Here is a 101,216-nt window from a genome sequence, read left to right as displayed (position 1 = left end):
AGTTTAACAACAGGTTGCTCGAAGTATATATTTTGTTATAAGAATGTATTTTTGTTCACGATTAAGAAATTATATTGAAAAAAGACTGAACTTATGGAAAATGTTGTATGGTATTTCGGGGCGGTTAATGTAGGCCTACTCTTATAAAAGCCTCTACAGTAGAAATGTCTGTGGTTATTGCTCGCTTTGTCACAGTGTCTTGATATTGTATACATCCAGTGTTTTAACATAATAGTCAAATTATTTATTGATGGGTTTTTCCGAACATCACATGGCTGGTAAGTCAGCAAAATCATAATGTAACTATGGACTTAACTGTTCTGTACCATAGACTAAACAACACAAGTAGACTTCTCATCCCTTTGTATTTTGAAGCTTGTTTTTTGAGTCTAGTTTATGTCCGGGGACACTGATCGCTAGAGTCAACAAAATTTTGTTCATATTATTTTAGGGTTAATTTCACGATTTGTGCTTTACTATTTGGTTATATAACTAGAACACTAGTTATTTTTTATGATTATATTGTTTTATTTAGCTAAACAAGGTTTTAAGTTACTGAAATTACAAGAAACAAATTTTAATAAAAAAACAATCTCTACAGTGCACCGGACAGAACTAACAATAAAATTAGCTTCAGCTGTTCCATAAGGATGAGAAATCTACTAAAGGAGTATGTTTTATCTATGTCTGTACATAAATATGCGTGCTAGATAATTTCAATGTACATTATGCAATATAATATAAATGGAAAAGAAACATGGCCATAACTTACTTTTTCCTTTTTATTCTTTTAGCAACAATAGTGGAATTTAAAGATACAATCCAAAATTCCAAAATTTCCTGGTTTGGTATAGAGAATAGACTACACATCACTATGAAATTAAAAGTTGACCCTGAAAAGGCATAGTTTAATTGATTGTTTTAAACATTTTCAAGGTAATAGCACATGTTAACTATGCATTCTTAACTCTTTTTCATTGGGTGATGATTGTGTATACTATAGCTACTTTGATTTCTCCTAGTCTGCTGTATCAAGAGATTGGAAATGTATTAATTGATAGAGCTAGGTAATTAAAATTTTTAGTTAACAAATTAGATATAGTACCTGGGGACCGAGCTTTGCTCGGGAAAAATCATTAGTTTACTCTGAAAGCAGTCTTAGTATTGCAGATACCCACACTCTATATTCATTCCCACACTCTACACTGCTCGCATTGACTACTTCCTTCACCACTCCCTACGTCGTGGACCTGTTTTCTCCCTTCCCATAGCATTTTAGGATTGCAGATACCTTAATCTAATCGTCATAAACAGTTCCCACACTCCGGACTCCTCACCTTTACTACTTCCTTCACCACTTCCTACGTCGCGGACCTGTTTCCCTCCCTTCCCACGGCATTTTTGGATTGCAGATACCTTAATCTAATCGTCATAAACAGTTCCCACACTCCGGACCGCTCGCCTTTACTACTTCTTCCTTCACCACTTCCTACGTCACGGACCTGTTTCTCTCCCTTCCCATAGCATTTTAAGATTGCAGATACCTTAATCTAATCGTCATAAACAGTTCCCAAACTCCAGACAGCTCGCCTTGACTACTTCCTTTACCACTTCCTACGTCACTGACCTGTTTCCTTCCCTTCCCATAGCATTTAAAGATTGCAGATACCTTAATCTAATCGCTATAAACAGTTCCCAAACTCCGGACAGCTCGCCTTTACAACTTCCTTCACCACTTCCTACGTCACTGACCTGTTTCCCTCCCTTCTCATAGAATTTTAGGATTGTAGATACCTTAATCTAATCGTTATAAACAGTTCCCTCACTACGGACAGCTCGCCTTTACTACTTCCTTTACCACTTCCTACGTCGCGGACCTGTTTCCCTCCCTTCCCATAGCATTTTAGGATTCCAGATACCTTAATCTAATCACCATAAACGGTTCCCACACTCCGCGCTGCTAACCTTTATTACTTCCATCAACATTTCCTATGTGTGGTGTGGAGCTGTTTCCTTCCATTCTCTTAGCATTTAAGTATTGCAGATACATTTTTTCAACTGCCACAAACGGCTCCCACACTCCACACTGCTCGCATTTACTACTTCCTTCACCACTTCCTACGTCGCGGACCTGTTCTTCTCCCTTCCCATAGCATTTTGATTTTAGTATTTTAGATACATTAATTTAACTGCCGCAGACGCTTTCCACACACCGCAATGTTAACCTTTACTACAATGTATCGAGTTATCTTCAGTATAATCTTTGCTCAATAGTAACAACAGATGTTTTTCCTTTTGTAGGTACTGTATTTTGTAATTTGTTATCATACTATGGGTAGATGGCTTATTATGAACACATGTTACTTACAAAAACTTACAAGTCTTTAGTTAAATTTTTCCTTGTTATTTAATTCAACCAACATGGTTACTTAGCAACCCATAAGACTAATGTTAAAAAAATGTGACTTTCAGTTTAATTTTTATACGTAATTAGATTTTTGTTGGCAGTTCTAGTTACTTGTGGCAACTCCTAGTGAACATAAATATTATTTTAGTTCTTGAGACATAAAACATGAACCTCTGTCAGAATGAATATAAGCCGGTACTCCAAACATTGAGAAAAGTTCCTTAAGTCTCAGAATAACAGTCCTAGCAGTTGTGTCTTGAGGGGTCGCCGGAAGACTGCCCCCCGGAAAACTACCCCCCCAACCAGGTTCCTACGTCATATTGACGTCACAGACCGGGGGGCAGTTTTCCAGTCACGGACACTCAAATTTAGTTGACAAACACTTCTAATCTAACCTAACCTAACCAACCAAACTTGTTGTATCATTTCAAAATTCTGTTTTATATTCACCACATGACTTTTCTATTATCCAATAGAATTACTCGAATTAAAATTACAATTAAATAGCATGATTTGTCTAGGGGGGGGGGTAGTATTCCAGTCGCGGACACGGCTTCCATATTGGTTAGTTGGCAGATTTTGTGACGTCACGTTTCACCTGGGGGGGTAGTTTTCCGGGGGATAGTATTCCGCATCCCCGTCTTCAGTAGGGAATGTGAATGGAAATCGAGAGTATTCATCTACGACTATTAAAAGATAACGATTTCTACTTTTGGATGGAAGTGGCCCTTTGAAATCTATATTCAGTCTTTTGAATGGTTGAATAGCTTTCATAAGTTGTCCTTCATGTTTGTGGAATCGAGGTTTTATCTCTAAGCAGGTTCGATAGGAGGAAGTTACTTTTCTGATCTCATCCAGTGAATAAGGCAAGTTTTTACTCCGAGTCCAATGATACATTCGAGACACTCCTGGATGACATAAAGCGTCATGTAGTGATACAAGGTTTGATAAACTTCCTTCTATCGATGAACACACCATGGATAAAGCATCTGCTGTTTTGTTCTCTATTCCAGCTCTGTAAATAATCGCATACTTATAACAAGATAACTCAATTCTCCATCTCATTATTTTATCATTCTTGATTTTGCTTGCATTCCGATCACTGAACATCGAATGCTACAGATCGGTCTGTTATATGGCAAAAGTGTCTGCCTATGAGATAGTGCCTCCATTTTCTTAACGCTTCAACTATTGCATATGCTTCTCTCTCAATAGATAAATGTTTCTGTTCCGAGTTTGTTAGCATTCTAGAGAAAAACGCTACTGGTCTAATCTACATCAATAGTCAAAGCTGCTCCTATTGCATGATTTGATGCATCAGTTTCAACTGTTAACAACCCCTCTTCTCAGAAAACTTAGGAATGAATTGTGAATAGTGGGAGAACATACCAAGAGCTCTGTGAAGAGAGTTTGAGTTGGTTGGAATGGGAAGATCTCGAAGTGGTTGCAAACGATCTGGATCTGGTCTTATTGATTTATGACTGATTACATAACGTAATAGATGGATCATGGTTGTAGAAAACTTGCATTTATGTTTGTTCAAAGTAAGATTATATTTGGAAACAGCTTTCATAAAATTGCTCAATTTCCTGTCATGTTCAGCCTGATCATTACCACACATTGTTATATCATCAAGATAGACTTAAACACCTTCAAGTTTTTCAAAAGTGATTATGTTGGTTAAAGTACGTTGAAAAGCAGGGGCACCATTACAAACTCCAAAAGGCTCTCGTGTGAATTGGTACAAATTCCCGCAAGCTTCAAATGCCGTGTAAGGTTTGTCATTTTCTGTTATTGGGATTTGGTGAAAGGCACTCTTAAGATCAATAGAACTATAAACCTTGTATGCGAAGCCACTTTTTTTACTATATCATCAATCCTAGGGAGTGGAAATGCGTCAAGTTCTGTAAAACGATTAATTGTGTGTGAATAATCCACAACCATTCTCCGTTTGTGGGTATCTGATGAAACAACAAGGACTTGTGCTCTCCATGGAGACCTGCTTTCTTCAATAAATACCCTCTTTTAACAGTAGGCCTAATTGAATTTCAATTTCAATAAACTGAGTGCCTTCGAGATTTTGTTGCAATAGGCTTACAATCTGGAGATAGATTACCAAATAGTTCTACTGGCTCAACATTAGCTAAAGCCACACTACATATGTTGAGAGAAGACTCTTTTCCTCCAAATTTTACTTGTAAACTTGAGTGTCTTTTTTAGAATGTCATGCCCTATAATAATGTCAGAACATAAGTTTGTAAGTACGCTGAAGACCACATTCTTGTAAATATGATCTTGCAATTTATGATTGATTTTGCAGTACACTTTTATTGAAGAACGCAGAGTTGTGGAAGCCATTGATACCTCTCCCCCATTACATGGAATGACAGGGATGTTGAATCTGTTGAGCTTTGATTGATAAAACTACCAGTATCTATAAGAGCGTATGCATCGACTCCATTTAATTGTACTGAGACTACACAGCTTTACTCAAACACGATGGTACTGAGGCAATACAATTTGACTGATGAACTGATGCCTTTACTTTAGAAGTTGGTGTTTTGGATTTTCTACATACCTTTTGGTAATGACCTTTAATGGCGCATCCTCTGCATATAGCTTCTTTAGCTGGACAAGCAGCTCTGTTGTGTTTCTTAAAGCCGCAGAAGTAACATGTCTGATTGAGTGAACACACTATATTTTCTTGAGATAGATACGATTCTGGCTCGGCAGCAGAAGGTCTTGGATCAGGACTGGACAAGTATGGATTCTTTTCACTGATAGGTTTTGAGGCTGCAACGTTGATTGTTGGTAAGCACTTGTCTAAGTTCTACTGTTCGGAGTGATATTTAGCAAGTTTGAGTGATCTGGCTTGAGAAACTGCTTCATCCAAAGTCAAAGTAGAGCTTTCCAACCACCATTGACGAATATGAGGCACTAACAAGCCATCAATGAATGTGTCTCTGATGTATTCATCACTACTTGATACAGCATTGACAGCTTTAAAGTTATAATCTTTGGAAAGGCGCTTCAAAGATTCTACGTAAGTATTAATGCTCTCACCAGACTCGGTAATTATATCGACCTCCGGACCTCACGCGAAATTAAAAATTTTTTTTCCAAAATGTTCGAAATTTCACGCTGATTTCAAAAATGATTGTAGTTCTTTTCGGAAACGTCCCGTTTTCCCGGAAAATGGGAAAAACGGGAAAAATATTTTTTTCCTCAAAACCCATGTTGTGGGTACTCAAATTGTGCGGAATTTCCTCCTGAACAAGAATATGTAAATTTTATTACGATCGGACCACTATTAAGTAAAATATCACCGAAAAACGGGAAAACGGGGAAATTTTTCTTTGCTCGAAACCCATGTTGAAGGTACTCAAATTGTGCGGAATTTCATCCGAAACAAGAATATGTAGTTTTTATAACGATCGCTTTTAAGTAAAACATCACCGGACAGGTTACCCAACCTAACATAACCTAACTTAGGTTTAGATTAGGTTTGGTTAGGATAGGTTAGTTTAGGTTAGGTTAGGTTAAGTTAGGTTAGGTTAGGTTAAGTTTGGTTAGGTTAGGTTAAGTTAGGTTAGGTTAGGTTAGTTTACTTACAATACTCATGTTATTGATAAACTAACCTAACCTAACTTAGGAACTTAGGTTAGGTTAGGATAGGTTAGTTTAGGTTAAGTTTGGTTAGGTTAGGTTAGTTTAGGTTAGTTTACTTACAATACTCATGTTATTGATAAACTTACCTAACCTAACCTAAGTTCCTAAGTTAGGTTAGGTTAAGTTAGGTTACACTAAACTAACCTAACCTAACCAAACTTAACCTAACCTAACCTAACTTAACCTAACCTAACCAAACTTAACCTAACCTAACGAAACTCAACCTAACCTAAACCAACCTAACCTAAGTTAACCTAACCTAAACTAACCTTTCCTAACCTAATCTAACCTAATCTAAACAGGATTAGATTCGAAGGTTAACAAAACTCAACCTAACTTAAACTAACCTAACCTATCTTAACCTAACCTAACCAAACTTAACCTAACCTAACTAAACTCAACCTAACCTAAACCAACCTAACCTAACCAAACTTAACCTAACCTAACCTAACGAAACTCAACCTAATTTAAACCAACCTAACCTAACCAAACTTAACCTAAACTAACCTATCCTAACCTAACCTAAGTTCCTAAGTTAGGTTAGGTTAGTTTATCAATAACATGAGTATTGTAAGTAAACTAACCTAAACTAACCTAACCTAACCAAACTAACCTAACCAAACTTAACCTTACCTAACCTAACGAAACTCAACCTAACCTAAACCAACCTAACCTAACTTAACTTAACCTAACCTAACCTAACCTAAACTAACCTAACCTAACCTAACCTAACTTAACCTAACTTAACCTAACCTAACCAAACTTAACCTAACCTAACTAAACTCAACCTAACCTAAACCAACCTAGCCTAACCAAACTTAACCTAACCTAACGAAACTCAACCTAATTTAAACCAACCTAACCTAACCAAACTTAACCTAAACTAACCTATCCTAACCTAACCTAAGTTCCTAAGTTAGGTTAGGTTAGTTTATCAATAACATGAGTATTGTAAGTAAACTAACCTAAACTAACCTAACCTAACCAAACTAACCTAACCAAACTTAACCTTACCTAACCTAACGAAACTCAACCTAACCTAAACCAACCTAACCTAACTTAACTTAACCTAACCTAACCTAACCTAAACTAACCTAACCTAACCTAACCTAACTTAACCTAACCTAACCAAACTTAACCTAACCTAACCTAACAAAACTCAACCTAACCTAAACCAACCTAACCTAACCTAACTTAACCTAACCTAACCTAAACTAACCTATCCTAACCTAACCTAATCTAAACCTAAGTTAGGTTATGTTAGGTTGGGTAACCTGTCCGGTGATGTTTTACTTAAAAGCGATCGTTATAAAAACTACATATTCTTGTTCAGGAGGAAATTCCGCACAATTTGAGTACCCACAACATGGGTTTTGAGGAAAAAAATATTTTTCCCGTTTTTCCCATTTTCCGGGAAAACGGGACGTTTCCGAAAAAAACTACAATCATTTTTGAAATCAGCGTGAAATTTCGAACATTTTGGAAAAAAAAAATTTTTAATTTCGCTTGAGGTCCGGAGGTCGATATAATTACCCAGACTCTTGTCTTCTGATTCTTAGTTTATGACGTGCGTAAATTTCATTGACAGGTTTCAAGTACAACTTTTTAAACACATCAATTGCTTGTTTGTATGTTTCACAGTCATTTACATATTCATAAACGGATGGTGAAATGAAATTGGTTAATACTTTAAGCCTCAATTCTTCACTGATTTCACTAGCTTCGATGAAGTTTTCAAAAGTATGATACCAATGATCCCAATCTTGACTTGCATTGACTTCATTATGATTGACATTAAATCTTTCAGGTCTAAGAATTTGTTCCATGAAAAAAGATAGATGTATATTTTAATAAAATATTCTATGTTCAATAAATTGTTGTAAATTGAATGAATAAACTAAATTACCTTTAGTTTGGCTTCATTGAACATAGAATCTAGCAGAACTAACAATATGAAACAAAACTAACATCATAGTAAACAAAAACAACTTCTAAACATTTGAACAGATGTTACAATATACAGATAGAAAGGAATTATGTGACAACCCCTTTCCCTTTTCCCCTCCCTACACTGCTGTGGTCAAAACCTTTTTAGTTATATATATATAAGGGGGCGGCGCTGCTTTTGGGTTTACCCAGGGCGCCACTGACCCTTAACACGGACCTGTAGGTCATGAGCTACAAATCAAGAACTAAAGCAATCATCAGGGTAACATTGCCCTAGTTTTCCTTTGGCCGTGTTACCCTAGTTAAAACAATTTTTAAAAGTACAGTCAGGATAAATTATACAGTCTGTTAATCAAACAGAAGTCTATTAACCCTTAGCTACAAAAATGAACACAGTTAATTAATTAGCCTTAATCCTCGGCTGCTAGACTCAGCTGATGGGTTTGTTTCTTTGCCATCTCATCACAAAATCGCTTCTCCACTACATCAAGCCAAGCAAGGAATGCTTGTTGTGACTCTTGCACCCGGTTACTGTGTCTCCTAGCTCGCATCTTCTGAGCCTCTAAATGAGCTTGCCTAAAACAAATCACCCATAGTCATTAAAAACATGAATAGTTGATATAGGATTTTTGCTGGAACATGTGCCTTGAAGTTGCTTTGATGTAAACAGACTGATAAGTGTGCCTCACTGCAAAAACAGCTTTGTGATTCCTCCCAGACATGTCTCTGAACATGTGACAGCAGCATTGAGATATATGGAAATGATACCTAAATCCTAAAAACTAAAAAAGAATGACATTTGAATCTGGTTAGTTTACACTCAAGTTAGTTTGTGTGTGGTTTGTTTGTGTTTAATTTGTTGATGTAGTATAGGAACTAAGATATTAAAAATTGAATGAACCAAATTATTTACATCTTTTTTTGAAAGTAGGAGCTGAAAGATTTTAAATTTGAGATAGGTACAGTAGAGTCCCGCAAACTTGGCACTCGATAACCCGGCAGTCTGGATAACTCGGCCATCACCTGGTTCAGAAAATTAGTAATATTTTGAGTCCAAGTTAAACATGGACTCAAGCCAGCTCAAGTAAAATCATTCACAACTCGTACCAAGGATTTTTTGTACTATATATGATGACTTAATACTGACTTGTAATATAAAAATACCCCCGCCGCAGCAAACCTGCCGAGTAAGCGAATTTCCATTTGTTTGAATTGATTTTCAGTTAAATATATTTTAATAACATTAGGTTTAACGAGTACCTAGGTTTGCTGCTACAAGGAAACTAATAAAGTGTGTTTTTGAGTAAAATATTGATAGCTTAGTACAAAATAAATAAATTTGCCAAGTTTGATCAAAATATATCCATAAACAAGCAAACTACAACATTTGACAATATTCTCCATAAGAATAACATGGGAATTTTAAATTTAAAATTTTTTTAATTTTCTCCATTACTAATAATCGAACAAAAATACTTTTATATACTAAATTATTTGTTTTTTTAAGCTCTTTAAAAAGGTCTAAAGAGAAATCGGGAAATTTTGTGTTTTGAGGGTCAAAAGGGAGAAAAACCAATTTTTACCCCATAAAACCCCCCGTAAAGCCCCGTTCCCATGGTCCGATCGTGCTGGTTCGCGATCTCATTCAAGTTTATCCCGCTTTACACCTTTAAACCAAATTTCATCAAAATCGGACAAAAATTACTCAAGTTATCGCGTTCACGGACGTATATATATATATATAAGTCTATATATATATACATATATAAAAATTTTAACGAATGGTGTTTTTGGCCTCTGGGGACATCAAAATGAAAAAGTAAATCGGTCCCGGGTCTAGGTCTTACCGTGCCACCTACGGTAATAGCTACTTCCCTATAGGGAAATTCGCTAAAAAGGAAGGTTAAAACGCTTAAAAATTTTAATGTCCTTATTTTTAACTCTAGTTCCCGATAACCTGGCATTTCACAAACTCGGCACCCTTCCAGTCCACATTACGCAAAAGGTTTGCGGGACTCTACTGTACTCTCACGAAAATTAAAATATTCTGATCAAATTGCTGATAGGTTATATTGAAATGCAAAGATATTTTAAAAAGGATATAAGCTATGATCTCATCTGAGACTAAACGTTGGGTTTCAGGATAGGTGTTAGTAATCTTGATCAGAAATTGAGCTCCAGTTGCAATGTATAAAGCTAGTTAAAATCTAACATCAGCACTGTTTTTTTCTTCTTTTTACCTTTCCCAATGTTTTTTAGCCAGTCCTTATCATAAGGCCATAAGGGGGTGTTATTTTTAGAATCCATAAAAATAATTTTTATTGACTATTGTGTTACCAAGACCACAAGAGTTTACCGTTGCCCTTGGTAATTTTAGGGACGCCTCTTATAAGTTAGGTGATCTCTCCTTCAGTCAAACTGCATTCCACATGCAAAATTGTCTGCTCCATACGAAACTGATAAACAATTTCAGCTTGGATAAAAGGTGGGAAACATTGTGCAAGTGGTTATGACCTCTCCCAACTCCCTTACCCCTTACGCACATTTTCTGTCCTAAAACCTCTAAAGGTCTTCATGCTAATAAGACCATTCATGCTAAATGGTCTCAACGGCTAATGGATTTCAATAGGATTTAACCTCCAAATCACAAAACGCAACACAATTGGATGAAACATGAATTTCCCCTTCCTTACACCATTATTGTCCATTAAAACCAAATTGTAAGGACCAGCATTTAGAGTATTAGTGGCAGAAGTAAAAACACAGATTTGTGTCAGATTTGAACTAGGTTGATTGATTGTAGCCAAAAGCCTGGTGCAGACCTTAACTTAGCAACAATTCTCGTTAATGTCGATGCTTTGTATCGTTTCACTGTTTTTGAGCTAAAACCATTTGTTATGGGAGGAGGGAATGAGAGAATTGGCTGAGAGAAGAGAAGTTATAACTCTCTGAGTTCCATACCTTGAATTTTACAAACCAAGCACTGCTACTAACTACAAGAGTGATGTCAGATCTAATATTCCATTCTTAAAAAAAATATTTTTACCTAGCATCTTTCAGCCTCTTCTTCAATTCTTTTTCCTTTGACTCTAGCCATCCCTTATAAGCTATTTCGGCACATTTCTTTTTTTCTATCATTTGTCTTTCTTCCTCCTTTTCAAGATCCTTGACTTTATTTTCAATCCTTTTCGTTCTAGCAAACCATTCTTTATCTGCTTTCTTTTTCCATTCCAGGTATGCCTAAGAAAATTTAGCAATTTTGTTACCCAGAAGTACTAAAAACAATTTTTTTTAATTATCAAATTTTCAATAAATTTCCTTAGCTCTTATGAAAAGTTATTTATTTTTTAAGGGTCGAAACATTTTTAATACTTCAAATACACTTTCAGTTTCGGATAAAGGTTTTTAAATGTATGCTGTAGTTCACCTGTGTGATTAAAAAATTTAATCAATACCACAGAAAACGTACTACTATAACCCAGAATGCCAACCGCATGGTAAAAAGCATTAAGTGTATGGCAACGCTGGTGGCGCTGCCTACGGATTGACAGGCAAAGCTCTCTCAAACCGCTTAATGCTTTTTACCATGCGGTTGGCATTCTGGGTTATAGTAGTACGTTTTCTGTGTCAATACATACGATTAATAATGTAAAATTAAATCATCAATCTTTTGTTGGGGGAAAAATGTAGCTATTCTGATTACCGTATTCAATTTGTTATTCATCTTTCTTAATAAAAAATATAAACTATCAGATTTTATTTGTAATTTATTATTGATTATCTATTTTTATAACAATTCTACGTGATTCCATTTTTGTATCAATAAAATTACTAGGATACAACTAGATATAACTAGAGTGTAACTAGATAAGTATTATATGCACATTTATAACCAATTAGTTTATCAATTAGTCTTTTGAAAAATACTTCTTATATCTTGCTTTACAATAATTTTACTGCTTTACAATTGAAACCAACCCCAAAAAACTTTGATGGGGACTTATTTGATATAATTTAAATTACAGTAAAACCCCACAAATCTGTCACCTATGGGATGAACAGAACATGGCCAGAACAGTGGAAAGGTCGGATCATCTGAGGAGCATATTAAATTACCATAATTATTGCTTAATGATATTTTATTGATTACATCCGAGCGTGGAAGACTATGATAATGTTACGTGGCCGCAGGAGACTTAAATATTTTGCCACTATCGCCGCGGAAGACAAGGATGATTTTACTTTACCACAGGATATATTCAAAAGTTTTACCTGATTACCTCCTCCTATGCTTGAGACCAGTTTGTACTGATATAATAAGCTGTGTTATTATAATAAACGTATGTACAAAACATCCAAGATGGAATTAGGTTATTTGTGTCCTACAGATGGCATGGACCAGGGGTCTCCAACCTATGGCCCGCAGCCACATCCAGCCCGCGACAACAGATTTCATCCAGGCTTACTGGGAAATAATTATTTAATTGGTATAAATCGATGATCGTCAAAGTTGCTGCAACAACCCCAGGGCCGCCCCGAGGGCGGGGCGAGCGGTGCGCCGCGGGCGGCTTTGGAAAGTAAAATATTTAACAACGTTATTGGCAAACCGCAAACGAATATTTCATGGGAAACTCGTAAACATGTAGCCAATGACAATGACTATTCTAAAAAAGGGCAATCTATAACTTTCGTTTCATTCATAAAATAACTACAGTTATTTAATATACAACTCGTACTGTTACTACTTTTACGTCTGGCATGTGACATGTTGGCAATACTGCAAGTCCGAGACACACACACACTGCGTATTCGCCCCTACACTTGCTTTTTTCTAACCTCAAAGCTCAAACTCTTACGTCAACTCATAGTCGTTTTGTGATGTCCGTTGTGAATCGTAAATTCAATGTTTTTAGTAATTTAGTTCAGTGTAGTTGTTAGGTTTATAAAAAATACTTGCAAAATATGTTTAATATTGATATATCTTCCAAGCTAAGTGAACCGTTGAATTGAAAACAATCTTAAGTATCAGGGCAAGAAACTTTTACCCTAAATTTAGCTGACCTTAAAGTGGCAAATACAAAATTTTTCCTAAAATTGCTGTTGATTTTAGCTTCACACTCATTGTAAACTCCTTGTCAATTATTCTTATCGTCATTATAATTAAATGTTTAATTAAGTAAACTTACTAGTACCTAGTTGTGTCATCCTGTTTTTCATCAGTCCTCTTCAAAACTTCCATTACAGAACAAGTACTAATATCATGGTAAATATAGGTAACTTACTGTAAAATTAATTTATATTCACTTTCTAGTGAAATTAAATGATCATAAGCCATTTATGTTATGATAAAGTATAAATATGACAAACACAGTTTATATACCCATAAATAATTATGTGAGATAGGTCAATTATTTTGTTTGGTCACAGTATTATTTGTACAAAAATGTACAACATTTAGTTAGTCAACATATAACAACAAAAAATCAGCAAGAAATGTTCAAACTTCATCGCTGAGCTCTTAATTACAAAAATACCGCTTTGTGGGTTATTTGGAGTTGTGGGTTCCTATCTACAAAACTAAACTAAACTGAAAATTGCCAATATAATAGAAGAAATTACAGTGCAGACAACCAAGCCAGTTCCATCTCCACAACAAACACTCAACAGTAAAATCAAAATTTTCAATACTGATATGAATAATGTTATAGATCAGTTCAGAACTGACGAATCAGTTGGTTTCGCTCACTCCATCAGAAGACAGACATATGTCGGCGGGAGTGGCAGTTGTTTTCCGTAAACAGTTTAGACAACCCCTACTTGCTGATCACATTTCAAAACATCTAGCTTGTCAGAGTATTACAGGTGGATCAAAAATTTATAGTTTTGAATAACAAAAGCAGCATATTTTGACAAGCCGACTCCAGAGGACTATAGCATAGCTTTCAAGAAACTCCAGGATCACTTCAAAGCCCAGGGATTAAAGACCTTATTCTGTTCAGCAATTGGATGTGTAAGAGATCTTGTTCACCCACATAGATCTTGTTTGCAAGACACATAGTGAAATTCCAGAAATCCGCAGGAGCTGATGTGAACATTGTTTCTTATGAACAGAAAACAGCTAAAAGACCCCTATGGAGAGGATTAACACATTAAGATTTCATCTTACGTTTAAAATCTAAAATTGAATCAGAGTATGATGCAGAGTGTCCAATCATAACTCACTTTATTGTATCCACTTCATCTTCAAAAACAACCATGTATTTTGAAGTGTTTACAAAAACTTAAAGATTGGTGAAAACCAGAGTTTGCTATCTCTTCTCTATCCAAAATGGTAGCCAATATTACCATTACAAACCAATTTTACCATTGATTTTCCACAACATTTGACGGGATACCATTTTGGACAGAGAAGAGATAGCGATTTATAATTTCACCATTCTGTAAGTCTTTGTAAACACTTCAAAATGAGGTGTCACTTGAAGGGGGTTTACATTTAAAATATTTGAGTTGCCCCCCAAATCTCTCCTTTTGGGGGGACACTCAAAAATTTCAATCTTCTGCTAAGATTGCACGACTACCAAAAGCATATCTCTGTATATTTACTTGGAAAAATATTAGAGGGGGGGGGGTCTTGACTTTTTATTCAACCTGTATATAATTATATATTATGCTTTAATACTTTATTCTGAAATGGCGACCATATGTACGGTATATAACATATAATAATGTACGGTATATCAATTATTTCCTTTAAAATTAATTTTTTAAATTTTATTTGGTAATAAGGATCAAATTAACATATTAATGTATGCATAAAAAACAAATAAAAACATTGGGGTCAATTTTATATGAACTCTTTCTGTTGAAGTTTTTTTTTAATTACCCTATAGCATATTATATTTTCTTAAAGCTCTTGATTTCCTCTTTAAAATGATGTATGGATTGTGGTGTTTTTAATGAAACTATAAAGTTAAAAATGTTTTAATTATAAAAAAATGCCCAGAATATATGCATATAAGCCCTGTTAGGGCCTTTAGTGCTCAATGTGTTAAGATTTAAAAAAAACCCCAATGTATGGTATAAAATGTTACAATGCTCTTCCAACAAAATTAAAGGACTACCTATACAAAAAACTACCAAATTTAAAAATAATCTAAAAATGTAGTTTTTAACTAAATCCCTGTACTCAAAGAATGAATATTTCCTTCTACATAATAATATATTAGAATAAGAAAATTTTCAATAGTCATTATATCTTGTACTTTTTTAGGATTAAGCATTATGATTTTGATCTACTGTAATGACACCATTCGTGCACATGTTTGCAAATTATGAATAAAGTTGATATCATTTCATTTAATTTCATTGCACTGAAATGTTAACGGTCCGGCCTTTCCTCCAAAAATTGTCAATGTGGCCCTTGAGTAAAAAAGGTTGGGGACCCCTAGCGTGGACAATGGTCTTGGGACACCGAAATCATCGTAAAAAAATTCACTAAGCTTGTAGTAGGGCTTTCCTTTCATGAGGCTCTTTAGGTTTAAAGCAAACTTATTTCCATCGAGAAGTTTGATCCTATCAGGCAGCTTATTACATTAGGCTTCAGAGCCATCATTGGGAAGACGTCCTTAGTCTTACTAATCCTGCAGAAAGGAATGTTAATCTTTGTTTTGCATCTAGTATTGTGGATATGCACTTCCTTGTATTCCTTGTATTCAATTTCTGCAGGTTGTCATGGACTTAGTTTACAGATCTCAGAGACAACGATTACGTTTCCGTAATTACTGGAAACAATGATGATATCTCTGTGAGTTCGAGAGATGTTTAGTATTTTGCTGTGTTTTCTGACGACGATGATGATGTCTACAACCGCGGGATGTTCAGAATTTTACGGGGATTGCTGAACACAATGATGATTTTTTCCATGATTGAGACATTTGTCTAGGATTTTTCAACGACTGCAGAGAATGACGATACATTTTTCCTTGATCGCATGGGATAAACAAGATTTCTGCCTCTATTGCAGGAGAAGGTGATGATCTCCACACGGCCATGTCAAATAGCCACAATACAGCAATAACATGGTCACCGATAGGGGATGCACAGGTTGATGGTTGATTAAGCGAGGAGTCGGACTAGCCAAGGTGGGATCAGCGGGATTCTACTGTAGTTGGAACAAGAGTGTGCACTCCACTCTCTCACGAATTAATTAATAGATGAATAATACATGAATGATATATGAATAATATATGAGTGATACATGAATGATACATGGAATACACAAATTAGTTGGAAAAAGAGACAGTGCAGTCCCATGTAGCACAGATGGTTGGGCCAACGTTGGCCAACTGTGGGACAGTTGGTCGATGGTTGGTTGGAGCTTCCACAACCAACCAACCGTTGTCCAACTGTGTATATCCCGTAGTTGGGCCAACCAATATTTACAACTGTGGACCAACATTGGTTCATTGTTAATGAAATACATTAATATGCATTTCTGGGTATCATACATCAAGCCAACCGTTGTCCAACCGTTTTTCACTCCGCTGGACCAACAAAAGATACTTTTGTTGGACCAACAATGGTCCATAGTTGAGTTTACACGACTTTCATTCTCTGGGTCTAGCTTTCACAACATAATTATAATAAAATATCTGGTTTTACAATACCTTTATCAGTTCCAAAAGTTTCCAAAAGTTTTTGGAACTGATAAAGGTATTGTAAAACCAGATATTTTATATATTACAGTTCCGGCGCTACAACAATGAATTTTAATAATTTTAATAATGCAAATATTTTTTAAATTAATATTCTTTAACTTATTTGCAACAATTTAAGGGGAAAGAGTAATTAATCATATAACAGGCAATTATAATAGCATTAACAATCTAACGGTAATTAATTAATCATTCAAATACCAGTATCCTCTCTAACTCCAAAAAAAAAAAAAAAAAACTACTTATGATGCCTTAACAGATTAACAGAATCATATTATACTGTGTAGTATCAAAAATGTTTGAAGTATTGCGACCATTGCAACTGTCGGCTACTCTTTCACCACTTGAAAACTCTCTATATCAGCAATCACAGATAGCTCAGTGGTAAAGTAAGAGGCTCATAAGTCGAAGGACCCGGGTTCGAGACCCGTCTGGGCCAAAAAAATTTTGTTCTAGTTTTTTTTCAAAATTTGTTTTTATGAACTATTTAATCAATTTACTCAACTAATAATTATGCTTTTTGTACTAAATCTTTATTATTTTGTGTGAAATAAAACGGTTGGACAATGGTTGGCTGGAAAACAGTTTAAAGAGGTGACATTTCTACCGTTGGCCAACTGTGTGGCTCCACAATTTACCAACGTTGGCCCAACCATCTGTGCTACATGGGGTTATACATGTACAAACTGGACATACAAACTTTCAGTATTTTCACATACTATCGTGCCCAAATTAGCATCTCACATTGTCAAAAACATTTTTTAACATTCCTTTAAAGGAATTTTGATTCATCGAGTCAAATAAAATAATAACCTCAAGCAATGGAATATTTCTATTTCTAGGTATGCCCAGAGGAGTCATAGAGTGGCACACTTTTGCCACTACAATTTCAATTGGAAGTTTTGTTTATATTGCCACTGATGATCTATAAAGTTTGTTGTAAGTAGCCATAACAAGTTTTATTTCTTAATTCATACGTTCAACATCATGTTTCCGCATCTGTGGGGGGAATGTTGAGACATAATTACCACAATCTACTGTGACGAATATGATGTCTCCGTGGGGGGAATGATGAGATGTTGATGTCTTCACAACCGAAGAGGGAAACCGAGGGGATGATGATGTTTTTGCTACAAGGGAATGTGAGATATATGCACTTATGCAGGTCCTGCATGGACTATAAAGAATTGTTTTTGCATTCCAAACATTGTTTTAAAACCTTTAATTTTTTTGATAAAGTTGATAAAAATTTACGGACTAGCTAAATTGTATACCTACATAGCACAAATAAATATTATAACAGAAACGGTATGGGTCATACACATAAAAAATTATGTCACTGGCCCAAAGGTAAACACGTTTTTATTAATATTTAAGTGGAACTGTTAGAAAACACCCAAACCAGTTGTTATGGCTATTATATTGACATTCGGGCTAGTGACGTAATTTGTTTGTGTTTATTAATCAATACCGTTTCTATTCAATATTCGTGCTACAATTTCAATATTAAAATATGGTATGCAAAAAGCCCAAAAGCATAAAATTTGCATCTTGCTTGTCACATCTCACTAAAAATAACAAATAACGTAAACAAAAAGCTCTCTGCCTGCTAGACTCGGTTTGGCTCTGGTAGTGAACACGGATACCTTCGGACTTCGGACTGGCCGGCAGATGCAAAGGACTGGGAGCATGAAACAGACAATAAAATAAGGAGTTACTAGCCAAAGTGAAACTAAGGAATAAATTAAAAACTTTAATAGAGAATTGCGTTTTCAGTCATTGCATGACATTGCGAACACAAAAATTTAATAATGGTTTAATTTACCTCTGTCAATATGGTCCTTGCGTAGTTTGTCACTACTGCAGTTTTGTGCTCGTGGAGCACATCTTCAGGTGAAGGTCACAAAAAGTTAAAACATTATCCTCACGTGAAGGTCGTCAATTTAACACACCGAAAAAACACATAGCACACGAACGGTACGAAGTAAGTATTTAAAAAAATTTAATTTATTCCAAAGTGCTATTATACAATGTATTTTAATAGAGAGTAAAAAAGAGGAGATTTCTCACTTTTTGCAGAAATCCCCCGGAGCTAAATTTTGAACGTCAAAATCCGGTAATATCCAGGGAAATTTGGGGATATGGCTACCCTAGGCGTAGATATATTTCCACAGTCACAGGAGACAATGACGATGTCTTAGCAATCATGGGAGTGGAAGATACTCTCTATTCCCCCTTTAATCAAGGGCTCTTAATCAAAATTTTGCATTGACAGTAAGTTGTATTTATAGAAAATTTCCCTAAGTTATAGGGAAGTAGCTATTACCATTGGTGGCATGGTAAGATCTAGGCCCAGGGCCGATTTACTTTTTTCATTATGATGTCCCCAGAGGCCAAAAAGACTATTGGTTCAATTTGTCATAGATAAAATAAGTCAGTAAACGTGATAACTTGAGTAATTTTTGTCAGATTTTTGATTAAATTTGGCTTGAAGGTGTAGGGTGGGATAATCTTGAATGAGTTTGCGAACCGGCATGATCGGACCATGGAACGGGGTTTTATTTGGGGGGGGGGGGTCTTATAGGGTAAACATTTTCCCATTTTCAACCTTCAAAACATAAATTTTTTAATATATTTTTAAAACAATTTCGTGAAGAGCTTCAAAAAAATGAAACTAAATGTTTATTCGTCCCACAGAATGTACATAATTGTGATCCATGTGAACATATGAAAAGTCAGTTTTTTTTACAACTAAATACATTTTATTTTATTGTAATTAGTAATAAAATTTAAAAAAATAAGAAGTTTAAAAATAAATAAAAGAGTGACACTGTTATTAATAGTCAAAGCTGTTAGTTACAAAAACAATTCTTCGACTGAATAAGGAGAAAGTAGTTCCAAATGTTCTCTGAGTAGTTTTTTTTAAATATCCATCTTTTCTGTCAACTTTATTTGGTTAGGGAGGTGATTAGTTATTATCAAATTTGATCAAAAATTATGAAAAAGTCGGCTTTAATATGAATAATGAATAAGATCGCGCCACTCATCCTACACTCATCTCCATTCACACTTGGCTTAAAATACCTACTTTGTATGGTCGCCATTTCATTGAAAAGTATTTAAGTATTATTAAATGTTGAATAGTTTCCTACCCATATTATACAAATGAGCTTTCACATAAATAACAGTTCTATGGATAGGGGACTGCTATGATCAGGGAGATGCCCTAAGGAATAATGTCTTAGCAAGCCCTGGACATAAAATAGAATTGGTAAACTGTTAAAGCAGCTAAATGCTTTGTTAAATACAAAGCTTTAGCTAACAATTTAGTTACCTGAATTTTAAGTTCTGTCCATTATGTTCATTTATATACAAACCCAGAAATTTAGTGTTTTCTGAAGCATTGATTTGTTCCCCAGGATATAAAATGGTTTAGTATATTGAAGTGTTATTGTACGGTTATTGGTTACAGAGAAAATTAAAAAGCTGTAAACTTTAAATTCCCATGTTATTCATATTGAGAGTAAGTAAACTGTTGTAGCTTGCTTGTTTATGCATATATTTTGATAAAACTGGGAAGATGTCTCTATTTATACTAAGCTACTAATATTTTACAAAAAAAAAAACTTCATTACCCTCCATGTAGCAGCAAACGTACGTACTCATTAAACATATAATTTATAATGTTAGAGGTAAGTCACCTCTGTGTATTTCTATTTTATTTATTTAATTTAATACATATTAAGATCTTACGAGCATTTGGCCCGTCCTGCGTAAGGGAATCGAGCAGTCCATTAAAACTGTATATAGTTGTTATATCAATATGTCTATTCCTAATTCAAGCTTAGTTTAAGCAGTTCAAAGTTTATTGTAAAGAAAAAGCTACCAAGATTAATTAAAACTTGTGGTCGTTGTTACTTTCCCAACCTGTCCTCAAAAATTCGGGTAGTAAAACAATTGTCATAAGCTTTCTTTTGAAGTCACGTGAGCTCCGATTCATATAAAGCAATGGTTATAGAATCTTACTTAATTTCTATAATCAATGACAAAATCACAGAGTAGATAACTAACCTCATAGTTCTTAAGAATATTTTTATATTCAACTGCTGTTAGTTATAACAAATTACATTGCACTGAAACAAACTAAAGATTTTATAGACTGTTGAAAAAATAAATTAGAACATCTATTATTTTAATTTTACTATGTATATTTAAAATTATCTCTCATCCTCTTACCGAATAAATAAACGTATCAATTATTAAAGCATTACACATAGTATGTTCTTTTTATTTGTATCAAAGTCAACCCTAAGTATGTAATTTCATTTACATCCCAATTCTGAATTTGTGTCGAAAACGCTGAATGTTTACAGCTGTTACGTTAAGCAAATTGTATTATAAAAAAAAAAAGCTCGAGTAGAATGTTAGCGTCGGCTGCTAGACTTTTTAAAATTTAAAACTTAATTCAAAAAAAAAAACTGAAACCCTAAACTAAAATTATGGCTTCGATATTCCCTAGTTCCCAAAATTATCTTTCTTTCAGCGCAAAAATGATGAAAATCCGTCAAGTGGTTGATTCAGAATCGTGAAATAAAAAAACCCTGTTACGTTTTAATGTATAAGATTATCTTTTGAAGGTTTGATGTGACCAGGGGTGCCCAGAGGGGGGGTACTGTGGCGCGTTTGCGCCACAGGAATTTTTGGGGGGGGGCTTTTTTAAGGGATTTTGGGGGGGATATTTATTTTTTGCTAGCTGTCATAATGGCTATATAATTTTGTACAAGCAGTCCGAAAAAGTGTTTCTCACTAAAAGTAGCTCACTATCAACACCAACAACATTTTGCCGTTCGTAATTAAGATTGCTTCTAAGAATGGTAAAGCACCTTGTCAGACAATCCTTAACATGCCAGTGTCGAATTTTACATGCTACATATGTTTTGTTGGTTCTTTAACTCCACCATAGTCAGGATTTACAAAAGATCCCCTTCTGGAGGTGTCGTCAGAATACGTTACAAACATTTAACATAAAACACGAAACGATTACAGAGGCCTATCAATTCACGCGTGTACATTGTCGTCGGCAGGACTGGAAGTAAACTGAATCGGGTTCAGGTTATGGCGGACCGACGTGGTCTCTGGATTGTCGTCTGCGTTTTCAACAGCTGATATTGGACTATTGTAGTGACTGAGAAGAGTATTGAAAATATAATGGGTTTCATAATTAATTGAGTGTTTTCACTCAAAAATGTTGTGCTGTCCTCAATTTTATGTATTCATATATTTCAAACTCCTCAAAGTATTTAATAAATTTCCTTTCGTGCAGTACTGTAAAATTTCGAGACCATCATTTATATCCAGCATATAAATTGGTTATTATTGTCAATAGTTTTGAATGGAACACTCAATTGTGAATCCCATTATATTTTCAACATACTTTCCTCCGTCACTACAATAATTAGTCCAATATCAGCTTTTGATAACGCAGATGACAATCCAGAGACCACGTCTTTCCATCATAACCTGATTCAGTTTACTTCCAGTCCTGCCCGCGGCATTATACACGCGTGAATTGATAGGCCTATCTGTTATCGTTTCGCGTTTTGTGTACAAACGGATTGTCTGACAAGATGCGTTTCTACCAATAATAGTCATAAAAGGCAATCCTGGGGCTATAAAAATGAATTATAAGATTACTTCGTCACAAAAACCTTTTGTTCTGGTGGCATGGTATTTTGGTGTCGTGCTGTTTCAGCGCGTGCTCGTACAGCGCAGTGCTCGTACAGCGCAGTTATCTTGGTGTCCCTAATTCCAGGAAGGACCAACCATTCACCCGTCTAATTTCCAAGAAAGACCACTGACCCTTCCAAATGCAACCCCTAGATCATGTCTTAATTACAATTATTAATTATTAATCATAATTAATTACAATTATGTCTTAACAATTAAGTTACAAAGATCACGGGAGTTAATATGACATGTTATATCCGGTCACTCATTCTCTCTCACTCTATATTATATATGTACTGTACATACATGGTGGAAAAAGTCTTTGGCCAGTTAAATATTTTAAAAGTAATAAAGACATAGCTTCAATTTATTGACTCTCACAAGCGGCCTTGAACATAAAGTTCAAATCTGGATCCTCAAACTACGATTTTGGTGGCGGTTGTTTTAATCAGGACTTATACGGCCATTCACAAATTAGAAAAAGCCCAAAGCTCGTGCTAGTTCCTTGAAATACAGAGCAGGTAGACAGACAGATAGACAGACGGGCGTTCCAAGTAGACTGCGCTGTACGAGCACGATATTCCGCCATTTTTTGGTGCGCTGTACGAGCACGCGCTGAACGAGCACGTAATCGGTATTTTGCCCGGCGATTTTTGTAGAAGGTGCCTGGAAGTGGCGAGCAACAAGTCTGGCTTATTTCGTGACTCTGCCTATAATTTTGAAACAATTAAGATACTTTTTGCCAAAGTATTATTAATACACTTAAAGCTGTTTGAATTATTAAGCCCTCTAAACATTAACGCCACTTAAAATATTTTACAGTTACAGTACTGTGTTGGCTTGGAGTAGTAATTCACCTAGTATACTGTTGAACGTGAACGTGTTGAAGACGTTGTCTATAGCAATACTGAGCACATGTTGGCTGACAATACAAATTCGGAATTTTGTAAATTGAAAAACTTTTAATTCAACCATTAGTTAGATATGTATTGTTAAATGACGTTTCCTATTAAACATTTAATTTTGATTCTCAATCAGCAAGTTTGTTTTTTGTACCTCTTACTAAAATACTTTAAATACTCGTTTTATGAGGTAAAGGGAAAATTGTCTGATAAATTGGTGGGGGGAGGGTAGGTTTAAATAGACTACAACATAAATTGGGGGGACTACTCCTTTGGCTTGGGGGGGGGGGGATTGCGCCTCTGGGTTTAGGGGGGATGGGCACCTCTGGATGTGACAACAATTTCAATAAAACAGTTGATTGAATAAAGTAGAGATGACAAACAATGCAAATATGTATTTAAATAAGCTTAACTGCTACTAAACAATTTACCATTACATTATAAAGTAAATCAAGTTCCAAACAGTTTTGAACATCACATTAATCAAATTCATAAATGTGTTTGTATTCTTTCCATACTTTTTCTGAATCCTCTTTGTTATTTTTTTCTTCCACCATTTTTTTATGTAACCTTGATTCTTCTTGTTGTTTCTTGAGCAGTTTTTCCTTTTCTTTCTTCCATGATTCATAGGCGGTTTGAGCATTTTGTGAGGTTCCTGGATTACAAGGATATGTGGGCCTGCAATAAAATATATGTTTTCATTGAGTCATATTAATTTAAACATAAACCAAGTATACTGCATTTTAGTAGTAATCTTTGAAAATGTCCAATCTTTGAGGGAAAATGTTATTTTTACAATTTTGAAAAGGTGACTCACCATGTCATAATTGCATGATTGACATGCGATATGCTGCACTCTTCCAATGTTTAACATGCTGTACGATCTTAATGAGAAAGTTTGAAGAACAAATTGTGATTAGAAAATAGTTTGAAAAATTTCATTTAAGTTCTAAAAACATCCATAAAATGTAGGGTGGTTCAAGAATATTGGGAGATAGTGGCAATAAAAAAAATGGAATCCATTTTTTATTTTCACAAAAAACTATGTTCCTTATTAAACTTTTCTCTAAATCTAATCTTCTATATAAATAAAATTAGAGTTTTGTCTGTACATTGCTCGGAATTATATATTTTTAGGTTATTTTTACGTCTTATACATTAAATAAGCAGAAACGAGTCTTATCTCAATTTCTGTCTGTCTGTCTGTCTTTCCCTCTGTCTGTAACACTCAAGATGGCATTTTACGCTATCTTCTCCTGGAAAACGAGAGTACCTATCAAGATCCAAGTAATTTTAATGTATTCACTGGATTGGCGAGATTGTCTTTTTAGCCATTAAAATATGGCCTCATTACTTTGTAAATAATATTACGAACGTTCAAAAATGTAGTTTTGTGCGATTTATGTCAAGTTTTGTCCAATTTTTATTGCATAATCATCTATGAAATAACGAACAGCTGTTCGGATCAAGATTATTTTTCCTAGCTGTCACTGATATGTTTACAAATGTTGTTTACAAATACCGCAACCTTTTTCAATCACGTTTTGAATGCAAATCCCAACCAAGTGAGATTAAAAACGTTTTTCTTACATAACGGATTTAATCAATCGAAAGTGCAATAATATAGTATAATAGTGTAACCGTAAATGAAATTAAATAACTAGGCATCATCCAGTTCAGGAACCAGAGATTCTTTGTGTATAAATTGTTCTTGAGTTTTGATAACCAGAAAGAAGACCTTGAATCAGTGTTGTATACGGCTGGGAAACTTAAATTTAATAATGATCGTCGCCAATAGCTTAGAAACATGGTTTCCACTCATTGACGGCACTTCAATGGCGGTTGTGTAAAGTGTAAAGTAAAAAATCACAACTGCAGTGGGTGATTGTAACAGAGGTTTACGGATGATGCTAAACTCGCTTTTCTAATGTGTTATTTTCTGTTCTTACGATTGACTATATATATATAGTGAATAGTACTTACTCACCGTGTGATGCAATCGCTGGACCATACAGCCAATAGGCCCATAGCCCATCTCTTGGGTACGTACGCCTACCCAATTATTCATAACAACCTTTTCGACGACGATCCTTGATACCGGTACTTTTCCCTAGAATACACGGCCTACCTACTTAAGAAATAAAATTACAAACGTCCAAAAACCCAACGTTGTGTGATTTTGTCACATTTCCTTCTAATGTTAATAGATAGCCTATACCAATCATTGTTTAGAGAATACGTAATCTATTAAATAACAAAAAGTTTTTTTTTTCAAACTGACACCGATAAGTTTACATTAAAAGTAGTTTACAAATAAAGCAATTAATGGGAAATAACTTTGATTGACGTTTTAAAACATTTTACGAGAAAATCCAAAACCAAGAGATCAATAACCTCGGGACTTGATTAACTCATATAATTGGTCAGCTGTACTATAGTTCTCAACTGTGAACGTTGGTTTTTGGTACCGGTTCTATTCCTTAGAACCGTTGGTACTGTTGGTAGCAGCAAGATTTTTAAGTACCAACACATCACTGTACTTTACAAATTAGTTATCGTTGGTGTTGCACCTTATTTATTATTACAGGCGTATTCAATTTAATTGATGTCTTAACTGTACAATATTTGCTTTTTCTTTCTTGAATCCAAAATGTTTGTTTATGCTAAGAAAAAGATAACGCATTTTAGTAAAACATTTATTCAGCGAACCATCATGAATTGTTTAAACGCTTTACGTTGTTTATGTATCAATAGTTCGTGGCCTATTTTGGTAATTTTTATTATAAATTACCAATCTAATTCGTCTATAGTACTTCATTTCATATAGTAAGCCGTCATTTCGGGTCATCATCGGTCCAAGCAAATATAAATTGTCATGATGAAATTTGATGACATTAACAAAGATTTGAGATACTAATTTTATAAGTACTTTGTTATGCTTAAAGCGTAGCAAATTCCCTAATTAAGTTCCGTATTTTTGTGTGTATGTCTGTTGGTAACGCATTAATGTCCTTATTTCTCAGTGTTTCACGGAAAGGACAAAAGCATCTTTATAATGAAAATGTCAACCCGAATAAAGTGTTAAATTGTGAGGTTGAGGTAGTACATTAAATACTTTTAACCATTGTGGAAGGTAACTTTCAATTATAGGCCTACATTAGGGCTATGCCTCATAGATCTATAAAGCATTTTTTAGTTTAATCATTGGATTTAACATATGGACCAACACGACCCAGGTTACATTTAATTTTGAAGCATTTGTTTTGGCTTGAAACTGTCAGATACTGTATTTGCGAAGGTTTATATATAATAGTTTTACCAGCATATCTGAAAATATGCAAACCAACTTCTGTTCTTAATAAGAAGGTTTCAACTGACTACAATAAGATCCCCGTGCGTAGAACGACGGGCACACAGCTAGTAATTTCTGAAATACCACTTGGTGGCACTGCCCTGATAAGTTTTCACCCCTTATAATAGTACTCCATATATACTGTATTACAATTAGTCTACCCTTATTTTGGCCACAAATACAATGTACTCACATTAATACAATATATGCTCTGCAAAAAGTTAATGAATCGTACCTAACTTTACGGTTAAAGATATAGTTTCAGACAGCAGATGATGGCCTCTGCTTCAATTATAAACATACATTTTTCTTTGAAGAGTTATAGATTATTTCTTTAAACTGTAATTTGGAACAACAGTGATTTCTTCGTGTATTGCAACGTTCAGATCATTTTCTGGGTTTTGCACAAATTGTTGTATGCAAACAGGAACCAAACAATTTTGCAGAAGTTTGAACTGTGTTTGGAGAAGATAATAATTATCTATAATTTATAACTGAGATAACACTAACAGATTCATTTTTTAAATGTTCAGCTAAAACGCTGCATGACAAACAGTACCATTGCTAAGCTCTAACCTACAAAACAACAGATCCCACCCCATATACCTACTCCATTCCAACAATTCAAATAAAATCCGTGAGTTCTTTTTGTACGACCCTTAACATTTCAATGTTGCTCCCAAAACTTGTTTCAACATCCTATTCCACTTATGTTGTCAATTGGATCATATTATAAGGATCTATATATATAGTACGCTAAGCCGATTTTTGTAAACAGAACTCCTCCCTCATTTTTTGACCGATTTTGATGATTAAAATGTCAAAACAATGGCCCTGATCTGTAGTTTTGCAAAGTGTTTTTCGTTTTTTGATATCTTTATTAGTTCGGGCAGGATCTTCCATCAAAGTTGGGTTTTCTCCCATAAGATTAACATGGGGGAATCTAAATATTTAATTGGAAACTTTGTCTCCACTAATTTGAGAGAACGGCTGGGCGTAAAAACTTGATAGAGGTATCCAAAGAAAGGTCTTGGTCTGTAGATGAGTTATCAAAAGAAAAATGAAGGAAATTCGCTTAGGGCTCTGCCCCAGAAGCCTTTAAAGATCCCTCGACAGCTTTGTTTACATTTTGGCCATGTGGATAATACTTTTAAATGAAACAGCTGTTAAGTGGAAAATCCTTTTATCACAGTAACTCTTACAATTATTATTATTGCTTATTGAACTATCTTATATCTATTTTACGGGTTGGTATCTGCCTTTTTCACACATTTCCCTATATTTTTATCATTCTAGACGGATCATAATAGGTTCATGAGATTATTGTCATACAATTTTTTCAATCAATGGGAAAATCTTCGATTGTGTAATACAATACAAAATAATACAAGTGCAGAAGGGCACGGTGCCCATTTGAGCCGTGTCCATAGTTTGTTAAATTAATGGTAGTTTACAGCAACTGGATAACACATTTTACAATATTTATGTAGAAATATGTGTAGGAATTAGAAAGTCATTAAGCTGGAAAACTACAATATACTGCAGACTTTTTAGAGAGGTTACTTTGATGTATTCATTCAGCTTAGTGAAAACATAATATAGAAATGTATACAAATAAGAACTTGAACTCTTAGAGAGCCTTTGAATGTTATTAGACTAACGAAAAGGGTTGTGCATGTTTACTAGTGCTACTCAAAAACAAAAACCATTTAATTTATCTCTAAAATATACATTCTTAAAGTGCGCTGAGCAGCAGCCTAAAAAAATCTATTTAACTTACCCATGTAGTAACAAAATGCTCAAACTCGCATTGTGATATTTATAATTCGGCTTATATTTCTCCAACAGAAAATTAATCTGCAGAATAATTTTATTGTGCTCTTACCGTGTCTAATAACATCCAAACACAGAAACCTTGCCTAAAATGGTACCTATCTTGACAAACTATTTACAGTGGCCTATATTACGGACCATGGCCCACTGGGTTGGTAACATTATTGAAAATAACACGAAATTTTGGCTGTAAAAAATGGCCCAATGAGTAAATAATATTTAAGCAGCTACTGTCATGACAGAAAGGTCATATTCCTTTTAAACTAGATCACATCATTCTTTATAAGATACGTTGATTAACAATGCATGTAAACGTCAATATTTACGTGACCAATTTACATTATTTTTGCTTTTTGGAAATGCCTCATTGCTACGTCATTTGCATTATTTGTGGCCAATGAAACCGCACGCCCATATAAATGAGGAGGCCCCTAACAGTTCAAGAATAAAAGCCAACTTCACTTCAAGTATATTCCACTACACCTAACATTCCGTAGAGAGATTATATTGACAACTTTATGTAATTGATAAGGCTGAGACAACTAACTGACATCCCCCATGTCAATGAATTCCAGCTTTAACAGTAACCCGACAACCAATTTCTCAAAACTGTGCTTGAGGGTTTTTCATTGGCACTGAAGTACGATATGAACTGACGCGACGTGAGGAAGGAAAAATCAAACTTACACTGTAACGGATTAACCTCCCTTTGAAGTTAGAACGTGTCTTCCCAACAAACAGTTTTTTTCCAAATAAAATCATACATTAATCTGCATTACACTGATGAAATCACGGAAGTGTTTAACTAAAAAAGATCCACCAATACGATTTTAATATTATTTAAAGGTTCTTCCAAAGGAAGAGATACCATATAACATACTAATAATAACTCCGATGACGTATGGTATGGGAAATATTTCATTCATTGAATTATCAACCATATTTGGAAACTAACGCAATTAATATCATTATTGTTTTTACATTTATTACTCTTTAAACAATGCTAAATGCTCAAAATATGTATAATTTCAATCAATTTATCGCAGTTAGATGAATTAGCGTAAGCCTTGAAAGTAACCGTCGATTTCAACGGGTTTCACCTAGTTATAAGATAGTATTATCATTTTATACGATCCATCCTACATTCATCTCCATTCACAAATGGCTTAAAATACTTACCTTTGTGTGGTAATTTCAAGTAAAAGTATAAAGAGAGACAGTTAGGTGTAAGTTCTTAATTTGTTTGTTGTCTTAAAAAAAACTGACTCCTTAATTAAAAATTTTTATATTTCTTCACCTAATGGGAATCGGGTTATATGAGGTCTATTATATGTTTTACTATACACTTTATTATTATTAAATTTAAAAATTTATGTATGGCTACCAGGTGGTTGAATGCACACGACTTTTGAAGATGACTGCCATATTCTAGGGTCTGACTTACTTACTTAAAAGTATAAATGAGGCAACGATGACAGAATAGTTTAGTTACAAATTCCTCCGTGAACAGCGCTGTAGTAGAGAGCACAGCGGGTAATTTTTATTTTACTATTAGTTTTGCCAACAGTGTCATTTGGAGGCTTCTGATCCATGACGTCATACTAAATTATAAAATTAAGAAAAATTATAAAATTAATCTTATAATTTTTTAATTATAAAATTAAACTGTCATAACCTAACCAAACTTGCTGATAATGAAAAAATCTAATGAAGGTTTACTAATCGAAAAAATAGTTCTGTTCATATAAACTAAAGTTATAAATGCCTAAAATTCTAACAAAAGATGTACTGCAGTTAAGAAGTAATCACATTCTAAAGCTAAATCGTTGACAAAAAGTTAATGCTCGGTGGGATTCAATCCGGCTACCTTCAGTTCATCGGTCAGGAACGCTTCCACTACACCACCAAGGCCGATGGCTCCATACCGTATCGCTTCGGTAATGGTGTTCCCTCAAGAGAAGAGATTTGACAGCTGACGTCATTGAAGGCTATTCTATACCTCCCTTGAGTAAATACCCATATTCTACCATCAATGTTTTAAAAACCAGACAGCTGGAACAGGAACACAATCCCCAACATAGATTTTCTGCAATTTGGTTTTGTATTTAAAGTTTTAGGGGGAAAGTTCAAACATATAATAGGAGCTCAACAGGAAACAAAAAGTTTACTCTCTCTGTATTATCTGTTATGTTTTGACAGCTACTTGGACATGAATCACTCACTCACACTCACAATACTAATCGTTTGCTCACCGTAAAACCCTTTATTGGACAGTTGCATTTTGAAATGGTTCAAACAAACAAAGGATAAGAAGATTCCTGAGAGTGGCCCCTGTAAGGAGCAAAGCAGAACAATTTACTTCTGAAAAAAAAACTATTTTTTTAGGTGAGTACAGAGTGGCTAGACAGCTTCAAATAACACAACAAAGTTACGTTCAAATCGATTTGCAGTGAAAGTGGGGCTGTTAATCAGCAAGAAGCCAATGAAAGAAGCAACTACCTCCTGTTCACACTCACAAACAAGAGCATTGCAGTATTTCAACACATTGTGATTTTAATTGAACACTTTGACCTACTTTCAAAATTAAGCACCCTTATATATAATACGTGAAGGTGATTTCTACGAAACACTACTCCTCCGTTAATACTGGATGGATTTTTACAAACGATGTGTCAAAATTAAGTATTTTTTGTGTAATATGTGTTTTTTGCGCCCCCTTCCACCAATTCCTGTAATAAAAGTCCTCGGGCTTTGCCCCACAGGTCATCAAAATCGAAATGTATTATGTTTTATATCCTTATGAAAAAAATATTTGGTTTACTTAAAACAGGCGAATGATTTGATAATTGCATGGTAAAACTTCTGTTCATAGTAAACACATGATACACACAAGAGCGTTCGTTTTCAGAGTGAGTTCGTTTTTAGTTTCGATAACTGGAGTGATAGATTACATTATCTTTAATGACTTTTTTAAATCATCGGATATTATGACTGTTATTCATTTTGATATAACACCTGCAATACTTTGCAATTGCTTGATTTCGAGCAACAGGTGCACTAGTTTTTATGATTGTGTTGAAAATAACATGACAAGTTATCCAAAATCATATGTCTGTGATTTTTTCTCTGTGCAAAATTTATTCAATTCATCCAGTTTGTTAAGTACAAGGGCCAAGGGCCAATCAGAAGGTAAAATCCATTAGTAACTGGTACCAGGGAGAGTTGGGCTAGAGGCATAGGAGGCAAACTGTATTTATTTCTGAAGAAATATGTGTATACTTGTGGTAGTTAAGTATTAAAAACATTGATTGCTGAGGTGTCTTGTTTAGTAAGTATATATTGGTAATCAATATTTTACCAATGACAGCCAGAACAAGACAATTTCTAGCACTTACTTCATTGGACCTCTGACACTGTTCCTGAACTGTTCCTGTTGTTGTTTTCTCTTCTTGTGAAGCCACTCCTTAAAACACTCTTGTGACTTTCGCATTTGTTCATATTTTCTCTAAAAAGAATTTATTTTACTTTATTTTCAATGTAAAAATAGTTTTCTATGCAGCAAACCACTAACCTTACAAAAATAAAATGTGTAAACTTAATAGATGAAATTTAAAATATCTATTGAGCACACTAAAACTACTGTTTGGACCTTATATCAAGTTTACAATAAAAGTTAGTTTATTTAAGATTATAGATTAGCTAAGTTTAGTTGAGTTTATAATCACAAATCCTGAAATGGTCTGATTAAGTTAAAAGATAGCAAACAAGTTTTTGAAAAATGTTTAATTGATTGTAGTATTGTAGTTAATTGTTGCCTTATTGTAAATAGTTTGACATATCGATAGTATAGTGTACACTAACACAATCGTGATAGACGAAACTATTGAATCACTTACTAAACAGCTGCTTGTTTCCATTGGTAAATTAAATTAAAAACAAGTTAGAAGTAGTTTTGAGAGGTTATCTGAAAACTATTTAATTTTGTTACATAGCTTGTTCAAATAATGGTGTAATATGATGAAAAATATAAATCATCACAAGGGCAAAAGTGTCTTTTCAACCCTCGCTCATTTTCTGACCTTGACAAAACTTGATCTCAGGTCAAAAAGAGTCATTTGGCCCTAGTGATGAAATATACTATAATCCACCTATATTATAATTATAGGAACATTCTGTTTACTACCTATCTGCACTGTTAAACAACACATTACTGCACACTATTCAAAGGGCTTCATGTAATGGAGATCTGTACAACACAAACTGAGGCACCTTAACCATCGAAGTATACAACACAACTGGAACACTGGGTAGAGAGGAGATGTGGGATAGAAAGCGCGCCGTTTTAGCAACCTTCCCCCACCACTATGTGGGACCCAACGCAGATATGTCAGTTCCTCAAGCCATGCACGCGGTTGTTAATATGCTCCTGGCCGTGCATACAATTGGTTGACTGCAATTAAAGTTATACATTCAGAATCTGCATTAACTGCAGAATCTGACAGTATTAATATACCTAATCTTATTTAAATTGTAATTAGAATTTCAAAAACTAAAAATGTTAAACAAATATCACACCTTGACATGAAAAAATTACTAAGCGAGGATTTTTTTTATTTTTTGGTCAGAAGCAAACTTCAAGCGACAAAATTGTAGCTAATGAGATGATCTTCAGCATATAACCGAGCAATTTCAAATAAAATTTTCTAGTCGTGTGTAATGGAGTAATTAGTAACGCAAAGAGGTTCTTTATAAATCGCATCACGGGCCGTTCTCCCTGGTTCCGCTGATCTTTTCGTTTACGGTACTCCCAGAAACGTTTTGAGTACAACCAATAGTTATATTAAATACATTTTTATTACAGGTAACACATAACTAAATACTGTATCTGTACCTTCTAGGTAAACTATTTACATACATACAATGTTACCGTAAATAAAAATATAAAATGTATCTATATATACAGGAACAGGGACTGGTAATTCCCCTTTGTTTAGTTGTAACAAGGTATCGTTTACTATCTGCTTTGTTTGGTAATTAATGAGAAATTTCAAATATTAAGTTTCAGAGCAAGTAATTGATAAAGGTCATAAATATTAAACCTAGGAAGTATTTAACGTAAAGGCAATAACAAAAATTGAATAATAAACTTACAAATCAAATTGTTAGGTGTGTTCCTTTTACAATATGAGTATTTGTATAATGTTGCAAAGGCACGATTAGTAAAAAAGTGTTTTGAGTGCCATTGTTATTCTGTATATGTGTTAAAATTCATATCATCACACGTAAGAGAAAAGGGTTCGGTTAATAATGCACATGGGAAGTCTATTTCTGTGTATAGTCAATGATAATACTAAACAGTACTTCTAAGAATATGTTTTACTGCCCAAAATCGCGCTTAAATATAGTACAAAGGTCGTATTACATGTTGTGAAACAATAACAATTTCTTCAATCTCTGCCATACACCTAACTTATTTTTGTTACATTCATTCATAATGTTCCTAGCATTGGAGAAACAAACGGTTTTGTAAACAACGGTTGTTTGTTGTCCCTAACAGTTTCATTCATGGGTGGCAGCCCGGTACCGGTATTGATATTTATCTTCTGCAAATAAATTAAATATATGATCACATCCATAGAATAGTTGTATTCTTTAACTTATATCAACTACTAGCTGGCCCGGCAGACGTCGTCCTGTCCTAATGTGGTTTTATGTCAAATGCTCGTTCATTTTCGAGATGAGCTCGTTCGTATGGCTCAATCACGTCCTGGTTGAAGTTCGTTCGCTACGCTCACTCACGTTTAGGTTGGAGCTCGTTTGCTGCGCTCACTTGCCTTCAGGTTAGCTCGTTCGCTACGCTAACTCACCTTCAGGTTGAAGTTCGTTCGCTATACTGAATTACTAATATCGAACATTCTTAACTATATTTATGTCTGTTAAATATATGAATTTTATGCCTTGCCTCATTCCTCAAATTGCTCATTTCACTAATTTAGCCTCAGAATTGTTTTACAATTATATTAAATTATTTGTTTTTAAGATTTTCTGAATATTTATGAATATTATTGTTTTCCAACAAATACGTAAGTCACTGATAGCGACTGAGCCTACGCACAGGCTTCCAACCCATGTAGGCTATACTGATTCTTGTATTGTTTGTTAAAAAAAAAATCCAGCAAATTTAGTTATAGTGTGTAAGAGGCATAATTTGGTTTATTTTAATTGTTTGTAGTGGTAACATTGTTTTTTTTTCATTTCCCTCACAAAGTTTGATTTCATTCATAATTCTGTATTTCATGGCAGGCAAATCTCGTAGACATTGTAAGTACAAAATATTATTATCCATTATAATCTAGGAAAGTTAAATCTGAAATTAAAATTTGTATTGAAAATACTATTGAACATGGATATGGGAAAATAATTTTCACTGTTGGTTAACCTCAAATTCTAAAATATGTTAAATTTGTACCGATTTTGTTGTAAAAGGCAACAAATCAATACAAGTTAACGCGAAGAACAGTCAGCTGTTTTGAACAATAGATCAGTATAGACCAGAATGCACCACGCACTAAAGAAGTGGAGGGGATAAGGTCTAGTCGGACGGTCACTTGTTTCCAGTAGTATCAGTCCCTCTCCAAATCTCAACGTAACTAGTTCGGTAGGTAACACTTTCGTTTGTGAAAATTAAATTCATTTCGCGGCGTTTGGTCGGGCAATCTCAAATTTCCTTAAAGTCGTTCAGCCTATATCCCGAAGGGATATATTTGCCTCGCGATCGGAAATTAGAATCAGTGTCGTTGTCAAAAAGTGCAAAAGTTCATTACCGGCCAAACGCAGTCCGCCATTTGAAAATTTCTCAAACGTTTCACTAGTTCAATTGATCGCGTCTTGTAGAATACCGGCTAGTTACATTTCCCAATCCCTTCCCCTTTGTTTGTGTTATATTTGTGGACGTCCAAACTGTAAGTAATTTGTGTTATTTATTTGTTATATATTTAAATTTCAGTGAGTCGCATACTTTGTAAATTTTCCTGTCTTGTTTTGTTAGTTCATGTAGAATAAGCACATGTTCACAGGTTCAATCTCAATTCGCTGATTTTTATATCCATTCATATTGTAGCAATCCGCTTTAGTTATTAGACTGTGATAATCAAATAGCATTAAAAATAAATAGATGAAAGTGTTTTTATAGGGTAATTCAGAGTTGCTTTGTAATATTTTGATATAGTATTGGAATTTTGCACAGAGTCATTATTAAAGGTACAGTTCGTTAAAGAGTGTCACAATCAGTATTTAAAGCTGGGGAATCAAATTAATATCAAAGGAGGGATTAGGTAGCTGGTTCGGCTGAATCCGGAAGTGTTGTCGGAGGATTGTGTCAGCTTGCATATAGATGAACCGCCAAAGTGCCAAATTAGCTATAAAACAGTAATCGACGTTCCAATAAATACTACGATTAAACGCAATACTGTTTAATCAGTTGACCTTCGAGAATCGACCTTCATATTTACATCGTTGGCCAACGAACAGGACTTGCTTGGCACTGGTCATCTCAAATTAAATTAAATACCACTCTCCCGTTGACACCTTCGAGATCGGTGTGAAACCGCGCCAAATATTCCCCTTTGATAAATCCGTTCAACGTTTTCAAACAAATCAATTCAGTCTGATTGTGTCACTCAAGGTCATATTTTATATTACACAACACAATCAGAAATTGTCAAACGAAGTCATTGTAATTCTTTAATACTGCTCAATAAATCAAATTGTTACTCACTTTTTAGTTCTCAATAACCTTGGTAATTCAGTACATGCTATAGTATCTAATTGGTAAACAAAAGGTAATTGCATAAATCATAAGCCACTACAAAAGATTCACCTTTTAAGTGCAACACTAAACAATAGTGTAGTAGTGAGCAAGTAAATTCAGTGTAGAATTAAGACTGGTAAATTGCTCTCATTAAAGGTATTACATTTTTGGAAGAACCATAACAGTACCAAGGGCGTCCCCTAAGGACCTTTGGGGAATATTTATATTTTGCAGGGCCCACACATATTTTTTATAACATCAAGCTTCCACTGCCAAAAGCTCTGTCTGATATTTTTATTTTCTAGAGTTCTTCCAACCTAGCGGCAACCAACATTTGTAAAGAATTCATTAAAGAGCATTGCAAGGAGTAAATATATTTAAATACAATATTTAAATATATAAAAGTAGAAGTAAAGAGCTTTTTTTATTTTTTCTTTACAAATAAATGATATCATCGCGTGATCTCTTGGTACTGTTTGCGTCTGTGCGATTCACTGAAATTGTTTAGATTGTAAGAAATTCTATTATTATTGTTATTGTCGTTGTGTGTTGTGCTGTAATTAATTGTCAATCGTTTTTTCGTCGTCGTGAAATATTGGTTTCGTTAAAGTGAGATAGATCACCGTAAATCGAATTATTTTCCTAGCGAAAAAATGCACCAACAATTTGGGCCTGGGTATAATACAACTGCGAATGACCGACGTGACCGTATGTCAAGGAGAAATTTAGGGGAATTAATCGATTTAAATGCAACGATCAACCATAACAATGAAATAGTTCCACCAAATGACAATGGAGCTAATTTAGGTAGACAAAATTCCGATTGTCGTTTACCGATCGTAAACGATGACGAACCGTCGCCAAGTAGACAAAATTCCGATTGTCGTTTACCGATCGTAAACGATGACGAACCATCGCCAATTAGACAAAATTCTAATAGTTGTTTAATGGATCTAAACAACCACGAATTGACTGACATTATCAAACACGTCGACTACGAATCAAAACAACAGTCATGCAAATAGCTCATCGTATGTGGAAATTCAACCTTCGAACGAGCGTGTGAGAGAGAGAGAGATAGCGAATGCACAACAACGCGCGTCATTTCCTGTAGCGACTGGTTCTCTGTCTACTGTTGCCCCGGCCAGTGCCACTGTACACCAACACACCCTCACTGACCATACACAACACCCACACCCACACACTCGACCTCACACATACACTCACCATGACACACACGTACACGCTCACGCATACCACGTCAATCAATCACTTACTAAAACTGATCAAATTGTGGTAATTGAATTAATTAATAAATTGAACACAGTCGACGGCACAGATGAACTTGAATTAATTTCATTCCTCAAAAATATTAAGCCAATATTTGATATTTCTCCAAATTGTCACACTGAGATCATTAAACTCATCATCCCTAAGGTCAAAGGTCAAATGTTCCAATTATTTTTAGAAGCAGTATCAAGTAACGTACGTTGGAATATCTTACATGACGAAATATTACACCGATTTATTCCGTCAATTAGGCGACGAGAGATTGCATCGTTTGAATTGGATCGACCACAACAACCGAATGAAACCTTTTCGGAATACGTTGATCATATCATATCTATCGCATTCGCTTTGAAATCGTCAATGTCAGAAGGCGAGGTGATTGAGATTGCGTTGACAAAATGTAATCCAACTGTTCGAAGTCACTTTTCGTTTGGTCAAATGCCGCGAAGTTTGTTCGAGCTAAAATCATTCGCCAATCGGATCACTAGTTCAATGCGAGCCCAAGAGAGATATTTTGGTGATGCGAATCGACGACCACTGATTAATTCGTCGCCTAGGGTTGTAAACCAAACTCGTCATAATCCGACTACGTCATCTAACGATCTACGAAACAGACCAAGGGAAAGGATCGTAAAATGTTATCGTTGTCAAGGCGAAGGTCATATCGCTAGGAATTGTAGAGTTTCTTTAAACTAGATTCCGACGTTGTCAAGGGCACACAACGTCGAACTGTAAAGTTATCGCCCAACAAAAGCATGCAAGCAACAGATGTATCCGCAAAACTGCCGCTGATTAAGGTATTGTTTGGCAACAATATAGATTGCCTATCGCTGATAGACACTGGTAGTAGTAGGTCACTGATTAGTAAAACACTTTTTAATAAGTTAAAGAGTGCAAATTTGATCAAACAGTCAAGTAAAATCAATCAATCTGTAGAAGTCGCGAATCGTCAGAAGATAACTGTGCGAACAGAGGTCAAAGTTCATCTTAAAATAGATAATCTGTCATGGGACTACAACTTCTGGGTAGTTAATCAACTTCCGATACAGTTAATATTGGGGTACGATTTTATGAAGTTTGCGCGAATGTCCGTGAATTTAGGTGATTCAACAGCGGAGTTTAAGTTTAGGGAGAGTAATAAATCATATTGTTTGATAGGAGAAGGAGAGATCCCAACTTGTGATAAACCCGATTTAGGTGACTCACCACTCACGGAAGTCGAACGAAATAGCTTCGAAAATCTGCTTCGACAGTTTAGCGACGTTGTCACAGACAGAATCGGTTTAGCAAAGACTGAGCCTTACAAAATTTGTTTTAGTAAGGATATTGTGCCATTCCGACAAAGACCTTACCACGCCCAACCGGACAAAATGAAAATAATGCGAGAAACTGTACAACAACTGTTAGATGAAGGGGTAATAGAAAAAAGTGTCTCAGAGTTTAGTTCTAGCGCCTTCCTAAGACCAAAAAAGGAACCCGGAAAATTTAGATTGGTAGTCAATTACAAAGAATTAAATAAGTTTATTGAAATGGACAGCTTCCCACAACCAGAAGTAGATAAAATTTTTCCATATTTCAAAGATGCTCGTTATTTCACTACCCTCGATCTGAATAATAGTTATTATCAGTGCCTATTACACCCTGATAGTAGGAAATACGCCGCTTTTAATGTAGGATATGCCTTATATCAGCCTCGTACTTGTCCCCAAGGAATAAAAATCGGTAGCCAGGTGTTAGGACGCATAGTCGACGAAATGCTAGGAGACTCAAAATTTAAATGTGTGATAAACTTTGTCGACGACCTCTGCATTTATAGCGCGAACCCGCAGGACCATTACAGTGACTTGAAAATGGTTTTGGAACGTCTAAGAGCCGCCGGACTCACTATCAAACCTAACAAGGTCACCTTGGCAAAAAGAGGCATGCGTTTCCTGTCACATATAGTGAAGGATGGCAAACTGTATGTGGACGATACTAAAGCTGAAGTTATTAGTAATTTTCCTCGACCACGCAATTTAAAGGGGGTACAACGATTTATCGGCATGGCTGCTTTTTACGCCAAGTTCATACCTAATTTCTCCGAAATCAGTAGACCATTGAACTATTTAAAAAAGAAAGGTGTAAGGTTCAGGTGGGGTCCCGATCAACAATCTAGTTTCGACAAAATAAAGCAAACATTGTCCTCGCCCGTCGTACTTCATCTTCCAGACTGGTCCAGGAGATTTATCCTGTCGTGTGACGCAAGTGAAAGCGCCGTAGGAATTGTCTTGGAACAGGAAATTAACGGCAATAATGTTCCAATCGCTTTTGCCAGCAAAACATTCTCAGGTGCTCAATTAAAATACAGCATGTATTTGAAGGAATTTGCCGCTGTGTTATTCGGACTTGAGAAGTTTAAGGATTATCTCACTGATAATCCATTCATCCTTAAGACCGATTGTATGGCTGTAACATATGTCATGGGTTCAGACAAGACTACTGGTATGTTAGCGCGTTGGAAACTACGATTTTCACAATTTCCATGTGAAAAAATCGAGCATTGTAGAGGCACCCAAAACATAGTAAGCGACGCTCTGAGCCGGATGTTTGAAGTCAATGAACCACAACAGACTAAAACTCCTGCGCCACAAAACGATTTTGCCCCTGACCAAGTCAATAAACCACAACAGACTAATACTCCAGTGACACCAAGTGATGTTGTCCCCGAACAAGTTTTCTTTTTACAACACTTCCCTGAAACCTTTGAGTCACTGAGTTCGAAACAACGCGAAGATCCACAGCTCCTCAATATTATAAATAACATCGAAGATGGAATCGACGTACCAAATTATTTTATAAAAAAGGGTATACTACGTTATCAAAAAAATCCCAGAAATCCGTCTAAAATCGTCGTTCCGACTCAAATGAGGAAAATGCTAATGAAATATTTTCACGACATTTCAATATCTGCTCACTTGGGAATAAAAAAGACTATCGGGCGAATCACACGCGAATTCACATGGGAGAAAATTTTCGACGAGGTTAAGCAATTTGTCAGATCATGTAACCTTTGTCAGCTGTCTAAACCAGCTCAAGCGTTAAATATTGGCCTGATGAATTCTAAACCTCCCGAAAGATGCTTTGAACGACTGCACATCGACACATTTGGACCATTGATACGAACCGCAAATGGAAATATGTATGCATTAGTTTGTGTTGATACATTTTCAAAGTTTAGTTGGATTATTCCATTAAAGAAGGCGAATACCAAAACAATCATAGCAGCGCTAAGGGAAAAAATTTTCACTCAACATGGTTTCCCAGAAATAATAGTATCTGACAACGCATCTATCTTCAAATCAGAAATGTTCAAAAGTTTTTTATTCAGCTTAGGAATAAAACACATAAATACTTCTGTAGCTAGACCAAACTCAAATCAGTCAGAACGAGTCAATCGCAATCTGAAAATAGCGTTAAAAATTTTCCATTCACAAACACAAAAACGTTGGGATGAAAATATCGCATATTTAAACATGGGTTTAAATTCAGCCGTCCACGAAACAACCAAAGCGACGCCTGCGCGAATTTTCTTAGGACGAGAAATCAACCATCCATTACAATTGCAGTGGGATATCGATCAGGAAAACGATACCGAAGTCACAGAGGATTGTATCGCGAAAATCGTCGATAATATTAAATCAGCCCATCGCAAAAGTAGCGCCAGGTATAATAAAAACAGGAATCCTTCGCCGTTCAAAGAGAACGATTTGGTGTTGTATAAAAGGTTCGTACCAAGCAATAAAGCCAACGAAATATCACACAAATTGACTCAAACATGGAAAGGTCCGTACGTCGTAACTAATGTGTTAAGTCCAGTTAATGTCAGGATTGAATTAGTCGAGGATCCCAGTATAAATCGAGTAGTTCATGTGTGTCAATTGAAAAAATATTATCAGCGGTAGGTGTATTGTATTGTATGTGTTTAAATGTTAAATGTGGTAATCTTTATATTGTATTATATAAATATTGTTGTGAAAAATGGTAATAGTGAGTGATTTCCCTGACAGTGAATAAAATCAATGATGTTCAACGGTGTAAGTGTGCTGGGTGACTCGCAGGCCAGACGGATGTGTGAAGCTTGGACTGTGGACGACCCCAGTGTCGACCTCAATGCCAGTGGGACCCGAGGCGGTTGGACCACTACAGACTTAAAATCAGCACTAAGACCCATATTGCCGCATCTCCACAAAACCTGTTTTATTATCTGCTCCATAAATGATATATTCAAGAAAGTACCCCCGAATCAAACAAAATCAAATCTTAAAATCATTACAACCCTCATTAAAGCCAGCAACAGAGGCATTATAATTTCAACCCTCCCCCCCACCCTCAACAGAAACCCACAACATCAAAATCAAATAAAACAAATCAATGTGTTCATACAATCGTTACATAATCCGCCCAGAGTACGAGTTTTACAATTCCATAAACAATTCCAACCGTTAACTACAATAAAGAAGAAAGAATACTTCAAACACACTTATAAAAACGGCGGAAGAGATATTGTCCATCTGTCGAGAGAGGGTTATCGCCTGCTTATCGCATCACTGACAACACTGCTATCTAACCATTGTTGAGCGCCCGCACAGCTGACCCACTACAGCCGCTACGCTACCGACCGACTGCCACACTACACCACAACAATGGACTGTGAGACCAGCTGTTCGTGACACCTCCTCATCATACTTTGCTGATTGTCACCTTGTGGCAAATCATAGTGTTTGTTCTGCGCGCGGGACGCCTCTGTGTGGTGATGAGGAAAATCAACATTGGTCTCTAGTTTAATGGTCATTAAGGGAAAAATTTTCATTGTCAAAAAATTGTTGTTACCATTATTTGAATTATTGTTGCCATATTGTCGTCATTTCTGTAAATTGTAATGTTGTAATGTGTTATGTGTATCGTCGTGGTCCACCGGCTAGACCAAAAATGCTCCGAGGTAGTCCTAGGCCGATCACGGATCATTTTTTTCTGCTAGGGGGCATTTTGTACCGATTTTGTTGTAAAAGGCAACAAATCAATACAAGTTAACGCGAAGAACAGTCAGCTGTTTTGAACAATAGATCAGTATAGACCAGAATGCACCACGCACTAAAGAAGTGGAGGGGATAAGGTCTAGTCGGACGGTCACTTGTTTCCAGTAGTATCAGTCCCTCTCCAAATCTCAACGTAACTAGTTCGGTAACACTTTCGTTTGTGAAAATTAAATTCATTTCGCGGCGTTTGGTCGGGCAATCTCAAATTTCCTTAAAGTCGTTCAGCCTATATCCCGAAGGGATATAATTGCCTCGCGATCGGAAATTAGAATCAGTGTCGTTGTCAAAAAGTGCAAAAGTTCGTTACCAGCCAAACGCAGTCCGCCATTTGAAAATTTCTCAAACGTTTCACGAGTTCAATTGATCGCGTCTTGTAGAATACCGGCTAGTTACATTTCCCAATCCCTTCCCCTTTGTTTGTGTTATATTTGTGGACGTCCAAACTGTAAGTAATTTGTGTTATTTATTTGTTATATATTTAAATTTCAGTGAGTCGCATACTTTGTAAATTTTCCTGTCTTGTTTTGTTAGTTCATGTAGAATAAGCACATGTTCACAGGTTCAATCTCAATTCGCTGATTTTTATATCCATTCATATTGTAGCAATCCGCTTTAGTTATTAGACTGTGATAATCAAATAGCATTAAAAATAAATAGATGAAAGTGTTTTTATAGGGTAATTCAGAGTTGCTTTGTAATATTTTGATATAGTATTGGAATTTTGCACAGAGTCATTATTAAAGGTACAGTTCGTTAAAGAGTGTCACAATCAGTATTTAAAGCTGGGGAATCAAATTAATATCAAAGGAGGGATTAGGTAGCTGGTTCGGCTGAATCCGGAAGTGTTGTCGGAGGATTGTGTCAGCTTGCATATAGATGAACCGCCAAAGTGCCAAATTAGCTATAAAACAGTAATCGACGTTCCAATAAATACTACGATTAAACGCAATACTGTTTAATCAGTTGACCTTCGAGAATCGACCTTCATATTTACATCGTTGGCCAACGAACAGGACTTGCTTGGCACTGGTCATCTCAAATTAAATTAAATACCACTCTCCCGTTGACACCTTCGAGATCGGTGTGAAACCGCGCCAAATATTCCCCTTTGATAAATCCGTTCAACGTTTTCAAACAAATCAATTCAGTCTGATTGTGTCACTCAAGGTCATATTTTATATTACACAACACAATCAGAAATTGTCAAACGAAGTCATTGTAATTCTTTAATACTGCTCAATAAATCAAATTGTTACTCACTTTTTAGTTCTCAATAACCTTGGTAATTCAGTACATGCTATAGTATCTAATTGGTAAACAAAAGGTAATTGCATAAATCATAAGCCACTACAAAAGATTCACCTTTTAAGTGCAACACTAAACAATAGTGTAGTAGTGAGCAAGTAAATTCAGTGTAGAATTAAGACTGGTAAATTGCTCTCATTAAAGGTATTACATTTTTGGAAGAACCATAACAGTACCAAGGGCGTCCCCTAAGGACCTTTGGGGAATATTTATATTTTGCAGGGCCCACACATATTTTTTATAACATCAAGCTTCCACTGCCAAAAGCTCTGTCTGATATTTTTATTTTCTAGAGTTCTTCCAACCTAGGGGCAACCAACATTTGTAAAGAATTAAAGAGCATTGCAAGGAGTAAATATATTTAAATACAATATTTAAATATATAAAAGTAGTAGTAAAGAGCTTTTTTTATTTTTTCTTTACAAATAAGGTTATAAGCATGTTAACTTGCCAAAAAAGCACATTGTACGAAAGAAAATGATAATTGAAATTTATATTTAGAATAGTTATATTAGTAATATTTATGCATTTGTATATTTTTTTTACAGACGAGTTCCTGTATTAAAATAGAGCTCTACGGAAGGTCATCGTAAAGTAAGATTGTTTCAATTAAATAATTATTTAGGACTGAGATACAGAGGTATAATTTACAATACAATACAATACAATATTCTTTATTGTTAATTCGTCAAGAATTACAATAGTGTCAATACAATAGTGAATTGTACATGTTAATTTTCATAAAATTCCTTTATTGAGTAGAAGGGTCTTGCAATTAGCCACTTCTTCAGCTCCTGGTGTAGCTTGTTGCCAGTCAGGTCTCTCAGGTAGTCAGGTAGATGGTTCCTCAGCTTGCAGCCGGTGTAGGAAGGTTTTTTCTCCCAAAGAGTTGTTCGGTGAACTGGTAGTGCAAATTTGGAGCCATGACGGGTGTTGTAGTGGTGCAGGTCTTGGTTTCTTGGGGGGTTTATTTCATTCACATACTTAATGGTTTCAAGTATGTAGAGAGACACCACTGTGAGGATTCCTAGGTTTACGAATGCTAGTCTGCAAGTCTGTGGTGGTACAAGGTTGGCGAGGGCTCTTATGGCTTTCTTTTGAAGGACAAGAATTCGATTCATATTTTTTGTTGAAGTTCCTCCCCACACTGTCAAGCCATATCTAAGATGCGACTCTACCAGTGCGAAGTAAGCTGTTTTGGCCACAGAGAGTCCGCCTATGTAGTTTATCCTTCTGACGACATGTATTCCAGTACTGATTTTTTTGCTTAGGTGGTTGATGTGCTCTTTCCATGTCAGTTTGTTATCAAGGATAACACCGAGAAATTTTGTGTAGTTTTCTATTGTTACATCCTCTAATTGAGGGACTATGTCTTTTTTCTTACTGAAATTCAGAGTTGTAGTTTTTGTGGGGTTTATTGCTAAGTCATTGTTCTTTGAGTAGAGGATAGCTTTATTTAAGAGTGGGCAGTAGCAGTCGGCCATATTGGATTGATGCCCCATAAGAACAATGTAATCTTTTGAACCATATAGCGCCGTTATTTTTAAACATAGAACTACGTTTGATGTGTCATTGGAAAGAGAATACAATTCTACAGGGGGTTTGCTTTTTATTTTTTTGATTAAAGAAATATTAAAATAATTATAGCAAAAATACGCTTGTTTAAGTTTACAAATTTGTGGAGGATTTTCTAAAGGAATATTTGAAATTCGAAAAAGCAAACCCCCTACAAAATTTAATTATCTATCGAATAAAGTTTGTTTCAAGAAGATCCGACGTAAACTGTGCACGTGATATGGTTTAATAAAATGCATGTTTTTGCTGCGCGTCGCGGCGGTATTTCGGCGTAGTAGTCTGGCAGATCTCCGTGAGATAGCAGCACGCTCGCGCATTTGGCGGGAGTTCAAATCAGGTTATTATGGTTCTACATTCATCATGCGCTGCTAATTTTATAGCTTTTTTGATTTAATGTGGAACAAATATTGTTACGAAATTATTGTTATGATTATTGTTGTCATAGTTATAGTTATTGAAAGAAAGGAAATGAACTGGGGACAGTAAGAAATGGCGTGGTGTTGAATACATTTTAAATTTGAATACACGTATAAAATATGTTATAAATTTATCAAATACTATTTCTTAAGTTTTTCGAATAGAAGATTGATTTAGAGCTGAAAATGATCTAACAATTATTCTTATTAAGATTATGCTGATATAAGTACAAAACCAAAATGTGTACAATCAATATAAATTATATGCCAGAGCCTTCCTGTCCCACGCAATGATTGGAAACGAGATACAGTTTAGTAGAAATATAAAATCTTTAAATACAATATATACATTTATGGCATTAAATTATATTCGTTTCATGTGATAACGGGCAAATTTCATAATTTAACTAATATTTACAGATGTAGCCTATTTGAACGAATTAGTCTGCTGGTATAAAAAATTGTTCTATTTATAAAATAAAATTTTAAATGCCTAAAATTCAATTACATAATTTATAAATATAAAATCAAACTGTCATAACCTATCCAAACTATAAACTATAACGATAATGAAGAAATCGAATCAAAAAGTTTGTGCCTCCAAAGCGTTTCTCCGGTGCGATAACCACTACACCACCGAGACATGATGCAAGTCTGTGGGGAACGCAATCTCCTAAGCCTCTAGGTCGATCACAGCATAGATAGCAACCCTACCCCCCACCTTGGCCGACGTCTCGGCCGTACACGCTGTAACCACGAGACACATTGGACTCGCCCCACCCCTACACCTTGTATTTCTTATTTTCGCAAGTCACGTGATAATGTTGAAAAAACGCGCCAATTCCATCCTAGACATTATTGTAAACTGTGAGGTTATGTTCTAGGCTAGCAACCTATTTGGTCTGCTGTGTCCACAAGTCCAGTGACGTTTAGAGTTCCCTAGTAATAATTCGTAGTTCTACTTACTTACAAATGTAGAAAGTCATTTCGTGTGTTTCTTTTTATTTACGGGTGTGGTATTATAGGAAATAAAAAACGACCGTTGCGAAGAAAGGTGAAAAACAGAGGTGGTGAAAGGTTGGCTGAGTGGAGAGTATTGAGAGATATTGGTGTTGTGGGAAGTAGAAAAAGAAAACTAAGTAGTGATGTTGATGAGCTGATTGCTGATGAGGCGATGAGTTACCTCTATGGCCCGGCGCATATTGAGACGCAGTCGGAGCAGTGCAGCGTAGTGCAGCGCAGGGCAGTGTTTTGTAAACCACATGTTCGCTAGGAAACGCGCATATTATGGCGCAGCGCATGGCAGGGCAGGGCAGTCCCGCACGTGGACTGCGCACATGTGGTCGAGTAACAAGTGTCTGTGCCGCATTGCTCACCTGCGCCGGGTTTACGCTTTACTAGTGTTTTGTGACGGATCTAGAGGATAATTAATAGAAATTGTGCATTTTTATCCAGTTTTTACGTTACCAGTCATAAAGTATTATATTGTCTGTGGTCATAGTAACAAATAGTAATTGCAAGAATGAAATTTGGGAGAAAATACGAAAAACATTAAACATTGCAAATTTTTTCGCCCTTTCTTTCTTGTTCTCTTGTGAAGAAGTAACAATAAATCTAGATCAGCACCTGAATCTGACTCAGAACTCAAATCCTAATATGTATTTCACAACATGTTCACACAATAAACTGTATCACTCCTATACGAGAACTGCACGACCCTGCTTCCCAATTTGCGGCAAAATTTAAAATATTTCAAAAATTGTTTTATAACTATATTGCAACAGTTTTACAACAATTTAAAAACTGTTTTGACAACAATTTTAAAATTGACTTTGCAACATGTTGAAAATTGTTTTCACATAGGACCAGCCATCCCATGGGCATATCCTAAACACGAAATAATAAAGATTTTGTGTGAAATGCATATATATCAGTTGAGCATTTTGATTAAATAGTTCATAAAAACAAATTTTGAGAAAAAACTAGAATCAAAATTATCTTCCCCAGCGGGTCTTGAACCCGGGACCTGCAAACTGTGAATTCCTTACCTTAGCACTGAACTACTGTATCTGTGGTTGTTGATAATTTATGTTTTCAATCGGTCAAAGAGGAGCGGACAGTTGCAATGGTTGCAATAAATACTTTTGATACTATGATTATGTTTAGGCCTCAAGTTGTTGAACTGATTTTCTGGGAGTTGAGGAGGATACCGGTATTTGAATGTAGATGAATTAATTAACAATGCTAATGTTATTACAATTACTAAGATTAATTCATCTTCCCCCCTTAAATTGTTCAACTACAAAAAAATTGCTCAAATAACTGAGAAAAAAAAACAAAAATATTTGCATTATTATTATATGTTAAGCAGGTGTTCCATCACTGTATCTAGTATAGTATCACAACTATCACAATTAACGTCATCGGTAACTTATCACAAAAATCTGTAACTTATGCATTAAACAGATTGCAAATAACTTCATTCTGTGATGTTCTACAAGCCTAGTGTAAGTGTTTCACAAATTGTATGTTTGTCAAGTGTTGTTTTGGTTAGGCCTATGCCATCCACCATGATTGTAAAGTTGAACAGTATTTACGTTGGTATTTAGAAAACTTGATCTTCAACTAATGTTTCCAACATGTGTTGGATCCGATTTACCATTCATTAATGTAATTACTTAACTTGTTTCATTTTTTAGTAATCTCAGAATTGATAATGTTACACCATGTACATATAACAGATCAATTTAATTAAATATTATTCACCCTGTTTTTGCTTATTTTTCATGAGCATTGTTCCACTATTTTTCTTTCGTACAACACTTTTTTACTCTTCGCATTTTTGCGCTAAACTTTCTCTTTTAGGAGCTGCATGATACAAAAAGTAGACCGGAAGTGATTTTTTCATAGGCTGTATCTCCTAAAATAGTGGGTTTATGGAATAAATATCACGAATAAAAAAGTTTTTAAATTGCATGTTCTATCCGAAAACATAATAAACTATAGGGTTTTAATAAGAATTTTCAATTATTGCTTTAGAAAATTTGTATGATCCTTGTTCCACTTCAAAACTTTTGTTTGTAAACTGATTATATTCCCATAGCATTCTCTATGATATAAAATTGTAACAGGCTAAATAACCATCCTAGATAAATCCACTAACAACGAAGAGCAGTGAGCAAAATCGAGTGTTCTAAGTAAATAAGCGATGGAAGTGACTTTAGTGCACTCCGACACTCCGAGCAGGAGCAGGGTGGAATCGCCGTCCAGTCCACTGACACAGTTCGTTCATCGCCAGTGCTAATGCGGCGTTGCCTTACATTGCTTAGCGCCTGGCGAGGGTTCGGCAACACCGCGCCCGCGCCGTGAGTCACTTATCGATCGATACATGCCTGTGACGTCGAGACTGCCACGCACGTAGTTCAACAAATGTCCGCTCCACTCCACGCGCGCTAGTGTGCCAATTTCGGCCATTTCGGGATTTTGTTTTACTGGGACCCACTCTTAAGATCGATTTTGAATTAAGGTAAAGGCTTTGGGCTGTGTTGTCCTTGATCAAAATGGTTGTGTCATCTGCATACATGATTGCAACAGCATTTTCACTCTCAATTTGTTTGGGGAAGTCATTAGTCAATAAGATGAATAGAATCGGGCCTAATACAGAGCCTTGTGGAACTCCTCTTGTCAGCTTGCTTTTTGAAGATTTGAAACTTTCTGTGACTTCTTTTGATGAGTTTTTCAGTTCCACGACTTGTGAACGTCCCGTTAGGTAGCTTTTGAACCATTCTAGCGCAGAGTTTCTTATACCGAGTCTTTCAAGTTTCTTGCATATCAGGTCGTGGCCCAGGCAGTCAAAAGCCTTACTGTAATCAAGGAAGATGGCGGAAATGTATTGTTCGTTTTCTATCTGGTCTAGGACGTACTCAATTAGTGCTGTTATAGCTGAGGATGTAGATTTATTCTTCCGAAAGCCATGTTGGTTGTCAGTTAAGAGTTTGTTATGATTAAGATGTGCCATTAATCTAGCCAGAGCAATTTTTTCTATGATTTTAGAGAAACTGGAGATGAGAGAAATGGGCCTGTAGTTTTGAGCATTTTCAGTTGGTCCTTTTTTATGTTTGGGGTATATTTTACTGACTTTTATGGCAGATGGGAATTTGCCTTCTTTAAATGATTTATTTATAAGATAAACCAGAGGAGAGATGAGTTCTTGAGAGCAGTGCTTTATCATCTTAGAGGAAAACTCATCTATTCCACTTGATGTTTTGGCTTTTAGGGAGTTTATTATCGTTTTAACTTCTTTATAGGATGTTGAAGTTAGGGTAAGGTGTATCTCTAGTTTCATCTAGTTTTCATTTAACTAGATGAAAAGTATATATTTGTTATGATTTCATTTATTTTATTAATAAAATGTCAGTGGTGTATACGGAAATGAAATGGCTTCTTTTAACTAAGGCTAAATCCTATTGAAGTTATATAGTTCTGTAGTATAAATTATTACATTTATACTTGTTTATTGGACCTTACGAGTATAAGGCTTATCTCCTTAATGTATATGTTTAACATAGCTTCTCTGAGACCTTACATCCTTTGTTGTTATTATTAAGTTTACATGTATTTTTATATTTAATTATTTTTATCAATGCAATAGCAAGTAAGGTGTCTGTTTCACTGGAAGTTATGTTTATCTTCTAAAGAATCTTCTATATCTATACTATTATATAAAAATATAATTGTGTCTGTCTGTATGTGTATTACTAATAGGTGCAAAAACTACTGAACCAACTAAGCTTAAATTTTACAAAAATATAGCTAACATACCAAGGACCATTATAGGACTATTCACATTTCGATACTGACCGTAGGCTTTGCCCCTTTGGCTTTTACAGTTCTGAGGTGAGGATTTTAAAAGTAAATATTGATTGGTCTCCATGACTGTGATCAGAACACTAACAATGTTTGTTTACATTTGCTTCAATTCAATGTAAACAAGAAGAACTGCTAAATTGCATATTTCACAATTTCAGACAGCTGATACAAAGAAGTTAAATATAATATTTTCCATAACTATGAGGTAGGTTTATTTTAATCTAACCTTTTATCATGGATTATTTATTCTAAAACTGTCAATGATTATAGAAAAAAAATTCTATAACCGTTGCTGTATCAACTCCGGCTCTGCTTTGGATTTTTCGTCTCAGTTATGAAAATAATGTTATTGATATGTTTTCATGGAAACAGTATGAAAATTACAATCCCTATAGATGTTTTGTATGAATTTGGAGGCTATTTTAAATAAATTTGAACTGCTTAACATGTGTTAGATTAACTTAACATAACTTGCACATCACATTGTTTTTTATATGTATATTTAGGTAAATTTAGTTATTGTGTTTTGCTAAAACCATGCTTAAATTAAACTAAAGAATATCATCAATAACAAAATTGTACGTCATTGATTTTGTGTTCTAAAATCTGTTGTATATGTGTAACTATATTAAATTATCAAATGGTAATACAAAATACTCTTATTTATCTTAACATAGCTTTCAGTTCACATTTACTTTATTTGATAAATTTGTTATTTGTGTTTTGCCACACCACTGATTAAATTAAACCAAGGAAAATATCATAAAACTAAGCAGTACACAGTGTTCTTTTGTTTATAAAATCAATAAAATATCTGTTACTACGTTTACTTAAAACATTTCATTTCATTTTTTTGGTAAGTGTGAAAATTTAAAGGCAATGGATGATGGAACTGATTAAAAGAACTGGTTTGTAAGTTGTTTGTTGATATTTTTGTAGAGTAGAATCAGAGATGCAATGAAACATATACTGTATTTGCTATTTCATTTTTAGTCCTCAACGCTTTGATAATCATATTAGTTTTGTCTGCTGTCTTTAGTGCTAAATTATTTGTTTAAAATTTTTTATAGTATAGATATAGTTTCTTTAATATTTCAAAAGACTGTATTGATAAGGCACAAGAATATTTCTAAAGTTTATAACAGCTGACTTAGTTTGGCTGATGATTTATTGTGAGTGAAGAAACTGAAGATTGAAGATTTAATATGAAGAAGAGTGAAACCATGTTCATTCCATGTTCTGATTCCATAACCGTTAGGTCGCGAATTCAAATTCTGTGGTTTTCTAAATCCTATAATTAATTTTGTAGTTATTGAAAACTTAATTAAAGTCGTCCTTTGTATGGGGTAACGTACTATATGTGTTTTATGTACAACCCTTCCACCTGTTGTTGGTGAACATTTATTCCGTAAGTTGTAACTAACCAAAAACTCTGTCAAGTTCCCCACACACACAATCGTTCGGCTGGACCTGACCTGCCGCCAGGTCTAGCCATGTCGTCAGAAAATTATTTAGAGACAAATCAAATGGACCTAGAAACTGCAAAAGCGGTTGATTCAATAATTGGGCACTCTTACTCCACCAACTCAAATATAGAAAATACCCCAACAAAAAGACCCCATGATCAGTTGTCACCAACTGACGAAAATAAGAAACTAAATGGCAATAATTCCCCCCCACCCAAAAGAAAACCAAATGCTGTTAAATTTTACTCTTCTGAAAATAAGGGACCCTTTGAAGTTATTATTCAGGACAAACAAAAGAATAAAATAACCCCCTTCTCAGTTGGTAAAATACTTAAACAACATCACAAGGACATAAACTTTATAAATAGGGTTGGTAGAAACCTCTCAGTGGTATGTAAGGACTGCTGCTAATAGCCTGGTTCTATCCCCCCATTTCCCAGACTTTAATGTTTTTGTTCCGTCAAACAGAGTTCATTCAGTAGGTGTGGTTTACATTGAACCAGATATTAGCGAAAATGAAATTATGGATGATGTTGAATCAAGGTACAGCGTCATCGATGTACAAAGAATCAAACGATTTGTGAACAAAGAACTGAAGGACACTCATTTTGTAAAATTAACTTTTGAATCAGACATTCTACCCCATTATGTCTACCTCAACTATGTGAGGATCAAAGTTGAATACTACAGGATTCCTGTAAAACAATGTTTCACCTGTTTTGCCTATGGTCACACAGCTAAGTCCCCTTGCACTAAAACCAAAATCTGTAGGGACTCCCCTATAAAAAAGTAATTTCTGGCCATATATGGCCATATCAAAATTCCATATATGTTTTTATAAAGCCATATATGGTTTTTGATGACCATATATGGAAGCATATATGGCCAGATATGGTTGTATCCATATATGGTGGTGTCCATATATGGTCATATATGTAGTCTATATATGGAATTATTGGCCATATATGGCCTTACATGTTTTCTATATATGAAATTATTGTCCATATATGGCCATACATGTTTTCTATATATAAAATTATTGCCCATATATGGCCATAAATATCCTCCATATATGGAATTTTGGTCTATATATGGTCATGCCCAGGTATGGAATCAAATTACTCATATATGGAATAATAATTTTCCATTTATGCTCATGTAGCCTATAAATGAGTTTTTGACAATAACTGGAATTATTATAAGGAATTGTTGCCACATTTGGATTATGTAACTGGACTTCCAAACACTTCTTATAATATTATAAATGTTAAAGTTTGTGAGTTTGTGTATTTTATTGTTGCTCTCGTAAGCACAAACTACTGAACTGATTGAGTTGAAATGTGGTACAGTAGGGGGGCAGATAATATATAGGCATTTCTCCTTAAAGTAATTAGTAGTAAAGTAATAAAGTATCCAGATTTGAACCCAGATGACAAAATCCTGTACATACATCTATTGTACAATTTTATAATAACGCAACATAATCTTAAAACTGACGTATAATTTTAAAATTGTAAGTGTAGTAGGCCTAAATAAGGAGAATATTATATTAATAATTAATTAATTGTACCTTTAATATCAATTAGCCGCAAATATCAATGTCACGTAGTTTGGCTATATTAATAATAACATTCTTCAAATGACATAAAATGTCTAAGACTTGTTTTAGGAGACCAAATACAGCTTCTCATATTCTTAATGGGTTTTGTTAAGAAATCTGATATGAAGCGGTTGTGGTGTAGTGGCTAACGGGGCGGACTCTCACGCTGGAGTCCCGGGTTCAAATCCCAGTCGGATGCATGAGAATTTTGTTTTGAAATTTTTGAATTTAAAATTTTTATTATAGTTTTAATTCATAGTTTATACTATTTAATGTGAAAATATGTTGAATTGTTATTTTTTTATTTATTTATATATTTTTTATTTAAAAATTTCCATATATGGGGGATTCCATATATAATCATATAAAAATTTCCATACATGGGGGATTCCATATATGATCATATCTGGTTATATTTGGTCCAAAACCAAATATAACCGGATAAAAAAAATTTTATATGGCCATATATAAACTTTTTCATAAGGGCTGCAGCGAGCAGTTTCACAGCGGTGATTGTGTCCAACCTCGCAAATGTGTACATTGTTCAGGCCCTCACTCCAGCAACTCCCAAAACTGCCCTGAATATATTAGACAAAGAAATATCAAAGATCACATGAGCATGAATAGAACAGATTACTTTACCGCAAACAAACAATTCCCAATAACGTACAAAAAAAGTCCATCAAAGCCTAATAGCTCCCAATCCTATGCACAGGCCATTAAGAGCGATCAGTGTTCTTACCAAAACACCACTAATTCCTATCAACTTAATTTACAAAATAGTTTCTCGTCCCTACAAGAGATTGACGAAACAGAACCACTGACAGAAAACCCTGCATACCCACCGCTCAGTAAACCAAAACAACCTGGTAATCACCAAAAAACCCAACCCACTTACCAAAGAAACAATGGTAAAACTCATAATAGAGTGCAGTCAACCCTAAAAACATTGGGTGTTTATCAAAATGCTAGCTCCAATGCCAGTTCCATTGAAAAGGCAGGCTCATCCAACACTAGCTCAGTACAAAACTATGACAGAGATCAATTAATTAAACAAATACGCCTAAGACTTAAGTCCCCTACCATAACAACATTTCAACAAGTTGACGAGATGTTAGTTTCGCTAATGGCCCCACACCGGACCAATAAAACGTTGACGAATAAAAACAATCAGACATTAAATGACACTAAACCTAGTAACACAACTCAATCAAAGTTTACATCTAAAACTGGACATAAGTAACCTAAAAATAGTTCAATGGAATGCCAGATCGATAAAACCTAAATGGCCAGAACTTACTCATTTTATGACAAAAAACAAAATCCACATAGGACTAATCCAAGAAACCTGGCTGAAGGACAATGACATTCTCGCTGACAATAATTACGTCATTCGTGGGTTAAACAGACCTGAGGGTTATGGAGGCATAGCCTTCATTAGCCACAAATCTCTGTTAATTAGCCCAGTATTAGATATAAACACGGCTGGACTACAACTACAGGTTGTTCAACTATCTAATTTTAAAACACCCATCACTATATACAACACATATGCCACCAATCAATCTGTAGATCCAGATTTCTGGTATAATAAATTATTTTGTCATGACAATGGATACTCAATCATCTGTGGTGATTTTAACGCCCATCACCCATACTGGAGTGACGGCAAGGCTAATAAAAGAGGTTATGATATTTTCAATGAGTATAACAACTCATCATTCATTTTACTTAATGATAAATCTCCAACAACCACACCAACCATGTTTCAGAGAAATGCCACAATCGATCTATCATTCTGTACCCCTCCTCTGCATGCTCTCCTTCAAAAGTGGGAGGTGACAAGTGATGCCTTAGGCAGCAATCACTTACCTATTATTATGTCTTTTGATATTAGACAGTTATCCAAAAAACCTAGTATGGAATTCACCAAAATGATAAAATGTAAAAGAAACTTTGAACTCGCCAACTGGGAGAAATTCACTAGGATAGTAGACACTGAGCTGATAAAAACAAACGATTACTCGGTGCATCATCTTACCATAGCAATAAATAAAGCTGCCTTGTTGAGTATCCCCACTTGTAAAAACCAAGTGAATTCCGGTAAACCAGGATTCATCCCAAAACACTGGTGGAACGAAAGATGCTCAAAAGCAGTCGCACAAAGAAGATTAGCATTCTCCACTTTTAAAAGAAATATGACCTGGCACAACTTTAATGCATACCAGACTGCCCAATTAAAAGCTAAAGAAGAAATACAATTAGCAAAGAAATCTAGTTGGAAAAAATTATGCAGCGAAATAAAATGTAAAAAATCCACCACTCACGCATGGAAAATAATAAGAAAACTTAAATACAACAGTTTTAACAAAGGACCATTCACCAACCCCATCCTTACAAACATTGACCTAGCAGAGAACTTTATGAAACATATTTGTCCTGATTGTGTACCTAACCAAGATGAGATTATTCCACCAACATTAAACCACTTTGAAGACCCCTTGCAAAGACAATTCAGCCTTGAAGAGCTACAGGTAGTGATTAAGTCAAAACAAAAAAAAACACTGCACCTGGACTAGATGGCATAAGCTACCTTATGATCAAACATCTTCCAAAAAGTGCTTTGGAATGTCTACTTAACATCTACAACAAAATTTGGCTTGGCACAATAGAGATACCGGTCGAATGGAAACAAATGAAAATTATCGCTCTGCTTAAACCCCCAAAAAATGAACAAGAGGTAGAATCATACAGACCTATATCGCTGATCCCTTGCTTTATCAAGATACTTAACAAAATGATATCAAATAGACTAAACTGGCTAGTTAATAAACTAAACATAATACCAAATACACAGTTTGGTTTCAGACAGAAACTTGGCTGTGCAGACTACCTGCTGAAATTCATATCACAAGCACATATTGCTCTGACGTATAATGAATCTATTATTGCCACGTCCTTAGATATGACATGTGCTTATGATAAAGTACATATACCTACCTTGATGGATAAACTCCACAGATTTGGAGTCCCGGCACAATATATAAAATACTTACATGGATGGCTCACCTACAGGCAGCTAGTCCTAATAAACCCTGAAAGCAGTCTTTACAGATATACGTACAAAGGCTTGCCCCAAGGAGATTCTCTAAGTCCCTTGCTGTACTCACTATATATTTCGGAAATTAACAGCTACATACCCTACCCAGTGCAATCATTTCAATACGCAGATGATATATTGGTATACACCACTCACAAAAACCTGATAGTAGCAAGGCAACATAGCCAAAAGGCCCTAGACTCTCTCAGCGACTACCTCGCTTCCTTACACATGGAAATCAATCCAAACAAAAGTCAATCACTAATAATATCAAGAAAAAGGAAAAAAACACTAGATCACCAGCTAAAAATCAGAAACCAAGAGATTCCACTTGTCGAATCTATCAAATTACTGGGCATTTTAATAGACGACAAACTGAAGTTTAATACTCATATCAAGAATGTACAAAGACAATGTGAAACTGACCTAAATGTAATTAAAGCGATAGTATGTGGTTGTAAAGGCACTCACCCAGACTTTGCTCTTGATGTTTACAAAGGACTCATCAGACCTAAACTAGACTACGGCTGCTTTTTATTTGGCTCAGCCTCCCAGTTAATCAATGTAATGGAAGTTATACAAAATCAGGCTATAAGAATAGCTATTGGTGCTTTTAAAACCACTCCAATAAACGCCCTACTGGCAGAGACAGCTACAAAACCACTTAACATTAGAAGAAAGATTCTTACGGATAGGTTAACATACAAGGTTATTAGCTCTAAAAACCATGCAGCCTATCAAGATTTAATGAGACTAGAAATTATAAGTAGAGAAATGCCTTTTTGGCAAAAGAAACCAAAACCTCTATATTTGCAATCATTTGACACTATCTGCAAGGTAAACCCTTCGCTAGAAGAAGCACATAGACACAAAAGCTACTACGAACTAAATGAACCATTTTGTATGCTGGAGAGGATAAAATGTATGCCAAACTTAAATGATACCAAAACCAGTTTCAACGAATTAGTCATTAAACAAAAATTTCTCTCAAAGGTGGAAGAGTTTTATGAAAGAGGTTATGTTTTAGCGAATTTCCCATGTAGGGAATAAGCTATTACCGTAGGTCTCATGGTAAGACCTAGACCCGGGACCGATTTTCTTTTTCGTTTTGAGGTCCCCAGAGGCCAAAAACACCATCCGTTCAAATTCATATATATATATATATTTATATTATTTTCTTGCATTTTTAGGGCTACTAATATAATAAAATTAAAACATATATAACAAAGTACTCTTTTAGTAATTATTTTATTTTTCATGACGAACATGTCGTCATGAAAAATAAAATAATTACTAAAAGGGTACTTTGTTATATATGTTTTAATTTTAATATATTTATATATATATATATATTTATATATGTGTCCGTTAGCGCGATAACTCGAGCAAAATTGATCCGATTTTGATGAAATTTGGTACAAACGTGTAAACCTACATTTATTCGAACGAGTTCGCGAAACAGCATAATCGGACCATGGGATCAGGGGTTTATGGGGGGTTTTATGGGGTAAAAATGGGTTTTTCTCATTTTTGACCCTAAAAACTTAAAATTTCTAAATTTCTCTCTAGACCATTTTGAAGAGCTTAAAAAAACAAATAATTTGATATATTGAAGTGTTTTTGAATGTTCATTGACTACGGAGAAAATTTAAAAATTGTAAATTTAAAATTCCCATGTTATTCTTATGGAGAATAAATAAACTGTTCTAGTTTGCTTGTTTATGGATATATTTTAATCAAATTTGGCAATTTGGTTTATTTCATACTAAGCTATCAATATTTCAATTGAAAAAACACATCTCAACATCTTCCCCGTAGCAGCAAACCTAACTACTCACTAAAATTAATGTTATTTAAATAGGAAATAAATCTGAAAATTTATAGGGAATATTTTAGTAGAAATCAAGTCGGGTAAATGGAAATTCGCTTAGTATGCAGGTTTGCTGCGACGGGGGTATTTGTTTATTGTGATGGCTCCAAAAAGAACAGCGGCACAGGCGCTGCCTTCTGGATTCCTCAGCTCAACATAGCAGAAAGATTCAAACTCTCAACATATATATCAAGCTTTTACGCAGAACTCATAGCCATACTGAAAGCAGTTCAATTTATTAACCAGCTCCCTGATAGTAACTTTATAATATTTTCAGACTCACTACTTGAGTCAGTGGGCCCAGCCATAGCAGCCATAGACAAAATTAATCAAAACTGTGATGTAGAGGGCATCGTAATGGATATAGTGTATGAGGTGTCCAATTCAGGAAAAAATATCCTTATACACTGGTCTCCTGGCCACTGTGGCATCATGGGCAATGAAACCGCTGATAAATTAGCAAAGGAAGCTACTACCCATGGTACAGAAATAGACAATTTGTTAGTACCCATTGACGATTTTAAGAGCTACCTAAATGCACTCTACCACAGCCAACATAACAAGTTATTTATTACTTCCGAAAAGGGTAACTGGTATAAGGGAATTGTAGATACAGTTCCCAAATGCAAATGGTTCCGAAATTCAAGATTAAAAAGAAAGGACATTATCACGATGTGTCGACTACGTTTGGGACATGCAAATGTGGATAAATCTCTATTCCTCATTAAAAAGTATTTTACGCCACTCTGTCTTAACTGCACAATGGGCCGCAATGAATCAGTAGAACACCTGATTATTGAATGCCCAGCACATGAATCAGCCAGGAATAGATGTTTTAAATCAACACAGAAGATAATACAGAAATGTAACAGCTCCAACTATCTGCAAGAAATTCTCAGAACTAACGACTCCACAGTATATCAAGAAATCATAGATTTCTTCATATACATAAAGAGAACAATTTAAACAAAAAACAAAACCAAACACAAACACTCACATAATTCATTCCAATCCTTGGGTTCTTCATCCGTGGGCCTCCTTTTCGGGATAGAAATGCTTGACAGCCCTCAAGCGAGAAGACTCCAACCCAACCCCTCTCCCAACTATCCTTTCATGGCCTTAGAATCCTACTAAATCCCATCTATTATCTGACAAAAAAACAAAACAAAATAAAATTGACCACCAAACTAAAACAATATCCTCAACAATTCCAAGTCAATACTAACAAAAACTCACCAAACTCTAAATGAAAACCACAGAATCGTCAAATAAATTAGTGCATAACGAGGCTGCATATAATATAAGCCTGCTTTCAAGCAAATAAGATAAAAAAAAACAAAAAAAAAACTGAAGATTGAAGGATTTGTTATTTAATATGAAAAAGAGTGAAATTTAAAAAATGTACATTTAAATTTAATAATAAGTATTTTTGCAACTTCAAAATTGAAATTTATAATTAAAAAGATATGTAATTAAGGGAGATGAAGGTAAATCGTATGTGAAAGTTTAATTCAAAAATTTGGTCAGTTTTTCTCATACCAGCCTACACAAGATTTAAAATTAATCAAAACCAAAATGGTGGTATCCACTACTTACGAGATTTAAAAATCATAACTTAAACCTTTCTATTAAGGCCATAAAAGTTTAATTTTGTTTCTAAAAGCTTTGGCGGATGTGTAATTATTATATGCAACAGATGTAAAGATTAAAATGTTTCTATTTTGTGTCCTCTTCCCGTTGCAAAGCACGGGTACAACAGCTAGTAATTTATATTCTGCAATATTTTTGGAAATAAAGTATGTTTTGATTTGATTTGATTTGATATACGCTCACTCACCTTTTGGTTGCAAATTAGCTGTTGTCATAAATGTAAACAACCAATAGTGCTGCACCCTGTTGGTAAACCTATTAAATTTTTAATGCTATTGAACATCACAGAATCAAATTATTTAGTTGAACCAGCTGTTAAGATTCTTTAATTCCATTTAAATATGAGTACTCATAAGGTTAACATGGGAAACTCCAGAGCCACTGGGGCGGAGCCAGGCCCACTTTTATAAACTGGCAGACTGGGCATATGCCCAGGGGCGCCGGTGGTTGGGGGGCGCCTGAGGGGCGCTCTGAACCACCGCCCGCACTAGGAGAAATAGGGTTTTATCAGCCGGGATTTAAAAAAAAAAATGGGTGATTTCAACTTTTAATTAAGTGATAAGTAAATAAATACAACAAAATTGAAAATACTCGACCTTCAGGTTATACCTCGTGTAGTCAGGGAAAGGCAGGCAGCAGTGTGAATCGGGCGCACTCACTATACTATCAGAGGCAGGGAGAGGGAGGCCTGCATACTGGAAGGAAATACATAGGTGTGCTATTCCCGTCATATGCTGACGTCACTCAGATTGCAAACCCCATTTTACCATAGAGAAAAATTATAAAAACAATAACAATCAAATCAAAACAAATATACTAGTCCTGTGAATAGAGGCATGTTAACTTACAAACGGTCCGGTAAGTCCAAATTTTTTATATGTTGTCTAGGATGGTAAGTAGGTGTTAAAACCGCAAAATGCACAATTCTACCCTCTCCGCGCCCGCCGCCATATTGAAAAATCGAAAAAATCGGTACTTTCTAGAGATTTTCGCCTATATCTCTGTTTTGGTGCGTTATAGCGAAAAATATGTAATTGCAATGTTGTAGACAATTAAATTTCCTATAATATAAGTATAACAATTTGGTTCTAAGACTTATGGATACGAAAATATTCAAATTGTTTTACAATAAAACGTAACTTTTATTTGTTATTTTGCCAAATCTCTTTCTTTAGATCGCTGTAATTCAGTAATGAAATATTCTAGGATAACAAGTATCCCAATCACATGTATAGAGCATTTAATTACCTACAAAATGCTTCTATTCTTTAGGCCAACCGTTTGATGTGGGGCTGAAAAACAAGCAAAACAAATTAAAAGAATGGGTCTATTTTTTTGCTTTTGTGACCTAAAAATTAACAAATTAACTTTCAGTTTTCGGTTTAATTTTCAGTTAATGAAACCATACTTTACTATACTTACTACATGTAACAGTGCAATGCTCATGATGCAGGTACTATATTCCTCCCTTACAAATATGCACTGGTGAGAGGAGGTGTTAAATTTAAAACAACCCACCAACACAGCAAGTAAATTTTTAAAGATGGTTAAACTAATGGTTAATAGAATTAAAATAAACTAAATAACTAACATATTAGAAAATTTATTACTGGAGCTTTGCTCGTTTAGTAGGCATCTTATGGGGTTATGCATATTATTCCACCCATGGCATGAAAAGTCCCTCGACCATCTAGAGTATTGACGTTGAAGTCGGCGTTATCAAAAACCAGTTGGCAGAAAGCATCGTCACGGTTGGGTTTCACCAGAGGTAGTTGTTGTTGCATGATGGTAGACACTTCAAGTAATTGTGCTTGGTGATAAGAGGAAGAAAATCCAATAGATGGCATTAAATCTACCAGAAGCTTTGAACCAAACTTTTTGTACATGAATACACTTAATCCAGTCAGAAGGGGTGACACAAAGGACCTTGGTCTTGCAGCAGCTATGTCAGCGTGCGATAAGGCCACACATTTCTTTTTCAATTTCTCCAGAGATCTTTTCTTGTTCTTTGTTATAACGGATGTCAGGAGAGTGAGCAAAGATTGTGGAATAACTGTTGCAACATCATTCAAAAACTGGTCAGTGGGTGGGTATTCTGTGGTACACCTGACATCTAATATCTTCCAAAAGTATGTCTGCTGCTGCTTTCACTACTCTTAGTCTCTCTCCTTCTCGATCTGTGGATTTCATTGTACTGTACCAGTTGTCGGTGAGTATTTTAAATCCTGTATTTTTGGAACAGATTGTCGTTTTTTTTTGTGAGTATCAACAATTAGGATATCTTCACCGTACTTCTCCAGTAGGTGGGATTTAATTGTTCTTGAATCGATTTGATGTTCACCCTTGATGCAAGCCCTTGATGCAAAAAGTTTTGCAAAATAACAGAAAGTTACATACATAATCTATTAGGATATTTAACCGTCTACAACATTGACATTACGTATTTATCTTATTTTGATCTTATTTTGTTTAAATAAATGAATCTTTAAAAATTTACTTGCTGTGTTGGTGGGTTGTTTTAAATTTAACACCTCCTCTCACCAGTGTATATTTGTAAGGGAGGAATATAGTACCTGCATCATGAGCATTGCACTGTTACATGTAGTAAGTACAGTAAAGTATGGTTTCATTAACTGAAAATTAAACCGAAAACTGAAAGTTAATTTGTTAATTTTTAGGTCACAAAAGCGAAAAAATAGACCCATTCTTTTAATTTGTTTTGCTTGTTTTTCAGCCCCACATCAAACGGTTGGCCTAAAGAATAGAAGCATTTTGTAGGTAATTAAATGCTCTATACATGTGATTGGGATACTTGTTATCCTAGAATATTTCATTACTGAATTACAGCGATCTAAAGAAAGAGATTTGGCAAAATAACAAATAAAAGTTACGTTTTATTGTAAAACAATTTGAATATTTTCGTATCCATAAGTCTTAGAACCAAATTGTTATACTTATATTATAGGAAATTTAATTGTCTATAACATTGCAATTACATATTTTTCGCTATAACGCACCAAAACAGAGATATAGGCGAAAATCTCTAGAAAGTACCGATTTCTTCGATTTTTCAATATGGCGGCGGGCGCGGAGAGGGTAGAATTGTGCATTTTGCGGTTTTAACACCTACTTACCATCCTAGACAACATATAAAAAATTTAGACTTACCGGACCGTTTGTAAGTTAACCCCCCTATTTCTGTCTCTATTTACTGGACTATACTGTATACTTATATGGCAATACATCAGCTGATTTTTTTTTCAATTTGGGCGACGTCAGCAAATTATGGGAATAGCACGTAGGCCAGCTGTAGTCTACAGGCCCACGGTTGACGTGCCCCTCCTCTCCCTCCCAGTCCAACCCCCATCCCCACAATACAACTACCAACTACCGCGCGGCACCAGTCCAGTTCCAGTACAGTAGTACAGTACTAGTACTCTTCCCTCAGTAGTCAGTAGGTTGTGTTCGTGTTGTGCCTGCTGCACAGTCGTCAAATCAGTCACAACACAACCTAAACTATGACAGTCACTATCAGTGTTGACACTCACACTGCAGTTAGAAAACCAGTAATGAATAAATTTTCAGGGCCGGAACAAGGGGGGGGCAGAGGGGGCGGTTGCCCCGGGCGGCAGGGTTGAGGGGCGGCAAATTTCTGGTTGCAGAAAATTTGGTTAATACAGTTTGTAAAAGTTTTTAATGAGCCGAACGTCATAAGGAACGTCAATTAAGTAATTTCAAAACTGCATAACGTAATAAACAAACAATAATTTTACAATAGAAATCAATATAAATTGCAACGGAGTAGAAAACACTGAGAGACCTAATGGCATAGTTAGCAGCACAGCAAAGTTTGTTTACAATTTCAGCTGATCGCCATCCCTGTCAAGGCGCCGTCCCGCCCTGCCTCACTGCCGTGGTTCGTTATATAGAGGTTAGGTTTGCAGGAATTTCATTTCTCTAAGTCGAGGTTCAGAACCAGCGTCGATCAATATAGGTCGGGACTTGACCTCATTAAAATACAGTACAATTAAAGTAGCATGGGCTACAATACTTTACAGTACAGTGTTTACATTGTACAGTAGAACCTAAATTATCCGGCATAATAAAGGGGAGGGATCTTGAATATTGCGCAATCATGACAATGGCATTGACCTTGGTACAGGTTAAAAATAGTGATGTGACGAGTCGGGTACTTTCCTGACTCGAGTGACTCGACTCGCCAACTGCCGTGAACTCGAGTTACGAGTCGAGTCAGACTCAACTCGAGACGTTCCGAGTTCGTGTGAGTTCGGCATTCTCCGTACGAGTTCGTTAGTTTTGCGAGTCGGCCGACTCGGTACCGGCCAATAGCGTGTCAGCTTTACGAGTCGACTCGACTCGACTCGAGACGTTCCGAGTTCGTGTGAGTTCGGCATTCTCCGTACGAGTTCGTTAGTTTTGCGAGTCGGCCGACTCGGTACCGGCCAATAGCGTGTCAGCTTTACGAGTCGACTCGACTCGACTCGAGACGTTCCGAGTTCGTGTGAGTTCGGCATTCTCCGTACGAGTTCGTTAGTTTTTCGAGTCGGCCGACTCGGTACCGGCCAATAGCGTTGAATCTATGCGAGTTGACTCGTAAAGCTGTGACGCTATTGGCCGAAAGCGAGTGCGAGTAAACTCGAGTCAACTCGTTACGTCCCGAGTTCGTTAAGGTTCGGCTTTCTCCGTATGAGTTCGGTTTCTTGACTCGGCTTTTGCGAGTCGGACTCATAACGTTACGAGTTCGTGTAGCTTCGGCAATCTCCGTACGAGTTCGTAAAAGAACTCGAGTTGGAATTGAGTTGACTCGAGTTGACTCGACTCGGGTCTTGACTCGAGTCAACTCGACTCGCCAACTCAACTCGTCACATCACTAGTTAAAAACTATAAGTTTAAAATCACAGCTTGTTCTAACCCTCCTAAAACCTAGCCAAACACTGTATTGCATAGTCATAAATTATGTAAAGAACAAAACAAAACAGTAGAAAGTTTTGTAAACTACTGCTCGCGATAGGCCGGTAGGCTACTTACAGTACAGTACTGATTTATCACAACAGAGGAATGTCAATAATAATCATTAACTATAGCATTGGTGTTGCTAATGCTAGTTGAAACAAATCGTATTGAAAACAATAAATTATTAGATAAGTCATTATAAAAGTGTATAATCATAGCCAACTTAAGGATAGTAAAAATACTCGTAAAAGGAATGTTAAAATAGCGATGTTGTTATTCTTTCTCTTTGGTTTTGTTTTTATATTCTTTCTTAGGTTTTTCTTTATCAAAAAAATTGTACAATTCACCATAGTTATCCCATATCGCCCAATCACAGCTTACTAAACATTACGTCGTCATCAGTCCTCAGTGAATGAAATCAGTTGTTCTCAGTTGCAACATAGCGCGCGCAGAGACAGCAGACAAAGATGTAAAACGAAGCAGACGAATGTTAGCGCAAGCGATGACGTGACCTTTCCATTTCATTTGATAAAGAAACAGATTTTCCCAAAACAATAATTGGGTGGGGGATTTGTTATATCGAGTGAAAGACGTAGACAATTCGTTATGCAGAGGTTAAATTCGCAATGTAGAGGTTCTGACAATGATAAATTTGTTATATTGAGGTGTCTTATTTTAGCCGAAATCACGAAAAATTTGTTAAATCAAGGTCGTTGTTATAGTTTGTTCGTTATGTAGAGGTAAAATATACATTGTGTCTTATGGAGAGTTCTAGGGCATTAAAAAAAATTCGTTATATCAAGGAATTCGTTATATCTACCTATTCCACTTTACCTATTCCATTTTGGTTTAATTTGTGAGGGATTTTTTGTTGTGGGTGAAGGGGGGGAGGGGCGGCAAATTTTAGTTTGCCCCCACTCAAAAATTGTCTAGATCCGGCCCTGGAATAAATTGAAGTGTTGATACAAGTAAGTAGGCCTATAAACAGTGAAAAATGCATAAATAACCTAGTGGAGCCGAGAGCCGCAAGCGGTTGGCTGAAATAAAACAAACTCAAGAAGCAGTTTTAAAGAAAGTGAAATGTATTAACCAGTATTTCCACTGATACGGAATTGAAAACTCCCTCCCGAAACAAAACTGGTAAAAAAAACACGCTAATGCATAAATATATATATGCATAGGCCTATAGTAGAACCGTAGAACCATAGAAAAAAAACATACTCCCTTAGTAGAATCTCGTTCAATACGTGTGTAATGCAATGAACTGCACACTGTACTGTACTGAACAATAATCAAATCACTGCGTAGTGCATTAAGCTATTGGCGCAGGGAAAGATGCATTCGCATAGCAACTACTGTCAAGTTCATTTCACTCACCCCAACCCACCTGCTGTGAATTTCGGCGAACTGATAAGTCAACCCCCTTCCCTCTTCCCCTCCCTACACTGCTGTGGTCAACACCTTTATAGTTATATATATATAAGGGGGGCGCTGCTTTTGGGTTTGCCCAGGGCCGTCACTGACCCTTAACGCGGCCCTGGGCGGAGCCTTTTTGAGGGATCTGCACCAAACTTCACACAAACCATCCTTGAATAATGCTTAATAATACCTGAAAGTTTCATTACAATCTGTTGAGCAGTTTCGGAGTCCATAAAGGACAAACAAACAAACAAACATACATGCATTGGATTTTATATACTGTATATAGATTAAAAAAGGTTAACATTTATTTAGCTTTACAATGATCGAGTAGAAAAAACATAAAGAGTTGCTGGACTGAGGAGGTTGGTGCGACATAAAATCAACCTTGTTGCACTATTAATCACTATACTACAAAAAAACTACACACTTAATTGTAAATTGCTCGATCACATGTTAAAAATCATCTCCTCAACTACAACATTGTCGCTTTGAGTTTTCTTCTGTCCCAAAAATAAAATACTTCCTCGCATACTAACTTTTTCATATCACAATGTAGACATTTTTGACTCTTTTTAACTTTGGAAATTCTATTTCAAATCAAAAGTAAAATTTATTTATACCATTACATTCTGCATTTAATTCAGATTACGAATATATAAACATTATTGTACTTAAACTTTGTTATTGAAGGCTAGGTGAGCGAGTTAACAACTTCGCGCACTATTCGATGAATTGGCTAAAATCCGCTGGGTCCAACATGATGGTGGGGGAAGGCTGCCACAACGGTGCGCTTTCGTGAACCCGTACCTAGCATTCCAGTTGTGTTATATACTTCGATGACCTTAACCCATTGGGGAAGGAATTAATGCCCTTCCTGCAGTGCCCTCGGTCAGCAATTAATTTTACCGAATTCGTAGACTTTCACTCTAATTGTTATAGAAAGAAAACCTTAGGTAATAAATTGATAATACTGTTGCCATTTTAACGAATTTCCCATATAGGGAATAAGCTATTACCGTAGTACTCATGGTAAGACCTGGACCCGGGACCGATTTATTTTTTCGTTTTGAGGTCCCTAGAGACCAAAAACACCATCCGTTCAAATTCATATATATATTTATATATGTGTCCGTTGGCACGATAACTCGAGCAAAAATCATACGATTTTGATAACATTTGGTACAAACGTGTAAACCTACGTTTATTCGAACGAGTTTGCGAACCAGCATGATTGGACTATGGGAACAGGGGTCTATGGGGGGTTTTATGGGATAAAAATTGGTTTTTCCCATTTTTGACCCTAAAAACCTAAAATTTAGCAATTTCTTTCCAAACCATTTTGTAGAACTAAAAAAAAAAATTTAGTATATTGAAGCGTCATTATGCGCCTAATGGTTACGGAGAAAATTCCAAAAAACTGTAAATTTAAAATTACAGTCCCATGTTATTCTTATGGAGAATAAATAAACTGTTGTAGTTTGCTTGTTTATGAACATATTTTGATCAAATTTGGAAAATGCATTCATTTCATACTTAACTATTAACATTTTACAAAAAAAAATTACCCTCCCTGTTGCAGCAAACCTAAGTACTCGTTAAACTACTGCTATTTAAATAGGGGAATAAATGTGATATTTTTAAGGAAACATTTTAGTGTAAATCCAATCAGGCAAATGGAAATTCACTTAGTCTGCAGGTTTGCTGCGGCGGGGGTATTGTTCACAATAAAATTGTCTACCAAAAAATTCTAATTGCATAATCATAGTGTAAAACTTAAAAAATAAAATTAAAAAAATGATACAAAAATAAAAGTTTTAAAAATAAATGGTTAAAGTAAACTTTATTTACAAATTCCAAGATTAATCCAGACACCAAATAACACTATTATCCGAAAGTTCAAATGATTCCCTACGTAGAAAACTCACAAGTCGTTTACTTTATAAGTAATTGAAATTTTTGTTTTGTTTTACCTTACTACAGCTGATTTTGGGTGATATCTGGTTTCCATGGCAATACAACCTTCGTTATTCCCAAAAATACCTTATTAAATACGCAAAACAAGAAGCAAAATATTTTTAAACATCATAAAAATAAAAAAATAAAAGCAAAAAAATTAAAAAAACGATCTAGGCTTGTAAGTTGGATTTTGGGCCTGCAGCGGCCGGCCAGACAAGTAACGCTCGAAAGTCAGTGCCAATGGGTTAAACATACGGTATGAGCAATCTAACATAATACCTTTGACTATTAATACTAGTCAATGATAATACTTTCTTCCATTAGCTTGTCAACAACCTTCATCATGGGTGGTAGTATGATATCTAACAGGAAAAATCACAAAAGTTACATCAACTTTTGAACCGTAATTTTTTTAAGCAATGGGGGTTGCACTTTTTTGTTTAGAATTATAAGGACCATAACAACAACTAATTTTAATCAAAACAATTAAAAAATTAGCATTGCAAAAAATTTATTGCAGGTGACGAAATAACAACAAAATATAAACAGAAAATCAAAACAATTGGAAGAAATTCCAATCACATGTTTTATTTATAGCGTGAGGTGAAAATAGAAAAGTTTGCACACGATATATTTTGTTTGAGTTTTCGACCACGGACGACCTCTAGTCAAAATTAGTAATATTAACCTGTTTCAGCTTTTTTTGTTTACTTCAACTTCAAAAGGGTATTGACAATATCATGGGCACTTTCAAGGGCTGTATGACGAAAACCGGATTTTTCCCAGCCTTGAGACCAACTCCAATCAATTTATCATGGCCAAATACTCCATAATAATCACGAAAAAATTAAAAATCCTCAGACAAAAGACACATTAAATACTACAATGATGGATTGATAATGTTACTAACCGTTTTACTCACAGTGTGTAGCTAGAGAACCTATTCCTTTAGCAATTCGGGAGTGTCCCTGAACACCAAGTAGGCTCACGCACACACAAGTGACATTTCCTTTATCCAATGAAAAATTTGTTAACGTAAATATAAACTTAAAATAGTTAGCAGTAATCGATTCTGCTCATAAAACGAGAAAATTGATACCAAACACAACGTAGCCTTTATAAAACCTATAGTAGAGGGTATACCCAACCTGAAATATATTGAAGGTATGTTATGTGAAGGAATATTTAAGTAAATCATGGGTTGTTTGGCATCATTTTTATTGTAATTTTCAAGGGAGTTTAAATGTACTAACCGTTTCTATTTAAAAGTACAACTTTAAAAAGGTACATTTTGATTAGAAGGGGTATCTAAGCATTTGATCATGAGTCGTGTCTCAGTTGAAGCATGTCTCATGCGTGGTATAATGAACTGTGTACGGGCGGCCTAGGGTGGCCAGGGTCAGTCCTCATCCTCTCTGCTCGTGAGGGTGAGTGTGTGTGTGTGTGTGTGTGTGTGTGAGGGGAACTGACCTGGCGTCCAGGGAAATTCCCAAATTGCTAAAACTATAAACCAACACATTGCTTACTCAACTCACATGTTGAAACTCCCATTGCTTCACCTTCTGCTGTTGCCTTGCTTCAGACTTTTTCTTTTCTTCTTCCTCTTGTTTCTTAAAGTACCATTCCTCATATATAGCCTTGGCTAAAATTCTTCTGTGTTTTAGGCTCTCTGTTAAAAGAATGGGAACTTTATCAGTCTCACACAGTTTTTATCAATGCCATTTCTACAAATCTAAAATACATCACCAATCTACAATAGCTATTTGTGTATTAAGAGCGCAAAGTACGTCATTAGCACTTGAGAACTGTAGATAGCCGCAAAAAGCTTTAGCTGAGTGTGGCGATACATTTTGAGAGTGGCAATACACAAGATTTTCCCTACAACCATAATTAACTCAAAATATGGTAAATGCCCAAGACACAATCAAAGATCCTTTCCGAATCTATAGCTTAGATGAAACCGGAATGTCAACGTGTCCAAAAACTGGTAAGGTTTTGGGTCCAAAAGCGGACAAGAACTTTTCTTTTATGAAATCGCACCTGGGCCAGAAAAGGGAGTACATAATCAATTAGATCAAGGAGAAATCGAATTACAAAGTACAAACAACAGACCACTAAACCTGTAACAAATATAAGAGCAGCTTGTAAGGCAAGAAGAAAAGACCAAAGGATCCGAACAATGTCTAATAAATGTACACACGAATGAGAAAAGGACAGATTAAGAGCAACAAATCATGAATGATAACAAATCATGAAGAGCAAACAGATGAGATGTTTAACTTGTTCAATGTTTTGGTGTCATTTGAAGATATAGGAATAAACAAGACCAACAGTAACCTTCCTGATCTTTACCCTAACATAGACATTATGTTCTAACGTTGAAATAGTAGGTTCAGAGCTTCTCCCCTCTGAACCCAAGACAAGTAAAAATCCCAATATCTTTTGGGATAAACATTTACATTGACCACAAGTTCTAACAGCAAAAAAACAAAAAAAAAAACAGATGCCATTAGCTATTATACGTCTGCAAAAGCGAAGTGGAGAGAATACAAATGACATTAAAGTGTACCAAATTTGAGGTATAACCCATGTAGCAAGCAATGTATATAATACGTAAATATTCGGGATTAAGGTATAACCAACGTATATGTATTAATGATACAGATAATATACATATTATATACCAATATGAAAATACGGTTTCATCCAAAATAAATTTTGCATAAAATACTGTAAAATGAAGAAACAAAGTGTAAATTTTCACCTAAATGTTGTTTTGAGGGCATAAATTAACTTTCGAGAATGCAGTAAAATAAGTAAAGGTATTGATGATACAGATAATATATGTATTTTATATCAATAGAAAAATACGAAAAAAAATTGTAGTGTTGTATTTATTTCCCTGCATTTTTTCAACATCCTGTGTAAAATGTATTTGTAACACATACTGTACTATAATATTCATAGATGATGAACAAAATATTCTGCCGCGCGAGATACCCGAGTCTCTGCGTTTTCTTAGGTTCGACGATGTTCGCTGATGCATTATGGGAGCAAAACAGCGGGGGTCAGCATCCGATCCGCCACCGCCATAGCCATATTGTTTGTCCGTCTTATGTCTTTGTCTCACAACTCACAACAAACGTTGTCCTTGTGGCTGTGTTCTGATTTTCAGTGTTACACGGGAAGAATTCGTTGTTTTGTTATTATTTACTTATTAATTAGGTCTATTAGTTACTTTTTACTTTATATTCTTTAAGATTTGCGTTACATCTTCGACTTTTTAACTTCAGTGGCGATTCGACTAACTTGAGTTGGTAAGTTACACAAATTACTGTATTATCGTTACCGTATTGTAAGTTATTAAGAGATTTAGCATATGTTTTGTTAATAACTCGAATAGTGGTAATCTAATTTAAATACTTTATAAGTGGAAATAGGTTACAATAGCCTTCCTTTAACCCCTTAAAAACTCCACGGATGGAGGCTCTTTAGGGAAAAATTAGGCTGTAGTTTACAAAACTAAGGAAGCCAACTTCAGGAGATAACCTAGACCTAATTCATTGCAATATGTCCTTGGTCTGAACTAATTTAGCTTGGAGACAAGCTAGGCCTAGGTCTACTTAACAAATACCGTAGCTAAACTTATGCCTAAGTTACTTAGAACCTGTCATAAGTTAGCCTAGGCCTAACTTACAGTTAAGACTAAAAATGATGTTAATTGGTAAGTTTATGTTAAAATTCAGGCCTAGTCTTGTAGGCAGATGAATATTTTAAGACCAGAAGGGGGTAACTTAACTTACAGTTCCGAAGAGAACCTGTGATCTGTGAACAGATGGATGACTTAATGATAAATATCTTTGGTAAGTTAAATTAAATGTTTATTCATCTTCCCAATGTAAATATCAAATTGACCTATGATTTGTTTTGCCTACGTTTCTATCGATATTAACTAGCCTATAAGCATATTTAACCACAAACAAAATATAGCCTGAGACGGTAACTTACTAGCCAAATATAGCCTAACCTATTTAATGAAAAAGCAACAAAAGAAAACATAAAGTTAGCCTCTTAAGCCTATAACTTAATGTATAAGCTAACTGGGAAAATTAAAGTCAATGCAATATTAAAGTTAACTAGGCCTAAACTTAGGCCTAGGCCTATGTTAATATTTATAAAAATATTGATAAATTGTTATTGATCTGATAACTTAATAAGATCGCAGGTTCTCTGCGGAACTGTAACCCCAGAAGGCTGCAGCTTTATAATTAGGCCTACGTCCTTCAAAACTATCGAAAGGAAATGTCAAACAAATAACTTAAGGTGCCACGTTTGCGATCAATAGGTTAGGTTTAGCTACCGGTATGTTTTTTTTTTGTTTACGATTAACTTAGGTCTAACTTATGAAACAACATCGCAGCTACCTACGTTTAGTAATTTTTATCAAGGCTTGGCACATAATAGCCTAGGGTACGATTTATTAATAGATGGCACTTTAAAGGGTAACAACGCTATCAAAATGTATATCAAATATGCCTATGACATCACAGCTGTCTTTCTAAGATCTAGGGATGAAAGTTTTAACTTACCCAGTACCGCGGTTAAAAATGGGCCCTGGTCTAGGGGCGCAAGAGTTTTTTTTGTTTTGTTGGGTGCGCTAGTAACAGACACTAATTGGAAAATATCTGAAACCTCCTCACTTCGTCTTCCACTCATGACTCATCACTGCCACTGTTTGTTTATTAGGCCTATCATTAACTATACTTAATCGTCTGTCTTTATTTGTAGGCTATTAATTTGTTATGTCCTTTTTTCATTATACTCAATGTCAGTTGCTTTTGTCAAATGGCGAGAAACTTATTACAGTATCAATTTGTTAGCAAGTAAAGATACTGGCCGTGTTTTTGCTTATGATTTTATTTACGTTTGAAGAATGTTATTTTACGTTGTAATATCACACCCTTTTTCTGTGAAATGAGCAAAAAACCAAGTGGCAGTGGTTTTAGAAAGGGGGCGACATAAAAGATTCGTAAGGTAAAAGTGTTACAAAAAGTTCCTAAAATAAGTAGCCTAGTTTTTACGGTCATTAAAATCATTAAGGCCTAAATGATGATGTGTACAGAAAGTGATGTAGGTAAATCTGAAAATGAACTTTGATGATGTTAAGTTATTGACGAGTTGGCCGAAAAAAAAAATGTAGAAAAAACCAGCCATTTTACGGTATTGACTTTTTGGAGTTTTAAATGTTTGCAATTATAACTTATATAAATTAAAACTATGTTTTAATTCACACTTTTTTACAACTAAACCAATTTTACTTTTAAGAACGCACCATTGGAAATATAAGTGTGTACGGTATGTAAGTAACAGTTAAACTTTAATTGATGGTTTACGTTTTTAGTTACTAAGCGGGTAATTCAATTAACAATCAAAAGTAAACACAATGAGTCTTCTTATATTTGTTAGGCCTATATTGCAGATGCGCGAGCAACTCATAAAATGTCTATATTCATTTTATAATTCAAATCAATGTCGGCAGGGTGGGGGGGGGGCTATGAGCGCAACTATGACTTGGGCCCATAGCGTATCACATAACTGACCGCGGGCCCGAACTTACCCCCGAGTGTAGATATAACTTAACCTAAAAATACAGAGGAGTGTGACGGCTAGGACTGAACCTGCTAAGGGAAAAACTTAAGAATTGAACTCACAGTCAACTTTGTATAAAATATAATTTGCCCGTTGATTTTCAGTGGCGTAACAGAAGGGCCCGCAATTCGGGGTGCCCGGGAGCTGGGGGGGGGGGGGGGGGCGGTGGGCAGAGACCCACTAATTTGTTTAGGGTACCACTCTTTTTATGATTAATCTGTTTGATCATTGTATCGGTGGTCTTAAATTAACTCATAAGAGGGGGGCCCGTAAAGATTTGTTACGCCACTGTTGATTTTGTTGTGCTAAATAATGTATGGAATCTCGAACGTTTCTTTTTCTAAATGCTGGGCCCAAATACACTACTTTACTTCTTTGCATTTGCCCGATTATGAGCAACATGTAGGCTAGGCCTACACTAGTTTATTATAAATGAAGGTCCTATAATCAAAGCTTCTTACAAACAGATTTGTAAACTTAAACTTTTCTGCCATCCTTGTTGAAAATAATAACATACCGTACTTTTAAACAAAAAAGCTTTTTATAAAACACCAGACTTGTTAAACTAATATAATAGTAATAGAGGTTGAAGAGTTAAGCATTTTTATAATGTGTTTCAGGTCAGTTATCTTCGCACGGTTGGCGGGGCCAGTGTTGAGGACTCAACAAGACGGATCCTTTTAAGACTATTCAAAAATGAGCTTGCGAGAGAATTTAGTTGGGAAGGAAGAGGAGGAAAGAAGTGGAGTCTGCAGAACTCTGCATTGGTGCAGTTGATTTGCCGTAAGTTTTTAACATTTGGTTTATAATGTTACTTTTATTTATTCTTTCAATGATAGGCCTATATTTGACATTTATTTATTTTTCTATAAAGTCAACTCAACCAAAGTAAGTAATTTATTTTTTAACCCTGTTTTTACCATCATAGGTTTTATTATTTAACTAATAATTGGTATGTAGATATACGTCATACAGTAGCCTACATTTACTTCATACCCCCACTTGAAAATGTCATTCTGGCGAAACATCTTGTTATTCTTTACATACATTTTTAGCAGTATGGCGTAAAGTTACGTAACAATTATTAGTCAATAAAAAGGTTCAGGGGCTAGATCAATGGATTTTAATTATATTAATTTATCATCTTATAATTAATTATCATAGGCTATATGATATTAATTTATGATGTTACACACATTTTTTGTCTGTAGAATGTACCGTACCTATCCTTTTTTTCTGCACTGTACTCTTTAAACCTCTTCAATACTTTGATTTCTTGATTGCAACTTGTTAGTTTAGCTCAAAAAGAAACGATTTTGCTTAACACGTTCAGTGCGGCAGGCATTCCAACAGGCGCTCGCCAATGGCGGCAATGCCCTGGCGCGGTGCCGGACCAACAGCAAACGCAATTGGCATTCAAATATTTCAGTCTGACGAAAAACAAAAGAGCAGGGGCGATTGTACTACGTTACCCCGAGATTGAACGTAGTTCCCTAAAACACCCAAAGGTAGCAGCACTGCCTGGATCAGTAGTCAGTGGCTTTGTAATATGGCTTGAAGAGAGAAAATCCCCAAAACCGGTACAAAAGCATTGTCAGACGGGATTTTACGGGAAATTTTAGTACCAACCTACACCAAAATAAAGCTTACATTCTAAGCTACGGGCTAGCAACGATTTTAACGTTCCCCGGCAATGGCTGAGCGCATACTGAACTAATGTAGGGGGGGTTGCGCAACTACATCAATTGATGTAGGCCGCTCATGTTGCGACTACGCACTAAACGTGTTAAAAAAATGTTAAAAATGAAAACGTTAAAAATGAATTAATCTAAGTTTTGCCATCAAGAAAACAAAGGATTGATTACCAAAAGATATTTTGCTCTAAGCGTGAATCTTGTGCGTACCCTAATATTACCTTATACACAGGAATACAGACATTGACACAAGTGTGAATTTTGTTTCAGGTGTAGTTCGTCAACAACACCCGTCCTCATTCGATCTCACAACATTTGAGAAAAAACCAGCGAATGGTTACGCCAAGCAGGAACAAGGATTTATGTCAAAAATAAAAATTTAGGCCTACCGCAGATGATCAATTAAATAGTTTTTTCTTGACATTTCTTCATTGTTTCATTTATATGTTCCTTTAAAAAGTGTGTTAATAAACAACAGAAACAATTTTATAAAAACAACTTTTATACTTGAATGTATTAGGGTACTTGTGATTACATCTGAACAAATATTTTTACTCATTTTTTTATCTTTGTGCATTTATTTTTTGTTTTTTTACTGTGCAAGTATTTTTTGTGCACAATTTAGAATAGGTCTAAAAAGTTACTACAAAATCTATTATTATTTGTTGAGCCTAGCCTTCTTGTTTTCTCACATTAAATAAACAAAAGGGAAAATGGGAAACTAAAAAAACAACATTTTCATGTAAGAATAAGATTCAGTTAAAAAAAAACTAGAAATTATTCATCAGTTGTGAGAAGTGAGTTAGTATTTTCTTTTACACTTTCAGTTGTTATAATCATACTGTATTATTATTAATAATAGGTTATTTTTCTAAACTATTTCAACTTAATCTTCTTAAAACATTCAAGCTAGTTATTACTATTAATTATTATCAGCTGAATAATACTTGGTAATATAAACACTAATATAATAATTAACATATTATTTACTTTTTTATGCAAATAAATGCACTATCCAAAATGCTTGTTAAGTGGTACCTATTCTCATCAAGGTAATTTAATAAGTTTTTCTCAAATAATCTTCAATGTACGATAATTAAAAAAATTTGAAGCTGTCTTGGTCTAATATTTGTTAAGGTAGTTGCCATATTCTTTATCTTCCCTACTTCGTTAAAACACATATTCTTTAAAGGTAAAATCATTTGTTTTTTTGTGGCTGCTATCATTTTTAAGGAAGTCTACAAAAATTGCATAATTCTCTCATTCTTTGGTTTGATTATGATATGAAAATAAATGCTGATAGCTAGCCTACACCAACAATATAACATTACATTTTGCATACTGTATTGTAATGATGTAGTAACTGTAATAGGTGCTCTTTCCCCTTCTAGACTTTCACTAGGGCCCCTCTGGTTCACCTTAGGAGCTTCGGATGTGATCCGTACCCCGAGGTCCTACGGGCCTGCTTCAGATGAAACTACTGAACAGCAGTAGGTTGTCCCTAAACTAGATCAATTAGGTATTTACCTGACAAATCACAAAACACATATTTCTAATGAAGACTTAAAATATTGTTTTACCATCATACAACACACCAACCCTCATGACACATAGTTCACCTCCCATAACAAATACATTCAAAGAAAACTGTTAGTAAAAATCAATGTATATAATTTTATATATTGATTTTTATGACAATTGTATTTTTGAGCCACTTTTTATTAATATGGCATCAAATATGTATCATCTATGTATAAAATATGTATTTTATACATTTAAGGTATGCATCAATTTCTATCAAAATTTACAGATTATATACAGATGTATAATATGTATTATATCTGTAGTTGGATCCCTATACAATATGCATATAATACATATTTAGGTGGGACATATTTACAGATACAATCTGTATTGTATACATTTCTATACAGATTGTATACAAAAGTTATACCATGCCGGTAGGTAAATTATACGTATTATATACATATTTGTGCTACTTGGGAATGAACTTCAAACTTGCATTACCCACAATCCCTTGCTTCTTCATCGAAGCTCAGAACCAGAGCACCCGCCCAGTCGTGTTTTGTGTATTGTCCTATGTACGTGCAGGGTAAGCCTTTGTCCGGTATCGTGTAAATTCATCAAAAGTCACGGTACTAATTTGAAAAAATTTGATCCTCATTACCCGCTTTAGCCCATATCTCGTAGTGATATATTTGCTGCGTGCTTGAAATCACAACAATCATTAGGAAAAAGTCAGTTTCAACCATTTCCAATTAGTACAAACCGCCCTTTTAAATTTCAATTGTGATCGTTATGATTTTTGAACAAGTCATTTTTGCGAATACAAAGGCCTGTCCTAATATGTATCCCTGTGTATGTGTTTAGTGTCCGGACGTACCATGTAAGTAAAATTTGTATTAATTGTTAACTTTAGATGATTATTTGTTAGTGGTTCGTACATGAAATACTGTGTTTATTCCTGTCTGTAGCACAAGTTAATTAAAATCACCAACTGATTTAGTTGAATTATATCCATTTCAATCTCATTTGTCTGTAACTAAGGTATTTAACTAATTGTAACAATAGCCAACAACTTAACGTCTGGTATTTGAAGTTTTTTATTGTCACATAGTGACTAGAAAAAATCAATTATTGATTCAACTTTGGTGTAACACCAGAACATTATTTTTGATCTTGCAAATACAAATTGCCGCTAACTCTCATTTGGAGTAAATTAACGTAAAAAAGTGGAAACAGGCTGCTGGTTCGCGTCGGATAGTGGTAGTAGGCGATAGAGGTGTGAAACTGACCATAGACAAATTCCCAAAAACACTATTAAATATTAAATAATTGAGATTTTATTATATGCTGTATGTATTACTACTGACACAAAAAGCCATTCTACGAGATCTGCACTACAGTAACCAAGATACATTGTTGCTGGCCAGCCCCAAAGGACTTGCAAGGTGTTGGATTGTCTCAAAATTAAATATTCACACCATCTGTTCCTGTTGTCGCTGTGGGTCGCATGGCCGCGCCTTTCACTTTTGAAATCGTTTCAAGGGAAAAAATTATCAGTTTTAGATGGCAAAAATTGTACTAAAACCCTTCAGGTAAAATTCCATTGTTATACAGTAGAGTTCATTGTTGTATCACTCACCAAAGGGTTATACAGGGTTAGTAAAAAGTGTGGAGACCCCCTGTTATTTGTTTAACGGCCCATACTAGAAAAACTAAACTCGGCACACCATTATGGCATGTTATGAAGTACTTTTTTGGCATAACCACCACTTGGTGTACATCCCCAAAATGGGGGATTTTGGGGGAAACTCAAAAATTTCAAATTGAAAGACCCATCGAGTGACCCTCATTTTGAAGGTCCTGGTAAAAGAAAACAAAAAACGCAAATTAGAGGTCTCTATCTCAATCCAGTAAAAAATGGCAACCAATTGAAATTCTCAGAAGTTAAATTTAACTTACAGCTTTCCAAGTCTGGAGACCCCCTGTAAATTTTGTAACGGCTCACACTAGGAAAACTAAACTCTACACACTTTTTTGGCATGTTATGAAGTATTTTTTAATCCTAATAGCCACTTGGTTCCCAAACCCCAAATGGGGGATTTTTAGGAAAACTCACAAATTTTAAATGATAAGCCCCATCGAGTGAAGGTCCTAATAAAAAAAAACTAACAACGCAAACTAGAGGTCTCTATCTTAACACAGTAAAATATGGGAGCCAATTGAATATAAAATTGCAAGTTATTTCTGATTTCTAAAGATTTCAATCAGCTTCCATTTTTTACTGGATTGAGATAGAAACCTCTAGTTTGCGTTGTTAGTTTTCTTTCACCAGGACCTTCAAAATGAGGGGTCACTCAATGGGGATTATCATTTAAAATTTGTGAGTTTTCCTCCAAATCCCCGCTAAAATCAGTGTATTTATAAGGTTACCATCACATTTGGAATACAGTATATCAATCAGACTAAGACCGTCTCATAAGGACCTTAGGGAATAATTTTTATTCCACATGGCCCACTTTAATTTTTATTAACGCCAAGCTTCCACTGCCACCCCTCTGTTAAGTCATTTTTGTTCTCTTTGTTCTTTGTTCCCAACCCAGGGCCCAGGGGCAACCATAAAATGTGTAAAGTAATCAGTGAGAAGTGATTAAGAGGGATATATTGACAATAAGGGGAAGTTGTTTAATTTTTATATCAAAGAAATCCCTTTTTTTATAAATAAATGGAATAACGAACAACAATGAACAATACTTCAAATTGAGACATTACAACAACAAACCCGATATTGTCCATATATCCAAGAAAGGCTTATCGTACTCTTATAGCTCTACTATTGTCCCATATCTCAAAGCAACCCACCTCAGCGCCTACATTGATGTGAGCCAACACAAATTCTTTTTTTTTATTAACAAAAGTCAAAGTACAAACAACTGTATCTGTGAATCAGACGGGGTCTGGCACATACACAATCCTCCCTTCGTTAGCGTCTGTTCAAGTACCTTATTTAAAATCATGGCAAAGGTAACTTGTACAGGGAATTCCTTCTTAGTCAGCTGAAAGGATTGCGGACCATTGGTGAGGTGTGACAGTTTGACCGGATTCAGTCAAACTTTGCGTTAATAGTGTAGTTGCCAAAGTCAGCTACATTCGGAACTCTAAATTCCAAAATCCATCATCACAAATAATTTGTCAAAGAAAAAGAACAATGGTATAGCTGTAAAATATAAGTTACAGAACTTATATTTTATACTCGTCCACTCAGCTACCACTGGTGTAAGAGATGAAGGGTAACAGAGAGGTATGCAGTTATGAGGAGGAAACTGTCTGGTATATACAGTATTGTGATAAAACAATGAGAAAGTACAGGTGCTTAAAGCATGTAGACAGCGGTCGTCTCCACTTACCCGTGGCGGTGTACGGTCTTACTGCAAAATAGGCCTAAACTGTCACAGTCACAGTACTCAGTCTGTGGCGAGGGTCAGAAAACACAGAATGGATAACTGAAGATAAGATAATCGAGCCTGTTGAACAGTAGTATTTATGCTCCATATTTATTACTAGATGAATAGAACAAATGATATATAAAATTCAGTGCTATGGGTGATGGGGCACATTGTAGAAACTAACCAGAATAGTTATGATTATCGTATTTTATGCTTAGAGACTAAGAACTAACAAAAATGTACTACTTACCAACATCAGGTGTGAGAGGAAAGCCTACGCTGACCACTGCTTCATGGAGATCCTCCAAAGACACAGAGCGCCGGGTCACCAATGACCCCACCTTGGATTTGGCATTTCTGCACAATTGCACATAGAGCATTCAATAACTAACAGTGGTGTGGTGGCCAAGTCACCAACATTGAAACCAATATTGAAATGTGTTAGCTTAGCTAATAGATGTTGTACGATGTTTTTTATCAACCAATACTTTTAGTTACAACCCCAAGTTGATTTTGGAGTTTTCTTGGATTTTAACACGTTCGCTACTGCAATAGTACGAAATTTTCCATTCACATGGACCAGCGACGCACATATGCGACGGCCGGTTTCTACCCACACAGTCCAATTGACTGTGTCGCAATTGACTGCGACGGCTAGTCAGATTAAAATAGACTGCCGACGCATATTTGCGTCGGGGTTCTAATGTTATTAAAATGCTTATATCTTTGTAGTGGTCTATTTGAAGGCACTGAATTCCCTGCAGTGGTCTACAGAGATGTCTGACGCACAACTGCGTCGCTTGGTCTGTGGATATGATGATTGGTGACGTCATATAATAGTAGGAAAAAGTGGTCTTTACTTTTCTGCATCACTGTATGTATGTATGCTGCATTATCCTATGTAGCTTTTATATTTGTTCAGTTATAAACTGTTCTTGAATAATCTGTTTATTTTTTTACTTACTTTCACCTTAAAACACAAAAAAATGAGCCGTCGCATATATGCGACGTTTAGTCTATTTTAAGAAAACTATGATAATTTTCACTATTGTTTTCGCTGTAGACCGGGCGTCGCAAATATGCGACATTACAAAAGGTTATAAAAAATACAAAAAAACAAGAACAATTTATTTACAAACACTATTGTAGCTTATTACAATGTAAATGATCACTGTTTTACAGGTTTTCGCCCGTGGTCTGTGTGTACATGTTATCCAAGTGACAGCCGGTCTATGTGTAAGATTGAAATGTATACCTCGGTCTGTGGCAAAGACCGCGGCGTCGCATATATGCGACGCTCAGTAGCGAACGTGTTAATATTTTAAGTGGAAAAAATGCATTAATGGTAGTAATAAATACAGGTAAGATCCAGTCATAGCACTACTACATGAATTAATCAAATAAAATTTTGCAACATTACTCAGTATAAATAAACTGTTCTGATCAGATTATTATCAGTGAAGAATTATCAAATAATACTGGGAGTGCATGGTTTAGACAAGGGCTCTACAACCTTAGGCCCGCAAACAGATTTAATCCGGCCCGCGATGCCTAATGGGAAATCATTTTTTATATAGCTTAATTGGTAAAAATCGTTGATCGTCAAAGTTGCGGCAACGCCCGTAGGCCTAAGTAAATGTTTCGTTCTCGGTGATATCAAAATCGTCATTAACGATTGCGGCAACTCGGCAATATCTTGGTTGTCACCCACAGTTGGGGCAGTAACCGTAAGTAAATGTTGCTGTTTCGGCGATAAAGTGATCGTCAATCAAGGTCGCGGCAATAACGCTAAGTAAATGTTGCGGTCTCGGCAATAACGTGATCGTCATTCGCGATCGGGGCAACATTCGTAAGCATATTATGCGGTCTCGGCAATAACGTGATCGTCATTCGCGATCGGGGCAACACTCGTGAGCATATTATGCGGTCTCGGCAATAACGTGATTGTCATTCGCGATCGGGGCAACACTTGTGAGCATATTATGCGGTCTCGGCAATAACGTGATCGTCATTCGCGATCGGGGCATCATTCGTAAGCATATTATGCGCTCTCGGCTATATCCCCATTTATTTTTATCTCATTGTTTACGTTTTTTCCAATAAGAGATAATTAGCTGTAAGCATGTGCCTAGTGATCGAGCCATTTTAATACAGATCTTCCAAGCTAAGTGAACGTTTGAATTGAAAACAATATTAAGGATCAGGACAACAAACTTTAACCCTGATTTTTCTGACCTTAAAGTGGCAAATACAAAATTCTCCCAAAACATTGCTGTTTTAATTTTAGCTTTACTCCTTGTAAACTCACTGTCAATTATTCTTATGGTCATTACAATAATGTTCAATCAAGTTAACTTAGTGGGTGGTACGTCGAAAATATTTGGTGCTGTGTCATCCTGTGTTTTCATCAGTCCTACTTAAAAACTTCCATTATAGAACAAATACTAATTTTATCATGATAAATATAATGTAAAATTAATTTATATTAACTTTCTTATGAACTCGAATAATCATAAAGCCTAATTATGTTGTGAGAAAGTATGACAAACACAGTCATACCCAGTCAGTTTACATTATAACCATAAATAGCCATGTTAGATAAATCAATTTATTTTGTTTTTGGTCACAGTATCATTTGCACAAAAACGTACAGAATTGTAGTTAGTCAAAAGGTTACAATATGGCTAAAAAATCAACAAAAAATGTTCAAACTTCATTTCTCTTTAGTAACATCATTTTATGTCATTAAATCAATCCTGGAGGCAAATGATGTATAAAATATATATAATGTTTGGGTTATTTGCAGGGGGCTACCTTTCTACAATGAAATGTTGATGGTCCGGCCTAGACTTTCCTCCAAAGATTTTAAATTTGGCCCTTGAATAAAAAAAGGTTGGAGACCCCTGGTTTAGAGTCATGTAACAATAAAACCAAAGTACTATAATCTGAAAGGATGTGCTTAATAATATTATACAGTAAATATCCATTATAATACTTGCAGTAGAACCTCACAAATTCAAATTTCAGAGGAAAGACAATATATTTCGAACCATAGGAAGTTTGAAATAGAGAGTTTTAATTATAGAGGTCATAATAAATACAATTTGAATTATGGAGGTCCCAGTTTTAAGTGTAGAGAGTTTGACAGAACGGAGACTAATGAACACATCAAGGGAAGATCAATAAGAGCGTCAGTTCATATTTCAACAGGTGTATTTTTTGTCCTGAATTCAAATTACAGAGGCTTACGGTAACACAGTTTAGAGGTTGACTTCGAATTTTGGAGGTAACAGTTCAAATTATGGCAACAAAATGTGAATTGTAGAGGCTCAAGTATGAGCAAATTTGAATTGTAGATGCTGCATTAAGCATAAAATCACTTTGAATTATCGTATATTATTTTTTTGAATTTTAGAGGGTTTCTGAGTGGAACAGTCAAATTATAGAGGTTTTCGAATTATTGAGGTTCGAATTAGTATGAGGTTATATACTATATAATGTTTACAATAAGTAGTATTGACTGTTGTTTTGGTGGCTTTGAAACAATTTATATTATAACCATATCTGCAAACAATATTCTAAGATAAGTGTGAATTTGACCATGTTTTGCCTCGATTGATAAAGAGTACTAATAACAATAGGTATTTAACCTTATTTACGTCTTCAATCCAAGTCGTCTTTTATCTATATATATAAAATCCAATGTATGTAACCTAATGAGTATCTATATATTAATTTGAAACTTTTTTTCTTTGTGACAGCTAATTTGAGAGAATGGCTGGGCGTAGAAACTCGGTAGAGGTGTCTAAAGAAAGGGCTTGGTCTGTAGATGAGCCATCAAAAGAGAAACGTGGTAAATTCCCTTGGGGCTCTGCCCCAGTGGCCTTTAAATTCCCATCCCATGTTATTCTTATGGGGTAAAAACGGGGTTTTGTCACAGCTAATTTCAGAGAACGGCTGGGCGTAGAAACTTGGTAGGGGTCTCTAAAGAAAGGTCTTGGTCTGTAGATGAGCCATCAAAAGAGAAACGAGGTAAATTCCCTTGGGGCTCTGTCCCAGGGGCCTCTAAAGTCCCCTCAGCAGATTTGTTTACATTATGACCATCTATATATTAATAGGCAAGCATGTTTCTTTAAAAACTTTTTTCTCAGCTCGTGTGTAACGCAGGGAAAATCTAAAAGATATTTAAAAAAAAAACTAGAAAGATTATTTAGAAAGATATTTTCCTGTAGAAGTGCAGAATCCCTTTAGTAATTAAAATAGGCTCAAATATAAGCACAAAAAATTAATTTGAAATTTAAAAAAATTAACATGGGCTATATGGGTTGCCATGCTGGTGACTAAATAACAACGAAATGTAAACAGAAAATCAAAACAAATGGAAGAAATTCCAATCACATGTTTCATTTACAGCGTGGGGTGAAAAAGATAGAAACCATTTTGAATGAGCTATATCAATTGTTATGGCCCATCAACTTTGTCAGGAACAAAAAGTAAGGTAGAAAATAGAATTTAAGTCATGCTTTCGGTGAATGGCTCACAGAACTACAGTACAGTAGGTACATGTTTTTTTTTTTTTTTTTATAAAAACAAAATTGCGACAGCTGGTCCATAGAGATGGGATGTCTACTTCAGTATCCAATAGTCAATACGTGTAGATTACATGTTTTTGGTCGAGTTTTCGACCACTGGACGACCACTAGTATGTATAATTTTACACTACTTTTTAATGAAACAGCTGTTAATTAATATTTAAATTGTGATTTACTGAATTTGTCAAAATGAAGTATTTGCAAAGGTTTTTTCTGATTTTAAAATCAATTTTCTTCTGCATCGTGTCATGTTTTGCAATATAATGTTGTAATGTTATGATGTGCAATCCAAATCAGTGGAAAATCCTAATATCACAGTAACTCTAAAAATTATTTCTTATAGAGTTAACTTATCTCTGTTGTGTGGGTTGGTTTCTGCCTTTTTTACCACTTCTTGGAGATTGTACGTAGGCGTGTTGCACGTAGATGATATTCTTTGGCGTATTGCATCTGTAGACGATACTTGGGTTGGTGTAATTATTACAATGGAAAAAATCGAGAAATCCTGGACAATTTGATATAGGCCAACTAAAAATAAAACTGAATTAGAAGAAATAGAAATAATGTTTTTTTTCTTCATTTATAATCGTTATTATAGAGAACCTAATGAGTGGGAACCATTTGTAGAAAACTCTAAAAAACAAGATCAGATTTTGAAAAAAGATAAGATATTTACAAACAATTTTGATTATATCTAACTGTTGTGTACATCGTGAGTATTTCCATAATCTTTGAGTCGACTTTTATAAAGTCATCGGAAATTATGACCGTTATTCGTTTTAAAATAACGCCAGTAATGCTTCGCAATTGCTCGAATTCGAGCAACAGGTACACTAGTTCATATTTAAAGGGAATTAAAGAATTTAGTCAGCTGTTTTAACTAAAAAAGTTGGTTCTATGATATGGAAAAGCATTAAAAAGTTATGAGATTTACCAACAGGGTGCAGCACTATATTTTTTTGCATTTATGAAAACAGCTAATTTGAACTAAGCAGCAACAAAAAACTGTGATTCGCAATGAGAACTGTCAAAGTAGGATTGTTTACAGTTATGTATATGTTTTTCTTTTCATGAATAATTTGTGATATTTTGCGAATTGTTGATAATTTATTTTTCTCTATTGTTTAGGTGAAGTGGTAGAACATTATGGCTAAGGTAGATGTGTAATACTATAGAATACTGTAAACTTAAAAAAGCAAATTTTATCAAACTGTGTCCTCCCTTATTGCAAACACAAAGCTTGAGTATAACTGCAATAAGCATTTTATACTTATATTCCAACCCCGTACGAAGGACGGGTACTCTGCTAGTTCATAAATAAATGTACTTTAGGTCTGCTAAAAATATATACATCGAAGAATTATACGTTTGCTTATACGTACCGAATCGCAGTAAATCTATTTGTAGTGTTATAACAATGATTGCAGAAATGGTCATTCATTTTAATCAAAGATTGATCTAATATTTTATGAGTAAACTAGCTGTTTGCCCGTTCTACGTACGTGAATCTTGTAGTAAGTTGAAACCTTATATTCAGAACAGGAGTTGGTTTGCATATTTAGTGTGCATTTTTCCAGATATGCTGGCAAAACTATTACTGTAGATGAATACATATAAACCTTAGCAAATACAATATCTGACAGTTTCAAAGCCAAAACGAATGCTTCGCAATTAAATGTCACCCGATCGTGTTAGTCCATATTTTATATCTTATGATAAAAGGAATTGATTTTTAGATCTATAAGGCATAGCCCTAAGGTAGGCCTGTAATTGAAAGTTACTTTTCACACTGAATAAAAGTAGTTAAAATACTACCTCAACCTCACTACTGCCAACTTTATTCGGGTTGAAATTTTCATTAACAAAGGTGCTCTTGTCCTTCCCACGAAACACTGAGAAATTAGGACATTAATGCGTTACTAACAGACATACACACACAAAAATACAGAATTGAATTAGGGGATTTGCTACGCTTTAACCAAAGCAAATTACAAACAAAATAATTATTTGAAAGTTTTGATAGTGTCGTCAAATTTTATGATAATCGTTTTTAGGCCTAATCAAACTGTAAAATTGGTGTAAATCCGTTGGCAAATATATAAATAAGTAAATAAATACACAGTCCACAAAACATTTATACGTTAACAACGCCAAGCTTTAAAAATTCATGATGGTTTAAAAAAAATCTTTCACTAATGTTTTATCATTTTCATAGCATAAATAAACTAACATTTTAAAGTACAGACAGAAAACTCAAAAAATATACAGTAAGACATCAATTAAATTTAATAAGAAATAAGAAGCAGCACTAACGATAACTATTAGTGATGTGTTTGTACGTAAAAATGATTCTTACTGCCACCACCGTTTCTAAGGAAAAGTAGCAGTACCAACAACCAACGTTTACATTTAAGAAAAGAACTATATTTGACGACCTCCGATGAGTGATAAGTGTTTCTTGAAGACCTGATGATGAAGCTATTAATGCTTCGAAACGCGTAGTCTCGACAGACAGCCTTTGGATTACTCTGGCAGATCCAGGTACCATTATACCTTTTATAATCTAAAAACAGTAATCCTGAGACAAGAAACAACATGAAAGAACTATAGTACTTACGACCAATAAATTCAAACTGTCTTTCTAATCAAACTGTATTATAGGTGTTAATCCGTTAGCAAATACATAAATAAATAAATACTCAGGCCACAAAACATGTAACATGTAACGTTAACAACGTAAAGCTTTAAAAACTCACTATGGTTTGCTAAAAAAAACTTTCACTTGATGTGGTGCAGTACCGAAGTTATTAATCTCCCATGGTTTTAACTTTTTTTTTAGTTTTCAAAAATCAAAGTTATTTCCCATTAATAGCATTATTTGTAAGCAACTTTCAATGTTAACATATTAATGATAGTTTGAAAAAACCACCTATATCCAAACAAAGGTTTCTTATTTAAAATATTACGTCATCTCTAAACGATAATCGGTACATATATCTAGCAAACATTCGGAGGAAATGTGACAAAAAACGCACAAATCTGGGGTTTTGGACGTTTGTAGTTTTACTTCCTAAGTTGGAAAAGTACCGATATCGTTGTCAAAATGTAAGTAAGTATAAATCAAAAGTGACACATTGGAAAAGCAAGTTTAGCTACATCTGTAAGTTAAACCTCTGTTACGATCACAGCAAAATCAGAAAGATCTTCGAAGATTGCAGCAACATCCACGATCACCCACTGCAGTTGTGATTTTTTACTTTGCACTTTACACAACTGACCTTGAAGCGCCGTTAAGGTGTGGAAACCTTTTTTGTAAGCTATTGGTGACGATGATAAAAAAATGTAAGTTTCCCAGCACTATACAACACTGATTCACGGTCTTTTCCCACGTTATCAAAACTCAAGAACAATCATCGAACTTGCAATTAATTAAACCGGGCACAACGTTTTTAATCTAACTTGGTTTAGATGTGCTTATAAAACTTTATCGAAAATAGTTGTGGTATTTGTAAACAGTATTTAATGTAAACATATCAGTAAACATTCCATCATTAGACCTACGCACCAATAGAAGATGGCTCATAGGTCTATTGATGGAATGGTCTAATGAAGGCAGCGCAATAGCGGTGATAAGTGACATATTTTAAAAGCGAGTTTAGCTGGAAAAAACACTGTAACGTTGACAACGAAATCATAAAGGTCTTCCGGGGTCGCAGCAACACCCGCGATCATCCACTGCAGTACTGTAGTAATTATTTACTTGATAGAACAGCGATCGAAACGCCGTTAATGAGTGGAAATCTCGATTGTAGGCTATTAGTGGCGATTATTTAAAGAATTTAGCTTCCCAGTCTTATACAACACTGATTTGCTGTATTTTCCCTGGTTATCAAAACTTAAGTTAAATTTTATAGACATAGAATCTCCAGGTTCTTCACCTGGATGTGAATGATAATTATTTTAATTTACAGTTAAAATTATAGTACTTGCGATCGATTAAATCCGTTATGCAAGTAAAAAGGTCAATTAACGTACTTGGTTCCTCAATTAATGGGGATCGATTTGCGTACAAAATGTGATTGGAAGTGTTGCAGAATTTGTAAACAAAATGTAATGTAAACAATGAAACATATCAGTGACAGCCAGAAGTGAGAATTGATCCAAACAGCTGTTCGTTATTTCATAAAATGTAATAGTAAACATTAGGAGAAAACTTGACAAAAATCGAACAAAATTGGGCTTTTGATGGTTCGTTATATTTTTTCAAAAGTAGTTAGGCCATATTTTAATAGCCAAAGACACTCTCGCCAATCCAGTGAATACAGAAAAATAATTGGAATCTTGATCTGTATTCTAGTTTTCAAGGAGTAGGCCGCGTAAAATAACATTTTGGCGTTACAGACGCAACCACAGAATGGACAGACAAACAGACAAACAGACATACATACAGAAATTGAGATAAGACTCGTTTCGGATTTCTTAGGCTATGAAACGTAAAAATAACCAAAAACTGCATGATTCTAAGCAATGTACAGACAAAATTGTAATTTTATTTATATAGATATAATAAAGAAACAATATAACTTACAGTCAGAAATAATATCAATGAATTGGAAACCAAGCAAACCCAATTTTAACAATTATTGCGTAGTACAAAGTGGCATAAACAACGGAAACATGTTGTGTGCTGGCTGTGAGTAGCGGCTTGAGGACTGCAGTGACGTCATCGACTCGGCCCGATTGCTGAGGGGGAGAGGGGCGCGCTCTGTCTGGTTTACCTCTTTTACTCCATACATCTTGACTTAAGGCAGGTAACGTGCCCACCAACTGGCTTCGTGTGAACACAGCTTTAGAATTTTACTTTCATCAGAATCAAACCAATAACCTTCAATTTAGTAGGCAAACACTATAACCACTCAGCTACCAACACAGTATGTATACTAGAATAGAATAAGGTGTTTTTACTTGATATCAGGTTTAGGTGAAGGTTCCCCAGCCTCCAGGTTGAAACCCTCCAGTTGCAGCCCAAGCAACTTCAAGCTCCGTCGAAAGTTTCTAATGCAGCTCTTGCTACCAGTGACTTCATCAGTGGATGGAGACAAAATGAGTTCTTGATGTAGCTCCCCAATACCGTGTCTGACCAACAGTCATAACAAGTGTTACTTAAAATGCCCATCTAGCTGTCACTCTCAGAATGAAACCACAATTGCATTTTTCAATTAGCACACCAAAGAAATCTTCTTCAAGTGGAATATCTTAACTAAAACAATCTTTGATGCACATAATTGTTGTTTTACTATTGTTTATAAGTTCTAAAAGAACATTTTTATGGAGTATTTTACAAGTAAATAATAAAAATCAATAAAAAGAAAAGTGAGTCAACAAAGTAGCGGTCGGCTAGTTGTGTTCTTTTTTATGATCAAGTTTAGTTAAATTATTCATTATCCTTCGTTCACGTTGATCATGTTCTTGTAATGCTAGTTTCTTGTTTTTGTTCAGAGTATACTTGTTACTTACTATCGTATGCACTATTAAGTAGTACAGTATTATTATTATGACTTATTAATTACTAGTGTACATGTTGCTCGAAATCGAGCAATTGCAAAGAAGTACAGGAGTTATTTATAAACAAATAACTTGTTTAAAAATAATAACAGTCATAATTTCTGATGATTTTAAAAGAGTCAACTATAAGATTATTAACTAAAGGAAATACTCACTATTTACATGACAGTCCTATTCCAGTTTAAAGGGTTGATTTTTAACAATCAATATGTCCATGTACGGGAAAAGGTAAGCTTACATTAAGTCAACGTAAAAAGGCTGTCAGCTTTTATAAAGTACCGTACCTAAGTTGTTTAGCCAATATGTAAACAATAAGGTTTAGGCTACTTTAAACTCTACAGGATAGAGTTAGGCAAAAACTGACAGAACTCTGAAATGGTGTTATTTATCATAGGCTTAATAATATGCCAAATCCTTAGAATAAAAATGCAATAACTAATAACCGATATCATTCAACACAAACCAACATCCAATACTAAACACATTTTTAATACAACATAGATAATTTACACATTGACTGTTTTACATATGTTCTTCTTCTCACTATTAATTTTTGCTTCGCAACGGGAAAAATCTGTTTCATAATCATTGAAATAGATTTATAATAAATAATCTATCATAAAGTTTAAGATTAAATAAATCTACCACATAGTTGTTTTACATGGTCAAAGGAAAATACATTTTTTGGATCAGCTTTCGGAATTTGTGAAATAGAAATTTGACAGTTCTGGTTGTTTTCAATAAAATTTTAAAGCAAATGTAAACATTGTGAATTTTCTCATGCTTCCATGGAAACGAATGATTTAATATTTACTTTCTGACAACAGCTGAAGTTTCAAAACAATGTTTGTTTCCCATGTTAATATTATGGAGGAATATGAAACTTTAAAGGGCCCTAGGGCCTTACTCTCTAATTATTTACCTTAAAAGAAAGTTTCCTGCACAACTTCACGTTACGCTCTTTCCAATGACACCAAAAACTTGCCAATCGGTTCAGTAGTTTCGGAGGAGTAATTGTCACAAAAATCGTGCTTGCGTATTAAATAAGTAAATAGATGATTCGTATCTTTTAACAACTCATCTTTGTACACTACTCATTATATTGTATTTAGTGCCGGTATTGCTTGTTTTTCACTCAAATGTTTAATGTTGCAGTCTGTTATCAATCAAACACAAAAGTGTAGGTAACACACCATTTACTATTCTTAACAACAAACATTCTCTATTTCGCACAGACAGAATACCTCCCTTACTCGATCTTGCGGCCTCGTCTCAAGTTTTGCTCTATTTTAAAACCACCAATCTCACCTCTCTAATTGTCAGTTGTTGTTTTTGTTTTGAGTTTATTTGTTATTTATTTACTATGCATGCGCTATTTATTATTACGTCTTATTTATAATTTTTTTAAGGCATATTGATTCTTGTGTGAGCAAGTAATATTAATACTTTAATACTTTATTATGAAATAGATTACTGATTGTATAACTTTGTATATTTGTATGTATGGTATTTATTGTGTACCATAATGGTTTTTGCCTTAAATAAATAAATTGAATTGAACTGAAAACTAATCGATGAATTTTGATAAAATGATAAACATGGTAGAATGAGCCATTAACTGCCTCTCGACTCGATGACTGTTATTTTCTTAACTTTATCTTTCATCATCTCAATATCTTAAGTAGTTTGTAACTGAGCCCTACCTGAGCCCGAGGGCAGAGTGACACCTGATGGTGGCTGCCTGACCATCTCCTCTTCCTCTCACACTACAGGCACTCTTGGGCCTAGGCTTGGTCGAGCCTACCTTAGTTCTCTTCGCACCTCCGGCTACTGACACCTCGCTGTCAAAGTCGTAGTAAGGCTCCTTGAACCCATCATCTGAGTCACAGCTGTAAGTCATTTTTCCTGTTCCAATAAACAGAGTAACCATTAACATGACTATTGAAGAAGGCATTACAATTAAACTCCTAACCCGAAACTATAAGAATAAATTCAAATCAATTTTGAAATTGGCTAGGCGGGGAATTGAAATTGTCTACCACATACATAGTAGGGTTTAAACTAACATTGCACAAAAAATTATAAATTATTTTAAAGAAAATATTCTATCCATACAGTTGTAGATTTAAAATGGTAGTTATAAAATTAAAGTAACATAAACATTAAAACATTCATGGTGGAAGGATAAAAACTACTGTTATATTTCACTTTCAATTGAACTAAAATAGCCTTTAGACTCCAACCATGGATTAACCGAAAAATGAGCAATTCATACCCCCTTTTAATCGGTTAATTACTCAGTGTGTATTTATTGTATTTGCTTAAGATTAATTTTGAAGAAATTAATTTAAAGGAACTGTTTTGCATTGTCCAAATCTGGTAGTTGTTTCAAACCTATTGAGGTGTGAGATTTCCAAAATATGAATGAAGAACTGTTCTTAATTAATAGCGGTATTTTTATCGAATTAGTTAATAAACAGCTGTATCTTGCACTTACGAATACCATGACAAAATTAAGAAGAACCAAAGTTACTAGATCTTGGCTAAATTGTTGCTCGTATAAACTGGTACACGGAAGTAATAAAATAATCATGGTTAAAAAATAAGTCTTTGAGATTCAATTTAATTTTTTTTTCATAAGATGTTATTACTTTTAAAATATTGTTATTGACTAAAAGGAAATTAAGAACTTTATAAAATCATCATTCACTTACCATCAATGTAAATAGGTAACATTTTGAACATCAATATCAAAACATGGGCTATCGATGCTCATCCTTTTTTCTTTCTCCCCCTATACATAGTATATGGAGAAAGTATTGTTTTCGTCAAAATTTTTGAGTTTGGGTTTTGAGTGGATATATCCGTTTTGGGTCCCCCTGAACCCAAAAAAGTGGTTTTCGAAGTGATGTCTGTGTGTGTGTGCGTGTGTCTGGATGTGTACAGAGCTACAGACAACACCTGGTAGTCTGATTTTGGTGAGATTTGGTATGTAGGTACTAATCCATGGTATCTCCAGGCGTTTTTTTCACTTTTTTGAAATTTTGATTTTTAATGGGGATTTTCCCATAAAAACCCATAAAATAATGGAAAAATCAAATTTTTTCAAAAATGGTCCGAAAGATTTTGATAAAAATTTAGTATGTTGTAGCCCTTTAAATTCCGAGCAAAATGGTACAACTCCCATTTCTGTAAAAATTACGAGTTACAAATGATTATACTTGAGCTGGCTTGTGTCCATGTTTAACTCGGACTCAAAAAATCACTAATTTTCTGAGCCAGGTGATGGCCGAGTTATCCAGACTGCCGGGTTATCGAGTGCCGAGTTTGCGGGACTCTACTAATCCTTATAATTCCAAACAACATAGTGCAACCCCCCATTGCTGTAAAAAATATGGTTCAAAAGTTATTGTAACCTATGTTATTTTCCCATAAAACACCAATTGCCAATGCCAATGTCTGTATATGTATGGATCAAAGGCAATAAAGATTCTTGATTCTTAATTTAAAAAACGGAAAAATTGATTTTTTTGAAAAAAAAAACTATTCTGATTAAAATTCTTCTGTTATGGTCCTTATAATTCTAAACGAAATATTGCATCCCTTCATTCCTGTTAAAATTACTGTTCAAAAGTTAATGAAACTTTTGTGACTTTACCTATTAAATATCATTGTTATTCTCATCGCTTACCCATGATAAGGGTTGACAGACAAGCTAATGGGAGAAAGTATGTGTCAGATTGCTGATACCGTTTATTTTTTACATCACGCCTGTGATCTAGTTGTTAGAATTATCGCTCACGTTAACTGGTATGTCGCCGGTCACAGCTTAGCAACTTCCTAGTACCTAGATTTGTCGCTTGTGTGAAAGTGGTGAAAAAAGTAGTAAAGACGAGCAGTCCGGAGTGTGGGAACTGTTTATGGCGATTAGATTAAGGTATCTACAATCCTAAAATGCTATGGGAAGGGAGGGAAACAAGTCCGCGACGTAGGAAGGGGCGAAGGAAGTAGTAAAGGCGAGCAGTCCGGAGTGTGGGAACTGTTAATGACGATCAGATTAAGGTAGGCCTTTCTGCAATCCTAAAATGCTATGGGAAGGGAGGGAAACAGGTCCGCGACGTAGGAAGTTGTGAAGGAAGTAGTAAAGGCAATCAGTCCGTAGTGTGCGATCTGTTTATGACCATTAGATTAAGGTATTTGCGATCCTAAAATTATATGGGAAGGGAGGGAAACAGGTCCGTGACGTAGGAAGTGGTAAAGGAAGTAGTCAAGGTGAGTTGTCTGGAGTGTGGAATCTGTTTATGATGATTAGATTAAGGTATCTACAATCCTAAAATACTATTGGAAGGGAGGGAAACAGGTCCGCGACGTAGGAAGGGGCGAAGGAAGTAGTAAAGGCGAGCAGTTCGGAGTGTGGAAACTGTTTATGACGATCAGATTAAGGTATCTGCAATCCTAAAATGCTATGGGAAGGGAAGGAAACAGGTCCACGACGTAGGAAATGGTGAAGGAAGTAGTAAAGGCGAGCAGTGTGGAGTGTGGGAACTAGAAACCGTTTGTAACAGTTAGATTTATGTATCTGAAATTGAAATACTGAAATGCTATGAGAAGGGATGGAAACATGTCCACGACATAGGAAATGGTGAAGGAAGTAGTAAAGGCTGTCATCGCAGAGTGGGGGAATGATTTTCCCCGAGCAAAGCTCGGTCCCCAGGTACTCCTATATTCTAATATAAGCAATGTTTGCTTGTATGCTTGCTTGCACAAAGATCTCGAAAATGGCTCTGTCGATTTTCTTCAAATGTTGTAAATAGTTTATTCCTGGCCTAAAAACAAGTTTACTGTAGTTAGAACTGCCAATAAAAATCTAATTATGTTGAAAAATAAAACTGAAAGTCACATTTTTTTAACATTAGTCTTATGGGTTGCTAAGTAACCATGTTGGTTGAATTAAATAACAAGGAAAAGGTAAACAAAAGACTTGTAAGTGATTAAGGTAGATTTCCCATCTTTATGGAACAGCTGAAGCCTCTTTTATTGTTAGTTCTGTCCGGTTTTCTGTAGATGTCGTGCTTTGTTTACAATTTGTTTCTTGTTATTTCAGTAATTTAAAACCTCGTTTAACCAAATAATACTATTTAATCATAAACGATAACTCGTTCACTATATTACTATATTGCTATCGTTGGCTATATAACCAAACAGTGAGACACAAATAATGAGAAACTAACCCTAAAATAATAGAAACAAATTGTAAACAAAACACGACTCTACAGAAAACCAGACAGAACTAACAATAAAAGAGGCTTCAGCTATTCCATAAGGATGGTAAGGTATCTACAATCCTAAAATGCTATGGGAAGTGAGGGAAACAGGTCCGTGACGTAGGAAGTGGTGAAGGAAGTAGTAAAGGCAATCAGTCCAGAGTGTGCGATCTGTTTATGACGATTAGATTAAGATATCTGCAATCCTAAAATGCTATGGGAAGGGAGGGAAACAGGTCCGCGACGTAGGAAGTGGTGAAGGAAGTAGTAAAGGTGAGCGGTCCGGAGTGTGGAAACTGTTTATGACGATTAGATTAAGATATCTACAATCCTAAAATTCTATGGAAAGTGAGGGAAACAGGTCCGTGACGTAGGAAGTGGTGAAGGAAGTAGTAAAGGCGAGCAGTCCGAGTGTGGGAACTGTTAATGACGATTAGATTAAGGTATCTACAATCTTAAAATGCTATGGGAAGGGAGGAAAACAGGTCCGAGACGTAGGAAGTAGTGAAGGAAGGTGAGCAGTCCGGAGTGTGGAAACTGTTTATGAGGATTACATTAAGTTATCTACAATCCTAAAATGCTATGGGAAGGGAGGAAAACAGGTCCGAGACGTAGGAAGTAGTGAAGGAAGGCGAGCAGTCCAGAGGAAAATGTTCATAAGGATTTTAAGGTATCTGCAATCTTAAAATGCAATGGGAAGGGAGGGAAACAGGTCCGTGACGTAGGAAGAGGTTAAGGAAGTAGTAAAGGCTAGCAGTGTGGAGTCTGGGACCTGGAAACCAATTGTAACAGTTAGATTTATGTATCTGCAATTGAAATACTAAAATGCTATGAGAAGGGATGGAAACATGCCATGACGTAGAAAATGGTGAAGGAAGTAGCAAAGGCTGGCATCGCAGAGTGGGGGCCCCAGGTACTCTCCTTTAAATATGAATACTCATAAGGTTAACATGGGAAACTGCAGAGCCACTGGGGCAGAGCCCGAAAGGATTTTTGAAATAAGAATATGCCTATATGTTAATCGGGAATGTGAGCTATCATCATGCTAAATTTCAGCCCAATCCTACCAGTATTCTTTGCGTTTACTTGTCACAAACATACATCCATACATTCTCATTTATAATATTAGTAGGATTCTATAAACCATAATTGAACTTCACGATTGCAATTGGTACATATTTAAATACAAAATCCCTAAAGAGTTGATGGCTACTTACCACCTTTTGTCTGCTCCTGTGGGCACCTGTTGGATCAATATCCTGGTTGTTGTGAGCTGGTTCCCATGACGACTTGACTTGATCAACTGATGGTTTGTCTTCTGGCGATTATTTATCATGTTTTAAGCTTTGGTTCCCATGGAATAGGTTAAAAGACAAATTTATCTTGTGTTTCACACAACTGGGTCTTTCTCTAATAAAAACTGTATTAACTTGTTAATGTTTTCAGGGCTCATAATGCATGTAGGATATTTTCCCTTTCTAGAAAAATAAATAGCTTGAATATTTTAAAAGAAAATACAGTATAGGAAATAAGCAAAACTAATGAGCAAAATAATATGTTAACATTTAATAAATTAAGCATGTCTGATATAAGAAATATAGTGTTTTCTTTTAACCCATCCAAGGCTTCAGAGTGGGATGAAATTACGTTATTTGTGATTAAACATGTAATAGACTTTATCCAAAAACCTTTGAGCAAACTCACCCATGTATTCTTTTTTTCTGGTAAGCTAACCAGCCACTGGAGAAGGGAATTTTTCCTGATAAATTAAAATATTCTGAAATTAGACCATTATTTAAGAAAACCGACAAAAACAACCTAGACAATTACCGTCCTATCGCCATTACTTCCACGTTTTTCCACAATATTTGTAAAAGCAATTGATATTCAATTAAGATCTTTTTAGGAAAGTAACAACATCTAAAACAATACTCAATTTGGTTTTCGAAAAGGGCACAGTTGTCAAACATTAATGGCAAGAATGGTTAACTGCATCACACGGGCTCTGGATGGATCTCAGAGCGCAGCTGGTGTTCCCTGTGATCTGTCCAGGGCATTTGATTGCGTTGATCACGATATTCTCATTGGTAAATGGAAAACTATTTTTCAGGCACCCCACAAGATTTTTGGGTTGAACAGTAAATGGACGTTTTTACCCTTGACCGGAAAATGGACGACGGCAAAATGGACACAACCGTAGTGTGTCACCCATTGTATAGTGCTTGAATTGTATCTTTTTTTATGAATCCAGGGACAAATTTTAGAAAATCGTTACCAGCATGAGGGTTTTTTTTCCAAAAAATTTTAATTTGTGAGGCTGGACAAACCCCCTTCTCCTCCTGAATTATAAGAATGCACTGAATTTATTACTTGCTCAGATTAATTTTTTTTTGCGATAAGAATGGTTTCATAAATTAATATATTGCCCATAAACTGTAAAAATTTGTAATTTCTTAAAATGTTCTTTTGCCGAATCATCTCGTTTAAGCTTAAGCATAATTCTAATTCTGATAGCCTCTTTTTGTCACTTCAGAATGATATCCATATTTAATATTTTTGTTGACCCATATAATACTAAACCGAATGAAATATGGGAGTGAATGTGAGCAAAATATATACTTTTTAGGGTTTTCAAATTACAATAAAAGGACATTTTTGATAATGCGAACATTCCGGAGTTAGTTTTGGTTAAAACTTTCTGTGTGTTTATACCAATTCAATTTTTCATCTATTGTTAATCCCAGAAAGTTGATTTGATTTTCCTTTTAAATGTTATTTGAGTTGTATATTATTGTTGGCTCTTTTGTAATTTTGTTCTGAAATTTATAAATTTAGTTTTTTGTGAATTTAATAATAAGTCGATGTAGAAATAGTTTCCAATATTCTCTAATTCTACATATGTAAAAATTCCAGTGTCTTCTGGAGAGTTAGATGATACAATCAATCAAATTAGAATCATCAGCGTAAAGACATAATTTAGAATTTTGCTTATAGGTTAAAGTATCTTCCATGCCCCACAAAAAAAGCAAAGGCCCCAAAATTGAACCTTGTGGCACCCCAAATTTAATTGGTTGATAAGTTGATGATGATTTGATAATTCTATTACGATCTGTCAAATGGGTAATTTCCACGAATTGAGATCTATTTATCAAAGAGGAAGAAAACCAATTAAGAGCTCTTTTTGATATTCCAATTATTTTAAGTTTTTCTAGTAATTTACTATGTTTTACACTATCAAACGCTTTAGAAAGGTTCATAAATATGCCAATTGCATAATGTCCTTTGTGTACTGATTCAGTGACTGATTCGATAAAAGAAACAGCTACGCTCACAACTGATCTTCCATTCCGGAACCCATGCTGATTATCATCCAAAATATTAAATTTTTCCAAAAACTCTGATAGTTGTAAGTAGACGGCTTTTTCATACACTTTAGAAATTGATGGAAGAACAGACACTAGGCGATAATTGGATATATTTTCAGGGTAATTTATTTTGTGTAAAGGAATTATTTTTGCCTGCTTTAATATGTTAGATCAGATGACAAACAATTTTGCGGGAGTAGGTTTTTGCAGCCTTTATTATTGTCACAGGAATTTCATCATGCCCACTGGAGTGTTTATTTTTTTAAAGATTCCACCTTCCTTTCAGTGATCGGTTTCAGCTCAAACTTTGGCTTTACAAACAAGTCATCGATAAAATCAGCTTTCACATCAGCCGTCACATTTTGATTGTTACAATTTAAATTTAAATCAAAATCTGTAGCCATGTTGGTAAAATAACCATTAAACATATTTGCAATTTTACCAGGGTCTAAAATTGTTTCTGAATTTTGTTCTTAAATTATATTTTCTAATGGTTTCTTGTTCTTGTCATTTTCCCCAACTTCAGAGTTGATTATATTCCAGACGGTTTTCTGAATGTTTTGTGAATTTTCAATTTATTTTTTAAATATCCGTGTTTAGCCTTATTTAGTTCTCCTTTATAAATAGTCTTTTCCTGATGTAAATAATCTTTTAAACTATTACTTTTTTTACTACGATATTCCTTAGTCAGTTGAATAATATGTTGTTGTTTCATATTTAATTCTTTAGTTATCCATGTACGTTTTTTATTTCTCATTCTAACCAATATTTTTGGAAAAGCCTGATCAAAATAGAAAGAAAAAAATGTAAAAAAAGACATCATACTTTGTTTCTAACCTGGAATTATAGATATCAAACCAAGATTCATTGGAAAGTAATTGTGTAAAAAGATTAGATATCAGGTGAAAATTTACGCAACTCTTTTTTAATCGGCAATACGTACATAGTATAGCATAGTATGTATGTTACAAAATGAGAAAAAAAGTAATACAAATGTATAAAACGGCTGCTTTGATTATTATATTATTAGAACTGGTTTGTGAATCAAGCCTTATCACTTTATAATATTATTCAAGCGATCTCCACAACTCCAGCATTCTAGACAAATTTAACATCATGACCCCATAAAAGGTTGTTTTAATCCCTCCAAAACTAAAAATGCAGAAGAATGTTGACCAATACCATACC

At 35.1% G+C, this 101,216-nt stretch overlaps 2 protein-coding genes and 1 long non-coding RNA gene across 3 annotated transcripts; 1 reads left to right on the top strand and 2 right to left on the bottom strand.

Annotated features, from left to right (window-relative positions):
• Positions 1-8,371: 8,371 nt before the first annotated feature.
• Positions 8,372-23,053, bottom strand: LOC129000223 (uncharacterized). Its single transcript, XM_054427181.1, has 3 exons — positions 22,979-23,053; positions 11,070-11,263; positions 8,372-8,599 (listed from the first exon to the last, which is right to left on the bottom strand). The coding sequence occupies exons 1-3, from the start codon at positions 23,051-23,053 to the stop codon at positions 8,434-8,436; spliced, it is 435 nt and encodes a 144-aa protein (XP_054283156.1). The 3' UTR covers positions 8,372-8,433.
• A 693-nt stretch (positions 23,054-23,746) lies between these two features.
• Positions 23,747-93,299, bottom strand: LOC129000215 (uncharacterized). Its single transcript, XM_054427171.1, has 6 exons — positions 93,103-93,299; positions 90,800-90,970; positions 81,493-81,599; positions 70,465-70,598; positions 31,947-32,056; positions 23,747-24,044 (listed from the first exon to the last, which is right to left on the bottom strand). The coding sequence occupies exons 1-6, from the start codon at positions 93,297-93,299 to the stop codon at positions 23,846-23,848; spliced, it is 918 nt and encodes a 305-aa protein (XP_054283146.1). The 3' UTR covers positions 23,747-23,845.
• On the top strand, positions 72,081-76,698 carry LOC128984024 (uncharacterized). The gene is made up of 3 exons (XR_008489975.1): positions 72,081-72,246; positions 75,199-75,361; positions 76,543-76,698. It is a non-coding gene; the product is annotated as an uncharacterized LOC128984024 (long non-coding RNA).
• Positions 93,300-101,216: the final 7,917 nt, after the last annotated feature.

The sequence above is a fragment of the Macrosteles quadrilineatus genome, unplaced genomic scaffold, assembly GCF_028750875.1.
Source record: "Macrosteles quadrilineatus isolate MER2022 unplaced genomic scaffold, UCM_ALF_1.0 Scaffold_1__1_contigs__length_201487025, whole genome shotgun sequence".
Classification (NCBI taxonomy): Eukaryota; Metazoa; Arthropoda; class Insecta; order Hemiptera; family Cicadellidae; genus Macrosteles; species Macrosteles quadrilineatus.
Note: the sequence above shows the minus strand (reverse complement) of the source record. Positions and strands in the feature narration are given on the sequence as shown.

Excerpts from the sequence above, each read along its gene's own strand:
- LOC129000223 (XM_054427181.1), bottom strand. The coding sequence starts at position 23,053 with ATGGCGGAATATCGTGCTCGTACAGCGCAGTCTACTTGGAACGCCCGT. Across the intron at positions 11,264-22,978 it reads TCTGTCTGTCTACCTGCTCT|GCATACCTGGAATGGAAAAA; the intron begins GTATTTCAAGGA and ends AAATTTTCTTAG. Across the intron at positions 8,600-11,069 it reads AAGAGGCTGAAAGATGCTAG|GCAAGCTCATTTAGAGGCTC; the intron begins GTAAAAATATTT and ends GATTTGTTTTAG.
- LOC129000215 (XM_054427171.1), bottom strand. The coding sequence starts at position 93,299 with ATGACTTACAGCTGTGACTCAGATGATGGGTTCAAGGAGCCTTACTAC. Across the intron at positions 81,600-90,799 it reads TCACCTAAACCTGATATCAA|AAATGCCAAATCCAAGGTGG; the intron begins GTAAAAACACCT and ends GCAATTGTGCAG. Across the intron at positions 70,599-81,492 it reads TCCTCTCACACCTGATGTTG|AGAGCCTAAAACACAGAAGA; the intron begins GTAAGTAGTACA and ends TTCTTTTAACAG.